Source organism: Vulpes lagopus, chromosome 4 (assembly GCF_018345385.1).
Source record: "Vulpes lagopus strain Blue_001 chromosome 4, ASM1834538v1, whole genome shotgun sequence".
Taxonomy (NCBI): Eukaryota; Metazoa; Chordata; class Mammalia; order Carnivora; family Canidae; genus Vulpes; species Vulpes lagopus.
Window position 1 is genome coordinate 25,042,142 of NC_054827.1, and position 144,179 is coordinate 25,186,320.

Sequence of the window (144,179 nt, forward strand, 5' to 3'; positions counted from 1 at the left end):
TGAGGTGTGACTGTTCCTTTTGCTTTGTGATTTTAGCTTTTCACATCTGACTTAATAAACCAAATAAAGGCAAAGTGAAATAGCAGTACTGGGTTCTCACGTTTCTGTTTACCTTGAACATAAGCCAAGCCTCAGGCTAATGTGGGCATGGTTGATCAATGATGCCAGTTTGCTCCATCACTTCCTTGAGAAATTATCTACGGTGTCAAAGCTGGCCATGGAGTCTTAGAAGTCTTGTCATCCTGGATCCCCTACCTCATGCAGCCACAATTACCATCATTGCTTCCTGTCTTCTGTCCTCTAGAGGGGATATCTGTGACTGCCACCTGCCCCTGAGCCCTGGGTCAACATGCTCTGTGCTGCTCTGCAAGCAACTGCCACCTGCCCCTGGGTCCTGGGTCAACATGCTCCATGCTGCTCTGCAAGCAATATCCTCTTCATCCCCAAACCAATGGTGGAATTCTTTAGATCGAGACACAGTTTCTACCACATAGAAAGTATATCTACCATATACTCCTTGAATGCTTGCTTCACTTTTTGTCTAAAAGGTCTCAATTTTTCTATCTTGCTCTCTGTGTTTATACACTGGCTTAACTGTGTATTTAGGGAATTGATGACAGACATCACAACGACAACGTGCAGGGGCCAGCTCTCCAGCAGGTGTCCTGACCTCGCTCTCTCCAACAGTAAGACAGTAAGACAGTTTCTTCCTTTTGAGGGGTTGCTCCAAAGTCTTTCTGGAACACATCTTTCAACAAGTGAAATCTCTGCTTAGTGTGATTTATGGAACATACAACAATCTCCCTTCCTTAGTGTTCAGGACCCATGATCATCTGGTCCCTACCTGCCTTTCCAACCTAATCTACCATGAATGCCCTCTCTGAGCCCTCTCAGGAGCAAAACCTTTCTCTTTGTTGTGCTCAGATAAATAAATATCGGCTGTGTCTGTATTTCTATGCTTCTGCCCAGCTTGGGAATCTCCTCCATGATCTTCTCTACCCATTTGAATCTGATCCATCCTTCAAGTCCTCACTCAGATATTATTTAGCTTGTGATGGGTGCCCTGTGTCCATCCTGTCTCACACTGACCTTTCCTGCTCATTTGGAAATTCTCACATAATTTGAGGATATGCATAAATAAAAAATTATGGTCTCACAATGCCAGTTAAGAAGAGATGAGCCCAGATGCCTGATGATCTGCTTTCTATGCTCTAATAAAATGAAAAAAGGAACATGAAAATAGAAAGAAATTTCTATTGGGACTGGAACCTAGGAATAGATATTACTTGCATGCCATAAACTATATAGGATTACAATGTTGTTGGTGTATCCATCAGATGTAGTACAGGTACAGAGCCAAACCAAAGAAAGGCAGTTTCACATCTTTCCCTCACAAGTCAGAGAGGAGCCTTGGGGAAGTTAGTGGGTGAGATGTCAGCAGAAACTCTTACTAGAGAATAAGAGCTGGTAATAGTATAAATTTATATCAAACATGTCTCATGTAAGACATGAAAGGAGTGTCCGACTGTAAACAGATGGAGAACTTTTACCCCTCTTTTTCCTGGGGAAAAAACAAAAACCAGTATTAGTCAAAGAAAGGATTCTGCAACAAATTAGTAGAATAAAACCCTCAAAAAAGACATGAAGATGATAACATTTGGGCAAGAGTCATCATGAGAAACAGAGCTACATTTCAGAAACAACCTGCTAGCACCCACGCAGTCATACCGGAAAGAATCTCCTATTGCTCCTGGGCATGAGTGTCTGGCCTTGGGCTTTTCCCCCTGCGGAGTTTTGGGAAGGACACAGGAGCTCTCCTTTCCAAACAAACTTCAGCTAATCCCCTCTTTTCAGCCCCACTTCTCACTCCACCCTCTGGCATACTTGCCCTGTCCTAACCTAGGGTTTCTCTGGGCCACTTCAGCTCCATCCTTGACACATGGTGTAGTCTGTAGCCTCCTTCTGCTTCCCATTCTCCAGGAATTTAGTGCAATTTCATGTTCTTGGATTCCCCTTCCATTATATGAATTGCTGCAGGCTCTAACTTTTCCATTGCTTCTACCATCATTTACTGAGGCATCAAAAGTGAAAATAGATGTGGTTTCGGTCTGTCAATCTCATCTAAGAGGCTCTCAAAGTTTTATTCAATTCTTCTCAAGTCACTTTATAGATTTAATAAAGTTTTAATCAATTTATAGATGGAGTATTTTAACAAAATAATTTAAAGTTTATTTGGAAGACAATAGGGTAGACCAAACAAGACAATTCTGAAACACAGGAATTATGGGAGAATGGGTTCATTGGCCAGATACTAAAATACTCAGCTACAAAAAATAAGGCAGAATTATTTTTAGTAGATTAGCAGATCAGTGGAACAGAAAAGAAAAAACAGAACACAGGCCTAACTATATACATGAATTTAATTTGTAGTTAAGATATCATTTCAAGGGGCGCCTGGGTGGCTCAGTCAGTTAAGCATATGCCTTCAGTTCAGGTCATAATCCCAGGATCCTGGGGTGGAGCCCTGAGTCTGCTTCTCTCTCTCTGCTCTTTACCCCTGCTCATCCTCTCCCCCCACCCCTATCTACAATAAATAAATAAAATCTTTAAAAAAAAAAAAGATACTGTTTCAAAGATAGCTGGGGGAAAAATTAAGGCTAATGATGACAAACTGGGTGAATCATTTGGAATGAAGATAAAGCCAGACTTTACTCTTGTATGATGCTATAGAATACATTTCAAATAAACTAAAAGAGTTAGATGTTTAAGAGAGGACGAAAAACGATAACAAAACAAGACAAATTAAAATTCAGCCAATCTTGGGGTGGCAAAGGCATTAATACACAAAACACAAAAGAGAAGGAATCCCAAAGGAACAGAAACAATAGTACTAATTACATAAAAATGGAAAATTTCTATGAGCTTAAAACAAAAGCTTTTAAAAGACATAAACCAACCAGATAAAATATCCACAATCCATATGACACACAAAGAGATAATAGGATTAGTATATAAGACCTTTTAAAAAACAGTAAGAAAACTATGAACACCCCAGGGGATCAAGGGGGTAAAAACACAAATACACAATTTATAAAAGAAGAAACAGAAAATGACCAGTTAAGAAGAAACCATGTTCAACCTCTCTACTGAGCAAAGAAACAAAAATTAAAACAAGATATTTTTAACCACTAAATTGGCCAACATTTTTAAAAATTAACACCCAGGACAGGTTAGAGATGAAGTAAATAGGTGCCCACACTCATGGCTGGTGTGTGTGTAAAATCCTACAGCTCTTTTGAGGAGAAGAAACATAGTGGCTCTATCTAATCTTGCATGTGTATTTTTTTAATCCTTTAATATATTTCTATTTTGTTTTTTTAAGTAGTTTTTTTTTTTTAAAGATTTTATTTATTCATTCATGAGAGACAGAGAGAGGAAGAGAGGCAGAGAGAGAGGCAGGCTCCATGCAGGGAGCCTGATGTGGGACTTGATCCCTGGTGTCCAGGATCAGGCCCTGGGCCGAAGGCAGGGCCTCAACCGCTGAGCCACCCGGAGATCCCAATATATTTCTATTTTGGTTCCATTAAACCTACATCTAGGAAATTCTCCTAGGAAAAATTTTTTAAAGATTTTATTTATTTATTAATGAGAGACACAGAGAGAGGCAGAGACATAGGCAGAGGGAGAAGCAGGCTCCCTGCAGGGAGCGCAATGTGAGACTCTATCCCAGGACCCCAGGATCATGACCCGAGCCAAAGGCAGACACTCAACGACTGAGCCACCCAGGTGCCCCTCTTAGGGAAATTTGTATAGATGTGCCTAAAAATGTGTGCACAGATATAGATATATAGATATATAGATATTATTTGTAATAGCCAATGGTTTCCATATGCCCACAAAGGATAGGATCTGTTCAGTTAGCTATTGTGAATCCAAATGGTGGAATATCTCATGTTAATCAGATAATTTTAAATAATATTTCATGACTTTGGGAAATGTTATCAGTAGACTAGATGAAAAGGCACATTTAAATGTGTATAATATGATCCGGCTTTGTAAAAAGAAATTTAAACACATACATGTTAAAAAAAAGAAACTATACCAAATGTTAATGGTGATCATCTCTGGGTAGTAGCATATGGGTGATTTAAATTTTCTTCCTTATATTTTTATATATTTTCCAAGTTTCCCACAATAAACATATGTCATCTTAAATAAACAGAAAACTTTTTTTTTAATATAATGATTTTCTTAACCAGATTTTAAGTTCCTCTGGGGCATTTTTTTAATTGAACACATCATCCACAGTACTGTAATTCCTGTGGTGTTCAGGCCCATGACGTTATTTCAAATGCAGTGGATAATAAGGAAATATTTTTCTGGTTAACAAGACTCCTTCTTGGGATTTTGTTTTCCTTTTCAAAAAAAAATATCTTTATAATATTGGATCATCATCTGTTTTTTACATGGGCTTGTGATAAATACTGCTTTCTGCTCTTTGGGCAGTAGAAATAGGGGAACAAGCCTATTGTCTGAAAGGGTTAATTTCAGGCACCCTGGCCACCTGTCCAGCATCTGCCACACAGCCTTCATTTCAAAGGCCTCCAAGGCTCACCAGCTCAGGAAAGGGATTTTTGCTTTACAGTGGATATATACACAAAGACAGAGCCAATGCAAATAAGAAATTCCCAGTCCACAAATAAACATTTCTTAAGCAACTCAGACAATGAAATGGATGATAGCCTTTTCTCCCAGAACTTTTTTGTAATTATGTTTTTATTGACTTTTCAGAGGAAATGAAAAAGGCTACCATATAATTGGTAAAAAGAAATAGAAGTAATAAACCAAGCCAGAAAGTCTCAAGGAAATGTATTCGTAAGGTAAAAGAAGTCTAATATGAAAATCTATTAAATTATGTTGAAGTTATATAATTACCTACATATGCTGCGTTGGCTGTGGAAAGAGCTAGGTGTGGTGCTAAGATATGGAGCTAACGGGAGGGCTCAGGTCTCTTTCCAAATTTGTACATCTCCTGGGTATTTTAAAATGCTCAATTTCAAAAGCAGTTATCAGTACTGAATTCTGAATTCCACATGAAGAGAAGGGTGTGGAGAAGGGTGGATTGTGCATATGCGTGTGTGTATATGTGTGTATGTGTTAACAAAGCACTTAACAAGTTGTCTCATGATAACCTTGCAGCCAAGATGATGAATTAATTATTTGATGAACATATACACACATACATAAATATTCTCCAAACAATCAGTGGATGGAGGCTCCTTGGGAGTAAAGTGGTCACATACTTTGTATTTTCAACATAATCATTAATGTAGATTCAATTAGTGACTCTAAATGGCTAACCAGAACTATGAGTGGAGGTCAGAGAGGAAGATGGTGAGTCTTCAACTTACACATGTCCTGCTCCCTAATATTTAATTAAGTAGGTCTGCTCCTCACCCCCCTTCATATCTACGCTTTGAGCAATCAGACAGTATTTTTTTTATTGGAGTTCAATTTGCCAACATATAGCATAACACCCAGTGCTCATCCCGCCAAGTGCCCCCCTCAGTGCCCATCACCCAGTCACCCCAACCCCCCGCCCATCTCCCTTTCCACTACTTCTTGTTCGTTTCCCAGAGTTAGATGTCTCTCATGTTTTGTCACCCTCACTGATATTTTCACTCATTTTTCTCTCCTTTCCCTTTATTCCCTTTCACTATTTTTTATATTCCCCAAATGAATGAGACCATATAATGTTTGTCCTTCTCCGATTGACTTACTTCACTCAGCATAAAACCCCCCAGTTCTATCCACGTTGAAGCAAATGGTGGGTATTTGTCGTTTCTAATGGCTGAGTAATATTCCATTGTATACATAAACCACATCTTCTTTATCCATTCATCTTTCGATGGACACTGAGGCTCCTTCCACAGTTTGGCTATTGTGGACATTGCTGCTATAAACATTGGGGTGCAAGTGTCCTGGCGTTTCATTGCATCTGTATCTTTGGGGTAAATCCCCAGCAATGCAATGGGTTGTAGGAAAGTTCTATTTTTAACTCTTTGAGGAAACTTCACACAGTTTTCCAGAGCGGCTGCACCAGTTCCCACCAACAGTGCAAGAGGGTTCCCCTTTCTCCACATCCTCTCCAACATTTGTTGTTTCCTGTCTTGTTGATTTTCACCATTCTCACTGGTGTGAGGTGGTATCTCATTGTGGTTTGGATTTCTATTTGCCTGATGGCAAATGATGTGGAGCATTTCCTCATGTGCTTGTTGGCCATGTGTATGTCTTCTTTGGTGAAATTTCTGTTCATGTCTTTTGCCCATTTCATGATTGGATTGTTTGTTTCTTTGCTGTTGAGTTGAATAAGTTCTTTATAGATCTTGGATACTAGCCCTTCATCTGATAGGTCATTTGCAAATATCTTCTCCCATTCTGTAGGTTGTCTTTTAGTTTTGTTGACTGTTTCTTTTGCTGTGCAGAAGCTTTTTATCTTGATTAAGTCCCAATAATTAATTTTTGCTTTTGTTTCCTTTGCCTTCATAGCTGTATCTTGCAAGAAGTTGCTGTGGCCAAGTTCAAAAAGGGTGTTGCCTGTGTTCTCCTCTAGGATTTTGATGGATTCTTGTCTCACATTTAGATCTTTCATCCATTTTGAGTTTATCTTTGTGGATGGTGTAAGAGGATGGTCTAGTTTCATTCTTCTGTACGTGGATGTCCAATTTCCCCAGCACCATTTATGGAAGAAACTGTCCTTTTTCCAGTGGATAGTCTTTCCTGCTTTGTCGAATATTAGTTGACCATAGAGTTGAGGGCCCATTTCTGGGTTCTCTATTCTGTTCCATTGATCTATGTGTCTGTTTTTGTGCCAGTACCACACTGTCTTGATGACCATAGCTTTGTAGTACAACCTGAAATCTGGCATTGTGATGCCACCGATTCTGGTTTTCTTTTTCAGTATTCCCCTGGCTATTCGGGGTCTTTTCTGATTCCACACAAATCTTAAGATGATTTGTTCCAACTCTCTGGATGGAAAGTCCATGGTATTTTGATAGGGATTGCATTAAATGTGTAAATTGCCCTAGGTAACATTAACATTTTCACAATACTAATTCTTCCAATCCATGAGCATGGAATATTTTTCCATCTCTTTGTCAATCAGACAGTATTCTTGATGGGAGAGTATTATACCCCACAGATACTGGGGTAGAAAAGGGTTAAGACCTGCTGACATTGACAAAAATAGAAAAGGCAAGCTCATCTAATCTTTGCGTAAATTATAGCTAACATTTTGATGACAGAATCATGCCATAAGCTGATCTTGACAGGATGAAATGAAGAGATGAATATAAGAAGAAAACATCTAATAGGGATAAAAGTCAGGCCCTGACCCTGGGCCCAAAGATCAATAGCAAAAACATGGGGTGGGTGGTGGATAAGTTAAGTAGTGATTCCTGTGAAAAGTGACCATGGGGTTCAGGTACTATGGTGCTAACCAGAAATTCAGTCCTAAGCTCCATACACAGACTTAAGAGAATTTAGAATGAATGGATTGGCATACTCTCTTCTGTCCTGGTCAGAGTACAATCAGATGGTTGCATCTGGTTCTCTGGGTGCCATCTTTCCTAGGGATACAGACCAACACAACTAGGTTCAAAGAGAGTGAAAGAGTTCTGATAGGTCTTATATCACAGCACAAGAAGAAAGGAATGACCTAGGAGGAAATGGGAGGGCTTGCGTTGTCGTCAAAGTTTAGAAGACTCCTTGTCCAGATTGGTCAGGGTCCCATCCTCTGTGTTTCTATATCATAGTATGCAAGTTTCTACATGTTTCTAATATGGTAGAAATTTATATTAATTTCCTCCCACAGGATTGTAGGCTCTGTGAAGACAAAGACCATGCCTTATATTCCTTGTCTCAGCATATAATAGAGTCTCAGTAAATGTTTTTTGACCAGGAAGAAGAGGCACTAGACTGGCTCCTAGAGGTAGGCAGAACGATGGCCAACAGTTGGAAACTGTAACAACACAGATTGCTAACAGCTGTTAGGTGAGGGGTTGAATGAGATGAGACAGGGAAGGAATGCCTTCAACCACAAACCAAATGCCCACTTAGCAAGGAAAGAGGACTTCAATATTCAGATGGGGAGTAGGAGCAAATGATCTTTAAGGTGGCACTTTCTGAGCCTGTGACTTGTGATTCACTCAAGGGTGTGCACCATTCTTCTTTTAAAAGGCAACGTGCTGGGACGCCTGGGTGGCTCAGCGGTTGAGCATCTGCCTTGGGCTTAGGGTGTGATCCCAGGTCTGGGGATTGAGTCCACACTGGCTCCCTGCGAGGAGCCTGTGTCTCCCTCTGTCTGTCTCTGCCTCTCTCTCTGTGTGTCTCTCATGAATAAATAAATAAAATCTTTAAAAAAGAAATAAATAAAACGCAATGTGCTGCCAAGAAGAGCTAAAGTGCTTCCAGAAACAGATGGAGGCCCATTCTGGTTTCTTTTGCCAGAACCTTATGGAGAAGCTATAGGTCCAAGTCCTGAGGTATAATGTCAGATGAAGAAGGACCACCATATAATTAAGTCTATAATCACATGTCTTTTTTCTGGTTGACAGGTCTTCATTTGACTAGGTAGTTATCTGAACTCTCCCTTTGACCTCATGTGTTCCCAACTCAGATTGTCTAGCTTAAGCTGATCTCCTTTCTCTTCCCTTCCTTGAGCCTCAGTCACAAAATTTCCAAAGTGGGCTGCTAGCTCAATTTTGACTTGTGATCTTCCTTGCCTGCCAGCTTCAAGTCTCCATTCTGGATGCTTCATAAGGCCCTATGGACTGGGTCACAGTAGGAAGGACCACAGAGGGGCTACTTCACTTAGCACCCTGGCCTCAAGTGTATGGGGACTGGGGGTACAAGAAGTGGCCCTGGCAGAGGGGAAGTACATGCTAGCTTGTAGTCCTCAGCTCCCTCAGGGCAGGGCAACAGCACTGTCTCCTCTGCGGGACCACCACAGTGCACTACTATGGGGCCACTTCCATGTGCACAGCCTGTGTGGCCTTATGTGGGCCAGTAGCTCTGACTCTGGGCACCTGGGGCAGGCAGCAGCCCAATGGGAAGAGCCCAAGTGTAGATGGCCACCAGATGGCAGGAGGAACTTTCCAGGCAGCGACTGGGTCACAGTGGGCCCTTTGGGGATATGCGTGTATTTCCTCAGTGGGCTCCTGGTTTTGAGTATCCCTAGGCTGCCTCCAATGCTCCAAAGAGTAAGAGAAGAGTTATCAAGAACTTTAACAATTCTAGGAATCCTACTCCATGGGTGCAGGGCCCAGGGGAGCCTGCAACTACTCCCCATCTACTCCCTCACCAGTTCCATTCTTGACTTGGGATTTAGATGAGAAATATCTAGAGGGCAGTTGTCAGTTACCAGACATGGGAGCCATTGGAGCTCCCTGAGGCCAAAAGCAAACCAGGGTCCTTCCCAGAGACTTGAGATGAGCTCATGTGTTCCATGCCAGGCAGCTTTTGGCATTTGCAAGGGGCACTTAAGCCTTATACACACAGTCATAGATTAGTGTTGGCTGGAAAAGAAATGTATAGATGGGCTAAAAGGAGACTTTACAGGCCAAGGATCCAATAGGAAATAATTACTTGCCCAGTTCTCAAACTGTAAGTCCATCAGTTAACTTCTAAACACATCTATTCTGTCTGCACAGGCTTTTTCAAAAAAATCCCATTACGTGATTTCTGAATGGCCCACACGCTTCTTAGCCAGGTCACAGACCGCTAACTCTCTCCCTCTCTATATCAAGAGAAAAGTACTCCCACCCCCCAGGTGAGCTGCTCTGGGATTAGGTGAATGGCAGAGATAAACCCTGATTCATGTTAAATAGGATGCAGGGATATATCCAGACTGATCTCAGCCAGACACAGTGTGTGTGTGTGTGTGTGTGTGTGTGTGTGTGTGTGTGTGTTGGGATGGGAGGTTAGTGGGAAAGTCAGGCTGTGGGGATCTGGAGGATTTGAGAATTTCTGAAATAATATATACCAAACCATTTACTGTGATTCCACGCTGCCCCCTAACAGCCGCTAACCTCAAGCTGCCTCACCACCCAGAACCCATCTCTTCATTGAGCAACAGGGAATGGTTATGGCACCACCTACACCATGCTGCTCTTCATTGTCAAAGGAAGGAGACTGAGTCTTCCTCATTGATTTATGGAGATGTTGTGTCTCTGAAAAAGCCACCTGATGGGAATAATCCCCCACCCAGAGGCACCATAGTGGCCTGGAGAGAATTTGGGCTTTGAATTTTAAGAGATCCAGCTCTGTGACTTCTGTGAAGTTGGCATCGTAACACAAGACTGTTATATATATGAGATAACATGTACACTACCTACCACATAGTGGGCACTCCACAATATTTCTTTCCTCTCCAGGATGGAGGCAGCAGGTGTCTAACATCCTAGAGTTTCACACTTTCCTTCTATTTGTTTTTGGAATAATCCTTCATTTGGGACCCCAGTTTTGAGGAAAACTGATTGTCCTTTTCCAACTCCTCCTGAATTTAAATAAGTACCCTCTGTCACTGCTTAAGAACCAATATCATCTCTATAATATAATTCTTTGCCCTAGGGTATAATGCCAGAAAGCAGGTGGAACTAATAATTTCTGCGTACACTTTTGATTGCTGAGATTATTTTATGTACTTCCTCATATGTTCTCTTATTTAGGTTCATGGTACCAGAAATCCACATGGATTTACCTCAACTACACATTTCCTTTTCCTACTTGCAAATCAGACTTTATGCTATGTTAATCTCGGGGAAAGGATTGTTCATTCATTCATTAGTCTACTTACTCACTCACTCATTAATTCAACATGCATCCATTGACCCTTTGCCAGACCTGGGTCAAGCGCTGGAGACATATAGATGAATCAGGTGGTCACTGCTCCTCAGTCAGCCAGGGAAGAAGTGTACTTTTACCAGTGCTTGACAACAGGGTAAGTCCTCTGGCAGAGGTACAGGAGGGGTTACCAGGAAAGGAAGGAGCCCAGGGGTTCTTCCCAGAGATGTCAGGGAAAGCTGCAACAAAGAGGTATGAAAGCTAAACTATGGAGGTCAAAGTTGGAGTTGGTCAAGCACGTGGGTTTGGTAAAGGGCATTTCAGACTGTCAGGACCTCCTGAGGAAAATCAGGGAGGCATGTAAGTGCACAGTAGATGCAGGGAACATTCCATATATTTGCAGGAATGAGCAACAGGGAGCTTCCAAATTCATTTCCAAGGATCTGGAATGGCCAACAGTGTGAGCTCCCTAAAGAAATAGGGTGGAAAGTATATCTATCCTAATGGGCCTTTGAATAGATTTTGTATATTTGTAAACAAAGATAAATATTGGGCAGCCACCATATTATAGCCAATTATACGTGTCATGCACATATGCAGGACCATTTAGACCCCACAACAAACCTGGTAATGAAATATTAGCTTCCCACTTACAGCTGAATTTCCTCTGGCCCCCAGATAGTAAGTAGTGAAATCAGACTCTTCAATACCCCAAAGTCCAAGTTCTGAAGCTTCCCACCACAACCCTGTTAGAAGCAAGTGCCCACCATTTGCCTTTGTATTGTGTTTGAAATGCAGGTTTTTCTGCTTATGTAAGCTGATGCCAAAACAGACAAGCTTCAAGCAAAATACCATTGTGGTTCTGCTCAACAATGCCAAGGTGAAATCTACAACATTCAGTTTGCTCAGATAGATGCAAAAAGAAAAAAAATAGAGCAGGATTTTTGTGGGCAGAGGGAAATGTGTAACTTCAATAATTAACCCCAAAGAGCAAATTTTTGGATTACAATTAAATCCTCATTTGAAATAACACATTTCTTATGAAAATAGAAAATCACCTCCTCTTAGGTTTCTACAGATCAAATTAGCTATGGAACGTGAATGTTTGGGTTCTTTAAAAACATTAATGACAACAAAATCAACTTTCAAATATCCACTTGCATGGGAAAGCCTGCATGCCTCGAAAGGTTACTACCAGATACCATGTTTCACCTATACTTCTCATGGGTATGAATTGAACAGGTGTAGGCATATTTATTTAGTATACAAATACAGGTCATAGAACTGAAAAAAAAAAAACCCAGGCATCTAGGTGTATGATACAGATGGATATGGTCCAGGGGCAGGTACATACGATCAATGAAAGTTTATGAGAGACTCAGGAGGTCATATCTTAGGATCTGTCAGGGACATCTGGCAGTTCTTCCGTAATGAGGTTCTGAGGCTAAGGACCAGGATAAGACACTAGATATACCAACTTTTAAGGTTCAGTATTGGGAGGCAGACCTGACTGATAATAAAGGCCCAATGTGGCATGAAGATCAAACCCCAGTGAAATTAAAAAACCCAGCCACACAGCTCAAGAAAACTCTCAGAAGGGGGGGTTTCAAGAAGAAATGGTGTATTTGAAGCAGAGTCCATAGATGGGAAATTGGAGTTTTAACACTTTCATCATCCAAGCTCACCTGAGGTTTTCCAACTCCACTAGAACTAAGTAATTTGGTTTGAACACTATCCTGTGGAAACCTCCCAAATATTGTGAGGAATTCCTAAGAGGCTCTCAGGTTCCCAGGGCCCCTGCTTCCATGGTATACTGGATAATCTTTAGAATGCTCTCCAGGTCAATGTCCCCTGCTTCTCCATCTATCCCTTGTCCCAAGTATCTGACATGCACAAGCTACATCAATGGACTCCCTTATTTTTTGGCTTCCAGTTGAGTTTGGCCAATGGGAGGGTTACAGGACATCAAAGAGTCAGAGAAGGATGAGGTCAGGGCAGTTATTCCCCCTCCTCCTGGGAGCCCTCTCTCAGGGGCTGCTAACCTACAGTGACAGCTACAACCTTCTGGTTATAGGAATTACTCCTTCCCCTTATCCTTCAGGCCTTGGGATGGAAAACATTCTCCACTGCTGCTGGTTCAGGGCACATCACCATCCCGGCTTGGTTTCCCTTCACTCTGCCCATTCCCTTTACTAAACTCTCCTCTCTTACCTAGTTTGAGGAGGCCATCTTGAGTCAGTACCTCAAGGATACATGCGGTATTGCCTCTGTATGTAAAACTCAGTCCTTCTTTGATTTCTGTAAGAAAACTATACTGGCGAATAACAGTTATCTGTGCAGTAAACTTCACAGGTTTAATTTGAGGGCAATCTCATTCAACTCACAAGTGACCTAGACCAGTCCATAGACAGGACTTCAGGCTCTGAGGAGGTGCACTTGAAAGGAGCTCCTAACTTAGGTCTAAGACCAAAGCAGAAGCCTAAGCACAGACTTAGATTTGAAAACCAAGGCATAGTTGAGGCCCAACTCCTGGGAAGTGTTGCTGAGGAGGAATGGAAGGTGCAACTGTCAGACCACAGGAGAGGTGAGTGGCCACCATCAAAGCCTTGTCCTGGTCAGATGAAGCACAGGTGACAGGGTGTTGAGGACAGCTCCCACTCAAGTAGTTGAGTCAAGGTTGATCTGAGAACTTGAGTCTTGCAGTGGGTCACTCATCATGGTAACCAGAGAATTCAATATGGGAAGTGAGGGTGGGGCTGACCCATGGTCCCCTTCCATGGAGGCATGAAACTGTTAAGTTTGTGTTATTGAAGAAACTAAATTATGTCATCCAAGACTGAAGAAGGAATAAACCATGACCAAGATATATTTAACATACTGAAGTGTGGGGATGTGGGGGGGGGGGAAGCTTTGATATTAATAAACTACCATAAATTTCTTCTGATTCCCATTTTAATATTACTATCAAATAGAAAAGAAACAACATAAGGCAAGTGCATTCATGCTTTTGAAAGCTGTAACTGAAGAAAAACTTGCTGTGGATATTAATCTCAAGGAGACAAAAATGAGCACCTTACTTTTTCCAAAATACTTTCAGATATATTATCTCATTTCAGATATGTTACAGAGGCAAAATGGAGGATTGGCTAGGTTATGTGAGCCACTTCAAACAAAGAAATAAGAAGCCATGTTATGAGGAAAACATCCCAGTCTCCAATACCAGAATAACAATTTTACCACTGTGGCATGTGCCATCAGCCCTGGGTGGAGGTGAAAACTCCAAAAACTGAGCACTCATTGAATCCTGGTTTGACAGTTAGGGAAGAAACAAGGCAGGGCTGGCCCCCAACTCCCCACCACCTCATGCCATCCAACCCTTTTTGGTTTTCCTCAGTATTACCACCCACAATTACAGGGGGTTAGTCATCCCAAATTATAAAGAATTGGAATTGGTAATGTATCACATATGATTAACTTACCAGCTAATGACATTACAATTTACTTATCAAATTTACCACACACAAAAAAACAGACTTGAATAAATGATCTAATTATTTACCAGCAAATATCAGTCTTCAAAATTAAGCCAAATGAATTGTTGTGGTTGTGTACCTACCTAAGTAATGTCCTAGTCTGCTCAATCTTTCCAAATTTAAATTAAATCAGTGATATACTCTCAATGACCACAGGGAATAAATATGTCCTCATTAATCTCTAGCTTAATCACTGAAAATTAAATATAATAATGTTACACACTTTAAAAATCATCTTTTACATTGGTAAACTCTCCAAACATCATGGAGAGCAAATAGTCAGATAACAAACATCATTAAGTGGCCATAATTTTTATTCCTCTATAAGTAATTCAACTCCATATTAATTAACTAGCAAACAAATAAAATACTTAGGGTGGGTAAGCAGCAAATCAGTAAAATAATTGTGGATACTTTGAAAGTCTGCTTAAATAAAGAAGAAGAGCTGGGACCCCTCAAGATAATACCTCTTTTGATCTATACTCCATTATCACAACCTCTGATGAACCAGGCCTGAACTTCAGTGTGGTAGGCAGTTGGTGATTCATAGCTTGTAAACAGTAGGGTTGATATTAAGGAGCTTAGAATTTGCTGAGCAGTGGTTTGAAACAATAATCTCCTAGGCTCTACCTAGGAGAAGAGCAGACTCCTGGGAAGAGAGCCTGAGCTCCCTCTTCCTTTTATGGTTCAAAATTACCAAGACTGCCACTGTAGGGTAACAGTCACAAAGGTAGAAATTATGAAAAGGCTATAGGAAGCCACTCGGTGTGCTGGTCTGAATTCTGTTCAGCCAAGATTCACTGCCTCCCCTTCACACTGTAAGTGTAACATATTTCCCTTTGGTGTTGCTGTGGACATGGTCATGTGACTTGCTTTGGTCAATGGAATGTTAGCAGAAGCTGAAAATATGCTCTCCCATTTGGGCTTGCCATCTTCCACTTCTGCATGAGAAGGCCATGCCCTCGGTGATCTACTGACCCAAAAGAATGACAGCCATGTGGAGCAGGCCTGAAACCAACCTGGAAACTGGAGCCAAGCCAAAAGGAGCCAACTTACATAAGTCAAACCATAGTTGACTTGTAGACTTAAGAGCTTATTGCCGGTGTTGTATGTCACCAACATTTTGTGGTTATTAGTTATGTATTAATAATTGTGTGAAAAAGGAATAATTCAGTATGTGAAGGAAAAGGAGACAGGGCATATGAATATTGAGGGGCAAGCATTGAGGGGGAATGGTGGTTCTGGGATTTAAGAACCCCAGCACCTGAAACCATCCCCTGTGGTTAGTCATCATAGGGACAGGCTTATCACCCCCCAGGAACTGGCTGAGTGAGTGAAAGGCAATGGCTGCGACTCTAAAGAGGTGTAACTCTGGGATCTCACACCTTTGTGAGGTTCACCCTCTGCCACCCATCACACATGACATTATAGATCTAGAAGACACATTAAGACTGGTCAGGATAGCTGCCCAGTGGGAAAAGGGAACAAGCCACATCTCTTCTAAGACTTGGGCAGCAGTATTTTCTAAAGGTTAAACAGAGTTCTGGGCATCAGCAATGATGTGAGAATAATTAGTACTCATCTTTGGACATCTAAGAATTCTAGAATATGCCATTGAGGAAGTTCTAAGAATGGGGTTCTGTATGATGGGTCTCCTGCCAATCTGGGGGGTTTAGACATCTTGTTGCTTTGTTTTGGGATGCTTCTTGGGAATGACATTATTTATGCTCTGAGTTGGTGATGTGTGGGTTATCAATAATCCTGATCAAAAGGAATATGACAGCCTGACATCCAAAAGAAACCCAGGCAGACCACACATACACACCACCATCACTAACTTTGGGCTCTTCCTCTTCCCCTCATGGAGTCCCCTTTTCTAGAACCCACTATTTGCCTATTTCCTTCCATTGTGAAAAGCCTACTTATGAATTCATATACTCAGTAGATTTGCTTCTGAGGCACTGTATATATATATATATATATATATATATATATATATATATATATATATAATCATCAAATACTGGGAGATAGGGTTTCCTTTTGAAAATTATACTGTAATTTGGGGCTTTGAGTTTCAGCTAATCATTAGAAATCTTGTCTTGATGAAGTAGTTCTAATCCAAATATTGTCAGCATGGAGAAAAGAGCTTCTTACAAATTTTCCCTTTGAATATGACTTCCAATCCTTGAGAGAACACATTTTTTGAGAAATGGAAATACCTTTCTCACGAAGAATCTACTACCCAAAATTTTCTACAATGGTTTAAAAAATTGTTTTTCTTTTTCCCTTGGCAAATACCAGTATGGAAATAACGTTTAGCGTCATCGATAATCTATGGACAGTTGAACCTAAAATATTATTGCTTAGACACAAAGAAATGAGCTTTGTGTTTCTTCAACACATTTTTTGCTTAACTGGAGGCTGTGCTGGGGCTTCCCAGAGGACAAAAGCCAATAGAATGTGTACGTGTAGAGAGAGGTGTATTTTAAGGAATTGGCTTATGTGATTATGAGGTAAGCAAGTCTAAAATCTGCAGGTTGGAGACATAGGGAAGAGTTGATGTTGTAGCTCTAGATCAAAGGTAGTCAGGATCCAAATTCCTTCTTCCTCAGGGTACCTTGGTCCTTTTCTCCTTAGATTCTTCAACTGCTTTGAAGCTTTCTCAAAGTTTGCAGATTTGTTAATCACATACCTCCACACATACACAAAAAAAATACTTCACTGTAACATCTAGATATGTGTTTGACCAAAAACCTGGTACCATGGTTCAGCCAACTTGACATATAAAATTAACCATCATAGAAGCAAAAGATGATTTTTGAAAAATAATTGGCAAAAGCTGTGCATAGATACATCGTAACAAACAACCTTCCCATATCACACACATACTTTTGTAGCTAACAATGTTTTTCATTTTTTAACAAAAATATCTGGCTTTTTGTTGAAATGGTTTGATAATCCTAAGAAACATTACATTCCTCACACTGGAAAATGTATGTATTCTTACATATACAAGCTTGCTTATATTAGTCAATCCATAAATCTCCTGCGTTATGAAACCTTGGCTTAAAGAAGTCATGGCAGTGCAAAAATGAGATAGCATCAAAGAAAACATTTTTTAAAGATTCTATTCATTTATTTTGAAAAAGAGCAAATGAGAGAAAGCATGAGCAGGGGAAAAAGGCAGAGGGAGAAACAGAAAGCTCCTGACAAGGGGAGCCTGACGCTGGACTCGATCCCAGGACCCCGGGATCATGACCTGAGCCGAAGGCAGACATTCACTGACTGAGCCTTCCAGGAGCCCAAGAAAAACATTTTTTTTATAGACCACTATACCACTGGGAAGAAACCCAACTGTTTAACATCTTAGAGACAGAAATGATTTCAACCTGATTCAATAACCTTTTAAATGTGGGAAGAAATGTAATCACCTTATCAAACAGTAAAAAGAAAAAAAAAAACGGTACAGTGTTGATTAAGAAGTAGCTATTAGAAGTTACAGCAGGCAAAGGAGAACTTTTGATTTAAGCACAACCTAAAAATTCTCCCTCGCTCGTTGAAGCTACTCTACCAGGTTCTGGAGTCTGGCCAGATGTGGGTCAGAATCTGAGCCCCACCGTCTATCTGCTTTCTGACCTTGAGCAAGGACTTCACATTTTCTCAGTCTCACTGTCTTCTGCAACACGGAGATGATAACGCTTACTTCGCAGTGGTCTTGAAGAGTTAAATGAGATACTACCTGAAAGTGACTAACACACTCTGGATATATAAAAAGTATTTGATAAATGTTAGCTATCTTTGGGTTCATTTTGTTCTCATAAGATATTAATCGCACCGACCACACTGATAGTGCAAAACCAAATCACACTGATGCTATTAATTGGAGATGAGTCACACAGTCTGCATCTCTTAGCCACTGGCAATTTCCTCTCAGGTACTCTGTCTGCAGTTGGGACCTAGGCGCACTACGTAAGCAGTGCCTTGCTGGTGACCATGTGGCTTACGTGGCAGTTCTGGTGAAATGAAGGAAAGAATATAACACTCACTTCTCTATCCAGTTATACTTTTACAAACAAAATTAAGATATTGAAACATAAGGTCTTAAAAAGAGTGGAATTCCTTGTGCCAGTAAAGAGTACATTGAAACAACATAAGTGGAATGAGATTTTTTTAAATAAGCACATGAGAACAATTTACCTGTCTTATCAACCCTTACACTTCAGTCTCTTTAGTTTTCCATCTGATCCAATTAAAATGTGCCTTTCTAGCTCACCTGAGCACTTATGGCATCCAAGGGTTTAAAGATGACTCTGGGATTTCCAGCCAGCTGCTCTCTACCTTTTGGGATCACGGTTTAGGTACGCGGTGATCACCCTGTGATTCATCAGCTGATAGAGCTAAGCAAAGGAAAGACTCATTCTGCTTGTTTTGCTTATCCTTCTGGCTACCCATCCCCCTTCCCCACATAACAGAAGCAGAGAGAGGAGAAAAAGTTACACAACAATGCTAAATTTGGAAATGACTTTTTTTCATTGAGAAGGGAAACATTTTCCACTTTTGAAAGGAGTCAAGAGATCTCTCTAAACAACAAGATTGTGCTGATAGGTTTTTTTTTTAAGATTTTATTTATTCATTTATTTGAGAGAGAGATAGCGAGAGAGAGCACTAGCAGTGGGGACGGGCAGAAAGAGAGGAAGACAAGCAGACTCCACACCGAGCAGGGAGCCTGATGTAAGACTCTATCCCGGGACCCTGAGATCATGACCTGAGCTGAAGGCAGACACTTCACTGACTGAGCCACCCCAGTGCCCCCTGGTAGTTTTTTCGATAGGGGCTGAGAACTTGGTGTACAGGGATGGGTTAGCCATAGTTTTATTTATTTCCAAAGGATCGAAAGAGCCCCTGGTGACTGGGAAGCTATAGATGTCCTCAATCTCTGGGGCAAGGGACCAAACAGGCAAACCCTATTCCTGCAGGCCCTGAGAGTCAGTAGCCCTAAGCTTGGCCTTGGGACACTGGCCCTGGATCTGAAGGAGAAACAATGATGCAAGAGCAGAGTCCAGTGTCCATCCAGTCCTCCTTGGGTTGTCCACTCAGAGGCTTGTGCCAGAAACCTCAGCAGAAAGAGGGAGAAGAAGAAAGGTGGGAAGAGGCCAGAGAGAGCCCTAACGAAAGAATGCCTCCCTGATAGGCATTTGGTTTTGCGGCCCAGGACTGTGCTTTGGAGAAGGAGAAGCATTTCCTGCCATCGAACACAGCATCTGCTGGAGAAACTCTAGAAGCAGCTGCAGCCTCAGAAACATCAGGCAAGAGGAGGACCCCTCCCCGTCCCTCCCGGCTCCCACTCTACAGCCAGGAGGCCCCGGGGAGTATGCACATCACTGACAACTCTGAGGCCAGAAGAGGGGTGCTGGGAGCTTCGGAGGGCTGGGGATGGCAAGGAGCCTCCAGAAAAACTGCACCCAGAAAAACGGGCACCCATGAGGCCCTGAAGCAGACACCAAGAACCTCGCCAACCAGAATAGGATTCCAGAGATTTTGCTGGTGGGAGCTAAGCCAGACAGCAATGCTGTGCTTCTGTTCATTCCACTCCGATTCCTGGATTACTGCCCCAGGCCAGGACCACTAGGGACAACAGTAACTGTGACCAGCAAGGACCTGCCTGACCTGGGAGGACAAGAGGAGAGAAAGGGCCAGGCAAAGGAAATGCTTTATTTCAACAGTGCCTCGCTGGAGCGCGCCGGCCTTCGGGCCCTGGGCTCCTGTGCAACATCCACATGCATAGTAACCTGGGGCATTCCTGATAGGATTGTGGCAAGAAAAACAAATGACCAAACCATGAAGTGGTTGGGACAGTAGACTTTCTGTTTGTCTAAGATTGTCCCTTACCACACGCCCCATTCCATTGTCCTGCACCCCTATTTCCTGGCTCGGCAGACAAGGAAGTCAGTCTCCACAACCAAACGGAAAGGAGGCATTTGGCAAGACATTCCGTCTGGCCACTGTTACTGTGGGGTCTTCCCACCGCCCATCCCCTTCCGCCCACCCCCCTCCACTCCGTGGCCCAGCATTGAAGCTCAGAGAGCTAATGTCAGGTGGTGGGACATGCACAAGACAAGGCAGCTGGGACAGCTGTCCCTGGCCTCTGGGCAGGCCTCATCCATCTGTTCCCCCTGCTTTTCTGGTGAAGCAGAACAGGGGCATCTCCGTGGTGGGCAGGCACAGAGCAGGTGGTCAGACATGAGGGGTCAGTGAGGTGGGTCTGGGAAGACGGGGTCCAGGCAGAGAAAGGGAGTGGACATGGGTGTCTCTGCTCCAGACAAAAGAGGCCCTCAGCTGGAGCCAGTCCCACCCATGTCACAGTAGGCAGAGCTGGCACCCTGGGGCAGCATATCATGCCCTATCAGAGATGCTGCTGCTCCTTCAGGGGGCTTCAAAGGGTGAAGCTGAGCGATTTTTACTTTGGAGACATGGGTGGTTGAAACACCCTGCAAGCAAACCAGAGAACATTGTACAATATCCCTCTCTCGAGTGTGTCGGTCTGTGATCTATGCTCACTTTTTATACCCAGTCCCTAAAGTCCCTCCACTACCCAGCCTGCACCTTCTAGAAAGTGTCCATGACGGAAAGTGTCTTCTTGTTCAACCACGTCCCTGGGAAACCTCCCTCGTGTCCTTGTCAGGAAAGCTGTCAGACGGTGGTTATGTCAAGCACATCTCTTTGTTTTAAGTTATATTCAAACTAACTTCCCTACCCCAGGCCCCACTCAGCTGCCTCACCCTGGTATTGCCTTCTGATATTTGCCTTCTCTGGCTGTTTATTTTGTCAGCAGGAAATATCACCTGTCCATTTGCCTGCTAATGAACTGTACAATCATAACAGCCAACAGGCTCCAGCCCCAAGAGAGGAAAGGAAAAGGAATGTTTGTGGACCAGGCCACACATCCAGGTTGGGGGTGGGGGTGCTGGGCAGGAGGAGGGGCTGCGGTTGCAGGGGAACCAAAGAGAGAAAAAATAAAAACATTTCTTATGAACCCATAATACACAAAGCACTGTGGTGGGTGGTTGGCACAGATTATCCCATTTAAGAGGCAGAAACTGGAGCCCAGAGAGGGTAAAGCCCATTTCCAAGTTACACAGCTAATAAGGACAGTGGGCCGCACAGCAGGGATTTGAACCCTAGTTTATTGGCTGCCAAGGCCGCCAGCTGTGGCAGCTGCCTTGTGGCTCACACACTGCCCCTGGAGCGGGAGATGCACTCACAGGTATCCAGGCACCTAAGCAGCCAATCACTCTCCTCCCAACAGGACTGAGTCAGGCTCAGAACCCAGGGGCCTGGGGAGTAGCATGGCTTGAGGGAACTTGCAGAAGCCTTTCTACGATTGGAGTAGAGGGTCAGAACCCAGGCAGCAGGGTTGGAGTAGAGGGTCAGAGCCCAGGCACCAGGCCAGAAGCCAACGGGAATGAGAGGCCAGAGGTGAGCTCTTTCTTTCAAGCCCACTGTGGAGAAGGAAATCTAATTCTGTCTTCCCCACGCAGTGTCCTTCCAACCACCAGGACCTACCGACACTGCAAGGGGATGGCTGGCTGTGAAAGGGAAACTCATTAGCACTATCTTTGAATTACTAGCAATTAAACACAAAACACAGAGAAAACAATTCTGAAAATTCACTAGTTATTATTACTATTATTTTTAAAAGATTTCATTTATTTATTCATGAGAGACACAGAGATAGAGACAGAGACACAGGCAGAAGGAGAAGTAGGCTCCATGCAAGGAGCCTGGTGCGGGACTCAATCTCAGGACCCTGGGATCATGCCCTGAGCCAAAGGCAGATGCTCAACCACTGAGCCTCCCAGGCGTCCCTCACTAGTTATTATTATTAAGAATGCATGTATGTCTCAACAGGAAGCTCTGCTCCAGTTTGTGGACCGCACAGCGAGGTCAACCACTTCACATTTTAGAAATTAGGAGCCAGAGGTGGACTGAGGTAGACATGAGGAGGAGGGGTCAGAATAAGCCAGGAGGACACCAGGGCCTGAGGGGCTTGATGGGCTGACGCAGAGACACTCCAGATGGGAAAGTCAAAGGGGAAAGGCAAACGAGAGGCTGAAGGAACAGGCTTGCAGAAAGTTCATGGAGGGGGAGGGGGAGACAGTGAGAAAGAAAGAAAGAGAGACATCTCCTGCACGCTAAGGAAAAAATGTGCCTCTTTAGCCATGGAGGGACGGGTCAGGTGAGGCTGTCTAGTGGGCAGTTAGAGGTTGGCTAATATTGGGAATATATTCCGGAACTGCAGGAACTCAAAGGCTCTATTGTTCCTGGGTATGTTCTGGGCCACATGCCACCCAGTCCGAGCACAGGCCCGTGAGGAAGCCAGGAGTCCTGGGCCTGGGGTGTGCTCAGGCAGGCCCAGGCAGTCAGGGCGCACCCTCTGTGTGTGGTGAGGTCTTCTGAGGACCACCAGCTGGCAAGCCAGCATCTCGGCCCACCGGCTCTCTTTGTCTTGTCCCAGGTCAGTGGCTGTCCCCTAGTCCCAGGGCATGTGAGGCCCATTTCCTCTATAAACCTCTGGAATTGACAGTTAGTGCCCTCCTGAATGAGCACAGGAGTGGACTGGTCTACTGCTCCTGTATCAAAATTAATTTGCTGGGACACCTGGGTGGCTCAGTGGTTGAGCATCTGCCTTTGGCTCAGGGTGTAATCCCGGGGTCTTGGTTCTGAGTCCTGCATAGGCTTCCCATGGGGAGCCTGCTTTTTGCTCTGCTTATGTCTCTGCCCCTCTCTCTGTATCTCTCGTGAATAAATAAATAAAATCTTTTAAAAATTAATTTACTAAATAGAAATCAGTTATGAAGGGCACAGAGAAGGAAACCCTGAAACAGTACTTCATAAAAGCCAGCTGTGAAAGACAAGGCTGTAGATGTCCCTGAATCCATCCCTGTGCTGGGTTCTTGGGGTTGAAGTTTGAGAAGAAGGAAGATTTAATTCTATTTGTTTATAACATGGGATTTTTTGCCCATTTTTGGTGAGCCTCACTTTAAGGAAGTGGCACTTAAAAATCTAAGCTTAGCAAAATGGACCCATTGGACGTTACTTATTCGCCTTTTGAAAAGATCTGTTATTTTACACCAGCATTTGGGGGGCGTATCTGTGACTCCAAACACCATTTGAGAGAGTCCTTGTGCACCCCTGGTATTAAGCCAGCTTTGGAATGCAGAGTGGTACATTCTGCTGTCAAAAGGCAGAAGAGAACTAGATATCAACTGAGGTCTCCTTGTCCATAGAGATTTGCACAAAATTAGCTTTAGCCCCTTAGGCCATGTCCAGTGGGCAGCCCTACATCCACATCAATTTCTGCATATTTCCAAAGCTTTTGGTCTTAAAGTCTCCTTCTGGCTTGTATGGAAACTTTATCTCCCTTAATCTACTTGCCCCCTGGCCCCAAATATGGAAGTGTTATAGTTAGGATAATGCTTCTGCTATGAAAAAAATCTATAGCTTAAGATTTATTTTCTTCTCAAGTAATAGTCTAATGTGGTTGTGTCTGGCTGGCAGGTAGCTTTCTTCCATGTGATGGTAACAGACTCTTCCCTTCTTCCGGTTCAGGGAAACTTTATATCCAGCTGGCAGATTGGGTAGAGGAAGAGAGTAGGTACATTTGCTTCTTAGCTGCCTTCTGGGAATTGACACACATCATTTCCACTCCTATTCCCTTTGTGAAAACCAGCCAAACACATGATCCCACCTCAGTGCAAGAGGAGCTGAGGAACGGACATTTTTTATTTTATTTTATTTTATTTTATTTTATTTTATTTTATTTTATTTATTTATTTATTTATTCATGAGAGACACACAGAGAGAGAGAGAGAGAGAGAGAGAGAGAGAGAGAGGCAGAGACACAGGCAGAGGGAGAAGCAGGCTCCACTCAGGAAGCCCGGCGTGGGACTTGATCCCGGGACTCCAGGGCCATGCCCTGGGTCAAAGGCAGGCACTAAACCGCTGGGCCACCCAGGGTCCCAGAAATGGACTCTTGATTGGGCAACTGCTTGCCAGCAACAGCTCTGTGCTATGGTAGGAGACAGGAGTTTTTGTTGTAGAGTTCACCATCTTTGCCACAAAGTTATCACCACTTTTCAGCACTTTCCCCTCTCACTCTTGGACTTGGAGTGGTAGAAGCTTCTACAGAAGGCTGGTGGATGGTGAAGGCATTTTGCCACCACCTGAAGCCATGATTTGTTAGGCAAATCAAACCTTTTTTGAATCTGTCCCATCAAAAAATGGCAAAAAAGTTTCCAATTAAATTTTAGATCTCTCTCTTCTCAATAATGTCTTGTCTGTCGAGCTGTCAAGAGCTTCTTGCTAGACAACTTTCATGGCAGGTCTTTCTAAGCTCTCCAGCCCCCAATTCTTGTTAAATTCTTGTGTCCAGAAGTCTGGGGTCAGATCTGTGCCTGCGCAGCTCGGGGCTGAGCCAGGAGTTGACATACAACCTTATGAGATCCCTGCCTTGATCTCCAGAGAACTTTTCAGCTCCCAGGCACCCCCTGTCCTGATCCACTGGCTGGAAATCCAGGGCTTTAATCACCCCATTCTGTTGTGTTCTTCCTATGATGACATCTGCTACCAGTTCTGTGGCACTTGCAGTTCTGCTTTCTCTTCCCCCATCTGCTCGCTATCATTCTATTTTGCTGCGTCCTCCAGGAACTACTCCACGCATCGTCTCCAGGGATTTTAGCTGCAATCAGTGGGAGACACAGAGTGATGTGTACTTAATCCATCTTTACAAGAACAGAACCCACTGAAGGTTTTGAAGCAGTCAAGTGGCATGTAGCTTTCTGCTCCAGAAAGCTCTGTTTGGCTGGAGCAAGGATGGATCGAAAGCAGCAATACTAGAAGCAGGGAATGCAGGGGGCAGTGGGGAGAGCTGGTCCAGTGAGCTAAGGAGCAGATGCCACAGGCCAGGTATGAGGCCATGGCAGGTGAGGTGGAAAGGAGGTAGCTACGGAGGTAGCTCTAGAAAATTCCAGAGCTACTGAGAGGTAGGCTATATGCAACCTGGTGGCCAATTAGATGCCTCTGCATCTAACTGAGGCATATGGTGGTGTCCAGAATGACTCCCCAGGAAGGGAACAGGAAGAGGAACAACTTGCTCTGTGAATGTCAGCCTTTGATCAAATTCATGGGCAGATGCTTCTCTCACAGACCAGAACAGACAGACTTGAAACCTCTCTCCATGTTCCTTCTCAACCCTCCGGGATCACTGGCCCCTGTGTTATCAGCCGTGCCAAGATATTCTTCATTCCGACAAAATGTATTTGAGCCAGCTTGAAGATTTGGAAAGTTTACTGTTGACCTATTTGCCATTTTTAATAGAACACACTCAAGATAGATTTTATTTGTATAACAAGCTACCACCTTAAGTTGTACAGGAGTCAGAGCTTTTATTCTATTTTATTTATATATATGTTGCATCATGGTACTTGCTTTTTTGGATGCGTGTTTAAGCATTTTGCCATTTGTTTCTATACTTTGTTAGCAAATACTGTTGGGTGACATTTCAAATACATAAAATATTTTAAAAGAAACTAAGAAAACCTGAGAGTGCCTGGATTGCTTGTTAAAGAAACTAATAACTGGGATGCTAATTTAACTGTATTTAGTATAATGTTTTCCTGTTTTGTTTTGCAGGGGTAGCTGTATCTTTATGTTTCACATAAACACCATACACAGACACACCAGGGAGATATATTCATGTTTCTCAGGCTTCCACTTCGCCTGCTAATAAAAAAAATTCAGTCCTTCAGCTCCCTAAAAATTCTGCGTCTTATCCCCATTATTTTTCACAGCAAAGAGGTGATTAATCACTCCGAATGTGGAAAACTTGCCTCTTAAGCTAGAATAACTGTATTTTCCCCTGCTGGGTATGCTGACAAAAAGCGAGGCCCAGAACCCATTTGGCTTGGTCATAGCACCAAGACAGCTGTCTACGTCATGCCACTAGTCCAATTTTCCTCTCATTGCAAGCCATGGGTTTCACTTCAGGCAGAAAAAAACAAAAACAACTAAAATTGGAAAGAAATTACCAAGATAAACAATACAAAGGACTGAGTATGAAACCCCTTACGTTTGAGACAAACTTAGATTATTTCTTGGAAAGGCTTTTGAGACAGAAATATGTGGGCAGAAGGAGAAAGAAGTTCCTTTTGTGTAGCTTGCTGCAAATAGGCAGAAGAAATAAAAGGAGGAAAGTCTTTGGCAATCTGTTGCTAACAAAGTCCTTAACTTGGGCTGAATCTTCTAGGGTTTTGGAAGCGTCAGAGAGCATTCTCGTACTATACAGAGCATCACTAAAATCCACTGCCCACTCCCCCTGTTCCCTGGGTGGGCAATTGTTTCTCCTTTCCTGAACCTGGGAGAATGCTGAGTCGGAGGGCTTTATCTGATCAGTTGGCAAAGAAGGTGGAGTGGGGGCTTGGTGTGCTGGGTTCCTTCACACTCAGGTACAAGAAAGTCAGCACCCACTGCCTCTGTGCTGCCCCTTTCATCAGCACAGAAGAACAGGCTTTGGGGGGGGGGGGTAGATTTACATTGCTCACATTCTGAACAATGATTTTAATCATGTACATTTCTGCCATGTCCCTCCAATTAAAATTTTTTCTGGACGCCTGGGTGGCTCAGTGGTTGAGTGTCTGCCTTTGGTTAAGGGCGTGATCCCGGAGTACCAAGATCGAGTCCCACATCGGGTCCTTGCATGGAGCCTGCTTCTCCCTCTGCCTGTGTCTCTGCCTCTCTCTCTTTCTCTCTCTCTCTCTCTATGTCTCTCATGAATAAATAAATAAAATCTTTTAAAAATAAAAAAATGAATTTTTTTCTGACAGCTCACTTTCTGGCATCCACATTTTTTTGTGTGTGGCTCACCCACTAATAGAGGCCCACCACTGTCTGTGGGATCTGGTGACCCTGAACTGGGTTTGTTCTTTGGGCAAAGTTTTGCAAAAGGTGTGGTCAGCACAGCCCAGGCTGGAGATTATGGAAATGAGGACCAAGAGGGCAGGGGAGTCAGCTGGATTTAAGTGCTTTGGAAAGCATATGCAAGGATTTGCTAATACACTACAGTTGGTCAATTGCAAACATTTTCCAATACTCCTGGGTGCTGGTGTAAGAGCTAAATATAGGAATAAACTCCACATGTGAGAGAATTCAAAATAGCATCAAACAACAGACTCAGAAATATTTGGAGTAGGCCCTGTCTGCAAATCTCACCAAAAGACAAGTAAAAATCCCCAGGGGATTTTGGATTAGTTTCAAGATTCAGACACCTCCGGCGGTCGCTTTCTACAATGAATATATTCCTTGAGATATTTTGGATTGGCCCATTTATCCACGAGTGTTCAGTGGCTAGTTCATCTCTGGATTTCTCATTCAAAACAGCACTAGCATAATGTTCCAGGAAAAGACATTAAGTAGTTATGGGGAAGGTCCGTGATGAGTTTTGTGAGAAAGAAATCAGATTTATCATGTCAAATAAATAACTAAGGACAAGCTGAGATGGAAGGAGGCCTAAGCTCAAAAGATAGACCTCAGAACCAGAAGTGTGCAATTGCAGCCAGAGGCAGAACCATGAGCCATTAAGGTAGGTCAGCCCCTGACTAAGACAAGATTACTAGAGCAGTAAGAATAATGATGAATCAGCTAATACTCAATGAACACTTACTGTATTTAATTTGTCCAAGGCCCCAAAGCTGAGACGTGACAGAGTCTTGATCCAGACCCCGAGTCTCTGATCTAGAGCCCTGGCTCTTCACCATTACTCCACTAGGCAGGCCAGTAGGGATCCCAGGTTTCCCTGGCTACAGGGAGAACTCGCCAAGGAAGGCAAAATTTTGTGCTTCTGATTTTGGTACCAAATGGGTTACAGCTAGGGCCATTTTGCATGGATGTCCAGGTGTGCATCACACAACTCTAGGAAATGCCATTCACATCATGGTTTAGGTGACTGCTGTGATGCACTGACCGCCACCTGTGTACTCTGGCTCCACCATTTCTAGTCTTCCACTTCTACAAGTGTGATCCTTACATTGCCAAAGGACAGAGGACTCTGGCCCAAGGCCACTGGTTATGGAGCAAAGTTGGAACTGGACTGCAAAGGACATCTCTACCCTATGGCCCTCCCCTTGCAATGATTTCTGCCCACTGTTCTGCACTGCAGGCTCTACTCTCTCAGCTGGTAAATAAATCAAACATGCACACAGGATTCTGAAAAGGGATGGGAACAGGTTAGAAGGCTTTCTGTCAAAGAAAATGGTCTACCCCACCAAATCATCCCTGATAATCCTTATCTCAAGATGACTTTGTGTGACTCTTGGTTCCTCTGTTTTCTCATCTGTAAGATGTTGTGGCCAGCATATGTATTTCAAAGTTCTCTTTCTAGCCCTGACCATATGAAATGATTCTGTAAAACAAGGGAAGATTAAGTGACAGTGACTCTACTCCATTCCCCCTAATTAACCAAGCCAGGTCAGCCAACACGAACAGCTCCGACAGTTGTTAGAGCAGAAGCTACCATCCCTTCCAGAAACCAGGGATGAAGGGAAACATGAACCTCAGGCTCTCATGGTATAAATTCAATACTCAGCACTCAGTTCTGCCAAGGAGGAGGCAGGGAGCTGGCCCAGTCGGAGCACGCCCACACCCACGCGGCTCTTATCCACCTGCACTGTCACTGCGGCTCTGTGGGTATTTATAGCTCCCGTGTGCCTGTTGGAAAATTATGCTGAGGCTTTCTCTTACCCACCCCTCTTGCAGCCCCCTTAAAGTAGGCACAATGTTAGTGATTATGCTCAATTTCAATCGGAGTCTCCACTGTACAGGGATCCTCAGACAATCTGTGCCTGCTTCTAATGCATGTGGCATTTCACAAGTGCCACTGTCAGCCACAAAGGAATGCTGGATGGGTGGCCGGGTAGTGTCTCTTTATAGCCACTGAACTACAAGGAGAAACAGAACAAAATGCAGCTGTAAGGAATTAGATTAGACAAAAGAAGCAAAGAAAAAAAAACCCTCCCTAGGGTGGTAGTAAGACAGTGGTGTATATTAAAAGAGACAATGTGTTAACGAAATCTCAAGATATTTTTAGAAAGAGCAGACAGTTTCCTCCTGGGGATGGTTGTCTGGTTGTAAATGCAGTCTTGCTTAGAAGCTTTGGAATAGATTTGACAAAATCTGTGTCCCTACCAAGCCTAGACTGACCACTGAATCCAACAGAGGATTCCTCTGCCCCATATCGCACCAAATTCCTACCAATTCCATCACATTATTATCCACTCTCATAATTGCCTGAAGAGGTCTGTTTTTTTACCCAACTATAATTTTATTCTTCCCCATCCAGACCTCCCTACCAACCCACTTCACCATCAATTCCTACCCTCACTGAGGAGGTGAGTACTACCTGCAAGAGTCTAGATACTATGAACAAACCAGTGAATCCCTTGCAGAGACTGAATAACTGACTGCCGTCCAAATAACTCAGGATTTGTGACCCCATGTTCCTTATTCAAGGTGTCTATATTACCCTTCTTCCCTAACTTTGTTCAAGTGTCTCTAAAATTGGTCAGCAAACAAGGCTTCTAGAGAAGCTATCCCTCCTACCCACGGGAATAGGCAAACTCTCATTATGAATCCAGCTGGTAATCAGCCTCGAGTCTCCGAATCCTGAGGACATTTGGCCTATCTGCTCAATACCCAGCTTGGTTCTGGCTTTGCTCACAAAGCAGCAGTTCATTGCATGAGTCTCTGGTGAATTTATTAATCTCTGGTGGATGCCTGAATTTCAAAAAGCTTCTGGTGGGAGTAGAAGACATGGGAAAAGTTATTTGGCAAAGTTGAGTCCCACCAGGGGTCAGTTAACAGTAAGACATTTAGCATTCCCAGAAGATACTGTATTGTTTATTCAGTATTTGTTCATTGAGTATTTCTAGCTCTAAGATACCTCTTTTGTACGCTTACCTTCTCTACCTTCTCTACATTCCCATGGTCATTTCCCTCATCTAGGAAAGAGGAATTAAATGACATGGAGTGGCATGAGTGGCTCAGTTGGTTAAGTGTCTGCCTTTGGTTCAGGTCATGATGCCATGGTCCTGGGATCCTGGTATTGAGCCCTGCATGGGCTCCCTGCTAGGTGGGGAGTCTGCTCCTTCCTCTTCCTCTGCTCCTCCCCTCCCCGTGTTCTCTCTCTCTCTCACTCGCTCTCAAATAAATAAATAGAATCTTTTTTTAAAATGACACTAATATTTATTAGTGACAGGCACTAATAATAATAATGTGCTTTATGTATATTATCTTGTATAAGTCTTCCCTAGATTCCTGAAGCAACCTTCTAGATGGTCTCCCAACATCAATACTACCTTCTTCATCCACAGTCCTCATGGTTGTCAGAGTATCCTTCTAAAGCATACTTCCCACTTGAAAATCTTGATAGCTCCTCATCCCCTTCTGGAAGAACAGAGGTGACTCAGCCCTCCAGAGCTTGCTCTGGCCTCCTCAGCATCTTCTTCAACTGCCTCCTACAGAAATCCCATAGACAAACTTGGCCACACATTCTGAACTCAGAATCTATTTCCATGCCCCTTGGAAATACACTTATTTAAACTGCCTCCCCAGCCATCCGACTTTGTAAACTCCTCTTTTTTTGCCAAGATTCTGCTTAAATATCATCTCTTTTCTCTGCTCTTCCCTAAACTTCCTAGGTAGGATTAATTGGACCTTTATCTCTTCTTATGACACTTTATATAAATTTCACCTGTAGCACAGCTTACATTGTATTAAAAATTTACTGTGGCAGTGCCTGGGTAGTTCAGTGGGTTAAGTGTCTGCCTTTGGCTCGGGTCATGATCTCAGGGTCCTGGGATGGAGCCTTGCTTAGGGCTCCCTGCTCAGTGGGAAGTCTGCTTCTCCCTCTTCCTCTGCCCCTCCCCCTGCTCACGCTCTCACTCATTCTCTCTCAAATGAATCAATTTAAAAATGTTAAAAAAAAAAAAAAAAAAAGATTCACTGTGTGTCACTCAGGGTAGGCGAAATACCATGACAAACAACTCAAGAATTTCCATGACTTGCCACAACAAAAATCCATTTCTTGTGCAAGCAACAGTCCAATGAGGATGTTTTTCCTGGAAGCTCCTTGCCAAGAAGTGACTTAGGGACCAGGCTGAACCCCTAAGACCTTGGAATTCTTTACTCACAACCACATAGACAGTAAAAAAAAAATGGGAGAATGGAAGACAGAGTGGAAGATTTTTAGAGAACCAGACTAGTCCAAACTCCATCACTGCTCTAACACAACAGGACTTCAATCAACCATAGCCAATAGCTGTACTTCTCACAGGACTCTCAGTGTATCATATCACTGATTTGGGACCTAAAAATATCAAGAGGAAAAGACCAGGTATCCACTGTCTGGTCTATAGTAACATTACAGCCTTTGCATATTTTAGTGGACCATTCCTTCTAGAGAGGCCATTGTAAGGTTTTGGGTACTGGCAAGAATATTCATATTATGGGCCAGCTGATACGAGACAACTGGCATGTGTCCACCGCTTGCATTTTTGTCTCTTGATACTCAGTTACTCATCACCGTGGCAATCTGAGAAATTAAGTAAATACAGAAATTAAGAGGTAAATACAGGTTTATCATAGTTGCCATTAAACATTTAGAATGAATTACATTGCCAGCCCTTCTAAAACTCTAAAGGATTTTTGGATACCCTCTTCAGTTCTATGTCATATTTGTTGAAAGATAATCCTCTCTAGTGCACCTAATGACTATTAAAAAATAGATATAGATAGATGATAGATAGATAGATAGATAGATAGATAGATAGATAGATAGATAAATACCAGCATTCTCTCCTCTTCCATGTAAGCCTCAGGCTTATTCAAATACAGTTCTTGAGAGTAAATAAATAAGTTTCTAGCTGACACGTAGGATCTTTGATACCATCTCCTAGACCAAGCTCAAAGAAAAGATAGGTAGGAACCTTCTATATTTTTAAACCAAATTTGAAAAGTGGATAAATTTCTCTCTAATACAAAACAAAACAAAAATTAACCAGAAATGAGCTTGGAGCATAGGAGCAAATATATTTTAATTGGCATTTAGAGGTCAGTGACTCAAAAGAATAACTCAAACTTTGATTTCCAAAGCTCTTCTGCCTCTCATTAGCTCTGGTGATGGTCCATGGTGCTGAGGAGGAAACTGAGGCAGGGAAGGGTTGAGTGGTTGGCAGTCATCACACTGTAAATCATAGATTTCTCTGGAACCTGTTCCTGCCTCCCAGCTCAGGGCATAATCCAGGAACTGATGCCCAAATCAAGACCACTGGTGCCACTCTCACACATTTCCATCACTTCCTGCCCATCCCTCACCCCACTCCCAGTTGAGTTCTCCTCCCGGCTCTCCACTGATGGACCTTTAGCCAAACCTGTTCAGTGATCTTTATGTCATTAAATCCAATGGATCTTATGTCATTAAATCCAATGAATCCTCATTTTGTGTCCTATCTAAGCAGGGTTTGACTCAGAAGCCCACTGCTTTCCTTCTGAAACAGTATTCACCCTCATGGTTTCTCCTTCCTCTCTGGCTGCTCGTTCTCTCCATCCTTCACCTGCTCACCTTCTCTATCCAGCACGAAAGATTCCTATTAAAAAGATACCAGCCTGGATCCTCTTTTTTTCTTTCTGTACTTTCTATCTTATCTATGGCACATGGCTTCAATAACCATTTATTCATAAATAAACTCTGAATTGCATAGTAATATTCTCCTTTGAGTTCCAGGTCTATCCCATATGTCCACCTCTACTTACAAATTTACTCTGTAATTTTATACATTTCAAATTTACTTTGAGGTCTAAGACTAAATCTTCTTCCCTATATCAGACTTAGTCCTCTTCCAATGTCTACATCAGCAAATGACACTGCCATCACTCCAATTGTGCAATTCAAGAGACCTAGAGTCATTCTTGATGCTTCTCTTTCCCTCACTCTCCACATTTCATCCATTACCAAATCTAGTTCATTTTACATCCTAAATATCTCTGAAATATATCTGCTTCCCTTCTTCTATAGCCACACATCTCACCCTCACTTCCCACCTAGGCCACTTCAACAAATGTTTAAGTGGTCTCCTTGCATCCACTCTTACCATCTTCCATTCTATCCTCCACACTGCAGCCAAAGAGATATTTTCAAAATGTTAACCCAGTGGATGGTGCCTATCATATCTTCTCCTTGCCCCATCCAAGTCTTTCAATGGCTTTTAAATGCTCTTAGGAAAAAAGATCAGAGCACCTGGATGACTCATTGGTTGAGCGTCTGCCTTTGGCTCAGGTCGTGATCCCAGGATCCTAGGATTGAGTCTCACATCTCCTTCTGCCTATGTCTCTGCCTCTCTTTCTGTGTCTCTCATGAATAAATTTAAAAAATCTTTTTTTTTAAAAAAAAAAAAGATCAAATCCTTATCATCAATAAAAAATCTTCATGCACTCAATCTCTTATCCACCCCACAACCTCATTTCATGCATGGTCGTCCCTGCTCTCTGAATTCTAACTACACTAGTTTTTCAACTCTTTGACCTTCCCCAGTTCCATTCTACCCCAAGAAAGACTTTAACCCTGAAAATTCAGGGAACTCTCTTCTGTTAAATCCCCACAGCAGCAAATATTTCTCACTCATAGAACGTACGAGAGTGAGAATTTTACATGTTATTATGTGTTCATCTGGTTGATGTCTGTGATTCCCATCACACTATAAGCTTAATGACAATGAAACCCCATTTATTTTTGCTCATCATTATATCTGCAGCACCAATCACAATGCCTGGCACATACTTACACTCATTAAAAATGTGTCCAGTGAATAATAAAATTACATGTATCAATCAAGAATTAATCAATATTAGGTTTTCTTGAGTTCCTTCTGGTTTTGATATTATATTTATGTATTAATCATATTAGATAGCCTATTATATGATGGGCAGTTTTTCCTTCTATTTGCACTAACCTCATTCTGCCCAAGATTTGAAGTGTTTCTTTATGAAAAAAATTTCGGGACAATTTGGTGAAAAAGTTTACATTCATCTTTACTTCTTCAAGATGACCGAGGATTCATCCTGCTGTCTAAAATTAATGACAACACATTTTCAGGAAGGAAGATGGCATAGAAGGTGGCTGTGAAGCAGGAATATATCCTGGTGAGGGTTCTGGATCAGGACCAGCAGGACACAGCACTAGTGCTAGCTTTGCCTTAATGCAGCAGCTTCACTATGAGGAAAGCATCTCCTTCTCTGGACCTCGGGTTTGCTCATCTTGGAAATGACAGGGTTGTTCTAAATGGGAACCTTCTGCCTTAGGCATGTGATATGATTCATGAGAATGACTATCCATCCCACTGCCTGCCATCTCCCTGTAAAACCAGAATTTTCCCTGTAGGAGAAGGTCTTTCAGAACTTGAGGTCCTTCCCAAAGTTTTTCTGATAGCTCTTGACCTGACATGTATAACAGGAATGTACTGAGAAAAATTGCACTCAGTCATTATAGAATATATCTTAATCATGATTAAGAAAGAGAAGACAGAAAGAAAGAAATAAAGAAAGAAAGAAGAAAGAAAGAAAGAAAGAAAGAAAGAAAGAAAGAAAGAAAGAAAGAAAGAAAGAGAAAACCACGTTTAATCCACCAATACTCCATGTCGAGAAAAAATTTAAGTCAGAAGAGCAGGTGCCATACTCTAGCTCTTCATTGTAAAAGGAAACCCTCAGGAATAAGAGCCAGGACTCATATCCCAGGCCCTCTACTGACTAGGCTGTAAGCTTTGGGTATGATCACTCAACTTCTCTGAATTTCGGGATTTAATTTAAAAAATATATGTTTAACTGACTTACTCCATTGGATGGTAACGAAAACCATATGAGACAGCACCTTTGAAAACCATTTGAAAATTTTCAAGTACAATAGGATTGGTTTTCAGATCACCAAAAGATGCCCTCAAGGAATAAGGCATGTGGAGTCACCATGACATTAATATCATAGAAATTACACTTCCAGCAGCCATTTGGTGCTAACTCCCAGTAGACCAAGATGTTAGCTGCTCAATGCCTCCGTTTCCTCCACAGTCCTCCAACTCTACACCTTCCAAAAGTTCTAGACCCCTCCAAGTGCTCATTTGAGAATTTCAGGATTTTTCAGTGAAGTCAGTTTACCTTGCAGGGTGATATTTTAAGGAAAATGATAGTACAGGTAAATGTCAATAATACATGGATAAAAGTTTGTTAGAGAAAATCTCACTCAGAATGTTAAATAGACTGAAAAAACAGTATTACCCAAGAAAAGTTATTCACTGTTCTAGTTGAATAGTAACTTTTTCAGCACTATCAGAGACTAACTCCTCCAAACCAATTGATGCTCAATAATAGAATGGAAGCTCTTGCTTACATGGTCAATTGATTTTCTACAAGGGTCCTAAGATCATTCTATGGGGAAAGGAGAGTCTTTTCCACAAACTGTACTAGGAAAACTGGATTACATATGGATTATGTAAAAGAACAAATTTTGGGCCTTCATCTTATATCATATACAAAAATAACTCAAAATGGAACAAAGAACCAAAACTATAAAACTCTTAGAAGAAAGCATAGGGTAAAACCTCATGATACTGCACTTGGCAAAGATTTCTTGGATAGGACACCAAAAGCACAGGCAGCAAAAGAAAAAATAATTTGGACTTCATCAAAATGAAAATTCTTTTTATATCAAAGAACACTATAAAAAAGAGTGAAAAGGAAACATACAGAATGGGGGAAAATATTTGCAAATCACATGTCTGATAAGGGACTAATATCCAGAAATATATATAGAGAACTCCTAAAGCCCAACAACAATAACAAAACCCACAAACAACACAATTCAAAAATGAGCAAGTGACTTAATAGACATTTCTCCCCAAAGAGACACAAATGGCCAATAAGCACATGAGAAGACTCTCAACATCACAAAATATCAGGAAAAAGGAAATCAAAACCACAGGAGATAATATTCCTTTCCCATTAGGATGACCGTTGTTTTTTTAAAACAACAACAAATGAAAATAACAAGTGTTGGTGAAGATGTGGAGAAGCTGGAACATTTACACCTTGCTGGTGGGACAGTAAAATGGTGCAGCCACTGCACAAAAACATTTTGGCAGTTCTTCAAAAAATTAAAACATAGAATTACTCTGTGAGTCAGAGAAATTTCACTCATAGATATAGACACAAAAAGCTGAAAGGAAGGACTCAGACACCCATGTTCAACAGCATTGTCCACAATAACCAAAAGATGGAAACAACCCAAATGTCCATCAGCAGATGAATGGATAAACAACATGCGGCATATCCATACAATGGAATATTATTCAGCCTTCAAAAGGAATGAAACTGGGACACGTGCTACCATATGAATGAGCCGCGAAGCCATTAAGCTACATTAAATATTAGATTCAAAAGGACAAATATTATATAAACCCTTTTCCACGAGGTACCTAGAATAGGCAAATTCAGAGACAGGAAAGAGATTAGAGGTTACCAGAAGCTGGCAGGAGGAGGGAATGAGAAATTAAATCAGTAGAATTTCTGTTTGGAATGATAAATGGTTTTGGAGATGGGTACAAGTGATGGCCGCACAAATGGCAGATGTACTTACTGCTATTGAATTCTATATTTAAAAATGTCTCACATAGCAAATTTTATGTTGTATTTTACTACAACTAAAAAAATAGAATGGGGGTCCTGAGATTATGGAAAATTGTTCTTCGTTTTTTGTAGATAAGAGGTGTGTTCTATTTGTTCAAGGAGCTTAAAATCCAGGATGGGAAGGCAAAATTGATGGAAAAGGAGCTGTGCTGAACTGTCCAGTGCCCACTCATGCTTGTCAATCCAAGAGTCTCAAGAATCAGTCAAATTCTTCTTTCTCCATCTCAAATACTCTTCATGATTGCAAATAAGGATGTCAAAGCCTAAGCACTCTCATATCACTGGATAAATACTGTATCGCCTCACCGCAGTCATTGTTCAGGTCTGCCCAGCCAGGAGCCTATAAGGAAGCCTTTGGATAAGGCTGGAATGCCCCAGCTTGTTCAGACCAAGTACAGTCTTGGGGGAGGGGAGACAGCTCGGGATGAAGAGAGAGAATGTGAACACCCAGAACCCGAGTAGTGGTCATTTCCCTCTGCCTTCCCACAGGACAGGTTCAGATGTGACAGACGTGAAATCCCTAGGAAAGATAGGACTAGGGAGGTTAAGAATGAGGAGGTCTGAGGTCCAATGGCCAGGTAAGGCTCCTCACTCTGCCACTCACACCCAAGAGACCATGGCAAGTTGACTCACCTCACCGTGTGTTTCTTTCTCTATCGAAACAGGTAATCCTATAATAGAACCTAATTTACCAGGTTGCTGTGAAGATTTTGAAGTATTAATCGACATCAGCTATTACTATCAATCAATGTCAGCTATTATTATCAGAGAACACGGTAAAGACCCCAAGCTATAACTAAGAGTCACAGTATTGAGCAAACAGAAGAAGAGATTGCTTTGGGTATATACTGTGTATGTGTGAGCGGATATTGTGACTATGTATGTGATTTGTTTATAACTTTCAGGTATGGTTAGGTTAATATTAGCTCAAGAACTTCTACTAAGCTGCTTCCTAACTTCCACCTGAGATGCTCCTTCAGAAACAGAGCTACTTGGCAGGCAGAAAGGCTCAATAATTTTAAAATCGGAGTTGGTAGAGTGTTTTTTTCCTTATCAGCTTCCCCAGGGTATGAAATCACAGCTGCTCCTAATGTAGCTGGGCTCAAGTTACAGAAGCTCGAACCTAGCTCTTCCTAGCTCTTCTCTGCCCTTCCCACCTGGTATGGCAGGTACCCCATGCCACCTTGATTAAAACTATACTGGACTCTACTTTCATGATTCTAAATTTCATGCCTGACACAGAGAGAGCTTATGCACTCATCTTTGGGTTTATGCCCCCTTTTAGGAAGTACCTTCAGTGCAAGGGTGCCACCTGCCTCTTCTCAGGAATGCACATAACTCTGTCTGCTTCCTTGATCAAGGCAACTGAAACTTTATCCAATAGCTACAATTTCATGCTAAGCAAAGAGGTCAGAGGTCCCCTGGTAATACTGGGAAATCTATGCTCCTAAAGGCCAGGAAGCCTATAATCAAAGGAAAATGTGAAGTAGGAGCAATTAATATTCACTGGAATCATATGGAAAATCGATAAGGAAGAAAACAGTGAGAGAAAGCAGGTATAAAGAAGGCATAGGCTTATGAAAATGTCTACACAATCTCATCGTGTAGAGAGATATGATGTGTATCACCATCTATCTCAAGGGAAAGAAGAAACCTAAGCCTGGATGCTAATTTTTGTACCAGCAAGAATTCTCATCTTCCAGTCCAGAAGCACAGCTCCCATTCTTCATAGCAGAATAACAGCCACAGCAGATATAAGACAGGGTTACATTCCAGGCTTCCAACAATAGAATGATTCTCAACATCTGTGGTCATGACCAGGACAGTTCCAAGAGACCCATGAGTTTTGTGACAAACTTCTGCTTTCAGAGAAAGACATCAGTCTAGGGGACATAGTGCTGCAAACCAAAAGGATTGAGTGTTACACCCTTCACTTATGTAATTATGCAATGATCTGTTTTAATTAACAAGAGCTATCTTTCTTTAGGCCTCCTTTCATTCCCCCACTGCGTGTGCTGGGGGCCTAGTGCGAAGGAGAAAAAGGGTGACTGCAGATAAAATATTAAGTGGAGAAGGGCAAGTTATCTGAGGAGTTAGTGCTATAGAAGAAAAACACAGCAGAGAGAAAAACCATTGCTTCTGTATGTTTCCACTTTCTTACCCTCCCTTGTCACATAGACTCCCAAGAGTTAGAACCTTAGTCTCTAAACCCCACCAATTGATCATTCTTCTTCAACTGATGAACAAGATAGAGTGATTCATAAAACAGAAAACTGAACAATTTAAAGATGCTAATTCTTCACCAATTATAATTAAAGTACCAAAGGGTATTCTTTAGAAATAAAGCAGTTCTCAGGTTCATCTGCAAAAATAAATGGGTAAGTATATTATAGAAGGAAGTTTTGATAAAATAAAAGCAATGAGGGAGCACTAGCCCCATCAGACATTAAAACGCATTTTAAAGTTATAATATGTAAACCACAGTGGTACTAGCCCTAGAACTGATAGGTTAATTGAAGTAAATAAACATGCTTAGTAGTAAATCTTGCATAAAACATTATCAATTTAAATAATGGTATCAATAATCAGTAGGGAGGGATCCCTGGGTGGCGCAGCGGTTTGGCGCCTGCCTTTGGCCCAGGGCGCGATCCTGGAGACCCGGGATCGAATCCCACATCGGGCTCCCGGTGCATGGAGCCTGCTTCTCCCTCTGCCTATGTCTCTGCCTCTCTCTCTCTCTCTCTGTGACTATCATAAATAAATAAAGATTTAAAAAAAATTAAAAAAAAAATAATCAGTAGGGAAAGATAGGATTGCTCAAAAAATGGTTTTGGTATAATTGGTTAAGTCTTCATAAAGAAACAGGGGCAGCTCTTACTACATATTGCTCTCAAATCCCCACCCATTGAATGTCCCAGTTCTGTCTCAGTTAGCCAGCTCTGTCATCTGGGCTCAGGAACCACTGCCTTCCTTTCTCCTATTCTGGCCTTCTCATCCAGGCTCTCCCCATGTTCTCTGCTGCCCTCAAGCTTCCTGAGATCAAAGTTCTGATGGCATCATCATTCCCCACTGTTGGCATCACTCACAGCATGAGCAGCACACACCACTCATCCCTGCCCATTCACTTCTAGGCCAAAGCATGATCACAGGCCCTCTTAACTCTTACCGCATGTCCACAACCAGGACATCTTTGAAGATCTGGAGTTATTAACAAAAGAAGCATTCAGTGGTTGCCAGGGGAGGGAGGGATGAAGAGGCAGAGCACAAAGGACTTTCAGGTCAGTGAGACTCTCCTGTATAATGCTATAAAGGTGGATATATGTTATTATACTCTTGTCAAAACCCATAAAATGTACTGTTAAAAAATTATTCAAAACTCTTGTTAGAATGGTAAGGAAAACTTCATCCAGGATTATGGCAATAACATCAAGACTATCACAACAGGGGAGAGAGGTCAGGCTCAACTCCAAATACAATGAAATCAGCTGGGGATTTATAGCCAATGAGCAGAGTGAGCAGTCAATGGATGGACAATCACTAAGAGGAGACATTCAGCACACGGGGATTCTTTGTCAAACTGGCTTTACAGGATTTTTTATGAAGGCAGGCCATGGTGATCAGATATCAACAGAAGAGGACTTTGCTCAGATATCAAGTGGGATCAGATGTCAAGTGTGGGGGGTTCTTAACTAAACTGACTTTGCAGGATTCTTGCCAAGACTGGGGGAATGTAGGCCTGGCAAGGACAGGACAAGGGCCAACATCAAGGCCTGGTCAAGAAGTGGATTTAGAGGAACCTAACTAAAGGATGGTCAAGGAGAGTCTTTGTCAGTACGATGCCAGGAATGAACCTTGATATAAACTATGGACTGGATGATAATGATGTGTAATGTAGGCTCATCAGTTTTAACAAATGTACTGCTGTGGTGCAGGATATTGAGAGTGGGGAGTGGTGAGGGTAGAAGGGACAGGAGGGGGTATATGAGAACTCTCTATTCCCTCTACTGTCAACCTAAAACTGCTCTAAAAACTAGTCTCTTAAATTTTTTTTCTAAGGAAATATGAAATTGAATAACTCCTGACTATATCATAGATAGTAGGACCAGTCCTGGATCCTTTATTTGGCAAGAAGTTTCTAGCCAGATTACCAGCTGTGACACCCACTCAGTCCCTGGGAGATTTAGTCATCTCTGCCATGCCGAACAACAGTGTGCCCACTGTTTCATGCAGGTTCCCTTTGTTCTATCATCTCTCTCCACTTCTCTGTTCTTGTGGACACTATGGATTGGCTACCCAAGAACCACTCAAAACACCCCCTCACTGCTCTAGTAAGGAGATGTCAGGGAGAGGATTCTGGAAATGTTTTTAAAGCAATAGACTGAGCTGGTATATCTCCTTTAGTCTATTGCCCTTTTTTCCATTCATCCTGCCTGGAATGTGGACATTATGTTCAGTGCAGCTATCTTGTAAATATGAGGATGAAAGCCCAAGGCGATACTAAAGTGAAAAGAGAGAAAGAGGCTGGAATATTGAAGTCATTGTGAACCCTAGATTGCCTATACTCAAAAGTTTTTTGCCTGAGACAAATCTTTTATTTGCTTATGCCCCTGATAGTTGGGTTCTTGTTACTTCTAGCCAAACATAATGTGTATTGATAAACTTCCCTACTCCCCCAAATAAGCAGAAGGGGCAGATAAGCCATCCTACTGCATAAATATCCAACTGTTATGCAAGGGCCTCTCCCTTTTAAAAGTGATTTTAAGGGGCACCTGGGTGGCTCAGTCAGTTGAGCGTCCAACTGTTGATTTCAGCTCTGGTTATGATCTCACACTGGGCATAGATGGAGCCTGCTTAAGATTCTCTCTCCCTCTCCTTCTGCCCCTCTTCCCTGCTCACACACTCTCTCTCTCTCTCTCTCAAAAAAAATTAAATTAAAAAAGTGAAAGTGATTTTATATGGAAAAGCATTATCTCTCTCACAGCACTTCTCACTCATAATTGCAATGATTCCATCCTCTTCTTCCTCCTCGGGGTACTACTGTTATGGACACAGAGTAGCGGGAAAAGGTATTAATTGTGATAGTATTTATTATGTGATTTCTAGCCCATTAAAAATCCATTTTCAAAATATTTAAGAACAGAGAATGTAAGATATTGCATTTAAGGAGACACTATTGGGTAACCATAGTTTAAAATAGTGGTAATCTGTGTGGGCTCTAGAAGTGATCTTTTTAGCATATAAACTGGTTGATTCACTCCTATAGTCAAAACCCTCCTAGGTTGTATTACTTCCTTGTCCATTGATATTGTGCTGTGTCAAATGATTTGCTTTGGCCTGTGGAATATAGCAGATATAACATGAGCAGATTTGAAGCATGTTTGCTGCTTGGCTTTCCCTCTTATCTTTTTGCTATCTGCCAAAAAATACTATACTTGGCAGCTCTGTCTCAAATTGAAGGGCAATCAAAGCAGTCAAGAATCCAATCTGTAGCTTGAAGCAGAGCCTCCACAACAGACCCAGGGCTTATGAGTGAAAAATAAAGTTTGTTCTTATAAACCATTGAAAATTCAACCTTGTATGTTATGCAGCATTAGTAATAGCTGACTAATATACTTCCAAAAGTTTTCCAGCTCACTCTGAGTTAAAATGTTAAAAAGTCATCAGAAAAACTTTAAAAAATCCTCATAAACTGGATCCTTTTACCTCTCTGGCTTCATCTTCAACTACTTTCCTCTTTTCTTACTCTGCAGTACATACACCAGCCTCTCTGTTCCTCCTCTAACATGTTAGACATGTTTCTACGTTGGGGCTTTGCACTTGGAATTCTTCCTGCCTATAACTTTTTCTCTAAATTCCTGTCTGGCTGATTTGTTAATTTCCCTCAGATTTGTAAGAAATCATCTGTGTACTTATCTGACCATCTGATTCTAAACTATTTCCCAGTATTCCCTCACTCATTCCTTGCTTTTCTTTTCTATATCTATATGTCCTCTTCCCACCACCTCTTTATTTAGTTCTCTACAGTAGTCCCAGAGGTCTATCTAGAACAGTGCTGGCACATAGTGGGCACTTCATTCTTACTCATAAATTAACAAACATATAAATGAATGAATGGAAATCTCAAAATAAAAATATGTAAATAAGAAATTGTTATTTCACAAAATAAATACTAAGTTTTCACTTAATAAATTAAAAAAATATACATGGCATCTAACAAAAGAAGGAATCTAGATGGTTAAGGAAAGAAACATAGGTGGCCCTCATTTGTAATTAAAGGATTAGGAATTAAAATTATAGGAAGCTATCCTCCTTTCAAATTAACAAATGTTTTAAAGACAACAACAATACTCCTGTTGGCAAGAATTATCTTTTGCTGGCCCAGGTATTTTCATACACTGTAAGTAGAAATATGTAGAGACTCATTTTTGGGAGAAAGCAATCAAATATCTTTAAAGTCCCCATTTGTGGTTCAGTAATTTCCCTTCTAATAATGTTTCCCAAAGAAGAAATTAATGCTTGAGGCAAGGAATTACATACCAAAAAGTTCTTTCTAGCATTATTCAGAGTGACACAAATTTAGAAACAACCTAAGCAATCAACAATGGGAGAACAGTTCAATGAATCATATAGTGCATCCATAGTTTAATATATGAAATTTGCAAATATTATTTAATAACATGGGAAATTGCTCACAACATTATGTTAAGTGAAAAAGACAGAATACAAAATTATATACATAGTACAATCCCCATTATATAAAAACAAGAATATACACAAGAGTGAAAAGCCTAGACGGAAAAGAGTTCACAAAAATGTTACCAGTGGTTATCTCTGTGACATAGAATTATTAATTATTTTCACTTTTTTATTTTTCCTGCATTTTCAAGACTTTCTGTGATAACCATATATTGCTATTACAGATACATCTCTTTTAACTTAAAAGGAAATAAGATGAAAATTTGAGACCAACCTCTCTGGTAACAGAAAGTCCACCCACGATATCAGGAATTGATGCTGTAGAATGCCAAAGCCTTTCTTGCCCATATTTAAGTGGGAAAACATATTTGAATCCTAAGATGGCGCAAGGGAAGAAGATGGAAAGAGAAGAAATAAGGTCTCTATTGGCTTCCATTTTCACACATTTCATATACCACAATTTTTTTCTCTACTAGTTTGTAGTTTCCTCAAGACAGAGACCATATTTTTTCTTTTAGTGTCCCATAGGTCCCACCTAGGCTTGGCACACTGCATGGGGGTGAGGAAACAGAAATATGGGAAGAAAGAAAGGTTTGAGGGGTGGCAGAATGGAGGAATGGAACATATGGGAAGATGGGAGATGATGCCAAAGAGAAATGGAAATAGAAGACACAAATGAAGAAGGGGCGTAGAATGGAAAGAGAGTAGAGTTGAGAGGATGGTGAAGACAAGTGCTGACGTCATAGTCTGTGAGGACTGGATTCTAGCCCCATCCTCTAGGAAGGTACTGGACTAAATTCACTTCAGAGTGGACCAAAAAAGGGGATGTTCTCACTGGTTCTACATCAGCCCCAGATGATTCCTGAGAAGATCATGACCAGCCACTGCAGAAGTCCTTGACCTTGCAACCAGGTCTGCTCAGCAGCAGGATCACAATTAGCACCAAGTGACTCACCAGCCACTAGATAATTTGGAAAAACACAGGGATGCCAAAGGCTTACTTTGGGTCACTTGCAGCATCTGAGGCCTATTGTGATCCCACTCAGGTTAACATAAATGGGGGGAATGGATAAGTGGGTGGTAAGAGACTATAAATAATACAGCTGGGCATAAGAGGTGGGGAAAGTAGGTCATCCCAAAGGCATGTTCAATTTCTCTATTCCCCTGGTGCAAATAAAGCACATTTTTATTTAGGAAGGGGGTGTGTGTGGAATAAGAAAATATGGCTGTTGGTCAAATAGGCTTGACATATCATTCCCTCCCTCAACACCTCTACATGCCCACGTAGTCCCTACCCTGAATCTGATCACTGGGTAACTGAGCCTGGCCTTTGTGTGCTTCGCAGTTCTCTTCTCTAGCTCTCTCCATTTATGCAGATATTTCCTGAGCAAGTAGCCCTGAGCTGAGCTCAACACTCTTCCTCCTTCTTTCCAGTGGCTTTTCAGGGGATTATGACCATGGCATGCTGGATTAGGATGGTACACATCTTCTCTCTTTCCCAGGGTAGAAGTCTTCCCAGAGACTTAAGGGAGCTCCAGGAGAGGGCCCCAACTTCCAAAACTGCTCAGAGAATTTCAGAAATTGCCAAAGAACTGAGGCAAGCTGACCAATGATGCAAACAGAGCTCAAATATTCTGGGGCACTCCATTAGGTAAGCATGTCCTGACTCCAGGGTGATAGGAGACTGCTTAGCAAAACATCACCAATGAGAGAGACCTGGTGAAAACATCCAAGTCATGGTTATTACTGAGGATCAGTCCTTATCTTTGAGCAGAGGTTCAGAAATACATATGCTATCATTCTCCATTGGAAATGGTGTTCCACACTCTCAACAGCTCGTCAATAGTAACAACAGATGCCTGTTTCTGCCAAGTGTGGTACAGGTGTACCCAGTCTCTCACATAACACAATCCCATATGAGTTCTCTCATGGTGGATTTGGGGGAGTCACTTAACCTGAGACTGACTCCCTAATCCTGTCTGGTGAATATGAGAATTTGAATTGAGCTTATTTGAGGCATCTAGCATGAAACAGAAACTCAGAAATGGTGGTTGTTGTTATTTACATGCTATTTTAAGTGCTAAAGTTTACAAAGATGGGTAACATACGTCCTGCCTTTAAAATCTATAATGCAAACCTAGAGGTTAAGATGAATACACAAAAACTATCATACAAGATAGGATTATGAGAAAGGTATAAATTTCTGTGCAAATTTAGAAGGAGAACAATCATAAACCCTGGTGATTGGGGTGAAGAGGGAGCCAACAGGAAAGACTTTCTGGAGGAGGGAGATTTCTACAGAGGCAGGTGTATGATGTGAGTGGCCAATTGTTTAGGCAGAAGGAGCAGCAGCAGAGAGACCCCAAGGCAGGAAGACAAGTGCCTGTTGAGAAACATCAAGTCATAAAGTTCAAGTATGGGAGGAGGAGAGATGAGATTAGAAGGATGTTCTGGGGCCAGGCTGTGGAAAGCCCAAATGCCAGGCTAAGGAGTTCGTACTTAATTCAGTGGTCAGCAGGGAGTCATTGGAGGCTGTTGAGCAGGAGAGTCGCCTTCTTTACAGCTGTGCCAGGCTAAATTAAGCATAAACAGTACTTTATAATTGGAAAGGGGAGGCTCAGAGATAGCTCTTAACTCAGAAACAGGCATAGGGAAAGGTAATGAGAAAACACGGCTCTGATCAAAGCTGGGAGGTTAATTAAATTTCTAATTATTGTGAAAGGCCATTTAAAAACCCTAGTTCACTGGGGATAACTGCTGTGGAAAGGCTTGAAAGAATAATACTCCTCTTAACCCTGGGACAGGTGCAACAAAGGTGGGCGTTTGCTTTTCCGTGGAGGATAAATGTTTAAGGTGCTTAGTAAATGGTAGGTAGACATGCACACAGGGTTGTTCTCTATAAATCCACACCTCCCACATATCCATGTTTCCTTATACAGTGCTCTACAATATCATGTCAGTGACTTATCAAAAGGAATCTACATGGTAAATTATGGGTCTCTAATTTGACTCCTTATCCATAGGGCAGATGCTGAAATAAGTCACCTTGTTCCATTTTGCTAAGGTTTCCCATTAGTTGTTAAAAATCCATTCCTATTACAAAGTGTTCCATAGTTATTCAAATAAGTAGCAATCTACTAATCAGTTTGCCGTGGACCACTGGGGATTACTGGACAACTGTCCATGGACACCACTGGTGGAATTGGTCCTGAATCCCATCATCACCTTGAGTCACCACTGTGTACACAGCATAGTAATAATATTGATGTAGAACAATCTATCATCTCAGTGTTGTACACGACTTTGTGGTTTAGAGAATATTTTCACAACATCTGTCTCATGGAAGATACAACTTGCATTACCCTTAAGCAGTTGAGAACACTAAAACTCCGAAAGATAAAGAAGTGCACCTGGGGAGTGCCTAAGTGGCTGAGTTGGTTGAGTGACCAACTCTTGATTTCAGGTCATTATCTCGGGGTCCTAGGATCGAGCCCCACATTGGGCTCTACCCTCAGCATGGAGTCTGCTGGAGATTATCTCCCTCTGTTCCTCCCCTGTTCATACTCTCTCTCTTTTTCACTCTCTTTCTCCCTAAAATAAAAATAAATACAATCTTGAAAAAAAAAGAAAGAAAGAAATGCATCTGGATTTATTCCTGGGGTGCAAAGGTGGTTCAATATTCGCAAATCAATGTGATATACCACATTAATAAAATAAAAGAACTATACAATGCTTTCTATAGATGCAGAAAAAGCAGTTGACCAAAATATAACAGCCATTCATGTAAAAACCCTTAACGAAGTAGAATTAAAGGGAACATATCTCAATATAATAAAGGCCATATATGAAAAAGCCACAGCTAATATTGTCCTTAATGGGGAAAAAATGGAGAGCAGGAGGTCAGGAACAAGACAGGAATGTCCACACTCACCACTTTAACAGAGTATTGGAAGTCCTTGCCACAGCAATCAGACAACACAAAGAAATAAAAGACATCCAAATGGGCAAGGAAGAAGCCAAATTTTCACTATTTGCAGATAACATGATATTCTATATAGAAAATCTGAAAACCTCCCCCCAAAATTGCTAGAACTGATACACGAATTCAGTAAAGTCTTAGGCTACAAAATCAACATATAGAAATCTGTTGCATTTCTATATACCAGTAATGAAGCAGCAGAAAGGAAATCAAGGAATCATTGCCATTTACAATTACACCAAAAATCACAGGATACCTAAATCTAACTAAAGAGGTAAAAGATGTGTACTCTGAAAACTATAAAACACTGATGAAAGAAATTGAAGATGACACAAAGAAAAACATTCCATGCTCATGGGTTGGAAAAACAAATATTATTAAAATGTTGAGGTGCCTAGGTGGCTCAGTCGGTTAAGCATTTGCCTTCAGCTCAGGTCATGATCCCAGGGTCCTTGAGATCAAGCCCTGCCTAGAGCTCTCTGTTCAGCAGGGAGCCTGTTTCTCTCTCTTTCTCTGCCTGCCACTCCATCTGCTTGTGCTCTCTCTCTCCCTCTGTGCGTGTGTGTGTGTGTGTGTGTGTGTGTCAAATAAATAAGATCTTTTTAAAAAATGTCTCCATTACTCAAAGCAATCTACACATTTAATGCAATCTGTATCGAAATAGCGCCAGCATTTTTCACAGAGCTAGAACAAACAATATCAAAATTTATGTGGAACCACAAAAGACCCTGAATAGCCAAAGCAATCCTGAGAAAGAAAACCAAAGCTGGAGATATCACGGTTCTGGGCTTCAAGCTATATTACAAAGCTGTAGTCATCAAGATGCTATGGTACTGGTGCAAAGACAGACATATTGATTAATGGAACAGAATAGAAACCCAGAAATAGACCCACAACTATATGATCAACTAATCTTTGACAAAGCAGGAAAGAAATATCCAAAGGAAAAAAGACATTTTTTGTTGTCTCTTCAACAAATGGTGTTGGGAAAGCTGGACAGCAACATGCAAAAGAATGAAACTCCACCACTCTCTCACACCATAAACAAAATAAATTCAAAATGAATCAAAGACCTAAATATGAGAGAAGAAATCATTAAAATCCTAGAGAAGAACATAGGCAGCAACCTCTCTGATATTGGCCATAGCAACTTCTTACTAGATATGTCTCCTCAGGCAAGGAAAATAGAAGCAAAAATAAACTATTAGGATTTCACCAAATAAAAAGTTTCTGCACAGTGACAAAATCAACAAAATTACAGAATGAGAGAAGATATTTGCAAATAACATCTGATAAAGGATTAGTATCCAAAATATATAAAGAACTTATAAAATTAAACACCCAAAAACAGTTTAAAAATGGGCAGAAGATAAGAAAAGAGTTTTCCAAGGAAGACATACAGATGACCAACAGACACATGAAAAAAAATGCTCAACATCAGGACAATACAAATCAGTACTACAATGAGGTATCACCTCATACTTGTGAGAACAGTTAAAATTAACAACACAGGAAACAACAGATGTTGGTGAGGATGCAGAGAAAGGGGAACCCTCTTACACCGTTGGTGGGAATGCAAGCTGGTGCAGCCACTGTGGAAATAGTATGGAGTTTCCTCAAAAAATTAAAAATAGAGCTGCCCAATGATTCAGCAATTGCACAATAGGTACTTACCCAAAGGTTACAAAAATACTGATTCAAAGGGGCATGTGTACCCTGATGTTTACAGCAGCACTATCAACAAAAGCTAAATTATGGAAAGAGCCCAAGTGTCCATCAATGAAGGATGAATGGATAAATAAGATGTAGCATATATAAAATGGAATAGCACTCAGCCAACAAATAGAATGATACCTTGCCATTGGCAATGATGTGGATAAAGCTAGAGTGTATTATGATAAGCAAAATAAGTCAGGCAGAGAAAGAAAATACTGTATGATGTCACTCATACGTGGAATTTAAGAAACAAAACAAACAAACATAGGGGAAATAAAGAGAAGCAAACCAAGAAACAGACTTAACTACAGAAAACAACTTGATGGTTCTTAGAGGGGAGGTGGGTGGAGGGATAGGTTAAATGAGTGATGGGGAATTAAGGAGGGCACTTGTGATGAGGATTGGGTATTATATTTAAGTGATGAATTACTAAATCCCACACCTGAAACTAATATTGCATTATATGTAAACTAGCTGAAATTTCAATAAAAACAGTTCTCATTGCAAAGAAAAATGTTTTTTAAAAATCTTAAAAAAAAAAAAAAGTGTGCCCAAATATATACCGCTAATCAGGGATCTAGCCTCCAGTGCAGTGTTCTTTCATCATGTCAGACTGTGTCCAGGTGTAATTTGTGGTGCTTGTCCCCAGACAACCTGCTGGCAAGAGAAAATGAGCAAGAGAATAAAGTGAAAATGAATATGAATCAGTCTTGGTGGTCATGGTGAGAGTTTAAAGAAGGGAAGAGCCAGGAAGGCTTCTTGGAGGAAATGTATAGTTCTGCTGCTATAACAGAAACCCAAATTTCAAAAAGCTTGAACAAGCCAGAAGTTCTTTCTCCCTTCTGTGTCTCACTGTAAGCATCCAGGGTTGATATGACACAGAGCTCATATGCCAGCTTCATGCTGTTGGGAAACAAGACTCCTCCTCTCCTTGTGGTTTTGCCATCTTAGTACGCATCCAGCCATTCAGCTAGCTCACACCCTGTCCACACCCCAGCCACAGAAAGCAGCAGGGAAGCAGCATGCCCTTCCCTTTGAGAATATTATCCATAGGTTTCACAAACCTGCTCATGAATGAATTGCTCATTTGACCAAGCCCTGCTACAAGAAAGACTGGGACATGTGGTCTTTGTTCTGAGTAGCCATATTCTCAACTAAACTTCTTTTACTGTAGAGGAGGAGAGAATGAATGTTGGAGAATAACCCGCAGTCTCAGCTAGAAGTGGGAGGCTTGCCTGGGGCTTAAACAAGGGTAGGAGCCAGGGTGGAAGCACAAGGCCAGCAATGCAGGTGAGAAAGCCTGAGGAGGCTGGACTACATGATCAAGCGTGGGGAGGTCCCATTCTGGACACAATGAGGAAATGAGTGTCTCAGGATAGCAACTGAAGGAGGGGAAGAAAGTCCGATGTGTTGCCTAGAACAAGATATGTGATAGAATTTGAAAGTCAAACTGAGGGACGTCTGGGTGGCTCAGTGGTTGAATGTCTGCCTTCAGCTCAGGGTGTGATCCCGGGGTCCTGGGATTGAATCCCATATCAGGCTCTCCACAGGGAGTCTGCTTCTCCCTCTGCCTATGTCTCTGCCTCTCTCTCTGTGTCTCTGATGAATGAATTTAAAAATCTTTTTAAAAAAGTCAAACTGAGTAGTTTGGATTTGAGCTACTATCGTTTCTCAGGGAAATAATGTTTAAGGACAATCTGTTGTTCAAGACTGCACAGGGTGAACTAGATGGGATAAAGCTGGGATCTAGGAAGACCCATTAGGAGGCTCTTCCAACAATCTGTCCATCAATTGATAAAGGCCCTGCCCAAGGTAAAAGTCCTGACTCCAGAGAAGGGGTAGTGTGACAGGTGTATCATGGGAGAATAACAGGGTTTGGTTTCTGTTGGGCTGTGACTGAAGAGTCACAGTGCCTCAGAAGCTTCTCTCTTGGGAGGCTGCCTCCCACACACGTGTTCTCGAGTGCCCTCCAGGCACCTATTCATCCTTTCTGCCTGTGCCGGCGGTGTGTGATGCCAGAACTGCATTCAACAGCAAATATCTGTTAAATGTAAGCTTCATGAGAGCACAGAGCCTGGCACATAGTAGATACTCAATAAATATCTGTTTAATGAATGACTGAGCACATGACTAAATGAGTAAAATGTAGCCACAGAACACATTGGGGCCTGCACCCAACAGAGGCCATTAAATTCTTCTGGGAAAAGACGGTTATCACATGTGCAAGATTTTACACAGAAAAGAGACTTAGATGGAGTGTTTTCTGCAAACTGTCATAGCAACAGTGGCAATTTTTGACACTGTAGATTGAGTGGGACATTAAAATATTCTCTTTGCCAAACTATTTCTTCAGATCAAACCTATAGAAGAAATAGCATATCCCAACCATGCCTGGTTATATATATTCTCATCCTTGTTTCCTTTCAGTTACATGCCTGGATTTTCTGAACTAGCTAGATGTGGGTAGTTCCAGTTCAACCATTATTTCTGGCTCTTTTTTCTATATTCCAGCTTCTATTCCATGAATGAATGAAAAGGAGGTTGCCTTGACAACACTCACCTCTCTCTAATTAAGCCTTGAGTGCTCCATTGAGATAAAAGCCCACAGAGTCCCCAGATTCAGGACCTCAGACAACGCACAGCCACCGAGAGGCTAAGCGGAGAGGTGCCACTCTAGATAAAAGCCTGAGAAACACTTCCTCCTCATCACCTTCCATTCCAGCTCCTGCTGCCACTCACACAGGCGGGTGAGCGCTGGATGCAATCCTGCAAACAGGAACTACATTAAGAGGCTCTTTTGAAAGGGGCCCACGAGCTGCTGTTTTCCAGGTAATGAAGACACTGCATGATTAGGTGATAGACTCCTCAGATCCTTTTTGTGCCACTTCACCTGGGCAGTATTTTTTTGAAGGAGCCAGAGAGCCATAATTTCAGAAGTCTTGGATGTTCTGTTCTGGCCTAAGACAGAAGATGAGAGTTCCCATCAGAGCCACATGTCCACCCCAGGCTTTGAATGCGAGGTGGTAACTAAAACACTGGAATGAGGGACACCTGGGTGGCTCAGGGGTTGAGCGTCTGCCTTTGGCTCAGTTTGTGATCCTGGGGTCCCGGGATTGATTCCCGCATCGGGCTCCCTGCCTGGAGCCTGCTTCTCCCTCTGCCTGTGTCTCTGCCTCTCTCTGTGCCTATCATGAATAAATAAATAAGATCTATAAAAAATAAAATACCGGAATGAAAAGCCCAAACAAAACCCTAATCTTGCATTTCTAATAAGTCCAGAGGATAAGCCTAAATAAAATCTGTGTATTTACTAAAACAATTACACCAGAATAATGCTGAATGAAAATATTCTCTGAGCCAGGGAAGCCCGGGTGGCTCAGCAGTTGATCCTGGGGACCTGGGATCGAGTCCCACGTCGGGCTCCCTGCATGGAGCCTGCTTCTCCCTCTGCCTGTGTCTCTGCCTCTCTCTCTCTCTCTCTCTCTCTCTCTCTCTCTCTCTCTCTCTCTGTGTGTGTGTCTCTCATGAATAAATAAATAAAATCTTTAAAAAATATATTCTCTGAGCCAAACTAATATTTTATTATTTATTCCAATAGTCCCAAGACCTGAAAGGAGGAGCCATAGTACAAGCATTGCCAAAATCTCCTAGAGTGACAATACCTCTTTCAAGCAGCACTGAATTTGGGGGAGTGACATTTTTAAAATACTATCATTGTTATTATGAAGACATTTATTCTGCAATTTTCATATCCCAAACCCTACACTTTAAGCACTTCTCATGCATGATTTAGTCTGATCCTCATAACTACTAGGTAGTCTTATTATTCCATATTACAGATGAAGAGTGGTTAGGAGGCCTGTGTAGACCTCTCAGATCCTATAGCTGGCCAGGCAGGGATTTGAACCCAAGGTTATAATTTTATCTTTATGCCCAACCTCTCTGAAGTGAAAGGAAGACAAAGACAGAGACAAGAAAGAAGAGCAGGAGGAAGGGTGGGGGGTGGCAGAAAGAAGAAGAAAAAAAGAAAGAAAGAAAGAAAGAAAGAAAGAAAGAAAGAAAGAAAGAAAGAAAGAAAGAAGAGAAGGAAGGAGGAGGGAGGGAGGAAGGGGAGAGAGAGAGAGAAAGGAGAGGAGGAAGAAAGGGAAAGAGAGAAAAGGGGAGTAGGATGGAAATTCAGCCAGATGCCAGTTTTGAAATCTAAGTTGCTCATCTCATGAGCCAATGACCTGGCCAATTCAGAAGGAAGATGGACGCATCTCGCTCCATACTACTGGTACAGATAGTTTGGAGACCTTGATTTCAAAGGCCTCACTGATACAAACCTCCTACATTCACTTGCTTTTTTTCTTTCTGTCCTAGCCCTTAGGATCCTACTGGATTAAGCCTCACAAGGGATGCCCCTTTGCCTCCCAATATTCTAAACCAAAGTGCTTTTAATTCTTACTTTGGAGTTAAGAATGAAAAGAGGAGGTACATGTGGGCCCACAGGAGGGTGAAGCAGGCAGGGTACATAAGAAGGTGAATCTTGTAGATCCATGGTACATCTGCTTTTATGTTCATATTTTGTAACATTTACTTTTCCCCAAGTGTTTTGCAGATAGGTCCTACCCTGGAAAGTTCCAGCAGCTGTTAGAGGGTAGTAGACAACAAAAAAGTATCTCAACAGTAAAAGAATAATATCTGAACCTAGACCAACTCTCATCTAGAAATATAGGCCTAGGGAACTTACAAACTGGTTTGGCCTCATGGCCAAAAAATCTTAGGGAAGAAAACCTAAAATTCTTCGTACTTCCCAACTTGCAAAATAAAACAAAGGAAAGAGATACCATTTTTTCAAAAAGTGTCATTAATGGAATACCTAATATGTTTGAAAGAACTGAGAGATTTGCAGCCAGAAGAGAGTCTGAGCTTGACTTAGTGTAAATCACAGATTATTCAGGGCACACATACATGCACACACATGTACACTCGAGCTAATTGTGAACTCCAGGAAAACAGAAAAATTGTGCAGCAAGGGAAAGCAGTCACAGTTAACCACAGGGCTCAGTTGTGTGGAGCACTTATATATTCATAAATTGATGACTATCATAGCAACCAAAATGACAATATAACCATATTGCAAGAATGTGAGGTCTGTGTGTGTGTGTGTGTGTGTGTGTGTGTGTGTGTGTCTTCATAGCAAATCAGTTTGCAGAGGTAAGAAGTCTGGATAAATTAAATAGCAACACAAGCATATTATGTAAAGATTTGGAGGTTAAGGGGCACTTGGGTGACTCAGTCAGTTAAGCATCTGCCTTCTGCTCAGGTCATGATCTTGGGGTTCTGGGATCATGCCCTGCATCAGGCTCCCTGCTCAGGGGGGAGCCTGCTTCTCCCTCTCTCTCTGCTCTTCCCTCTCACCCTCCCCTCATGCTCACTTACTCTCCTCTCTTTCCCAAATAAATGGATAAAATCGTTTTTTAAAAAGATGTGGAAGTTAATACTCAAAAATTCATCAGAAGTGTTAAAAATGGCTGCTTCTGAGGAATGGAATATTTTAGGGACTGATGTTTTTCCTAACAAACTATGGAAGATAATTTGACTTTTTAAACTATGTGCGTATATAGCTTTGCTGGAAGAAAATAAAGGAATTTAAAGAAATCATTCACATATAATGATGGTATACCAAATCAAGAGTTCAATGAATATGAGCTATTCTTATTAACCATGAATGCTGATATCTTTAAAATGGGACCAATGAAGAGAGACTTCATTACTCAAAGTGTTACAATCTCATGACAGAGCTCTCTAAAAAGCCCACATCCTGTGAGAAAAACTTCTCTCTGCCATACCCCATGTAAAGCCCTAAGAACACAGCAGTGAAGATGCCAGACCCAGTTATTTGGGTCATGGGGTTCAGCCATGTGGAGAAGATGGAGGAATCAAGAGGTGCCTACTTAGCGCTGTGCTGGGACACAACCTTTAGACAGAGACAAGGTGTAATGGGGGAAAGGTCTGTGCTCACATATGGGGTTGGTCAGAGAGAGCTCCCTGGGAAACGGGTCACTTTGGAGACCAAGCCCAGCAATTATATCCATCTTTTCATCAAGGCTCCATGTCAATCTCTTTAGCCAAGGGTTGTGACAAAACATAAAAGGTGATAAATACTCTCAAAGAACATGCCCCTCAGTCAAGGAGTTTACCAAGCCCCAAGATTGAATGCCTTTACTAGGGATAAACTGGAGATAAGTAAGGCCAATGAAATCATAGCCAGAGGAAATGTTCAAACTAAAAAGGTTCTGGACATAAATGATTCCCTGACACTCAGAAGTACCACCCAATCAAATTAGCCTACCCAGCACTAAGCCAATGTTACTGGGATTCAGGGATTTGCCCACTTCCAGCAGCATGGTTCCCATGTCATTACTTAAGAAGAGGTTCATTCATCAAAATCCAAATAATTCATTGGTAAAATACCCCAGACTGCATCAGGTATGAGCTCCAGACTACATACACGAGAGCCACTGGCTAGTTTTCCTATCACTCCCCAAGTCACAGGGACCAGCTTCCAAGCAAATGCCATCTGAGTTTTGGACAAACAAGTTCCTCAGAAAATCCTAGAAAATCCCCAACAGTGCATGTGCTATGTAGTTGGCACAAAAAGGGAGACCCTTAAAGTGATTGGAAATTGTGACCTAATAACTGAGAGGTGAACCACAGTATATCCATGATCATTTGAATCATGAAGGTGATCGATATTTTCCCACTTGGTTATAAAAGGTTTGCATGACCAACATGTACTAAAATCTCCTTTTTCTGATTTTTTTCCAAACAAAATCTCATCCTAAATGTCAGAGAGCTTTTTTTAATCTGTATGCTTGCTTGCTCGCTTGTCTGTTTTTAACCAGAGACCAAAACTGATGGAAATATCTGTTTGATTCAGTCCAGAGGATATTTTGGTGTTCAAATTAAATACTTTTCAAAAATATAAAGAACTGGTTCTGGTTCTAACTAGTTCAAAAAGTGGCTTGTTTTATTTTTAAAAATACACATTTGGTTCTTGGTTTCTAAGTTCAGTTTTTTAAACTGTAATTTGGGAGCTGAGCACTTGGTTTAGTTTTTTTCTGGGTTTTGGCACCAAGTTTGGTTTGCGTCCTGGCTCTCGACTCCTGTTCACTGGCACTGACAGAGGCAGCTTGCTTAGCTTGGTTCTGCAAGTTCTTGGCAATGGGAAGTGGGACAGGTGCTGTGCTCTTAAACTGTCCATGATCAGCCAAGGAGAAGCCCAATCAGGGCACACAAAATGCTGGAGCTGGGAGGGCCAACTGTGGCCAGATAGTCCAGTGCCCACATTTAGAGGAGACCGGCGACAGGGAGACTCACTCAAAGTGGCACCATTAAGCAACGCAGAGTGGACACTGGACATCTGACTCCCTGATGCCCCTATACGTTGCCAAACCATTTAAAAGGCCCTTCAGATGGTCATGCTTTAGGATAATAAAGGGGATTCCAACAGTAACATTTCAAAGAATTACTTTTCCATCTCAGCCCATGAACTGACATTCTAGGAGCCAAAGGAAAACAATGGAAAGCTGCACCCCAGCCCCTAAACCCCACCACGCATTCCCTGACTGTAGGAGCATTTCCCAGAGTCCTGTGCACTGATTCTGGGAAGTGGTGGGTGGCTAGAGGAGCCAGCAGGTATTTAAAGGACCGAAGGTACTAACTTAGGAATGAGCCTATAAATTCTATCCCATCACCGTTGCCAAGGCGATGCAGGTGGGCCTGGAACTGGCTCTTAGGCAAGAAACCCCCACCTCCTCTCTCCACACACATTTCTCTGGCTACACTTGGCTTCTTATGACAGCTTTCACTTTTCCTGTATAAGGCAGCTCATTTTATCCAGATTCCAACTACATGCAAGCATTCCGAGGAATGTGGAAAAGACCCCAGGATGACTTGCCCGGAGACCTGGCCTCCCCTCAGAGGTGAGACTCCCTCAAGCCCCTGTCGCCCAGGCCTTGGAGACCCTGACCACTCCGAAGCATGGGCTGTAGGCTCTCCTCTGCCATCATCATCACATCCCCGCCTTCCATTGCTCTTCCACCAGATACAGGCCTGACAACCTAGCGTCCAAAGTGTGTCCCCACCAAAGTCGATGTGAAAAGCACAGGGGCTAGAGTCCACTAGCCCCTTTTTTGAAAAAGCAGAGTGACACAATCATAAAGAAAGGGAAAGCCCAGCTGTGAGACTCCCGTTCTGCTCTCGGAGGGCCAGATGGGAGAAAGAAGGGGTTAACCTACATTTTGACTCTATTCCTGTTTCTTTTTTTCCCCAGAGAGTTCCATGTCAAATGCCCCTCCCCCACATCTCTGCACACAGAGACACCTTTTCATTCCTAACACAGCTGCTGTGATTAATGATGACAGCCTGGCCATATGGCACCACTCACTCGGCTCCATCAAGCAGCATCAAGCTCATATTAATGGTATTTACCCTACACTCCTCTGACAGTCAAACTCGGCCACACCAAGAGCCATCCTCCTAACTGGCCTAGGCTTCTAAGGGTGCTCCACCGAGAGTACACACAAGGAAGGAGGATAAATCTAGATGCATTACAGCTTAAAGTCTGGGGCTGGTCCCTCTAAAGATCAGTCCAGACAGATCCCTGGGGACTAAAATAGTACAGGAGAAAGGTCTGTTCTCAACGTCAACCTAATGTTATCATCAACCAGACTGCTGATGCCTAATTCATTACTGATTGTATCAGCTGATGGAGGCTTAGTCAATGAGGTCATTTAATCTGATATAATCTCTGTACGTGCTGTGGTGCGGGTAAGGGAGAGCCAGAGTGAATGGGTATATGTGCCAGATAGAATGAGAGGCAAGCCCAGCCCAAGGACTGGAGAGAGGGACCCGAGCCTGGGGAGGGAGCAGCAGGTGAGTACCAATCCATACAACTCCAGCTCTGCCCCGGTTCCACTCCCAACCTCCCTCCCTGTACCCTCCATACCACCATTAGGTAAACCTGGGGAAGCATTTGTTCTTAAGGCAATGCCTTGGAAGAAACAGGTACAGGTTTTTGTGTTCTGAAATCAACAGGGCCTAGGGTGCCCCAATTCCTGCCCCCTGTAGAATCTCCCAGCCACAGCCCAAGATAAGGGATGAGCTAAGAGTTCCAGAAAGATCTCAGCAGCTAAAGACTGTGATTAAACTTTAAAAGTTTGAGTATTTAGATTTTGTTTAAGTATTTTAGGATGCCTTTTATAAACTATCCCAATAAAACGTCATGATCTAAAGCACAACGATTGACATAATAGAAGTTGGCAAATAGGAATGAATTAAATCACTTAATTAAAGTGATTGAAAAAAAAATAAAGTGATTGGAATTAAAGGCTTTATTTTTTTAGGCAACATGGGGTTAAGTGTAATGTGAGGAGTTTGTGTTCAAGCAGACCCAGCTCTGTCTCCACTGGGGAACATCACTGCATCTCCCTGAGCTGTGGCATCTTCGGTTCTAAAGTGAGGATACTTTCACCACATCTTAATATAAGGAGACCTGTGAAGCCTGCCACAGCAGAGGTGCACTAAGTGTTCATTCTGTCCTCCTTACCTCTTTTTCCTCCAAGACTGTAGACTTGTTATCTTGGTACCCACACACTTACCGCCCTAGGAGCAGTACAGAAACGCAAAGAATAGTATGAACCTATTCAGCGCTATTCACCTTGACTGCTGTGGGTAGGGGGCTGCAAGGGAGATTGACATGTTATTATCTTAGAGAAATAAGATGAGTGCACAGTGAATGGCATCCATTGGACTCGGAGTCATCTATTTCCAAATTTTCCAACAAAGGACTAATTATATTAGATGCATGGCTCTCCCATCTACCCCCTCTTTCAAAAACAACAACAAAGCACAACAATTCTGAATGAGGTTATCAAAATCTGCCTTTACAACCTATTTTAATGACTTCATGCATAGTCCCCAACATCTAGTGGATACTATTTTATACAGATGTGAAGATCTGCCTCTAACTGTGGAAACCAGACTCTGCCACATAGGGGGGTTAAAGCATGCAGGCTCCAGGCTCTTTGCACAAGGACATTTTGAAAATTTTAAGACGGCCCCTTTAGGGAGGGCCAACCACGAGGCTTGGTCTTTGCCTGTGTGGTCTGTGAGCAGGAGAGCAAAGGGGTGAGATTGCCATTAGGTACCCACCCAGAGCCCCTTTGGACTGACTGCAGACACAGAAACACACATCGGGAGACCGCCAGGGGTGGGGACCTTCCAGTTTGCCCTGCCCGCATCTCCTGACAACTCAGCGCCATGCATCAGGCCAATGAATCCCATTCATGAAACTGTCAAGTGTTTTCCTCAATTCACGGAGAGACAAGAAACTATTCCCGCTGTGGTTCAACTGTGGTTTCGTCCCAGCTAACCCAAATCATTGTTCTCTGAGCACAAAGGACCTTGGAATTCTGTGCTGGGGCGGTGTCAGAATGGCTTCATTGTTGGGCAAGAATATATCCAGTGTGAGGAGAAAGAGGATCTATATGAATGCGTGGGGTGGATGTGTTTCTGCCCCCATCTCTCCCTCCCTCGTCCACCGTCTCTAAGTCAGCAGCCTGCAATATAGGAGACTCCCGTGACAGTCTCCAGTCCAGGGCATCCAGACTGTCTGTAAACAACCCAATCTCACATGGGTCCCTTCCCCTTTTTCATATGCTCCCCCTCAGCACCCCACCACTGTGCCATGTTTGCTGACACTACAAGCATAGACACAGTCAGCAGCGGTGGGGCAGTTGCCATAGCTAGGCCATCAATTTAGAAAGCACATCAGGTTCAAATGCTCTTTAATGAGGCACAACTCTGTGGGGACCAGCTCCATATCACCGTGAGATTAATATGCATATTAGGATGTGTGAATAATCCTTCCATACTGTAATAACATTCCATAAGCCTCTAGGCATAAGGAAACATGTATTTCGGTACTGGATTGATGGAGAAAGTCAGGAGTAAAAATTCAGCTCACATATGGAGAAAATATTTAATTCATTGAGAAAGAGGCAAAACATCAAGGCTGTAAATGGTCCGTTATGGAGTTCGAGAAGGCATCTGCAATATTGGAGCGCTGAACACAGACCTCATCATAACTCCACCACAAGAAAAGCCACTCTTCCAGACCAAGGTAGGAAGAAGGGGGAGGATTTCCACCAGCAATGCATTTTGTCCCTATATTATAAAATTCTAGGTTCATGGGGAAGCGTTCAGCCTGCAGTCATGGTGGGTAAAAATTATTTGTTTCATACCACAAAAACTGGGGAAAAGCAGCAGGGCAAAGAAAAGGTTCACAAATCAACTTGTCCAGAAGCAAGAATCCAGGGACCTTCCTGCCCTGTACTAACGACAGCTCTGCTGAGATAAAAGTACATTTATGGATGAAACAAAGTCAGTTATTTGACCAAACAATAACTTTTGTTATAGTCATTCAGGAAAGAGCAAACCCACTGCAAACAATCACCTGCCATTGACAGAGGCTGTATGGAGCCTGGGACAGTCGCTGCATCTGTCGCCCACGGTTCGTGGACAGCAGGCAGATACGGCCCCATAGCTAAGACTGTACTGCAGGACTCCAGCTTCAAATGTGTGATGACGAATGGATTAAGACAATAAAGTTTTATGAGTACACACCAAGGAATATGTTTTTAATGGCTTCTGTGAAATGTGTTGGAATAGGGCCAGAGTAATAAAACAAATTCTGGCCAACACATCAGACATTTGGTTTGTGGAGAAAAGTCATAGAGGCAGAGAGTTCACCGGCGCAACCATCCTAGCTCATTTCACACCCACGGCTTTGAATGAAGTTTCATGTGAACCCAGCACGGTGCCAAATACTTGAGGTACAAAGATGAGAAGTGTCTTCATTTGCCCATAGTTAACTACCCAAAAAAATCCCCCCACAAAACAAACGCAGAATGTATAGAGAGAGGCTTCATGGGAGAGTGGAGTTGGGAATGGCTGCTATCAAAGTCAGAAAACCTCCCACCAGCAGCTAGGGGAGTCAAGTGACCAAACTATGGCCCTGAAGACAAAAATAAAAGTCTAGTTTCCTTTTCTTTCAGAGAGGGGGCTGGGCTTGGGGGCTCACTGGAAAGCTTTTATGATAAAAAGGGAAAAACCGAGCTGCTACCACACACCGAACATTCACTCTTTTTTGTCTTATGTGGAATCATGAGCAGGAGCTGCAGCAGCTATCTTGCAACCATGAGGAAAAAGCCAAGAGAATCACAGAAATAACCCAGACATCACCTAACTGCTAAAGCAACAGCAGCGCCTGCCACTTCCTGATGTCTGGTTCAATAGAAAAATCTACACCAATGTGTTTAGACCACAGTGGTCAGTACAGTCAAATGCATTCTGAGGTGATACCTCTCCCAGGGAGTCTATCTGATGCTGTAATACCCCGAATCAAATGTTTACATCGGTCCCTCAATGAAGTCCAAATTCCCTTGCGTTTATTTAGGATCCGTGTGAGTCTGACTCCTCCCTTCCTTTCAGCCTCCTGCTTTCAACAAGAGACCCTCAGCTCTCTGGAGGATGGCCCCCTCACTCTTGCTCCAGGTCCAACACCAACTTTTCCTCTCTATAAACCCCTGTCTCCCTTGGAGTACCACACAACGATGCTTCCATCTGGCCTCCCCAACTCTGAGAGCTCTCTTGGGGCAAAGACAAGAACATGCGCTTACTCTTTCAGGTGTCCCATGATAACCAGCATCCTGCTGGACACATCGAGGGAGAAAATAAGAGAATATCCAATGGGACTAGAGCTTACTTAGCGAGATCTGTGCCAACCCCCTCACTTGCTCAGATGGCTGAGACCCAAAGAGGTAAAGGGACTTGCTCAGGGCTACACACTGAAGTATTAATAGACCCAGAACTAGAACACCAGGCCCTTCCTCCTCAATGAGCATATTTTCCACTATACCTCATTGTCTAAAAGAAAAGTGCCAATTAGAGGCACAAAAAGTAACAAAGCTGGTGATGACTATAATGGATGATTACGTCTTTTCAGAGGGCATGAAAAAGAGAGCTGAGTAGAGGCTGATGTGAAGGAGCTTCTTCAGTGTATAATTAACTGCTGGCTCCTTTGTATTGTTCCAATAATGAACTCAGCAACAATCTGCAGAACAACGTTGCCTGCAGGGCAAGGACAGCGGTGCCAGTCTCTTCAGAAGGCTGCTCATGGGTGGGGGGTCCCTGGAAGGCTCTGAGTCACCAGCTACATTGCTCACTCACACGCACGTACACTGATGCGACCTAACACATGATTTCTTGCTGCAGGCAGCTGTCAGGATGGACAAAGATGCTGTGCTGGCAGCCCCTGGGTTTCCCATGCGCCTGGCCCTTATAGCTGAGGAAGGGCACAGAGAGCCTGAAGAGTGCCTCGGTGCCTCTGCTCTTCCCAGCCAGCTGAGAAATGTGCTCTGAGCCCCTGCTCCGTGGAATGAAGCTCCAGAGACTCGGGAAGCCCGTGATCCACCTCATTCCCCACTCCGAATGATCTAACTGGAGGCCACTGGGGAGGGGGAGGTTGTGGATCCGCAGTCACCAAAGCCTAAATTTTTGAGACAGAAGGAGCCCTGGAGAGGATCTAGTCCAGTCTCTTTATTTTAAAGATGAAAAGACTGGGGCCCAGAGGGGGAAAAGGACTGGCTTGTGGTCACACAGCGGGGGGGTGGGGAGGTGGGGGGGCGGCCGGCCCATCAGATGCTCTGTTCCTCTGCTGTTCCCTGCAAACACACGCTCTTGGCCACCCTTCCCAGCCCGGGTTCTTTGACGCCCAGAGTGCTGAGATATCTTCCAGAGCCCTTGGAGTGTGTCCTGCTTGCTGGAAAGAAAGGTCAATTCCTGATAGGAGGTAGGTCCAGGCCATTTTTCCTCCTCTCCTATTAATCAAAAACTGGGCACAGGGGACCCACTTTCCTGAAACCCCACCTAAAAAGCAGTTTCACAGATGGCGAATGACAGATTTGGCAACACTGGGAACTCCTTTGTTCAGACAGAAGGGGGACAGACAGACTGACAGGTAGGTAGAACTACCCCCAAATTATGCCATTATCACAATATCCAATATGAGGTTTTAAAAACTTCTGAGTTAGTAGAACTATCCAGAACATGGGAGCTAAAAGGGAAGAGAAATTAATATCTGTCCAAAATCAGATAACTAAATAGTGACACACCCGTGACGCTACAGAAAAAAAACCCGGACAAGGATGACACACCAAATTAGCAAAAGGCCATGGAACACATATAACAGGCACATATAAATAGAAATGTTTAATTAAAATGCCAAACTGCCACGATCCATCTGGTGTTCCTACCCTATCATCTTCTAATACCTATGCTGGGGCTCCTGAGGCCACACCTCAGGTCAGGGCTGGCTCCATGGGCATGTGGCCAGGGCAACTGTCCAGGACCCCAGGCTCCAAGGCCACTGTCTCAAAATCCTTCATCTTATCTTTAATTTCTGTTTTTCAATTGAAATGCATAGGAAAGTGGAATATACCCAGGGAACTTAGAGCCTTGGCTCACACACTAGTCCCACCTTCCACCATCTCCCTGCCTCCCTGGGATGGGTTCTTAGCTGCCTCTGGGTCCCGATGCCCAGATCGCACCTACCTACCACTGCTCCCTCTCCCCATCCTGCTGCCCTCTGCCTGGGGTGGCAACCAGGTCACTTAGGCTGGGAGATAGGGATGGAAGGCCCTCATTCCGCCACCACTCCTTACTGCCAAAGGAGGCCCAGGCACCCTGGGAGCTCAGGGTTGTGTCTCAGGGCAGAGCATGGTGGCAACTGTCCTCCATCCTGGCCATGTACAATCTGGCAGGTGTGAGCCTCTCACCTACCACCAACCCACGACCAAACACTTCCCAGTATGGAAGTCGCAATCCCTTTGGGGACACCTGTCCTCAGTGAGTTGGGGCTTTGGGCCTGGGGGAAGAGGAGATTGGCTTCCGTGACACTGTGATTGTGGTAGCTGGCAGGAAGGGAGCCTGGAAGTTGGTAGGCCACACTGCTGTGTAACAGGGTTCCTGACACTTGGGAGGATTTATACTGACATTGCAAGCATCCCATGCCCAGGGGAGTATGATATTAAATAGCAAATAAAAAAACAAAGTAATAGAAAGACGAGAGTCTTACATTTTAGCACTTTTAACAGAACTCTTTTCTAGTCTTTTTTTAACAAGGACCTTGCATTTTCATTTTATACAGTAAAATTATATAGCTGGCCCTGGCTCGGATTTATCCCAAGCCACAGGACCTATCGAGTCCATAAAGGAATTTAAGGGCCCAAGGGCTCAGTAGTGTAAGATACGAATCCTTGCTTGAATGTGCACTTTGGGTCTTGTTCTTTCTGACCTACACTGTACCCCACTGTGATTGCTAAGTTCCTATCTTGACCATTTTGCCTCACTCCATACCTGGAGTCTTCGTCCAGATCCCCCATCCCTAAGGTTGGCTACCAAATCTTCCAAAGGCCATCTGCTCATCAGAACTTCCACCACTGCCTCCTGTAGGAACTCTCGGGTCTCCTGCTCTGGGCCAGTGGGGCTGCCAAGAAGAAGAAAGAGCCAGCATCTGTTAGGATCCTCTCAATGCCAAGTCTTCACCTCAGCTGCATCCTCAATTCCAATTCTGTCTGTTTGAAACAAAACTAGCCCAGCTGTGACACAAAAGGTGACAGGTTCTGTTTAATGAAGCAGTTTCCTTTGCCTGGTTTCTCTGTGTTAATTCGGGCGGGACGAGGAAGGAGTAACACTATCTCCACAGAGAGAAAACATTGTGAGTTGGAATCCCTTAAACTGCTAAAGAACAATTTGAAGACTTGGTGCTTTGTGAATGGGGTTACCCAAAGGACGGTGGTGAGTTTTTTCTACTGATCACAAACGGCAAAGCAAAAGCAAATGAACTTCCCTTTTAGCCAAGAGGGATGTAACATAAAGAGAAAGTTCCTAGAACCAGCAGTTATTGGGTAGAATAAGTTACTTGGAATGTGTAGAAATGGCCCGTGATTCCAGCAAACAGACTTAGGTTTGAATTTATTCATTTGAGCCGTGTGATCTTGGGCAACTTGGCTTCTTCGAGCGTCCACCTGTAAAATGGAGATAATAACACATCCCTCACCATTCTACTCGTGAAATTGTCCAGCACTCAGCATTCAATAATTTTGTCTTGTTTTAGTTGCAAACATCCTGGTGTAAGGCAATCTGGCAGCTCTGAGTCAGAATTCCAGAACTGCCACTCACTGAACTACTTTTAGAGCAAGAACACTGGGGCTAGGTTTTGGCATGTAAATTCAGGATGACGCTATCTAAAGCACAGGGCTGTTTTGAGTATTAAGTGAGAGAGTCTATGTGAAGCGTGCGAAATGCAGTCAGCACTCAACAAATGTTTTCTTCCTTCCAAACTAATACACACACACACACACACACACGCAGCTTTAGTCAATAATAGAAAGGGAAACGTTGACTGATCCTATTGCTTTGCTCTTGTTGTTGTTTTATTGCTAGGTATGTGAAAGCCAAACAGGAAACTCAAGGTTATTTTTATTTACTTGTACACAAGAGGGACTTTAAGGAAACAAACTCTCAACTTTTATAAGTCAAGGATTCGCTTTAACAACGGAGATGTAAACATCGCCCTCTATGATGTCCTTGGTCATTGTGGTTTCCCTGCCTTTGGAGCATAGCTCAGTTGGGTCTTTAGTCTGAACCACAGCCTCCAGAACTCAAGTGGCAAGTGCCAACAGGCTGTGCCTGAACCCCAAAGCCAAACATCGCTTCCAAGTTGCTGCTACAGATCCTTCCCTTCAGTGTGACTACATCTCTCTCTTCCCTTTCTCTCAGGAGATCCAATGTTGACGCACTATATAGATCTATTTTTTTAATAAAGGCTAATTTAAGCTTTAATTTGTACTTTAAAATAAATTCTCCTAGGACATGGACCGACTAGGGAATTATTACAAATAGCTCTTAGTGGTACACATTTAACGAACATTTAACTAAAGAAAGAAAACGCATGATTCCCTTTTTTTTTCAACTGCTGAGTACCATAAATCCAATCAGTCATTTCTTTTTAACTACATTTGCCATAAAAGCACTTATTTTACGACTGCCGTGACATAAGCACGGCTGTTACCCCTTATGATTAATAAAGTAATTATCACCAGTTCTAATATTCTCAGCAAAAAGGCTGGGCTGGGCGCTAGATATTTCTGTTCCGCTAATAGGTTTTCTAAAGCAATGTGGCACACACGGAGGGCTGCATGCTGGGGCCTGCAGAACGCATTTTCTAATGTACATCGTAGAGATCGATGGACAAATTACGTCAGACTGGGTTAGTCATACAGAAAATACTGCTTGAGATGAAAAAGGAATGGAAGGATGCGGGCAGGGGTAATTTGCTTTTCATTGTTGATTTATGTTACAGAACTATTCTTGTAAGTCAATTACCAAAACACAAAATGCTAGGGAAAGTATAAAAATTCTAGAAAAGCAGAGCCTCCTACAAAGAGAGATGCAGTAAACAGATAAGAATGACAACCCTCCTGAAATAAGCATTCCATGGAGTCAACTGGAAATCACATTTCTGACTCCTGCAAAGCGTCCTTGGGGCCATGCCAAATGCAGAATGGGGCCCTGGGCTCTGTGACGTCCTCTCTTCCAAAATACGTCTCCTTTGAGTGTATTTGAGGACACCTCAGGGGTGCAGGTGATGGTGAGGGTGGGCCAGGAAGAGGATCACAGTGTCCCCAGGAGTCTCAAGGCTGTTTCCTCTAGGAGACTTCAGGATGCTGAGCTCAGTCACAGGGGAGCTAGCTGTGTGTCAGCCAAGGGCCCTTGTGGCTCCAACAAGAAAAATTAAAAACCACAGTAGTGGGCATTGCTGAAAAACACACCTTCTCTGTTTTCAGAGCTTGCCTTGGAAACATATTAGGGAGACTTGATTCTTGGGCCAGGATACAGATTTTCTTTTCTTTTATTTATTTATTCATGAGAGACACAGAGACACAGGCAGAGGGAGAGGCAGGCTCCCCGTGGGGAACCTGACTTGGGACTCCATCCCAGGACTCTGGGATCACAACCTGAGCCAAATGCAGACGCTCAACCACTGAGCCACCGAGGTGCCCCCAGGTTACAGATTTTATCACCAGCCTTACAATAATTTATTTCACTGCCCTTCCATCATTCATTCATTCATTCATTCATGTATTCATTCAATGAGCACTTGGGTTTGGCCCCGGGGAGATATCGATTCTGGTTTAGGGAGCCCATAGTTTATTGTAGATACTAGTGTGGGCAGCAGGGTCAGACAAACCTGGATCCAGGTGTCACTACCTGTTAGCTAAGTGACTTCAGATGAGGTACTTGTCCAAGCTAGGCCTAAATTGGGGATAATAAGTGTACCTAGTCTATAGGGTTGCCATAAGGATTAATGAGGTAACCCTGTTAAAGAGCTAAAGACATGTCTGGCTTATTATGACTACTTGCCAACTAGAAGCTACCACTCCTACTGAGAGAGTGCCATTCACTCAGGACTCTGCAAGCATGTACGTGGAACTGCTTCTCCGGTGTTGGGAATGAATTTGTATAGAGCCATCTGAGCTCTCTCCTTGGGGTCTCCCCAGGATCCAGAGTGCATATGTGGAAATAGTGTTCTCAAATCAGAGAAAATCAGCAACTGATGGAGATTGAATAAGGCATCTGATATTGATCATCCCAGAGCTCCATCAATCAAACTGCCCAACCCAGACAAACCTCATTCATTAGGAATACCTCCCCCCCTCTTTTTTTTAGAACTCTGGATGTTTTTTCTTCCTCTCTCTTTCCTGGTCCTCCTCTTGTCCCCTCTCCCCTCCCATCGTCTCTTCCCTCCACTCTATCTCTCTCATTTGGCATACCCTTAGACCCTCCTGAACAATCCCTATCATCCATCAGAGGCCAAATCCAAGTGAACGAAGAGTCATTCACTCAAAAGAAAAGTGAGTATGGTTCCTCCTCCCAGTTCCTCAGAGATACTCTCCAGCCCTTTGTTCTCCTGTCAGGAAGGCCTCATTTCCATTCTGAGAGCTGTTGGGAGTAGAGGTGGATGTGAGAGCCCTGGCCTCTCTTCTCCAGGGCACAGTGACTAGAATGAGAAATCCCTCCTGCGTTGCTGCCACACCAGCCACCTTTACCTGCTGCTATTCCTGGTGCTCAGGACACTCTGTCAGTGTTTTGGATTGTTTTGGATTGATTTATTCAACCATTGATTCATTTAGATCTGTCTAAACTTAGCACTGCCTGTCCACCTGTCTGGAGTGCGATTCCTGAGAAATCTAGAGGTTTATCCCCACAGATACTCACTGCCCCCATCACACACACACACACACACACACACACACACACACACACACACCACACCACAGACACCAAGCATAGTCATTCATACACACCATACCCTACATCAACCACACACATCACACACACATACTATATACCACAAATATCACAAACACACACAGACACCCCACACCACCAAACATGTACACACATATACACCACATACACACATACCATACCACACACACACACACTTAGGAAAACCCTTCTCATTCTCCTTTAAGATTCAAGTTAGGGCAGCCCACTGGCTCAGTGGTTTAGCACTGCCTTCGGCTCAGGGCCTGATCCCGGGGTCCCTGGATCGAGTCCTGCCAGCAGCCCGGGTGGCTCAGCGGTTTAGCGCTGACTTCGGCCCGGGGCATGATCCTGGAGACCTGGGATCGAGTCCCACGTCGGGATCCCTGCGTGGAGCCTGCTTCTCCCTCTGCCTGTGTCTCTGCCTCTCTCTCTCTCAGGCTGTGTCTCTCATGAATAAACAAATAAAATCTTTTTTTAAAAAAAAACTGCTTTTTGACGTCCAGCCGCGAGTCACGGAGGGTGCTCCGAAGGCCCCTCCAAAGGGCACTGGGCACACAGCAGGCCAGTGAAGCTGCTCCGGAGGACACGTGATACCTGGGACACCACCGAAGTGAGATGGCCCCAAAGGGACAAAAGGGGGTAGAGAGGGGCTTTCTTGTCACTAAGATTAACAAAACCCCAAGATGCACGTGAATAGCATAATACACAGCAACGGTTGCAATGTCGTTCCTCTGCCTCTGGGGCGAGCCTGATGCCATCCTGCCTGATGGAGCCTGCTTCTCCCTCTGCCTGTGTCTCTGCCTCTCTCTCTCTCTCTCTCTCTCTCTCTCTCTCTCTCTCTCCCAGTGTCTCTCATGAACAAATAAATAAAATCTTTGAAAAAAAGATTCAAGTTAAATAATTACCACCTCTCTGAAGACCTCCCTGTTGCCCCTGCTGCAACGAGTCTCTTCCTCATCTTTGCTCACACAGTACATCCTTTGTATCTACACTTGCTGCATCTCAGTGGAGTTATATTTTCTGGTTTGTAAGCTCTGTGAGGCCTGAGACTGTCTTCTTCATGTTTGTATTACTTGTAGGCCTTACACCAAGGCCTGCGTAGCTCTATGCTCAGTAAACACTTGTCAAATTAGAAGCTAAAGACAATGTACCCCAAAGAATTGTGAGCACAACCCCACTTCAGTAAATGATGCCCATTTTAGATATAGGAGCATATGAGTTTGCTAGGGCTGCCATAACAAAGTACCATAAACTTGGTGGCTTAAACAGCAGAAACTTCTTTGCTCATAATTCGGAAGGCTGGGTATCTGAGATCAAGGCACCCACTGGGCTGGTTTCTCCCAAGGGCTCCCTCTGTGGCTTGTAGGTGGCCTTCTCCCTGTGCCTTCATATGATTTGTCTTCTGTATTTGTCTGTGTCGTAATTTCCTCTTCCTATAAGTACACCAGTCTAGCCCACCCTAATGACTTCATTTTAATTTAATTACCTCTTTAAAAACAGTATCTCCAAATACAGTCACATTTTGAGGCACTGGCTATTAGGACTTCAACATATGTATAGGGAGGGTGGGGTTGGCTGGCACAATTCCATCCACAGCAGGAGGTAAATTAGTAGCACCTATAACGCCCCAGGATGTACTTCAAGGCACAGCCAAGTGCTACTACCCACAAGCTATCCCATGGCTGTGGCCTCTTCTTAATCTCCACAGAAGAAGACTTCCTGTCCCCTGAGAAAGGTTCTCATCTGACCTTAATACCTTAAGAACATTGTTCAACCCTCGGAGCAATTTTTATCTCATGGAGAGTGTAAACACTGTGGTAAATGTGTAGATGATTGTGGCTGGTCATGCTTAGCCTTATTTCTTGCTCCATTTTTACTCCCTCCTCCTGTCTTTTTGTCTTCATTTGCTCACATTCGAATTTATGTTCATTGGATATTTCTATATTTTTATAAACTACCTATAATCCTTTCTGAACAAAGAAGACTGTAAATTGTGCTGGTCTACTTGCTGCCAGCTGGCACCACCGCCTCTTCCTTCTAAGAATGGCAACCATGTTCCCCAAGATCTTCTCTAGATAATTCTGGGTTAGTTTTCCAATGAGAGGAACTGTCATGAGCTTGAGGAGCTATCATCTTCAGAAAGAGTTATGGCCACATGTGTGGAGATGAGAGATTCCCCACAGGCTCCTGGTAAGTTCTTCACCACTGCAGACTAAGACATTTGGTGGGAGCTTCTGGGAGAGTCTCAAGAATGCCAGGCAAGCTTTTGAGAGCTGGCTGCTTCAGAACTCCAAGCTGAGATCCTCAGTGCCAACCTCTTTGACTTTTGAGGACAATTCTCCCAAACGCTTGGTGCAGCTGCTCTGATCTCTAGACCCCTAAATCTTCCAATTTATGAGGAAGATCCCAACTCAATTTTAAACCCTTTATCTTCAGCACATATAGAGTGATAGAATGGTTTCTGTTTTTCTAACCAACTCCTTTCCAATACATACATGAATAATAGATACAAGCTATCCTATACTTGTGCATTCCTGGTAGAAATGCAAAATGGTGAAGCCACTGTGGAAAACAGTTTGTCAGTTCCTCAAAAAGTTAAATACAGAATTACTATATGTTCCCAGAAATTCTACTTCTGGATATATATACCCAAAAGAATTGAAAACAGAGACTCAAAAAACACTGGACGCCAGTGTTCACCGTAGCAGTATCCACAATAGCTAAATGGTGGAAACAACTCAAATGTCCATCGACAGATGAATGAATAAACAAAATGTTGCCTAAATCTACAATGGAAAATTATGTAGTCATAAAAAGGGAAATAATTCTGATATGTGCTACGACACAGATAAGCTTTTAAAACACTATGCTAAGTGAAATAAGCCAAACAAAAAAGAACAAATACTATATGATTCCACTTACATCAAATATCTAGAATAGCCAAATTTATAGAGATAGGAAGTAGATTAAGGTTTATCAGAGGCTAGAGAGAGGACAAAATGAGGTGTTTTTGCTTAATGGGTACAAAGTTTCTATCTGAGATGATTTAAAAGTTTTGCAAAGAAATCTCGGTAATGATTGCACATCCCTGTGAATGTACTTAATGCCACTGAAATGTACACATAAAAGTGGTTAAAATGGCAAGTCTTATTTCACCATGATAATATATATGTACATTTTTTTAAAGCCATCCTGGGGGCAGCAGACTTCCAGACCTGGCCTGTGTTTAACCAACCCATTTTATCACAAGTGACCAAAATATAGACTGAGGACACATACTATGTATGGATTATCAAGTATGTGTCTCTAGAGAAGAAGAGAGAATCCAATTATATCCAGCTTTGCAGAAAAGGCCAACTAGACTACATTAATTTGGATTCTTCCATTCTAGGCAAAAAACCCAAGCAATGCCCAGTCCAAGCCTTCCTCGCCTGAATGACCCACGAACTCTTCTCCAGCTAGTAGCATCCACCTATTCCTAACCACCATCAATCCCTAGTTCACTATGACTGGCTTCCTAAGATATCAGAGAACTATAACCTTTCAAGTCGCTGAGGTTATAGAACTGAAACCCTTTTCATTACTAAAATTCAGGCTTCCTTATAGCCATTCACCTTTTTCTTCAACAACTATGCTCTCATTTCTAAACCACTGGCCTGGACGTGAAGGGACCCCCAAAGTTTATTAATGAACAATGTGGGGGGCAAGCGGGAATATGCCTATTTGCCTCAGCCCACACAATCCATCATTCTAATTAAGGTAAAGTTACTCTCCTTCCAAAAGTACTCAGGATCCCATTGTTCAGGATCCTGGCCCAATACTACTTGGCTTCAACTCTACAGAGCCTCCGCACAGGCAGTTAGGACATGAAATCATAACCCTTTAAGGGGTGTGTTCTCCAGGTGTATAAGTGAATGCTACCCTTCTGTTTTGGTTTCAATACAGATTACCATATGTGTTTGCTTTTTTTAAGGATAAATATACCCTAACCTGTGTTTTAGGTGATTATAAAGCTGATGGCCAAATCCTATTTGCATTTAGGGCAGTGTGAAAAGCACGCTGGGCAGCAGGGTTCCTGGCTTTCTTGACTTTCTAGTAACCTGTTTTGTGAACTTGAAAATGTTATTTCTCTAAGCCTGAGTTTTTCTATGTTAAAAGGGTACAGTGGGGGGTGGGATTAACTGGTGAATTATTAGGGTTTTTTTCCAGTTCTAGGAGCTTTTTCTTTGGTCAAAGCAAATACCAGATTGCCCTGCTGTGTAAGCCCCTCTGTTGGCTCAAAAAGCACTCTCAAGGCAACAATCACAGAGAAGGCCCCACCATGGAGACCCTGTGAACAGAAGCCCCAGGCACGGGGAAATCAGATGACCTCGCCTGAGTCCCTGGGTTGAGGATTGGGTTTGCCACAGCTCCTCTCAAGAAACCACAATACCTTTCTGTCTAATCACCTGGTTGGCCCACCTTGAATATTTTTAGTTTTAAGAGCACATAGCCTGCTTTCATTACATAATGTCATCATGGGACATCTCCCTATTTTATATACAGAATTCATGATTTACAAAAGAGCCTAATTACAAGATCTTCCACAGAGGCATATGCTGGTGGAAGCACCACCTCGTGGCATACTTGCATAACAAGTAGATATGCAGAGTCAGAGGAGTCTTTGAGGCCCAGACCTCAGCATGGAGCTTCCTTCTCCTCTTGTCCTCCCCCTGACAGTGAGCACTCTGGCCCAGGCAGCTTCTCTGCTCAGTTACCTTCCAAAATTCAATGGTTCAAAATCCTACTTTTCAAACTCAGTTTTCTCCTGTAAGAAGACACATGATCTATTTTTGCTTCTCTCTAAGGCCCATCCTTGGCCTGTATAGAGGTGAAGTAATTTGTGTTCCCTCTCAGCTGCCTGGCGCCTAGTCCTGACCCAATTAAAATAGATGGCGTTTGGGGCTGAGCCCTCCATGGCCAGGCAAGGCCCTGAATTTCCTTCCACTCTGACCATTCCAGCCTGTTTACATGCCGCAAAAGAAAGAGAGCATTGTTCAGTAAAGCTTCCCCTGCTTACACATCTTTGGGGTTGTAATCTTAGAGACCTGTCCTGTGAGCTATCATGAGGCTCACACTTGAGCGTGTGCTGCTCAGTCAGGATGGAACCCTGGGCTAGAGTCATAAACTCAGAGACTCCACCACTACAATGTGTAAACCAGGCTGGCCACTCTGGATCTCAATGTCCTCATCTGTAAGGCAAAAGATAAGACTGAGCCATCTTCATAGCCCCCGCTTAGGTAAGCATAGCTCTGACTGCTGAGACAGACCCACAGTAAGTAGCAATGTTTGAACATTATCTCCCACCCAAAAGCTAAAGCTGGGTATAATGGCTCTGCTCCATGATGACTCAGGGAGTCAGGTACTTGGTACTTGTTTAACTGCTCTGCCATTCCTAGAGATTTGCCCTCATCCCCTGGAATGGGGAAAAAGAAAGTGGAGGCCACACTCCTTCTCTTTAAGGAGGTTACTCATGACTGAGAACCTAGACACATAGCCACAACTGGCCATCAGGATGGGTGGAAGAACATGGTGCCAGCTAGAAATTCCATCACCTAGGAAGAAAGGGAGAATGAAATTGGGACCACCTAGGAATGTTGTTCACACACCCTCCCAGTTATATAATTTTGAGTCTGAGAAATCACCTGGGAAGGTGGGCAGGTGATATCAGAATCTCTGCAGAGGCAGACAGCACAGGGGTCTTCAAGAATAGTAACCTCATTGCCACATTGTGTGTTCAAAGTAATTAAAAGTTCAAAAGAGAATGTGAATAATCCTATTTAATTCAGCATACATGTATGCAGCTTCTGCTACCTACCCTGCATGCTGCCTATACAAGGTCACAATGAAGTTTACTAGCTCATTTTAACAAATATTTATTGACAATTACTATGTACCAAGCACTAGAAATATAAAAATGAATATGACCTATCCAACCTGCCCTCAAGCTCTTGCAGGCTAGTAGGGAAATAAAACCCCCATATAATGGGATAAGTGCTTCCATGTAGGTGAAATCTACAGCTACGCTGTTTAATTGGGGAGAGAAAACTAAAAATCTGAGACAACTTCTGAATAACAGCAGCCGGAAACAGCCAGGTGCTAAAATACGTGTTAAAGACAACCATAGTCTGTGAGTGTCGATCAGGAAGGAAGGAGACTGCTGTAGGGTGAGTATAAAAAAAAAGACTTTATTCAAGGGGGTGAGCCTTAAGAGGTAAGCAAAAATGGAGAGGGAGAAGGAGAAGGTGATAAGTCCTCATAAAGATTTTGGGTCCGATTTTTAAGTGGAGGCATCAAACAGACTATTGTGTCAAACAGTGTTGGAGAAAAAAAGACAGACCTTCTTGAGTTTTAACCTTTGGTACAGAAAGGCAGGCGAACCTCTTTAAATCTCTTTTTCATGGTCCATTTACAAAAGTTCTTGACACTCCTTATAACATGGTTTTTGTAGCCTTGTAATAAGTCTGTAAGGAAAGGAGGGAGGAAAGGAGGTACAGACAAGCTGGAGCTCAGAGTTGCTGCGTCGTCAGGTAAGCAGGTCCCAGGCACACATTTCCTTAGAGGCAGGAGCACAGCCTCAACCCAGGCTTCCTGGCCCATATCTGGTGCTTCCTCTGTTGGTCCAGATTACTCTTGAAAAGAAAAAATCAAGATTCAAATTACCTGAGCAGAAGGAAAAGGTTTCAGACCAACCTACAGAAAATGGGAAGCAGACAGAAGCCAAGGGGAACTTAGGAACAGGGTCACCAAGCATGGTGACCAGCCTCAGGTGGGTCATCCCCTTGGTCGAGAAGGCTTATTGAAAGCTGGATCCCACAGCATCCAGTTATATATGCCTATCAGGGCCAAATCCAAAACTGGGAATAATCAAAGGCGACAAACAAAGAAATCCTAAATGTGAAGGCTATGTTGCAGTCCCTGGAAAGGATTTTTCTAGGAAGATGTTAAATTCCAATGGAAACTTGACAACCTCCCAGTTTGGGGAAGAGGGTGGAGTCCGCTGGGCATGAGAGGAGACAGTATACACTTTTAAAGTCTTCCAACCTGTGATAACCCCACGGTCATATTGTTGTGAGAAGGGGTGATCTGATCCACTTCTAGGCCAGAGGATAGCATTTCTGCCCACAGAGGGACCAATTCAGGGGCTGCATTTTCTTTAACCCACAAGAAAAAGCAGGATGATGGGTGTGTGGGCAGAAATCCAATTTTATAAGGATTTCAACGGATGTAAATTGTTTCCTGGATAAGGGCTAATGACAGCTAATAGGCCAGCACTGGGTACCAGGCAGATGACCTAGCAGCAGTTTCCTATTTCTGTTGGCCCTAATCACAACTTCCATCTGCTATTTTCATCCTCCTCCCATATTATTGGCAACGCGGCCACATTTTCACACTCCTACTCCTCCCAGAGGACGTCAGCCTGCCGATTTTACATAGGTACACAAAAACATCAGCATTCCCTCACTGGACTAATGGGAAACAAACCTGTGCAAGGATACGCTTAATTTCCTGATCGATGGTTTTCATATATGCACCACCCAATTTTATTTGTTCAAAAGCAGAGGAAATGGAGTTTCTTTCAATTTATGAACTGACAAGTTTCTGAGTAATGGTGAATCACTGCTCAATATTTTACTTAAAGCTGGGATGTGAGCTGGCTTTTGCTGCAGCTCTTTTTGGGTCACAAGAATTCAGCAAGATCGCTCATGGCCCTGAGTGGATGATGGAAAGGTGAACAAGGCCAAGGTCACTTGCCCGTGGAGAGAGCCTGCCACACATAGAAAGACATTTCAGAAGGCAAAGACAGCAACCCAAGTGTCGGTAAAGCAATGGAAGAGTGGGGAGTAGAGTCCATGAAAATGGAAAAGAAAAAAAATGCTCACTTGACTGGGGTAGGTCTTGGATGCTACATAAGAGCCCCACAGCTCAGACTGAGGGCAGAAATTGTCTTGATTCACCTAGGAGTCCTATTTCCTCATATCACCATGTTTGTCACCTCTCTTTGGGACACTCACTATCTCCACCTCCAGCCCTGTGTATGCCTAGAAAATTCCAACTCATCTCTTAAGAATCTGCAGAACATGACCTTCCTTGAAATTCCTGCCTCGATTCCCCCAGAACTGGTCGTGAGTCACAATTTTTACCATAGCACATCGCAAAGGTTTGTTTTTATTTCTGTCACCCTCACTGGAACATGATCATCTCAAAGTCAAGAACTGGTCCTCATTCATCTTTATACCCCAAAGATTGGCATAGTGCTCAATAAATAACTTTTAGATGGGGAGATGTGAGTGAATAGAGGAGGGAAGAAAAAAAGGAAGAGAGGGAGGAGGGGAGGGGGAATGGAGGGTTTCACTTCTCAGCTCAAGGAGATGCTTCCTTAAATCAGATGAGATGATGATACAGCCTGGATTGTATTAGGAGAGCGCTAAGAGCAATCGCATTTTAGATCTGCTTTGCATAGTGCTGATAAGACTCCTACATTTTACATTCTTGATTGACAAGGAGAATTTTTAAAAACTGGTAAGAGTATTAAAAGAATGATTTTTTTTTAATTAACTTTTATTGGTGTTTAATTTACCAACATACAGAAAAACACCCAGTGCTCATCCCGTCAAGTGTCCACCTCAGTGCCCGTCACCCATTCCCCTCCAACACCCGCCCTCCTCCCCTTCCACCACCCCTAGTTCGTTTCCCCGAGTTAGGAGTCTTTATGTTCTGTCTCCCTTCCTGATATTTCCCAACATTTCTTTTCCCTTCCTTTATATTCCCTTTCACTATTATTCATATTCCCCAAATGAATGAGAACATACACTGTTTGTCCTTCTCCGATTGACTTATTTCACTCAGCATAATACCCTCCAGTTCCATCCACGTTGAAGCAAATGGTGGGTATTTGTCGTTTCTAATTGCTGAGTAATATTCCATTGTATACATAAACCACATCTTCTAAAAGAATGATTTTTAAATGGGGTGATCTTGTGGTAGATAATATGCTACTCCAACATAGCTGCCAGCCTGCTTTGAGATGCTCAATCTTTGGCCTGTCAGCTCCGGTGAGTCAGGGCACTTTGATCCCCCAGGGGCATTGGGAGAGACACCCCCTTTCCCCTGAAGTCAAGGATCTCCTGAGGGATCCTGTCAGTTTTCTAAACTGCCTACCTCATTGCCATCACAGTTGGCTCAGGCCTTCCCAGAGAGATGAAATGAGGCCATTTGGCTCAAAGGCAAGTAAATATGAAAGAAGCATGTATAATATCATTACCCCTTCCATTTGGAAAACTTGTCCTTTCCTCTAACAATGACTTTGCATCTTCTCCCCATATCCAGTTGGAATGGAGGCCCTTTGGAAGGCATCTCCACTCACAAGTCTGCCACAAACACAGAGGTGACTCTACATGAGCATCTACAGAAGCCAAGAGAATCTCAAGAATTTATATCACTTTGTTGGATAAACAGGAAGCAGGGGCATAGCTTGAGAGAAATTAAGAGCCGCTGGCAGACATTGAGATTCACACATTTCTAGGAGACTAGATGGAGGAATTGTGATGGTTAATTTTGTGTCGACTTGGCTGGGCCACAAAGTGCCCAGATATTTGGTCAAACATTATTCAGGATGTTTTTGTGAGAGTACTTTGGCTCTGATTAACATTTAAATCATGGACTTTGAGTAAAACAGATTGCCGCCCCGCCCCCCTCGATGTGAGTGGGCCTCATTCAATCAGTTGAAGGCCTGAATAGAAAAAAAAATAATAAAAACTGAATATTTCCCAAGAAAAAGAGGATTTGCCAGCAAACTACCATCAAATTTTATCTGTAACACTAGCTTTTTCTGGTTCTACAGCAGATGGCCTTCGACTTGAACTAGAATATCAGCTCCCCTGGGTCTCCAACCTATTGGCTCACCCTAAGATTTCAGACTCACCAGCTCCATAATCAGGTAAGCCAATTCTTTATAATACATCTCTTTCCAGGGGGCATCTGGGTGGGTCAGTGTTCAAACATCTGCCTTTGACTCAGGTTGTGATCCTGCAGTCCTGAGTTCGAGTCCCACATCGGGCTCCCCACGGGGAGCCTGCTTCTCCCTCTGCCTATGACACTGCCTCTCTCCGTGTGTCTCTCATGAATAAATAAGTAAAATCTTTAAAAAAAAAAAAAAAAAAAGATCCAGAAACCAAATTGAAGGAGCTCCTGTTGGCCAAATACTGGACAATTTGAGTATCAAATAAGTTAGGATAATAATAGACTATATCCTGTTGAATAAAATAATGATCCCTGAGTCCATGATGATGTAAATAAAGAAAGAAGAATAAGATATTTAAATAGCCTCAAAGTATCAAACACACACACACACACACACACACACACAATATTAATTACAAAAAGGAAAAGAGTATATTTAAATTTAAGAAGCCTGGCAAAGACCAACCTAATCAAATAACCAAAGTGAACGGGAAAAATTGAAATGATGCCTAACCTGTCAGCAGGCAGGTTAGGCCTGCTAACCTACGAAAAGAGTCCTGAATCACTTCTGATCACCTCATCAGGAGGGAACATGAAACAATCTCACTGAGGAACATCCTACAGAATAACCTGCCTCTATACTTCCAAAGTCTCAAATCATTGAAGTCAAGGGAACAGTGAAGAACTCAAGTGAAGAGTGAAGATTGAAGAAACTGAAGAGACACAATGACAAAGTAACAGCAATTTTGGACAAGATTCTTTTGCTATAAAGCACATAATTGGGACAGCCAGGGAAATCTAGTATTCTATGGCAGTAATAGATCACTGTTAATTTCCTGGTATTAGTGATTACATTGTGGATCTGCAAAGAATATTCTCGTTTGTTGGAAATACACACTAAAATATTCAGGAATTATGGAGCATCATGTTGACAGCTTATCCTCAAATGGCTCAGAAGAAAGATCTTTATACTGTACACACATACACATTCACACCTACATGCACAGTATTGCAATCATATAGGAGGATGTGGCCCTGTCCTCAGGAGATATGTGCTGAAGTATTCAGGGGCAAAATGTCATAAAACTTACTTTTGAATAATTAGGCAGAGAAAGAGAAAATGTAGCAAAATGTCAACTTTCGGTGAATCCAAGTGAAGAATACTCTGAGTTCATTCTTTCAACTATTCTGAAGGCTTGAAAAGTTTCACAATAAAAAAAGGAGAGGACAAGTGATAAAAAAGTGGCATAAACAAAGTTTCTAAAAGTTCTAAGTGGGAGGGAAAAAATGAATGAAAACCCAGAATCAAAGATTATGCTTTTAATGATGTTCTTGACATGCTTTATGACATGGAGAAACATGTTGGATTTTTGCTCTCTTTCCAAACAGAAGACAATAACACCAAAAATTTTTTCCTGATGTTATAAAAGTTTTTCCTTAGCTATATCTAGCTTCCAAAATCCTCCTTATTTGTGGAAAGGGTCACAGAGGCTGTGTGTATGAGAAGCCCATTCAAAAAGCCTGAATGAAAAAAAAAAAAAGCCTGTATGAGAATCTTGATGTTCTCCTGTTGAACATAAATAATTTCACGGAAAATGGCATCAGACAAGGCCATTGTGTAAGCAGGATAAATCAAGACAAAACAAGACCACTCCATAATCATGTCAAAACACAGATAATACATGAACATTGTTCAAGCCAAACATACCAAACATCCCCCTGTCCTGACTAAAATAGGACCCTGGCTGCTCTACCTATTACATTAGCCTTCACTAACATGTCCTCCTTCTAGATAAGGTTTATAAAGATATCCAATCGGAATGACCTCACTTCCTGAAAACATCCAATCCAGAGCAAAGCCCCACTTCCCTGAACTCTCTCCCAAATCCCCCAAAAGCTCCTTTCTATCACCTTCTATTGAGATGCCCCATGGTCCCCCATGGTGTATATCCACCCCCCACACACACACAAGTCATAAACCTAACTTGTTCAGACACAGGTGTGTTCCTGATGAACTTTGGTTGGGCGCACTGTCAAGCTAAAGAAAATTTGATCCCAGATCATTTTTAAAGAACAAATTAGGATATGTTCAGTGAAACATCAGTAGGTCAGCTTCCTCCATTGTTACATTTATTATCTATATAAATGTATGACCTCTGAAAACAATTTGCATGTTACATTAGATTTTTCTCACTGCAGAAGAATTCCCATGTCTGCCAGCTGATTACTGGGAAGTCATGGCCAAATGTAAATTAAATGGGTGGCCAATTTCATAAGCAAATTGTGAATTATTGTAATATGTTTTAAAGAGCCCAAAAGTTAGAGTGCCTGGGGCCTATAAAGATTTTAAATACCCTGATAGAGCAGGAAATGTGCAAGTTTAGTTTGGAAACAGAAGCCTGAAGGGACAGAAAGGGGCAAATACCACCAGCTCACTGATCAATGAGCCAGGCAGCTTCAGACCAATCCCATGACTTCAAACAGAATGCTCTGCCCTTTGGTGGAAATCAGTTGGGCCAGGAGAATGTTCCACATCCCCTGCTGCTCCGCAGGGAGCTGTTTGCAATAACGGTCCCCTGCCAGCCCACAGGGCAGACCTCCTGCTGTTGGCTATTGAGTGCACCACACAGAAATGAGGTGACAAAGGCAAAACAGCACACTGCCTCCCGGATCAACGTCATTCCCAGGCTGCTGGCCCCTCGGCCTCACTGGTGGGCTCTCCTGGTTCCTGTCATTGGCCGTCTTCCTTGGGTGTTTTCCCAGTGTTTGAACTTACGGATCCCTGCGCCCTGGCTCCCTGGCTCTGCTCTTCTCTGACTCTCTACCATCTTGCCCCCCACCTGCCGGGGGGAGGGGGGGGATCCTCTACCAAGCTCAAGCCTTCCTTAAATGGCACATTTTCTTCCGATCTTCAACTCCATCTCTTCTGCCAAATCCCCTGGAGGAAGCCGGTCAGCCGGAATGCCATGGAAGCCATCTGCAGCAGAGGAATTCTCATCTAAGGAAAAGTCTCTAGAGGAACTTTCTATTTTCATTCAGGAGTCACATTCCCCGGGAAAAAATAAACCTAGAACCAGAGGTTCTGAGACTCTGGGGAGTGGAAATGAAACTTGGAAGTGATGAAGTTCAATCCTGTCATTTTCCATACGAGAAAACTCTGGTCTGTGTTGATGCACGTTTTTTCCAGAAGGCTAGGCAGCCAGATTTTGCCTTTCCCCCTTAGGTCTATTGGTTTTCTAATTTAGTGGGAAGGAGAAATGTATTTTTCCTTTCCTTGGTCAAACTTAAAAAAAAAATAACTGTGAAATGGTACATGGCTTGTTTTTTTAAAGCCCCCACAAAAGGCAGCACAGTATGAATTATATCTTTGTCAGCGCAGGTTATGAAATTACTCTGGAGAGTCATTTCTATAGAGACTGGCTGTACAAAGGCTGTAACTCGATGGAACGCAATTCTCCTCCAAGCTCACAGAATGTAATTGATGGAAGGAAGCAACATAAATTACCTTAGCATTCTTCATGGATAATGTCTCTGTTTCCCACACAATCTCATTCCGCACACAAAATAAACAAAAGTAAATTCAATCTCCGAAATGGTGTCTCCACTTGTTTGCTTTCTTTTAAAACTCATTCTGCCCATGTCACCCACAGCTATGGCTCTCCTGCCGGGCAAATTAAGTCTGGTATTGGCCGCATTTGACCTCCACCCCCCATTTGTCTGCCTTGTCCTGAACTCCCAGCCCTTCTTTGTTTCAGATGGATCATTCATTTGGGGCCATGACGAAAGCATAAGAATTAAACTCTACCAAGAGAAAAACAGCCAACTGGGCTTTGATTTCATTTTCCAGGCAATTTTAGAGCAGAACAGCAGATTCCTTTGTCCCTCTTTGCAACAGCTAGCAAAAATGGTTAACCAAAAGAAAAAGGAAAAGAAAATGTAAGTTCTTCATGGTGACAAGAAAAATGATGGTGGGGGTTAGAGGTCACTGAAAAGAGTACAAAATCAAAACATCTCATTTAATCATTGGTTTCTCCAACTCAAACAGCAAGTTGTTACCATGATGTGTGCAGACATGATTGTGAGACTTACTGAGATGTCAGAGAGCAGAGATAGGATTGCATGGGTTTGTGTAAGAGCCTGATCCGACTTTGTGACTGACCCCTGAATAGAGTGACTCCCAACCCAATTACAATACCCATGGCAATGTGACAACTTGGATATCAGACAAACAAGTATCAATTCTTCCCCTGGTTGCGGGTTCTGAGCAGTGGCTGTACTAGCAACCAGGTAGGCAGCAAGCTCTGGGAACAAAGAGACTCCACCTTCTTGAATGCAGGACTCCAGGTAGTGGAGAGAGGGTGAAGGTCAGACATCTAGGACAAGAAGAATGTCAAGGTCTCAGCAAGTGCATTAGGGTTGGCTCCACAATCAAGGAAACATGAGGACAGATGAATGGATAAAGAAGATGTGGTATCTATCTATCTATCTATCATCTATCATTTATCTATTCATCTATAATGAAATATTATTCAGCCATGAGAAAGATGGATATTTGCAACAAAATGGACGAACCTTGAGGTCATTACTGTGAGAGAAGAGAGAAGACAAAGATAAATACTACATGATATCACTTACAGGTAGAATCCAAAAAACCTAACTCAAAAGCACTGAATATAAGGGTGGTTACCAGGGTTGAAGGGTGAAGGGGGAATTGGAAAAATATTGTTAAAGGTTTCAAACTCGCCATTAGAAGATGAGTAAATCCTGGAGACCAAATGCACAGCATGGGATTATACTCAACAACAACACTGTATTATAAACTTCAAAGTTGCTGAGATTAGATCTTAAGTGTTCTCACCACAAAAAAGAAATAATAGTTATGTAACACAATAGAAGTGTTAGCTAACAAGACAGTGGTAATCATATTGCAATATAAAAATACAGCAAATGGAGTTCCTGGGTGCTCAGTGGTTGAGCTTCTTCCTTTGGCTCAGGGCATGATCCTGGGGTCCTGGGATTGAGTCCCACCCTGGGCTCCTTGCAGGGAGCCTGCTTCTCCCTCTGGCTATGTCTCTGCCTCTCTCTGTGTCTCTTATGAATTAATAAATAAAATCTTTTTAAAAATGCAACAAATGGACACATTGTAACACATTGTACCCCTTAAACTTATAAATCAATTACCTCTCAATAAGAAAGAAAAGAGGAGAGAAAGAAAAGAAAAGAAAAAAAAAACGGAGATACCAGGAACCAGAGCAGAAGCCCAGCAGGAGTTTAGGGGCAGCTTACCTCCGACAGTGTGCTTAGGGGTTGCACACCACTTCTAGCCCTGCAGGGCTCAGGGACTGAACATGCAACTTCTGGTCTCCATGACCTCTCCTGCAGGATTTGGGCAGTCAGGGCCTACAGTAACAAACATAAAACCGTACAGATGCAACTGTGTTCACTCCCCCTCCTCTGTGAACCTAAAAAAGCAAAATGTGAAGCAGGGATTATTTCTGAACTGTTCAGCTGGACCCCTGACAGCTTTGATTTAGAAAATGACATTTGGGGTATTTGTAATTACTGCCAATTACAAATGTTCTCTCACTGAAAAATCCCAAGTATTAAGCTTTGCCCATCTTGAGTTTTATCTTCCACCAGGTGAGGTTTAAGAGCCCCAAAAATATGGTTTCTAGAAGTGTTTCACAACAACTTCAGGACGTTTGTTAAACTGAAATTTATAAAATGGATCTATAATCAAAATATATTCCAGTGGAAGCTAACAAAAGATAGATAACCTAACAACTCAACCTTGGGAAGGTTGATTCCAGTGTCTCTTAACAATAATGTTAAAAGCAGGGCACCTGGGTGGCTAAGTGGCTGAGCGTCTGCCTTCAACTCAGATCGTGATCCCTGAGATCGAGTCCCGCATCAGACTCCCCACAGGGAGCCTGCCTTTCTCTGTGTCTCTCATGAACAAATAAATTAAATACTTAAAAATAATAATAATGTTAAAAGTAACTTGAATCTGCCCTGAAATTTTCTTCTAAGGGACCCTAAGAATAGTTGCAAATCCACCTTTTATTTTAATTAGTTGACTTATGCTGCATGGGTTCATTTTCTTCTTCCTATTCCCAATCCACTTGAAATAAATTCAGTTGTTTTTATCTCACAGGAAGGTCACATCCACTCAAATGGACAGAGCCTAAGGCTAATTCTGGAAATGACGTTCTAACAGAACGTATCTGCTGAGTAATTTTGGTATCTTTAGACTGATAGAGGGTAGCAGATACAGGGTAAAATAAATATATCCCCTTAAAAAACCAATTAGTGCTGTATAATTTTGACAGAAACACAAGTTGAAAGCTCACTCATTATTTCCCATTATTTGTTCAACAAATACCATTCCAGGTAAAGTGCTATGTGTAGAAAGGTCATCCACTATTTTCCACTATTTGTTCAACAAATGTGTACTGAGGGAATCATGTTCCAGGTAAAGTACTAGGTGCCAGAGACACAAAGATAAAACTCAGTCCTACCCCTGAGGAGCCCACAGTTCAGGAGGTATAAGGAAGTGGGGAGACCCACTGTTGAACAGTTAATGCACCCCATAAGGGCACACTCAGCAGTAGCATTTGGGAGCATGTGACACATTGCCAGGAGGGCCAGGAAGGTTGCACACTGAAGGGAGGGATGAGGCTAACTATGGAAGGCCATGTTTTTTCTAAATTAAGTGTATATGTGTAAAGAAAAAGAAGAAACTGTGAGCTACTGAGGCCCAGTACAAGCTGAGAACATACAGCTGGTCAGACCTAAGGATAAACCAATAGAACTGATGAGGACACGGGAGTTCACACACTGATTCATCTAATCAGGCTACTCTGATGTATGATGTCCTGCTAATCTGAATTTTCTAACTGTTACATTAAGTCTTCTACTGATATCATAGCTCTTGGCTGGATTTCATTTTTTGTGTGGGTGAGTTGCTTTTTAATAACAAACTTGGGTAGATTTTTACTGGGCTCTCTGGATTTGGGCAGACTCAGCCCTCATAGAGCAGGTGCTATGAGATAAAAATGAACCAAACTAGACATCCTTGGAACCACAGATTTCTTAAGATGACTTCCCAATGTGGCCTATGGGACTGACCCCATAGGCATCAGAAGACACCAAAATTTCCAACATCCAGCTACTGTGGCTTTTGAGAAACCACCTAGTGCCTGAGGCCACTAAAGAACTCAGTGGGACCCACGATGGCAGGTGAAGTTGAATCAGCCTGCGGGTTCCAAAAATACTGCAGTTACAGTCTCAGATGTCATTCATTACCAATATGCTTTCCAAGAATTAAATTAAGATGTGTGTTGTGTGTGCGTGCACATAATCGATATGAGTAATTTCCATTCGAGTCTGTTCTTTCATATTTCATTTTTCCAGTCCCTGAGAACTCTAAAAAAAGCTAGTGTTACATAAACCAACAGGATGCCAAGATGCTAATGCAGTCATTGCTTACACTCATGTAACACTTCTCTCTGGGTTTCTTCCCTGGGGCTCCTGAAGTGAGAATTCAGGTTATAAACATTAATATTTTTTAACAAACAACCTGTTCTAGAGTCATTTTTATCTTCCCATGTGGTAGATAGATAGCATTCATTTTCCACCCTCTTCTGAAAAAATGAAAAAGTAATAACATGAGATAGTTCAGCTTCAGGTCCTTGAACTTGCCAGTAGATGAGAGAGCCTTCGCATTTAGGTGGAGATGATATGGTTGACCTAGAATGTCCCTCACTCCTCCTTACTCTAAGGAACCGGAGAGTGATCTTGAATTTCTGAATCTCTCCTCCTTGCTAACTCCCTTAGATATGTGCCTTGTTTTTGAGATGGGCTTCATGCAGATCACTTTTACTAGGGAATGAAGCAGAGACCATAGTAGAGTGGAAAAGGAGTTACTGGGATCCAACGTGAGGAAGTGGGGGCCCTGGACCACTGGACTAGAAGAAGGTGAGAGACTAATTGAAAGGAAAAAAAAAAAACAGACAAAAATAGTGAATTTTGTAAACTTGTGTCGTGCTCCAACTCTGTCACATCCTGTGCCTCCAAGGTGTGGATCAGACTATAATTTTATCTTAATGTGACACAAATACAGTGGCTGACTCAGGCCTGTATTTTAGCAAGTTCTGTCTCTCTTCCTTTGTAGGCTTTCTAATGGTGCTGCTGCCATCACCTAACTCTCCAGCTCCCATGACTGCCATATGATTTCTAACACCCTCTGCTTCCCAGATGCATAGCCAATGCTTGTACTCTCCCTATATGATCTGGCACTGGCAACACACCAGCCCTCCCAGCACCGTCAAGCCCAGCATTCAGCAGCTTCAGGCCTGAGTCCCAGCGCTGCCATTTATCACCTCTGTGACCTTGAGCAAAGTACCTAAATCTCCTTAACCTCATTTTTTTTCAATGATAATGTGGTCTCAACTAAATAGGGCCTTAGTAAAGACTAAATAAGATCATGCTTTTTAAAATCCCTTAGCACAATGCCCATCATAAAGCAGAAGTTCAATATATGTGAGCTATTTTTTTAAATTATTATTTTATATTAGATGTTTTTGCACCATCTATGAAAATCATCCTCTCCTGCTCTGATGTAGTGATTCTGGCATAGGAATTGGCTGGAAATGAGTTAATTTATTAATCACCATGCCATGCAGTGTTCAGACTCTATTCCATCAGCCATCTATCTAAATAAATAAGACCTAAGAGAGGTTTCTCAAAACACTAAATGGACCTCAAACCCTGAGGCAGAGTCCATGGCAATCAAACTCAAAGCGAGTCCAAAAACTTGAAAAGAATGAAGTTGCCCTGATAGCCTTAGATAACCAAGCCTGGCCATCAGAACCATGGGATGCTAATCATCAGTTGAGAAATCTCAGACTCCATCTGCCTGTGAAGTCATGTACCTGTGAATATCACAAAGTTCGACATCCATCCCATCACTGTATATAGTCCTATGTCTCACTCAGTTTCCCTTCTAAGGTATTTCTGAGATGTCCTCCATCACCACCAAGAATTCTCTTATATTCTTCCAAGATTCACCTCCAAGACCAACTGCTGAGCCCCATGCCATGACATCCTCTCTAAAACTCTAGCCTTCAGTTGTGCATCACCTTGGTTGCTCTCTCCTTAACTCATGGTCCCATGAATAGACAGCACCCTTCCCTTGACTCCCCACAGCAATTGCTGACACCAGACGGAAAATGTGGCCAAGACTTGACCAAAGGTTTGGGGCCTGAGAGAAGAGAAATAGAATACAGGAACTTGGAACATAACTGCACCCAGAGGGTGTCAGAAGAGCCTTATGTGAGGTCCCTTCCGGCTGAGTTTCCGGTCAGCTATGGCTCCTGAGAGAGATGCGTCCCTTTGTCCCCTACCAAAAAGTCACACACTTAAAGAGCCCTGGATCTACCTCAGTAGTGCCCCAAGATAAACATTACCCAGCAGATTATTGCATCTTGGGGCAAGACATTCACATCTGATACCCAGCTCTCCCTGCTTCAACATGGGTTAACTATGAAGCCTACACAGAGGCTGCTAGAAAACAACTTCTCTGTGAAAAGTAAATGAATGCTTTCACCAAAATGGCTAACAGCTTTCAAACTGCTTTCCTAGTTTCTACTCATCAAGATTTCAAAATCTTTGAGCCTGGTTTCACCTGAGATACTGTTAAAATGGGAATTGCTCTATAAATTGAAATCACTTTTGAAAAAGAAACTTCAAAGATCCCAGGTCTCTGTGGGCCCAGCTTTTATGGTCAGCCTCCTACACAGGGTCGTTGGGCCATGGAGACACAGCCCTCCGCACAGAAGTGCCCTATTCTTTGTTTCTGCCCTTTCCCTCCCTCCACGACAGAGCTGTGCCAGTGGGATCTTGGTGTCCTGTATCATTGCTGCTGCAGAGAGCCTACCATTCAGCCACCACCACTTCCTTTTGTTGTTGTTCTCTGTTGTGTCAGCTGTTAGTCAGCTGTTAGTCAGTATAATATGCTGCCATAATGTTCAGAATATTCTAAAGAAAAGCTTGTCTTTTTTGTTAAAACTTAGGCTTCGCTGGGATTTAAAAAAAATGATTGGAATTATCAGTATTTACCATGAGTTCAAGGCCCTTTCTAGGTGTTACCATTTATGTTTCAATTATTGGGCAATCAGCACAGCTTCTCATAGAACATATAAACACACAAACACACACACACACACACACACACACACACACACACACACATGTTTAGATATCTAACCTATACCCTGATCGTGCAACACATGAAGCAACCACCCTCAGGTGGCTCTACAGGTGAGTTCATCCCAAGTTCCGAGTGCAGATGTGCTGGCACATCTCTCAGGCCCTCTCTTGCACCAGGATCCTGCTGTCCCCTGTCGATGGAAGCTAGACTCTCCTAGAAAATCCCAGAGCCCTGGGAACCAGAGTGGGGCTCAGGGTCCCAGAGTTCTCACTAAGAGGGAAGAGAAGAGAGTCGTGGAAGAAAACTAGGATCCATACAGAAGCAGGAAAATATCAAAAAATACACATGCATTTGAATGAGTTTGTCCAAATCACTTAGAGAATTAGTGTTCGCATCTTGAGTCAGCAAACTGAATAACCAGTTGTCTTCCTCTCTTTACCAACATCCAGCAAGGCCCGAGTTATTAGTTATTGCTTCCCAGAGCCCCGGACTCTGCTCCTCACATGTCACAGATGCTGGGATCTAGGTAGGCAGAGCTTGCCAACGGAACAGGCTGGAGCCAGCCTAGTCCACAGAGATTGGAAGTACCAGGCCATGTCCACTATCAAGAAAAAAGGGTATATTGCTACCCACACACCGGCTTCCCCGAGCCCAGCCTCCATATAACAACTCCTTCAGCAACGACAGAATTTTGTGAATTAGTTTTGTCATAAAACTAAGCACAGTCTGATCCCCAAGGCCACAGCCACTCACAGTGGCCCTAGGTGTGGAACCCAGCACTGCTGAGAGAGACAAGGCATGAACAACCCACAGAGCCTGGGTGAGACCGACATTCGCACCCTGTGTTAGCTGCTCCCAGGTGGCTCTGCAGCGCAGCTCCCTACCACACTGGGAATCACACACATGCACACACATGCACACACACAGGATCTGGAGGAGTGGGCACTTAATGCACTTTGTTCCACAGCAGGTGAGCAGCCCAGTGGAGCTCCTGACTCATAGATCAGAGTGGGAAGCAGTGAAAGCATACCCATCTCTCCCCACAGATGCCGGCATTCAGCTAGGAACCCTGGGCAAGACTAATAAAAGTCTGATTAGCTGGCTCATGGGCCGGGGGAGCTCAGCCCATAATTGGAAAAACCAAGCAGTAGATCAGTATTTTGCCAAAGAGAAGAAGTCTCCTTTGTTCTAAAATAGCACTTGGGTGTTGAGTTAAAAGACAGGCCCTGCGGACCCCTGAAGATGCTTGGCGGGTCGCTTTATGCCTCTAATAGGAGCTGTAGATCTCCGGCTCATTTTAAATTACTACCAAGTGTTGTGTAGGTTGGGGCTTCTTCTTGGAGAGAAAAAAAAATCAACCTGAAAGGAAAAGCTATTTCTTAGCAACAAAGGAAAAAGAAAGAAGGCAGTTCCTTTAATGTAATCTGAGATGGAATCTAGTTTAGCAGAGCCAGAGCAAAAATAGCTTTTATCTGATCAAGGTGCCTTAGTCACACTTAAAGGAAATTAAGGAGGCCAGGCCTCGGGATGCTTAAAACCAGAGGCAGCATCACCAGTGAGAAACACCCCCTCCCAGCAGAGGGGCGTGAACCAGGGCAACAGGCGTCAGCAGCCAGGACATCAGGAAGCACTAGTTATCACAGTCATTTGGTCAATGTGTATTTTTAATCACACCCTTTTTCCAATTGCGATACAGCTGAAAGGAAAGTAATTTGAGCAATCTTGGTGACATCGGACACACAGTAATAGCCTGTCCGCTATGGCATTGGCTATTGCACCTGCAGAATGTGGTTAGAACTGGATGATATGCACTTAATTATGCAAGCTCCAAGCAGAGAGATTAGGAACAGGTTATAAAGTCGTGAATGTCCAAATAAAATAAAAAGTGAGGAACCAGGGAGGAAGATAAAAACTATGGGACAAAGCCAGGAGATAAAGTGAGCATACCAAAGTGCATGAACATAGAGACCTATGCAGTTGTGTCTGTGCATTAGATGATTAAGGTTAGTGCACCACACACACACACACACAACACAGGCAGTGAGTGTCCATGCAGCTGTAGAGGGGAGAGTGCATGTATTCAACAAGTTCCTCTGGTTTGAGGAGCAGTCACGACCCACAGTAACCCCCAGTAACACCCACGTCAGTTGTCTGCTTGTCCTCATGCAGAGCTCATCCAAACTTTCCACTCTCCAGAAGGAATCTAGTCACATCTCAACAACAGTGTAAGAGTTTAGTGAAGATCCTCCCGGGAAGGTAGAAGATTTTGTCTCACATACACCAAACTCTTTGAATCTCCCTTTAGTATTTGTTTTCTCCCCAGCTCTCAGTCAATGGGTCTCTTTTGTTTTCTCTTGCAGCTCTCATCCCCAGGGCTCCAGTCTCTTGGCTCCAAAATCTTCCTCCGGGTCTCCCTCTCTCACCCCTTTCTTCCAGCTGCTACCTGCAAGCTCCCATAACTCTTTGTCCAGGGATTAGCAAACCAAAGTTCCCCGTTCCAGAATCTATCCATTTTAGGAAGAAAGGGCTATAGACAGAACAACAACAAAATCTTCCCCTATCAAATTTATCAAGAAGGATTTGGGCAGAGAGTTTGGAAGAAGCATCCAATAAGGCAACAGGCCCATAATGAACCCTGCATCTGGATGGTTATGTATTTCAAGGAGGCAGAGCAAGATCCAGATGACGCTTCTTCTAGAGTCTTCCTTCTTGACTTTGCATGGAGTCCTTCACAATAACCGTACCTGCCCCTGGATTACAGTCACCATACACAAATATCCAGGACTAGTTCATCTATTCTGGTCCTTTGTACAAAATCAATTCAAAATCCTAGGAGTTTTCAGGAAGACCATGCTCATTTTTACCATATTTAGTTCGTATCCAGCTGTGACATGCTATAGCCCTTTTCCTCCTGAAATTCTCAAGAATGGTCATAAGTATAAATTAATTTGTGTTTCAATTTGAAGTGACCTGACTGCCCACTACTCCCCAAGTTATTCATGAATCAACTGGGCTGGATTCTTTGTAATCGACCCAGACTTCCTGCCTATTCCATTTATAGCTCTTTCGCTGCACTTTTGAAAGTAAAAGTAAAGGCTACAGTCAGTCAGTGGCTGATAACAGCATCCACTAAGACCCCTCTGCTCTGGATGCCCTAGGACTGCGCTTTCCCCAGACATTCCACCACTGAGCTCGGCCAGTGAGCCAGGAACCTCAGACAGTTCCTCCCTGAGCTTGGCAGCACCCTAGGGGAAAACAAGATGTTTTCCTGGTGATCACACGAGGTCCCAAAGTTGATCCAAATATTAATTGGTCTTTGATTTATGGCAATTTAGAGATGCCAGGGAGCTTATCAATGATCTAGTTTGACACCATAATGCTATTTTTTTACTGGAGTTCAATTTGTCAACATATAGCCTATCACCCAGGGCTCATCCCGCCAAGTGCCCCCCTCAGTGCCTGTCACCCAGTCACCCCGTCACCCCGCCCACCTCCCCTTTCCACCACCCCCTGTTCGTTTCCCAGTGTTAGGAGTCTCTCATGTTCCATCACCCTCACTGATATTTCCCACTCATTTTCTCTCCTTTCCCCTTTATTCCCATTCACTATTTTTTATATTCCCTGAATGAACGAAGCCATGTTTGTCCTTCTCCGACTGACTTACTTCACTCAGCATAATACCCTCCAGTTCCATCCACGTTGAAGCAAATGGTGGGTATTTGTTGTTTCTAATGGCTGAGGAATATTCCATTGTACACATAGACCACAGCTTCTTTATCCATTCATCTTTCGATGGACACCAAGGCTCATTCCATAGTTTGGCTATTGTGGACATTGCTGCTATAAACATTGGGGTGCAGGTGTCCTGCCATTTCACGGGCATCTGTATCCTTGGGGTAAATCCCCAGCAGTGCAATTGCTGGGTCGTAGGGCAGGTCTTTGAGGAACCTCCACACAGTTTTCCAGAGTGGCTGTACCAGCTCACATTCCCACCAACAGTGCAAGAGGGTTCCCCTCTCTCCACATCCTCTCCAATATTTGGGGTTTCCTGCCTTATTAATTTCCACCATTCTCACTGAACACCATAATGCTCTTGAAGAGATTGGGGAGGATCTCTGTGAGCCAGAACAAGGGTCGGGTGGGTTGTTCCACTCCTGCTGCACAGCCGGCAGGGTTGGGGAAACCAGGACAGACTGATGACCTGGGAGACACAGCTCAGCATCAGGTCAGAGTCAGTAACCAAAAGAAATGTCCTTCTCACGGCAGCCCGGGGGCTCAGCGGTTTAGCGCCACCTTTCAGCCCAGGGCCTGATCCTGGAGTCCAGGGATTGAGTCCCACCTCAGGCTCCTTGCATGGAGCCTGCTTCTCCCTCTGCCTGTGTCTCTGCCTCTCTCTCTCTCTCTCTCTCTCTCTCTCTCTGTCATAAATAAATAAATAAAATCTTTTTTAAAAAATGTCTTTCTCTGCCAAGACCATTGAATTAGGGGATCCCTGGGTGGCGCAGTGGTTTAGCGCCTGCCTTTGGCCCAGGGCGCGATCCTGGAGACCCAGGATTGAATCCCACATTGGGCTCCCGGTGCATGGAGCCTGCTTCTCCCTCTGCCTATGACTCTGCCTCTCTCTCTCTCTCTCTCTCTCTCTCTCTCTCTCTCTCTCTCTCTCTCTCTGTGTGACTATCATAAATAAATAAAAATTTTTAAAAAAAAGACCATTGAATTAACAAAATCACTCACCGGGAAACCGTCTCTGGTCCAATCCTCGAAATGAAGAATTACTTAGTTTACTAAGAATTACACCCGGGGCACCTGGGTGGCTCAGTTAATTAAGACCTGCCTTCAGCTCAGGTCATGATCCTGGGGTCCTGGTATCGGCCCCACATCTGGCTCTCTGCTCAGCAGGGAATCTGTTTTTCCCTCAATTCATTCTCTCTCTCTCTCTCAAATAAATAAAATCTTTAAAAAAAATAAATAAAGAATTGCCTGTAGCAAGTGAAACCCACCGGGCTGTGGGTTGAGACACAGAGCCTCATGAGACAGCCTTGCCTGCTCCTCACCCGGGGAAAGTAATTCATGCCCTATCAGCCTCAGAACTGGAAGCTCCACTGTGCTGTGATGTGGCACTTTCAAGCTATACACCCCATTCTAGACACAAAAGAAAAGGAGAGCAGTCTGGTGCAAAGAGAAAGAGCCTAGGTTGGGCCTAAGTTATATAACTTAGTTAACTCCTCTGATCTTTAATGTCTTCATTTGTGTGTAGAAGAATAAGCACTGGGGCACCTGGGTGGCTCAGTGGTTAAGCATCTGCCTTTGGCTCAGGTGGAGATCCTGGGGTCCTGGGATCAAGTCCCGCATCCAGCTCCCCATAGGGAGCCTGCTTCTCCCTCTGCATATGTCTCTCTGCCTCTGTGTGTGTGTGTCTCATGAATAAATAAAATCTTTAAAGAAGAAGAACCACCACCACCACCACCACCACCACCACCAGCACCACCACTAGTATAGGACTTAAAATGTGCCAGACACTAGAAATGTTTCTCACCTATCAACTCATGGAATCCTCACAACCCTAGCTGCTGTTATTAATGCCCCTTCTTCTGAGCCTACATTTGAGCCCATGGTCTCCACTCTTAATCCCGTTGGATCCTGTATTGCTTGGATGTCATGTCGGGGAAAAAAAGCAGGGGGACTCAGATAAGGATGCCATCCCACAGCCTGGCACGTAACCAACAGGGAATACGGTGGCTAATGCTGCCATTCTTACCATTATCATTTTTCTTGTCCAGTTCAGATCTTCCTCGGAGGTTTACTTGGTGCTCATATCAAACCCCTGGAGGCTGGCATTGGGACCATGTCTACACAGCCAGATTCATCAGCTCAAATTTGAGATCCCTTACTTTCTCCCTAAGAGGGGAGCCCCTCTCTTCTTTCTGGTACAAACTTAGAGAGTAAGGGAGGCAAGTGAGTCTTCACCCACATGGGGGTTCTGAAAGGAATGGAAACATTTCCTTCTAAACCTTTGAAATTCCAATGAGAAGATTAAAATGTGATACCACTTAAGGACCAGCACGTTGACAGACTGTGTGACTCAGCCCTCGATTTTCCTGGACCTGGAGCAAGAATACAATTTTTTTTTGTTTATCCTCCACGCAGGTAGATAATTCACTTCCTTGGAACACGTCACCAGTGTGGAAAAGTTGTTTTTGAATGGAATCATTCTGGACATCTCGATTTGGTGGCAGTGTTTCTATGGTGCTACTGTTCATCCTTAATGCAGAATTTTAGGTCATGTTCTTGGCCCTGCCCTCGAAGATAAGATTACGAAGAGACAGAAGACTAAGCCAGAGCTACCATAGCCATGACATTTGCAAAGTACATTACAGAGTTGAATCTGCAAGATGCACTTTTCCATCAAGCTGGATACCCCCCAAAGGTGCTGTCTGGGGAGCCACTTAGGATTGTCTTATGCACTTGAAATAACATGAATATGGGCATACTTGGTCTGCCAGTTGTCTTTTGCCATGAAACAAAAAATTGTAGTTAAATAACAGAATTTGACCAAGCATTGATGATTGAAATTTACATTTTAAATTTAAGAGAAAACAAGAATTAAGGCAAGAGGTAAAAATACGCCATATGTAAGCACCAGTTGGTGACTACATCCATCTCATCCTCCAGGCCAGTGGGTGGGAGTAGTTAGAACATAAACCTCAATGACAGACAGACTCGAGTTAGAACCCTGGAGTAGATGGATTTTTGTCAGGCAACCTCCAGCAAGTCCCTGAATTGCTCTGAGCCTGACTGTTTTCATCTATTTGAAAAAATAATAATAATAATAAAAAAAATAAAAACAAAAACCAATTCCTTTTCTGAGATTGTCAAGAGTCAAGAAGTCTGGTGTAAAAGCCCTCCCACTGAGTAAACGATCAATAAACATTATTTTCCTCTTCTTTCGTGGTATTCAGAGAGACTCTGGTTTGTTTCTTCGAAGCAGGGCTCCTCCTGGGCTTTGTTGCTGGTGAAATCCCCTGCATACACTTTCTTTCAACTGCAGAGAGTGTTACCAGAGAAAACCTCACTTCCAAGTGTCCAGGACACTTTCCTCTCAAACAGATTATCATAGCCCTTGAGCTGCTGGCTCTCTTTTCTCCTTCTGTGGTTAAAACAAACAAACAAACCCAAAGAACAGAGGTTTCCCATTTTTAGCCTCACAAGTAACCAAAGAAAGAATAGTTCTTTCTTCCTTATTTCCCCTTTTCCAGCCTCCTTCTTGCCATACCTTGCCCACCTCCTCAGTTTTTCTTGCCTATCCCCCATCAAAGCAGGCAGTGATGGTGCTCCTGACCAAGAAGGCAGGAGAAAACAGATATATGTACGCATATGTTTGGGTGCAACCTGCATCACCCCACCTGCAGTCTCTTGCTCTGGCTGCTTCTTGTGAAGCATTCCTTCCCTCATAAAATGAGCTACACCACATTCTCCTTGTCTTCCAATCCCTTCTGTTTGCTCCACCCCATGGCTACCCAAATAATAGTGACCGTTCCCTCACACCACCCCATCCTGTCTTTCCAATCCCTGGTCATTCTCTCAGGTGAAGGTGTGGATCTCAGCAAACCTGTGAGACTAGGAGGTCAGTGACTATATACCCATTTCACAGGTGAGAGTGTTAAGATTCAAAGAATTTGAGCCAAGGAACACCATAGCCACCAGAGGCAAGGAAAAGAACCCCACAGAACCTCCCCAGGGAACTTGGCCCTGCCAATACCTTGATTTCAGAATACTGGCCTCTAGACCTTGAGATAATACATTTCATTTGTGTTAAGCCACAAGTTTGGGGAGATTTGTTACAGCAGCCCCAAGAAAACCAGTACAAGGTGGAACCCAACTCTTATGGTTTAAGGATCAACTTTATCACCCCAGACTCTAACATGAGGACCACGGTAGTCTTAGAAAAGAGTCCTACAGGGCACAGAGCCTCAGCCCTTAGTCCCATCTGCCCTACCCTCTTCCCAACCCAACCAAACCAAGCAAACAAACAAAAAATTCTTGTCCTTTCTGAAAGAGACTTGCCCCACAGTTGCAGGCGAAGCAACGGTTTAAAGGCACCTGAAGGAAATAAAGGCTCCATGTAGATATTTGACACAATCAAAACTTTCCTCTGGGCAAACACTGAGAGAGCTGAAGAGTATATCTTTGTACAAATAGAAAGAGGACTTTATTCCTTCCAGGCAATTACTTGCATGAACACCAACCAACAGGGAGAGATCTCAAGAGTACCCGTTCTCTATTTGCTTTCTGAAACTTTCCTATGCATCTAAAAGGATGAAGTATGCTTACTCTTCCCAAAACATATGAACCAGGAGCATTTCTCACACCTTCAGTTTCATCACATCACTTCCTTTCTCAGGGTTCGCAAGTGGTCTTCAGATCAATTGCAACTCCTAAGCAAAAGACTCCACAATCATCCTGAATGTCACCTCCCCCTGCTCCCCTGGCTCTTAAGTGTGAAAATGCTCTTGCCCCAGGGATCCGTACTCCGAAAACCATAGAACACTCATGAAAGAAATTGAGGAAGATACAAAGAAATGGAAAAACGTTCCATGCTCATGGATTAGAAGAACAAATATTGTTAAAATGTCTCTGCTACCTAGAGCAATCTATACACTCAATGCAATCCCTATCAAAATACCATCAACTTTCTCTTTACAGAGCTGCAACAAATAACTCTAAAATTTGTATGGAACTAGAAGAGACCCCAAATAACCAAAGGGATTTGAAAAAGAAAACCAAAGCAGGTAGCATCACAATTCCAGATTTCAAGCTCTATTACCAAGCTGCAATCATCAAGACAGTACGGTACTGGCACAAAAACAGACACAAAGATCAATGGAACAGAATAGAGAACCCAAAATGAACCTATAACTATATGGTCAACTTATCTTTGACAAAGCAGGAAAGATAATCCAATGGAAAAAAGTCTCTTCAACAAATGGTGTTGGGAAAATGGGACAGTCACATGCAGAAGGATGAAACTGGACCATTTTCTTATACCATATACACAAAAATAGACTCAAAAATAGATGAAAGACCTAACTGTGAGACAGGAATCCATCAAAATCCTAGAGAACACAGGCAGCAACCTCTGTGACCTCAGCTGCAGCAACTTCTTGCTAGACACATCTCTAAAGGCAAGGAAAACAAAGGCAAAAATGAAGTATAGGGGTTTCGTCAAGATAAAAAGCTTTTGCACAGCAAGGAAAACAGTCAACAAAACCAAAAGACAACCAATAAAATGGGAGAAGATATTTGCAAATAACATATCAGATAAAGGGCAAGTAGCCAAGATCTATAAAGAACTTATGAAACTCAACACCCAAAGAACAAATAATCCAATCAAGAAATGAGCAGAAGATATGAACAGACATTTCTCCAAAGAAGATGTACAAATGGCTAACAGATACATGTAAAAATGCTCAACATCACTCAGTATCAAGGAAATACAAATCAAAACCACAATGAGATACCACCTCACACCTGTCAGAATGGCTAAAGTTAACAAATCAGGAAATAACAGATTTTGGTGAGGATGTGGAGAAAGGGGAACACTCTTACACTGTTCGTGGGAATGCAAGCTGGTGCAGCCACTCTGGAAAACAGTATGGAGGTTCCTCAAAAAATTTAAAATAGAGCTACCCTACATATGACCCAGCAACTGCACTACTAGGTACTTACCTCAAAAATACAAAAGTACTGATCTGAAGCGGCACCTGCACCCCCATGTTTATAACAGCAATGTCCACAATAGCCAAACTATGCAAAGAATCCAGATGTCCATCAATAGATGAATGGATAAGAAGATGTGGTACATACATACAATGGAATATTACTCAGCCATCAAAAAATGAAATCTTGTCATTTGCAATGACACGGATGAAACTAGAGGGTATCATGCTAAGTGAAATAAGTCAATCAGAGAAAGACAATTATATGATCTCACTCATATAGAATTTAAGAAACAAAATAAAGGATCATAGGGGAAGAGAGGAAAATAAAATAAGACAAAAATCAGAGAGGGAGACAAACCTTAAGAGACTCAATCATAGGAAACAAACTGAGGGTCACTGGAGAGGAGGGAGGTGAGGGGATAGGGTAACTGGGTGATGGACATTAAGGAGGGAACATGATATGAGCACTGAGTATTATATAAGACTGATGAATCACTGATCTCTACCTCTGAATCTAATAAAACACTATATGTTAACTGAATTTAAATTTAAAAAAAATTTTAAGAAAGAAAATGCTCTTGCCTCTGAGCAATTACAAGAACCAACCAGCCCCCACATTACCCCTGCCTCCTACTTGAAAACTCTATTTCAATTGTGCTAATCTTTGAAGCTAGTCCTGAATAATTCTGTGCAAACCATTAGCACTTGGCTCCCTTTGTGTATAGCAGCCAGGTGGTGTAGTTGGGAAAACACTGGAGGAAGAAGAGCTGAATTTTCATTTCATTGCAGCAGTCAGAATGATTTGGACGGCAAACATCAGAAAATCCAGGGTCAAAGTAGCTGAGCTACTACGCAATTTATTATTTTACACAAGGGGGAGCCCAGAGGCAAATGGCTCCAGGCCAGGCAAAGGCCAGCAGCTCAAGATGTCATTAAGGACCCAGATTCTTTCTGCCTCCCTGCTCTGCTCTACTCTGTGTCCACCTCATTCCAGGCTGGTTTCCCAAATGATTGCTAGATGGCTGCCCAGAGGGATGAGTTCTGTAGATGGCCTCATTTATGTCTGGATAGAGAGCACAAGAGGGAAATCATCTCCACTGACCATGACATAGAAGTCCTTCCCTGTAGTCTGGTTGAGCCAATTTAGGTCACAAGTCTACCCTGACCACTAACATCCACCAGGGCAGTGCCTGGTGGAATGGGCTGAGACTTACTATGTTCTCCTCTAGAGCTGACATGAGCAGAACTTAAATGACCCCAAAGTTCTGACAGGGAAGGGAAAGCATGCTATAAAGTTGGATAGGCACACAACATTCTCCAGTATACTAGTCCTGGCTCTGTTTCCTACTTGTTGTATGGTCTTGAGCAAGTCATTTGACCTCTCTGGGCCTCACTTTTATGTAAAAAAGGAGGGAAATGTCAGTCCCACAGAAGCATCAAAAGGGATCATGGAAATAAAGGCACTTTAAAAACTGTAAGTTCTATATACAAGGTCTCTCCCACTGTCCGTAGCTCATGGGGCACTCATGTGATGCAATAGAGGGTGCTTGCCCTAGCTTCACCCCAGCCTCCAAAACACTTAGCAAAATAGGTCTGGAGAAGGGTCGCCAGGCTTAGCAAACAAAAATAGAGAAGGCCGAGTTACATTTGAATTTTAGATAAATAATACTTGGTATTAAGTATGCCCCCAATATTGCATGGTATATATACTAAGAAATTACTCATTGATTATCTGACATTCACACTTAACTGTACATTGTCTTGTCTTTTATCTTAGAACCCTATCTAGGAGAGGCCTGGCCAGGAATGAGGAGCTAGGCCTAGATTTCTACTTTGTCTTTCCCTTAAGCCCTGGTGAGTGCCTTTTGCAGCAATTCTCTCCCTAAACACACCTCTGATGTTCCTCCTAAAACCACCTCTCCATCTCAGTTAATGGCTTCATGGCCCCATTTGCTTGGTTCCCAACACCAGAGTCATCCCCAAATTCACTCTTTGCCTCCAAGCCCACTTATGGCGCTGTGGGCCCTGTGGTCACAACACAGCCTGGAGACTCATAATCTGTATTCCACCACCTTCTTCCCCACCACCATAGATTTTTCCTGGCACCACAGTGTTAGCCAGCCCTGATGGTTCCCTCAGGTTCAACTCATGCTCCCCCCCCAGCCCATTTTCCACAGGCAGCAGAGTGATCCTTTTAAAGCAACCCTCAAATCATGACCACCTGCTTAAAATCCTCCCCTGGCTGCCACACTCCATACTACAACCTGTAGGACCTTACTCAAATAGACCCTATATCCCTCTCCCACCTCACTGGTCTTTCATCTCATCCTCAAAATGCTGACCTCAGCCCCACCCCTGCAACTATACACACTGTCCCTTCAGTCTAGAGTGTGTTTCCCTCCATTAACACATGACACACTAATATGCAGACCTAACCACAAATGTCACCTCTCCAGAGACACCTACCATGACTACCCTCTCTGAATAGCAGCCCTTCCACCCTTTCACTCTCTCTCTCTTAAGCTGATTTGTTTTCTTCGCATCAATAGCACTCTCTGGTATCTGACTTTTTTTGTTTATTAATTTATGATTTTGTCCCTCCCCTCCCCTCAGTAAAATATAAGTTCTGGACTTAACCAGTGTATCCAAAAACCTAGAACAGTGGTTGGCAGAGTGGTTGCTCAAGAAAAATTTGTTGAATCAGTATCAAATAAATATGAATAGATAGGCAAATGAATAAGCTAGATACCTTCTAGACTTGCACTGTCCAATCTAGTAGCCACTAGCCATATGTGGCTGTTCAGCACTTCAAATGGTGCTAGTCCGAACTGAACTGTGCTATAAAATATAAGATATATACCAGATTTAGGGTTGTCTGGGTGGTTCAGTCGGTTAAGTGTCCAACTCTTGATTTTGGCTCAGGTAATGATATCAAGGTCATGGGACTGTGCCCCACATTGGGCTTTGAGTTTAGTGTGGAATCTTCTTGTCCCTCTCCCTCCTACCCCTGTATCCCCACTTGTGCTCTCTCTCTCTAAAATAAATAAATAAAATCTTTTTTTAAAAAAAGATAAATACCAGATTTAGAAGACTTAGTTAAAAAAAGGAATGTAGAAAGGCACCTGAGCGTCTGTCTGCCTTTGGCTCAGGTTGTGATCTCGGGGTCCTGGAATAGAGTCCCACATCAGGCTCCCCACAGGAAGACTGCTTCTCCCTCTCTGCTTATGTCTCTCCTTCACTCTCTCTGTGTGTTTCTCGTGACTAAATAAAAAAGCAGAGACATAGGGAGAGGGAGAAGCAGGCTCCATGCAGGGAGCCTGATGTGGGTTCTGGGATCATACCCTGAGATGAAGGCAAATGCTCAGCCACTGAGCCACCCAGGCATCCCAATAAAATCTTTTTTTTTAAAAAAAAAAGGAATGTAGAAATAGCTCATAAATAATTTTTGTATTGATTACAAGTTCAAATGATAATATTTTAGATATATTGATTAAATAAGATACATCATTAAATGAATTATATTTGTTTCTTTTTCCTTTACTTACTGTGTCTACTAGAAAAATTTTAAATATATACTTGCCTTAAATTGGGGGTTACATAATATCTCTACTGGATAGTGTTGCTTCAGACCATAGGCTGCTGGGCTCATGGGGTAAGAGTGCAGAGAAGGGGAAGAAAAAGAGCCAGAATGGGTGAAGAGGGTCAAAGGTACAGACATCCAGTTACAAAATAAATAAATCATGAGGATGTAATGCACACTATGGTGACTGTATTGCATATCTAAAAGTTACTAAGAGAGTTGATCTTAAAAGTTCTTGGTGCACCTGGGTGGCTCAAACAGTTAAGCATCTGCCTTTGGCTCAGGTCATGATCCCAGGGTCCTGGGATTAAGTTCCATGTCAGGCCCCTTGCTCAGTGGGGAGTCTGCTTCTCCCACTGCCCCTCCTCCCACTCATGCTCACTCTTTCTCTCTAATAAATAAATAAAATCTTTAAAAAAATGATTCTTATCACAAAAAAATTTTTTTGTAACTTTCAGTGGTGATGACTGTGAACTAGACTTACTGTGAGAATCATTTTGTAACATACACAAATATCACATCATTAAGTGTACACCTGAAACTAATATAATACAGCATAGGCAAATCATACCTCAATTGAAAAAGAGATTTATTATAGGAATTTATGCACGTGGATATAGAGGCTAACAAGTCCTACAATCCACTGTCTTCAAGCTGGGGAGCCAGGAAAGCCAGAGACAACACTAAGTCCAAAGCCTGAGAACTAGAAGAGCCAAAGAGCCAACACCCTCACAGACACATCCAGAAATAATATTTTAACAGCTATCTGGGCACCCTGAGCCCAGTGAAATTAACACATAAAATTGACCATCACAGCATCCTTCATAATAATATGAAAAAGATATTATTAATATCTTGATATAATAATATATCAAAAGATATATATAAGTATAATGAGTATATTATTAATATTTTGATATAATAATATATCAAAAGATATATATAAGTATAATGACTGTTTCACAGTAAGTAGACATAGCTAGTACAATTGTGGTTTGGGGGTTTGTTTGTTTGCTACTATTATTTATCTTTGGCCTAATCATCTAGTATATTATAAACTACTCAAGGGAGAGTATCATGCTTTCATCTTCATTTATTACTTGCCAAGTCTAGAAGCCCCCACACATCCTTCACCACCTTTAAAGGTACATGACTGCTCAGCCAGCAGCCTCACTCTCCATCATAGTAGCTCTAGGGCAAAGCCAAAGAGAATTGACTCAGCCTTAAAATGTCAAATGAATCATGATGCCAAAATGATTTATATCCACCTTAGAATGCAGTTAATTCTGCCTACCCTGACTGGCTTGCTTCTGCCCTCCTCAGAGTCTGAAATTCCATTTATTAACCTGGGAAGGCAACAGGATCTCAAAAGTGCTCAATAACCTATCGGGGTGGGAGGGACTGTGGGCTTTTGTGTGAGGGGTCAGCTTCTCCCTGACAATAGGGCCTGGCCAAGGAACTTCCACAGAGAGGTTTTTGGGGACCACACCACCATTGGGGAATGGGGGCAGGCTGGGGAGAGAGTGATGTTAAGATCAGGTGGGTATACAAAAACTGTTAATGTTGATCACAATTCCTCAGAGATTCATATCCAGCTGGCAAGTTCAGTTAAAAAGGAGACTGAATCCTGGGGTGCCTGGGTAGTTCAGGTGGCTAAGTGTCTGCCTTCAGCTCAGGTCATGATCCCCAGGTCCTGGGATAGAGCCCCACAAGGAGCCCTGTGACGAGCCCCACATCAAGTGCCATGTGGAGTCTTGTGCCAAGCCCTACCAGCTCCCTGCTCAGCTGGGAGCCTGCTTCTCCCTCTTCCTTTGCCCTTCCCCCTTCTCAAATAAATAAATAAAATCTGAAGAAGAAGAAGAAGAAGAAGAAGAAGAAGAAGAAGAAGAAGAAGAAATGAATCCTGCAGACCTACATTCATATGTCAGATTCGCTCATATATTTTGTTCATTAGCTTCCCCTGCCCATGAAACCTTTAATCCCTGGCTTCTTCCTGTATAGTGGCTTCCCAGAACTATCCATCCTTTTGCCCTCACAGGAGTGATGAGTCCTGGCTGGCTCACAGTCATTCAAACAAGGCTGTAATTTTCACTGCATTTTCTAGAAGCAACTTTTAGATTCATCTTAGGGGATGAGACATTTCTGTCATTTATTTATCAATGCTGACATCTAAATGGACTGAACCAGGTGAATGGGTTCCCTGTGGCAAAGAGAAAATAAATCTCCAGGCAAGAGTCCTTAAACTGCCTAATCTCGTTCCCCAAAAACTATGCTCACCCCCATCGGGAGGTCTCTTGCCATATTACAAAGTTAACACTCTGGGATCTCAAAAGTCTCTGAATTCTTTAAAAGATTTAAATGCTTTGTTCTTTCCATTTTAAAAGAGCAAGGAGCATCCTTGAGGCTGTCACAATAAAAGTAGCCATTTGGAGGTGAACATTCCAGATTCTTCCTTAGCAAGAGGTCTGAAGTGTTAACCGTAGGATTCTAGGATTCAGGAACTTCCTGGACTGATAATTTGGGTCAGAAGAATCATCACTTCAGCCAACATCTTACATTTCATGTCTCTACTCTTCACAAAGCAGGAGTTTCAAAAGACAAAGTGGGTGAGGTCCAGCAGAGATAACTTCATTACCAATCAGGCTAAGCTAATCCAGAAGGTCTGCAACAAGGCTGCACTTCTATACATCTTTCTTTCCTTAGCCCAAGAAGTCTTCATATAAAACCCAACTAATTGGATTGGATTAGTCTGAACCTGTCATTAAAATAATCATTTCAGGGATCCCTGGGTGGCGCAGCGGTTTGGCGCCTGCCTTTGGCCCAGGGCGCGATCCTGGAGACCCAGGATCGAATCCCACGTCGGGCTCCCGGTGCATGGAGCCTGCTTCTCCCTCTGCCTGTGTCTCTGCCTCTCTCTCTCTCCGTGACTATCATAAATAAATAAAAATTTAAAAAAAAAAAAAAAAAAAAAAAAAAAAAAAAAAAAAAAAAAAAAAAAAATAATCATTTCAATTGAATAATTTGTTGTGAAGAAACAACCAAAAACTACATTTCAACAAATAACTAAAGAGATAGAGAGATAAAGGAAACAATCACAGGTGAAAAAAATGTTAATCCTCAATAGTAATCAAAGAATGCATATAGGATATTATGTTTTTTCAAATTAGGAGGATTTAAGTATATTATGTTACAATTTATTTACACTATCCTTGAAGAAGTAGTGATATTTGAAAGAGGACCAGGATAAGGTTTGGACATTACAAACTCCAAGACAACCACTTAAAGAAGTATAACAGGCTGAGAGGAAAAAAGCATGAAATGCTCAATAAAAATGTGAGAAAAGGAGTGGCAGATTAAAAAAAAAAGGGGGGGATAACAAGTAGAAAAAAGTAACTATACAGTAGATATTAATCTAACTATATCAATAATACTTTCAATGTTTAAATATTGAAACACAGAAACTGTCAGAATAAAGAAAAAAGACCCAAATATATATTTTCTACAAAAAATCCATATTAATATAAATACACAAATAGATTAAAAGTTAAGGGATGGAGAAAAGCGTATCATGTTAACACTAATAAAAAGAAAGCAGGAGTAGCTAGCAAAACAAACTTCAAAGCAAGAAAAATTAGAAATAAAGAGGAGCATTACATCAAGATAGAGAGGTCAATTCTCTGATTAGATATCACAACCTTTAATGCAAGCACCTAACAATAAAGCATCAAAATATGTGAGCCAAAACTAATAGACTTGCAAGAAGAAACAGATGAATCCCTTTTATAGTTGGATATTTTAATACCCACTATCAGTAATTGACAGATCCAACAGGCAGAAAATCAGTAAGGATATAACTGAAATGCACAACACCATCCATCAACTGGATATAATTGACATCTATAGAATGCTTCATCCAACAACAGCAGAACATACACACTCAAGTTCTCACAGAACATTCATCAAAACAGACCGCAAAATAGACCATAAAACAACATGAACAAATTTAAAAGACTAAAAATCATTCAAAGCATGCTCAGACCACAACAGAATTCAACTAGGAATGAATAACATAAAGATATGATAAAATCCCAAATTCCTTGGCAATTCAACAACAGATGGACCTCTAAATAATAGATGGACCAAAAAAGAGTCTCAAGAAAAATTTACAATATTTGAACTAAAAACTGAAAATAGAATTTAACAAACTAGGGATGACGCAGCAAAAGCATGACATGGAGGAAATTTATAGCATTGAACACATAAATTTAAAAAGAAAAAAATCTAAAATCAAAAATCTAAGCTTCTACCTTAAACAACTAGAAAAAGAAGAGGAAATTAAATACAAAGTAAATAGAAAGAAATAATAAAAATTAAAGTAGAAATCAAAGAAATTGAAAAAAAAACAATGAAACCAGAAGTTTTTTTAAATGATCAAGAGAATGTGTTTAGCCAGATTGACTAGGTAAAAAAAGAGAAGACACAGACAACTAATATCAAAATTAAAAAGAGGAGCCATCACTACTGATCTCATGAACATTAAAAAGATAATAAAAGAATATTTTTAACAACTCCATGCTGATATACTTGATGACCTAGATGAAATGAGCTAATTCCTTAAAAGACATGATCTACCAAAACTCACATAAGGATAAGTAGATGATCTGAGTAGGCTTATATCTATTAAAAATTGAATCAATAATTAATAACCTTCCAAAACAGAAACCATCAGACCCAGATAAGTTCACTGTCAAATTCTACCAAGTATTTTAGAAAGAAATTACACTAATTCTCTGCAATCACTTTCAAAACATAGAAGCAGACTCAATGCTTTCTAACTCAGTCTCTGAGGGCAACATTGCCCTAATACTAAAACCAAAGACATTATAAGAAAGGAAATCTACAGACCAATAAACATAGATGTGAAAATTCTCAAGAAGGTATTAGCAAATCAAATCCAAAAATGTGTAAAAATAACCAGACACCATGCCCAAATGGGATTTACCCTAGGTATGCAAGACTGGCTCATCATTCACAACTCACTTAATAGAAAATGGAATATTATTCAGCCATAAAAAAGGAAGGAAATCCTGCCACTTACAACCTCATGGATAAATGTTGAGAGCATTCTGCTAAATGAAATAACTCAGAGAAAAACCAATACTATATGATCTTACGAATATAGAATCTGAAGAAAAAAAATTGTAGGAACAGAATTAGATTGGTAGTTGCTGGGGCAGTGGGTATGGAGCAAGGAAAATGGTTTGAGGCAGTCAAAGAATACAAATTTTCAGTCATAAGATAAATAAGTTCTACGGATACAATGTACAGCATGGAGACTATATTAATACTGTATTGTATTCTTGAAAGTTGCTAACAGTAAATTTTAAAAGTTCTCAACACACACAAAAAAATTGTAACTATATGAGGTAATGGTTATGTTAACTAACCTTATTGTGGTAATCATTTCCTCCTGCATCATATACATATATAAAATCACTATGTTGTATACCTTAAACTTACAGTGTTATATGTCAATTATAAATCAATAAAGGAGGAGAAAAGGTTAATTAATATAATCTATCACATCAGTAGGCTAAAGAAAAAAATCACAGATCAAATCAATATAGCACAAAAATTATTTGACATAACCTAACACCCATTCATGATAAAAACTCCCTGCAAACTATAAATAGAATAGGAATTTCCTTAACCTGATAAAGACCATCTATAAAAACCTATAACTAACAGCATACTACATGCTTCCCCAATAAGATCAGAAACAAGACAAGATGCCCACTGTTACTTGCTCAACATGGTACCAGGATTCCTCGTTATTGCCATAAGACTAAAAAAAGAAATAAAAGATACACAGATCTGTGTATCTTTGGATGTAAGTAATAAAACTGTCTTTGTTCACAGATGACATGATTGTTTACATGGAAAATCAAACAACAACAACAATAAAAAAAAATCCCATGGAACTCATAATTGTTTATAGAGAGGTTGCAAGATACAAGGTTAACATATAAAAGTTAATGGCTCTCCTATATACAACAATAAACAAGTGGAATTTAAAATTATAAAAGACAAAAAAATAAAAAATTATAAAATTATAAAAGACAATGCTATTTATATTAGCACCAAAATATGAAATACTTAGATACAAAGCTAACAAAATATGTACAAGATCTATACGGGGAATGCTACAAAACTCTAATGAACAAATTCAAAAAACTAAACAAATGGAGAAATAGCCCAGGTACATGGATAGGAAGATTCAACCCTGTCGAGATGTCAGTTATTCCCAAATTGATCTGTAGATTCTTCACAATTTAAGTCAAATGGCAGCAAGTTATTTTGTGGAGACTGACAAACTGATTCTAACTTTCATATGGAAAGGCAAGTAAGTCATAATAAACCAACAGAGTATTGAAAGAGAACAAAGTTAGGGGACTGACACTTTCTAACTTCAAGACTTACTATAAAGCTACAGTAATCAAAGCATTGTAGTATTGGTGAAGGAATAGACATTGATCAATGGAACAGAAAAAAGAGCTAATAAATAGTCCCATGCAAATAATCAACTTTGAAAAAGGAGCAAAGGCAACATAGTAGAGAACATAGTCTTTTCAACAAATGGTGATGGAAAAACTGGACAGTGACATGAAAAAAGAAATCTAGACATAGACCTTACACCTGTCACAAAACTTAACTCAAAATTGATCAGACCTAAACGTCAAATGCAAAACTATAAAAATCCTAGATCACCCAGGAGGAAATCTAGGTGACTTTGGATATGGTGATAGATTTTTACTCTTCACCACAAGCATGATCCATGAAAGAAAAAAAAAACTGTTAAGTTGATTTTATCAAAATTAAAATTTTCTGCTTTGCAAAAGATACTATTAAGAGAATAAAAGGACAAGCCACACACTTGGGGAAAATTGTTGCAGAACATATATTTGATAAAGAACTCACCCAAAACATACAAAGAATTATTAAAACTCAACAATAAGAAAATAAGTAGCCAATTTTAAGATGAACAAAAGATTTAAACAGACATGTTACCATAGAAGACTTATAGATGGCAAATAAACAAATAAAAAGATGTTCTGCATCATATATTACTAGGGAAATTAAACTTCCAAATTAAAACAATTAGATAAACACCTATTAGAATGGCTAAAATCCAAAATACGGACAGTAGCACCAAATGCTGGCAAGGATGTCAAACAGGAACTCTCAATCATTGTTGGTGAGAATGCAAAATGGTTCAGCCACTTTGGAAAAGAGTATGGCAGTTTCCTACAAAACTAAACACTCTTACCGTATGACCCACAAGTTGTGCTCCTTCGTATTTACCCAGAGGATCTAAAAACTTATCTCCACACAAAAACCTATACAAATATTTATAGTAGCTTTATTCACAATTGCTACAACTTGGAAGAAGCCAAGGTGTCCTTCAGTAAGTGAATGGATAAACACACCATGGAATATCCATATAATAATAATGGAATGTTACTCAGTGATAAAAAAGAAATGAGCAGTCCAGCTATGCCTTCGGCTCAGGGTGTGATCCCAGTCTGGGGACTGGGTTCCACATCAGGCTCCCTATGAGGAGCCTGGTTCTCCCTCTGCCTATGTCTCTGCCTCTCTCTGTGTGTCTCTCAAGAATAAATAAATAAAATATTTTTTTAAAAATAGGGGGAAGGGGTGGGGGTAGTATAAGGGAATGGATTAAAAAATCAAAACCTGACTGTATACTATTTATAAGAGACACACTTTATATATTAAAAATATAAGGAAGTAGAAAATAAAAGGTTGAATGAGTGAAAGCATATGCAAACAGATGAGGCTATATTAATACCACACGAAATAGACTTCACGACAAGGAACATTATCAGAGGGGATCCCTGGGTGGCTCAGTGGTTTGGCACCTGCCTTTGGCCCAGGGCGTGATCTTGGAGTCCCGGGATGGAGTCCCACATTGGGCTCCTGCATGGAGCCTGCTTCTCCCTCTGCCTGTGTCTCTGCCTCTCTCTCTGTGTCTCTCATGAATAAATAAATAAAATATTTTTTTAAAAAAAAGGAACATTATCAGAGATAAAGGTGGTTATTTCTGAATGATAGACAATTCATCAAGAAGATATAACTAACCCTAATTATATGCTCCTGATGACAGAGCTTCAAAATACATGACATAAAATTGACAGAACTAAAGGGTGAAATAAAAATTCACAATCATGGTTAGAGATTTTGACACCCCTGTGTCATTAAATTGATAGAACTAGATAAAACTCAACAGGAATTTAGATCAGAACAACTATATCAAACCAAATGTCTTACTGACATTTATAGAACACTATACCTAACAAAAGCAGAATACATATTCTTTCAAGTACACAGAACATTCAGCAAGCTAGTCTATATCATTGATTATAAAAAAATTTACTTTAAAATATACAGAATATGTGCTTTAACCACACCCTGATCACTTTAAATTAGAACATCATAACAAAAACATAGCTAGAGAATCTCCCAATTATTCGTAAATTAAGTAGCACACTCCTAAATAATCCATGGATTAAAGAAGAATTCACAAATAATACTAGAAAAATATTCCTAGCTAAATTATGATGATAATAACAAATAAGAATTTGTGCGATGGTGCTAGAGCAAGGCTTAGAGGGAAATTATAGTTCTAAATGTTTATATTAGAAAATAAAAAGCCTAAAAATCACTTATCTAAGTTTCCACTTTAAGAAGCTAAAAAGAAAAACATATTCAAAAAAAAACTTTAAAAAGGAGAAATAACAAATTAAGAGCAGAAATCAATAAAATATACAAAACAAAGAATAGAAAACAAACATCTGAGAAACTGTCATGCCTACAAGAGTCTAACGAGACATGACGACTAAATGTTGTATAGTAATCTGGACAGGATCCTGAGACAGAAAACAGGCATTAGTTTACAACTAAGGAAATCTGCACAAATAATGAACATTAGATAATAATAATGATGATGTGCCTATATTGGTTCATTAGTTATGACAAATATACCATAGTAATGTAAGTTGGTAACAACAGGAGAAACTGGGCACAGAATACATGGGTATTCTCTGTTATAGCCTTGCAACTTTTTTATAAATCTGAAACTATCCTTCCCAATTCATTTTATGAAGCCAGCAGAAGCTTGATCCCCAAACTAGAAAAAGACATTACAAGAAAAATACATTACAGACCAATACAATTTATGATATATATAAAAAAGGACAATAGAGATTGACAAAGTACAATTTATCCCAGAAATGCAGGACTGGTTCAACAATCAAAAACCAATCTATTTAATTCACCACATTAACAGAATAAAGGGAAAAAATCATATTATCATCTCAATTGGCCCAGAAAAAGCATTTGACAAAATCTAACATTCATTCCTAATAAAAACTCTAAGCAAAACAGGAATAGAACAAATGTTCTTATTCTGATAAAAGACATCTATGAAAAACCCACAGCTAACATAATTCTTACTGGTGAAATATTGAATTTCCTCCTAAGATTGGGAATACGTTCAGGATAAATTTTTTAAATCCACAAGCTATTTGTATTTTTAAAAATATTTGTATATCCCAAAAAGACTTTGAATTTAACTTAACATTTATTGAGTACTTACTAGGTGCAAAAGAGCTGCTGGGTGTTGGGGATTCTTTTTAAATGGTAAGAAGCAGTCCATCTGTCAAGAAATTTCTAAATAAATTAAAAAGTAAGACAGACACTCATTAAAAGTAACTAGTCAAATTAATATATGCTAGAGGGCCAAATGAGGCAATAGATGATAAACAGCTCAGGCTTTCAGAGTCCAGATTTTATAGGGCACAGACTGATACATTAAGGAGTTTAAATCTTATTCTATAGGTTATGGGGTTTTCCATAGGTTGTTTATAGGCCTTTGAGCAGAGGAATGGTATAATAAAGATTCTACAATTGGCATCATTGAAAGTATGTTTTGAAAATATGTCAATATGTCTGGGGATCTGTGTCCTTACTACCATTTTATTGCAAAACAACTAATGATCAGAGAGGTTAACTGATTTTCTCAAAGCTGTAAAGCAAGAAAAGGAACATGGGAAATTAGTGTGAAAAGGTAAGAGAATCCTGATTTCCTTCAATTGTAGGACTTTGATTGTCCCAGCCATTGGTTAGGATCTTAAAGAAGAATGCGAACAGGAGTCACTTCTCTTTGACAGCTCAGTGAGTCAAAAACATCTAATACTGAACGTCTGTCTTCAGACAATGGTAACCAGGAAAGTATGCAAAGGCTGGAGGAAGGGGGGAAAGAGTTAAAATTGGCTACAAGGAACAGATGGTCTTCTCTACTGAATTCCCACCTTCCTTTCTCTCTTTCCTACACCCACTCACCCACTCATCCAAGTGCACACACACATGCACACATACACACACACACACACACACACACACACACTTCATGAGCTCCCTGCTGCCTGTCAGTACTGACAACTAATCCACTGATAGAGAAATCTGTCTCAGATTTCAGAGGTTAATTGGAAGGCCATCCCTTGGCATGAGTATGAGCAGACGCAGAAATTAATAATTATTTGAGTAAAAACAGATGAGATGCTGATAGCAAGCTGGTGATAATGAGCAATGATAAAGGGAGGGTCTTCAAGGACAAGCTTCAGTACCATGACACCCACCCTGAGAGGTAAATCCTATAGCCATCAGAAGAGTGAAGTCCTAGACTAATCCAGGAGATGAAGTGCCTGATTCTTTTTTTTTTTTTTTTTTGAAGTGCCTGATTCTTAACAAGCACTACTCAATACATGAAAGATTGTCCCTACCACATTAAAGGTACAGCAGAGAGAGGTATGACATACTGGAGAAACACAAAAGACAGAATCTTAATCCTAGAAGAAAATAATCAAAAGGTCTTGTATGGTGACCCCCAGACCCAGTTTGCCTTGGACTATACCAATTTTACCAATGAAAGTCCCTACATCTGGGAAATCCCTCAGTCCCAGGCAAACCAGAACAGTTAGTCATCTTAGCTTGGGGAATCTTTTAATACTAAAAACTAGAGGTCAAACGGGCCCCACTCCAATGCTTATATCTAGAGCCCTAGAGCCCCAGAAATTGTCCATCTACACAAGTAGGGAAAGAGGAGACTCTACATCTTTCCTCTGGAACCCACTGCAATGGGAGAGAGTTCTGGAAGAACACTGTTACTCAAGTACTCAGTGATGGGTTTTTTTTTTCCTTCCAGTAATCCAATAGATCCCAGAGTCTTATGGGTTTTTTCTCCCTCCTCCTCCTGTTCCTCTGGCTCTTTTGTTTCATTTGCCCAGGGAGAGTGGAACAAGAGGAAAGAAGGTTACCTTCTTCATTTGAGTTTCCAAAAGCTGATGCCCTGGAGGGAGAGAGCAAGGCTCAATACCTTACTTCCTGGTAAGTCTCAGGAAGGCTGCAAGATACCAGAGAGAAAATGACTGTGTAAGTTGCTGAGACTAACAAGAGCAGAAAAAGCTTGTCAGAGCCCCCTCACCTGGCACACAAGTAGAGCTACCAAAGCTAAAGTGGTTGTGATTTTAGAGACAGTTGTCACAAACAGATGACAGAGGACCATACAGGAAGAGAGATCTCCACAAGACAACCCTGCCTCCTGTATAAGCATACGTTGCCCCCTGTGTCTCTTCACATTGTTCTGTCTCCGTACATGTCTGTCTCTTCTTACAAGGGTATCAGTCATATTGGATTAAGGGCTCACCCTATGCCAGTATAACCTCATCTTAACTAATGACATCTGCAGTGACACTATTTACAAATAAGATCACATCCCGAGGTTCCTGAAAGGGCACCGATTTGAAAGGGGACATAGTTCAACCCAGTACATCATCTAAGGACTTTATTATAATCCACACTAATTGTAATGATCCCAATTTCTAGGAATGGTACCTAGGCACTCTTTAAAGATGTCCAGGTAATTCCAATGTGCCACCAAGTTTAACACCACTGTTCTAAAGACTTTACATATTTTGTCCCCCTTTGTCCTCCTAATAATCCTGGGAGGGACTATCCGCATGTCATAGAGGAGATTCCTGAGACTTGAAGGGGTTAGAATAAGCTCTGCTAAGGCTACATAGTCACTAAGGGATCAAGCTGGGAACTGACCAAGGCAATCAGCCCCAGGCTTAAGCACATAAACCTTGCAGACTCATAGCTGAGTTTAACAGGAGCAGCTAAGCTGAGCTAGAAGGCACCCCCGCCACCCCAGCGATTGAAGGGTTACACTGACTTGCACGGGGCTTTCTTTGGAAAGCCTCCTCCTTCCTGGCTTTGATCCTAGCCCCTCACTTCCCTCTCCACACCAACATAACTCTTCCATCTGGCTCCACTCAGGGAGGGGGAACCTGAAAGTTTCTCTGAATCACCACTTCCAGTCTGTCGTGTGACTGCAGCTTTTAATAGTAACTACTATGCTCAAATAAAGAAGACACTTCTGTTTCCACAATGGGAGAAGTATCCCAAATCCCAGATACCACCATGGCCCTGACCAATGGATGCCAAAGATTCCTGAGAGAGAACAGAGCTCTCTCAAAGCTCTCTCACCAAGGGGACTGGTTGTCAGTTCTGGAAAGTTCCTGGTACCACAGCACGAGAGGCCTGACAGACCTGCTCCCAGTCCCACAGACCCTGCAGCCTTGGAACGAGTTGGGCATGTCAGACTTACAATTTACCCAGGCCAGAGTGGCATCTCCTAGAGGGTGCCATCCAAATGCAACTTTATTTTTATCTCCCATCATCTCTTTAAAATATATCTACAGAGAAACTGGGTCACTCATACATTGCTGATGGAAATGTAAAATGCTCAGCCACTCTGGAAAAAGTCTGGCAGTTTCTTAAGAAACTAAACATGCAACTACCATATGATCTAGGAATTATACTCCTGGGCATTTATCCCACAGAAATGCAGACAGGTTCACGCAAAAACATGGACACAAATATTGAGAGCTACATTATTTGTAATAGCCCCAAAAAGACAACAGCCCAGATGTCCTTCAACAGGTAAATGGTTTAAACAAACTTTGTTATCTCCATACCATGGAATATATACTCAGCAGTAAAGGGCAAGAACTTTTTATCTGTGCTAAGAAAAGGACACCAGGAGAAATCCTTGTGCTTTTGCAGATGGTCTGTATCAATGTCACAATCCTGTCCCCGATACTGCCGTAGAGTTTTGCAAGATGCTACCTTTGGGAGGAACTGGGTAAAAGGTACAAAGGATCTCTCTGTATAATGTCTTTTTTTTTTTTCTATATGATTTCTTACATGTGAAGCTATCATTATCTCAAAAGGTATAATTTTTTTTTAAGGTTTAAAACTACATTCAGTGGGGAAAGTTTCTGTTAGCCCTGGATGAAAGCCCCAGCAGGCCCCAAGATTTTCCTGTTGACCTTCAGTCCTAAAGTCATTATGTCAAGAAACACAGTCCCTGGGATGCCTGGGTGGCTCAGTGATTGAGTGTCTGCCTTCTGCTCAGGGCATGATTCCAGGGTCCCCAGATCGAGTCCCACATTGGGCTCCCTTCGAGGAGCCTGCTTTTCCCTCTACCTGTGTCTCTGCCTCTCTCTGTGTGTCTCTCATGAATAAATAAATAAAATCTAAAAAAAAAGAAAGAAAGAAAGAAAGTCCCCATTTCATAATCAGAATGCCCGCCCCTATGTAATAATCAAATCTCCCTAACTAATTTGGAGGTAAGTAGTCTGTCTTTGTCAGGTAGGGCCAGTTGAAAAAGGCCCCTGCCACCTAGGGGGAGGTGTGATCAGCTTCCCCTCTGTCACTCACCTCCTCCTTGAAATTGGGAGAGAGAAGAAGGGATATCAGAGGGTTCATACTGAAAGGAATGGTTTTGAGATGGTTCCTCTTCTCTCTCAAGGGTACTTTCACTGGTTCTTTATAGACTTCCCTGCTGTTCAGACAGCAACTGCCACCACAGGGGCGTGTATTCATTCCTTCATCAGTCCCTGATTTGCCATGTGGCCTCCACAGATAATAGTCTTCTATCCTGCGAGACTCTAAGAGTATAAACCCGTTTCAACCAGAAGCAAGTCTCTCCCATCAAAGCAGTGAGCCCATTTCTCAGCCTCTAGATGTCCTGGGGGGGAGTCGCCCACACAGGCCCACTCAGCCCTCACTGAAGGGAACCACAGGGAGCCCTCCTTCTAATCCTGAGAGACATCCCCTCACAGGCTTAAGATGAGAATGGACACCCCTGGTGGGGAGTCAGCACAACTTGCCCTGAAGAAAATCTCTTCACAAAATGCTCACACCATTCCCACAGTCAACTTTCTGTCCCTTTTATGGGACTTGATCCAAACTTCCAAGATGATATCCTGTCACCTCAACCATACTGGAGCGCTGGAGGGAAAGAACACACACAAAAGAGAGGTTGGAAGAGAAGGAAATCCCTAAGAGTCACAAGAGAAAATCAGTAGATAAAGTCTAAGGTTGATCAATCAAAAAATAGTAATGGGTAACGATAAATACGAAAAACAAAACGAACAAAAACCTGACTGTAGAGCTGGAACTAACTGTGACTCGAGACCGGAGGCTGGGAGGGTGGGGTAGGGTGTGAGGCTTTGTTCATCATAAACCTTTTAGCTCTGGGACTATTTTCCTCCATGTGTGTGTCTGTGACTATGAGGTAAACACAATGTTGCTTACTTTTAGAATCGGGGACAAAAATACGTAGCCCCAGGATGATGAAATGAGATCACATGTGTAAGAAGCACAGTACATTCCCTGTCAAAAATAGACACTCTGGTGAACACCTCTGCCTCATGGCTCACAACTTTGCACTCATTTTCCATTACCGACCTTCCCTCTCACAGACCCTCCATGAGGAGGTATCAGAGAAAAGAGCCAATATCTCCGAAGCCCTCACATTCTTTTCTACCTCCCCTCTAATCCACATGTCTTAGTTTTTTGTGAGTACTATTACAAATTACCACAAAGTAGGAGGCTTAAAATAACAGAAACGTATTGTCTCATAGTTTTGGAAGCTAAAGGTTCAAAGTCAAGATGTCAGCATTGCCATGGTCCCTCCAGAGTCTCCCTCAGGGAACCCCTCCTTGCATCTTCCAGCTTCCAGTGGTTCCATGCATGCCTTAACTTGTGGCCATCATCACTCCACTCTCTCTGGGCCACACTGACTCCCCTTCTGCCTCAAAACTTCCTCTGGTTCTCTCTTAGGGGAATATTTGTGACTGCATTTGGGCTCCACCCAGATGCTCTAGGATAATTTCCCCACCTTATGAATCCTTAACTTGATCCCATCTATACAGTCCTACTTTGCCAGCTAAGGAAACATTCACAGGTTCCAGGGATGAAAACCTACATATCCCTTTTTGGGGGAGCGACCATTCAGCCTGTTGCACAATGTCTGCATCATTGCATGCCTGGGTCACTGCTCCCCTGGGCTCCGACATATGCACCTACGGTGTCTGGAAGAACCCATGTCAACAACTTTGTCACCGCATTCCACCATTGCTCAAAGCCTAAATCAGCTCCCTCTACCACAGAGTGAGAGCCGGCTACACCCTGAAGGGACCTGTGAAACCCTCTGGTCCCTCTTGCACCTGATGAGGAACCCAGGCTACAGGGATTAGGAAGCTTCCCCAAGGTCACTCAGTTTATCAGTTACCAGTTTGAGGGGGGGTCTCCTCATTCCTCAGTCGATCTTCTTCTCACAAACACCATTCCCTTCTGGGGCTCATCAGCCCCATCTCCTTCTCGGGAATCTTAGCACCCATCACCTAAGCTTTGTGTTTACAGCCCAAGTTGTCTATATGTAAATAACCTTGCCTTCAAGTCAGAGCCCAAATTCACCTCTTTTAGAAAGTCTTTCTCTGGCAAAAAATGTCTAACTCTAATTATTTCTTTGTCCCGTGTTCCCTCGGAACTTCTATATTAATTTGGTGCTGTATTAATCTCGCTCACCTATTTGCGGCCTCTTAAATATTTTCATTTTTATATTCTGTTTGCAAGTTTAAGCCTGGATTTTTTTATCACTGATGTCCTTTCCCATACCACTCAATCCATAACTGGTCCCCTGTCTTCTCCTTCTCTCTCCCTCCCTCCCTCCCTCTTCCTCCTTCCCTCCCCCTCCTCACACACACGTGCACACACACACATGCATCGACATGTACAAGTTGCTGTCGATGCGTCTGAAATGCTAGTGACTGAGGGTCCCCATTCTATGAACGATAGTCAGATGAGAACGGGTCACAAAACCTCATACAGTACTATTATAATGAAGGTGAAATTTTGTTTAAAATCATGTGTTTTTAAAAAAAAAATCATGTGTTTTTTTTCTTCTGGGTTTCTGAATATGTTGCCATTGCCCTAGAATTACCAAATGCACCCAGAGACTCCCAACTCCCTGCAAAGGCAGAATTTTTACAGAAAGAATACAAAAAGAATGGTAAGAGTATCAGTTTATAGCATTCAGAAACCAGGTTAAACAGCAAAATGTTAGCTTTAAGGCCAGGCTTGGTCTTTAATTTTTTTTTTAAAGATTTTATTTATTTATTCATGAGAGACACAGAGAGAGAGAGAGGCAGAGACACAGGCAGAGAGAAGCAGGCTCCCTGCAGGGAGCCCGATGTGGGACTCAATCCCAGGACCCCAGGATCACGACCTGAGCCAAAGGCAGATGCTCAACCACTGAGCCTCCCAGGTGTCCCCAGATTTATGTCTTTAAAAGCAGATTTTTCCAATTCTGCCCCAACCCATAACCCCTTTGTAATCCTTCCCCCACTTTACCAAGGACTAAGCCCAGGTACCACTAATGCATAAAAATCCACCCATCGCTTAGACCGTATGCCCCCTCCACCACGGCAGGAAGGCCAGAATGCTTGCCACCTCAGAGAAGAAGTTCACCATCACACAGAAGAGAAAAGGAGAGATCCATCCCTCTTCCAGCCTGGAGGTTGTTGGAAGAGGATGTGAGAAGAGTAAAGCTGTTGGACCTATATCCCCCATCCCCCTCCTTGAGCTTTGGCATTGAATAAGTGAACCTAACAGTAGGAGGTCTAGTCACTGTCCCCATAGAGATTTCTGGTTAAAGAACAACTCCCAAACTGCCTGCACCAGCCTAGGGTCAGGCAGCAACAATGTGGCCGCAAAAGAAGGAGGGAACAAGGAGAGCTCTCAGATTTCACTTTTCCCAAGCCACTTTCCCTCCAGCCTGGCATGGATGTAGAGTTAGGGGCCTCTACATCCATATAGAGGTCCCTGATTCCAGAGGCCTGTCAGGGACCTATGTCTAATTATGGGATCCAGCAGGGGTCAGAGGTCAGCCCAGGAACCTACGGGCCCTGGACCAGCCCAGGTTACACCAGGCACACCAGATGCAGGATGCCCTAAGCAGGCAGGAACCAGTACAAAGAGGCAGGGAGCTGACACCACAGCCCCCAAGACTGAGAACCCCAGCTCCTCCCCTCCCTGCTGAGGTCAGAAGAGCCACAGCACCTCCCCCATCCACCGGATGCCTCCGGTACACCAGATGCCATTTTCGGAAGAGAAGCAGTAGGAGAATGGAGGCAATCTGAGATTCAAAGCATTTTTTTCCTAGAAAGGCTGAGCATTCCTTGATGGCTCTGTTTAAATGCTCAAATCAGACATTCGCTCAAACCAAATTAGACATTTAGTTATTTTTTTCCCACTGTGGGGTGGGGGAAGGGGGAATCATGAATTAAACAGCTATAAACAAAATATAGAAATTACATTTCCTCGTCATATCCAAGCTGTAGTGAGTTAAACTTTTCAAAGCCATTACACCAGCATGCCCTTTCTTGGGAGGCTGACAGCTCTAGATTAATTTCCGAATTTGCAAAATACCCAGATAACAATGAGGACAGAAATTCTTCCCCTAACTACAGAGAAGTGAGTTACCTAGCAATGGGTCACTGATTTATCATACCAGCTGTATGTAAATTAAATTTTAAAACTCAAATTGATTTCATTTCCAGTCACTAAATATCCAGGTGGCTTGCTGCATTAATTAGAATTGACACGGAGGTTAATAATTTCACCCTCTGACCTCCACCTCTTCAAAATCAGAGGCCTTGCTATTCCTGCTAATAACATTGTAGGGTGGAGGTGGGGGAAGGCGGGAGTGGATCGGGAAGCAGGGGCCTGATGAATCATCCAGGAGATGAATTGTTCACAACATCCTCCCCTGGCGCCTGAGCAGGGTATGTTATCACACTGGCAGCTGGCAGCAGGTGCATCAGAGTGATACAGCTGGGCAAGGTGGAAATCAATAAAGCTCCATCACCTGCACAAGACAGTCTCTCTCCTCAGCACCCAGTGACCTCCTGATGCAGGCTTTACCCTGGAAAAGAGCCAACAGCTGCCCATCCCCCAGAAGCCCAGGCAAAATGAAGCTCTAGCCACGGATGAACAGCTATCCTAGGCTGGGTTCGTAGCATTGCCATGGAGCAGGGGACAAAAGCAAGACTGGGTACCAGTGATGTGAGGCCTTGCTGACTTCAGATGCTTGGGAGACAAATGCTGTCAGCCAGATGATCTTCTAAATAGAACATGTGGGGTTAATAGCATTTTTTTCTAGTTTCTCTCTGCAGGCAGACTGTGTTTGGCAAAGGATTTAAAGGTGAGGTTGTGGAAACCATTTGTGGAAATTAGGTGAGAACATATCTACATCCTTCATCAGCTGCTGTTGAACCCTCTTCTAAATGGTCTTTAATGGACCAAGTATCAAACATTTGACTAAAGTGACCTAATTCCAAAGACCATAAGTACTTTGTAGATACCTGCGTGGATCTGGATTCAAACACTGCCAGGGATGAGCACAACAATATGGCAGCTCCGTGAGATACGTGTCTATTTCACAGTCCCCAGGTTCTAAATGTTCACTATAATGGTCTTAAAAACAAAACAAAGCAAAACAAAAAAAACCAGGGTCCATTTTTTTCTTGAAAGACTACCATAAGTGGTGGTCAGTATCCCAAGTTATTCAAAGCACCCATTGTATTGAAGATGGCAACTGTGACTTGGAAGAAATCTCATGTTCGTGTGTGAACACCTGCATTCATTTCTGCTCAGCCACTTTCTAACTACATTAACTTGGACAACTTACTGCTCTGAGTTTAAAACAAGAATCATGTTAGTATCCAACAGTCCCACTTCAATCCAAGTATCATGTGTCCAGAACTATAGGAGCTCAGGGTTCAAAATGTGAAGGGTATCTATCACCTAGCTTTGGAATCCCTCTGGCTTGGCTCTCCCACTCCGCAGCTGGGGACCCTCAGGCAAGTTTCTCCACTTTAAAATCAATGACCCAGGCAAGCTGCAGTCAGACTAATTTGGACAAATCCCAACTGGGCCATTTACGAGCTGTCCACTTTGCATAAGTTATTGGCCTTTCCTTACTGGTAAAACAAGGGAATCCTGGGGCATCTGGGTGGCTCAGTCCATAAAGCTTCTACCTTTGGCTCAGGTCATGATCCTAGGGTCCTGGGATGAGAGCCCCACATCAGGCTCCCTGCTCAGTAAGGAGTCTGCTTCTCCTTCTCCCTCTCTGCCTCCCCCCCAACCTGTGCTCTCTCTCTTAAATAAATAAATAAAACCTTAAAAAAAAAAAAAGCAAGAGAATCCTAATGGCAGTTTCATAAGTTTGCTGCAAATACATAATGATAACATATAGTATACCCTCTGGCAAGCTGCCCAAAATAGAGACTCAATTCAGGTAGTTCTTTTGTTGTTGTTGTTGTTGTTGTTGTTGTTGTTCTAATTAAAAAACAGTTTGTGGTAAGAATAGTTAACTGGCATTAGGACCAGTACTTAGTCAATGCTAAGTAATTTGTTTGTTTTCTTTGATCAGCAGGAAACTTCAAGGAGCAAAGGATACAACTCTTAAAAAGAATATTAAAATGGTGGTAAATACAAGCATAGGCCTCATAAAGTGCTATGGGACACAAAAAAAGTGACTGGAAGAGACTAAGAAGTTTTGAGAGGGAGGTGACATTGGACTGAGAAGTCTGAGTAGGGTCACAGAGAGTGTTAGAGAGGAGAAACTTTCCTCCACTCTCTTATTTTCAGTAGCTGGGGCCTGTGAATTAAATAAAAGGCAGATTGATAAGCAAAAGGTTTATTTCCTATGTACACAGGGACAGCCTCTCAAAAAGAAGTGAGGCAGTTAGGCCTATGAGCTCATATACCATTTTAACAAAGGACAATAAATTCTGAAGAAATGACAAGATGAGGAAAAGGGGGTTGAGCTCTAAGAGCAATGAATTGTGAGAAGGTAAATATAGGAGGAAATCTAATGGAACATAAAGGTCACTTAGCAAGATTTGTAAGTAAAACTCAAGTCTGCAAAACAAACCTCACTAAATCTTCCTACAATCTTAAATTAAATCTTAAAAATCAAATCTAAATGAAATATAACCAAACCTTATCTCCAGTGATATGAGTCGAGTTGTTTCTGGTGACTGAGTCATTCTTTTCTTCCTGATATGGAAGACAGGAAGGAGGAATCTTCACAAAGGGAAATTTCTGCTCTGCTTTTAGGCAGAGAGGAGGGAAGGCTGAGAATTCCTTCTGTATTTGCTATATCTTCAATGTCTTCAGCTCAAAATGATCTTTATGCCAAAGTGGCATATTTTCAGGTGGCATATTCTGATCCCCTTCAATTAAGAGCACAATCATTCCAGGCAAAGGTAGCTTGAGCAACAGCTTTGAGTTTGAGTTGTGTTATAGCATGCAGAGTGGGGGACAAATGAAGAATCTGATATGGTTAGAACCCCAGATATGTGGGTAGTGGAAGATCTGAGGAAGAATCATTACTAGAAGAGAAGCTAAAAAGGCAGAAATAGAGTGGTATCAAATTGTCATGGGCTTTGTATGCCATGCTGAGAATTTACCCTTCATCTGTGGGCTGGTGTTTCTCAAGATGGGGGTCCATGGATTATCTGCACTGGAATAATCTAGTGTTTATTAGAAAAGCAGTTCCTCGACTCTCCCCTGGACTCATGTACCCTGGACTCACCCTGGATCATCACCCCTGAGAAGGGTGCCCAGGGCTCTGCCTATTTCACAGATGATCCTGATGTATACTGAAGTTTGAGGACCATTGTTAGAGCTAATATGGCCCTTTGAAAGGTGAAGGTAAAGACTGATTTTGAAAGAGACAGCTGTGTGGACAATGTCTTGGAGGGAGCAGGGCCTGGAGGCAGGAAAGCAAGCAAGGTGGTAAGGGCCAACACAGGAGGCATCCCTGTGAGGAGGAGGTGGTGGATGAAGGGCGTGGGATCCTGGAGCTTTTTAGATCTTTCTAAGTACTAAAAGAGTGAATGAGTGCAGTTCGATATCAAATGGGGATGTGTAATCAGTGGGCAGATTTGCAAGGGCAGCGAAGAAATCTCATTAGAACTATTGCTTTCTGGGAAAGTCTATGTGGGCAGGTGACAGATATGATCTTCTCTTGAGAGGCGGAAGTTACCAGTGGCTGTAAGTGACAAAGCCCCACTTCCTTTATTTGACCTACCAAGAATCCATTAGAAATCCCAGCAGCAGACCTGTCAGGCTAAACAATGGAAGAAAATCAATGTGCCCCTCACTTTATGAACCGAGAAAAAAAAAAAGAGAAGAACATGGCCCTAAGGCAGGAAAAGCCCATGCTACCCAATAATACTTATTCCTGGCTCCAGGAACAGCCAGGCATTAAAATCGGAGGAAAAATTAAGAAAAAAATAGAAATTAGGGAAAAGTATAAAGAAAAATAAAGATACTCTTCCTAAGGTAAGGCAGTCTGAGGCTGAAGCCAAAGAGGGGAAGACTTCAAGACAAAGCAGACTTCTCCTCTTTCCTCTTCCGTTTTTCTTGATTTCTCCTTACCACTTTTTCCAGCCACCCAGCTCCATGCCTGTATTTCATTAGAATATGAATGAGAAGCCCTTTGGGAGAATTTTATGCTGTCATGGCAACAGTCGCTATGGCAACCGTTAATTAATTGGATGCTGATGAAGTGGAGGAAGAAAAAAAGCCAACCAGAACGGATACAACTCCAGAGGAAGTCATGGTGTGTAGTAATTATATGAATTTCATTCAGCAAAGGCATGCAGCAGGTCAGAAATGCAAATATCTCCCCCACAGCCACCACCTACTCAGAAAGGCCTGCTTTCAGATCAGACACATGTGAATGAGGGGCTCAGGCCTAGACAATTCAAAAACAAAACAACAACAACAAAAAATGAAAAAGAACACATATGGCTGCCCCAACATGGGCTGATTCTCCAGGGAGATAAGCTCATTCTAATATGGGGACTTGGTTGATTCTACTAAGAGTGGCCACAGTGAGCAGCTGTAATGCATAATAACTGTTGCCTTCATGCCCTCTTTATGGGCAAATGGTACCAAACAGGGGATGGGGAGGGACAACAACGTGTGACCCTGCAGAGCTGTTCAACTATGAAGTGTCTTCTGGTTGAGGGGAGAGGAAGTTTGGTTTGCTACCATCTCATGATGGCTCCAGAGCTCCTCTGCACACAGATGGTCATGGTTCAAAACGAACATTTGTCTGGGGGCAGCAGAGGAGGAGCAAAGTAGGAGAGGTCCTGAAAGAAACCCTCACATCAGCTTTCTATTAAGAAAGCCAAGTGGAGAGGGAGGGGAGGGGAGGCAATTGCTGAGGTATTTTCTTAGTATTGTCCCCCTTCCCCTGCCCCCCACCTCCATCATCCAAATTATATTCAGACCCCAAGGGATTGAGGATTTGATTCCTTAGATGTTTTCTTGAAATTTCCATTTCGCTTGCCCATTGAGGTTAAACCAGTGCGCATTAGTGAGGAAATACTGAGCATAGTTAAGAAGCCCTCCACCTCACCCCTACCTCCTGGCTCAAGCCAAGCAACCTCAGCAAACAGTACCATAAGGCATTGACTGTTACACCTTTGGGCAAGCTCGGACCCAACTCCAGACTCTGCTGAGCTCTCTGCAACCTTTCCCTAAGGACCAGGCTTTGCAAGTGTTTAGGGTATTTGAAAATAGAGCTCTGGTGGTGCCTGAGTGGCTCAGTCCATTAAACATCCGCTTTTGGCTCAGGACATGAACTTGGGGTCTTGGGAACGTTGGGCTTCCCTGCTCAGCATGGAGTTTGCTTCTTCCTCTACCACTCCCCCTACTGGTGCTTGCTCTCTCTCCCTCCCTCCCTCTCTCTCTCTCTCTCAAATGGATAAATAAAATCTTGGAAGGAAGGAAGGAAGGAAGGAAGGAAGGAAGGAAGGAAGGAAGGAAAGAAGAAAGAATGAAAGAAAGAAAGAAAGAAAGAAAGAAAGAAAGAAAGAAAGAAAGAAGAAAGAAGAAAAAAGAAAAGAAAAGAAGAAAAGAAAAAGAAAAAGAAAAGAAAAGAAAAGAAAAGAAAAGAAAAGAAAAGAAAAGAAAAGAAAAGAAAAGAAGACTCTTGAAAGCAACTTCTAAAGCTACAAACTCAACCACACTGGACTGGTGGACATGGAATCACACTTCATAAAGTAATGTCACTGCCTTGCCTTGCCAATCATCTGAAAACCCCATACACTCTCACACTCTTGTAGTGCTCAGAGAATGTGACCTATTACTGCCTTTATTCACATCATTGCTATTTTCATCCAAAAGCACCTTATCACATAGAGCACTGGACCAGGTGCCACACGGGTATGTTCCTTACTTCTGCCTCCAAAATTGTACAAAGACAAAAATGACCTGATTAACAAGTATTTCCTATTCATAGAGACATTTTCGAAAGGGGGGAAAAAAGACACCTAACCTATCCAAGCCTCTCTCGGAGAGGCTTAATGCAGAAATACTAACCCACAAAAGAACATTCACATCCTCTTCTTATCTGCACCTCCATCACGCTATAAGGACAAAAGCTAATTATTTTCAGTCCGAGCCTAGAACAAAGCACACATATGGTCATCTAAAGGAGGAGGAGGAGCACCTTTTCATCTACTCAGGCAGCCATTCCAAGAGAGTCAATTTCCCCTTTTTTCCAGATAGCCAATTACTGTTTTTGCTGATAGAACTGAAGACAGAGTGGAGGAAGAGGAAAAGGAGAAAGGCATGCATGAATCAATGATCTGCTTCCAATAATAATCCATGCCATCTGGTCTGACTTTCCTGCCTTCCTGACAGATGCCCAAAGTACCTAGAAGGAACACAGAAACCAGATTCCTATGTGATAATATATATAATATATGCAATTTGTTGCTTAAATGATTAACTGAAAAAGTCAATTCAGTCTGTGATTAAGGAAACCATAAATGCCCCCTTGACCTCTGCAATATTTTAAATGGCTGTGAAGATTACCTCATTCTTGTTTCAGAAATCATTAAGGGTTCACCATAGAATTTGCAGAATGTCAGGGTTTCCAAGTGGCAATAAAATCTCCAGTAGATTCAGGGAAGGGATTGAATTGGAATCTGAGTGAACGTGGTGGCTGGCATCCCTGGCTCTATCAACTTGTGAACCATTTCACAAAATATTCAGACCCGAACAGCAATGTGCTCTGGGGTTCTTGGGGTAAAAGATGTCATTTCCCTGAAAATTGAAGCCATCTATGTAGGATGTGCTCAAAAGAGGGCACCTTGCAGAACTTTTCTTTTTATTAATATCACAGTGATTAATTCAAATCAAACCACTTTTGTATGTCTGAAAGTGGCAAAGTGGCCCTATTAATTTGTAATGATCGCAGTATGGTTTAAGTGTTCGTATCAGTTTATAGCAGCCTCTGGGATTCATGATAGGTCAGGGGGAAAGTGATTTCTTTCACTTCCTCACAGTCAAGTGCAAATATCCATAGAGCTACCAGAAGAGAAAAAAAATATGGGCTGATAGGTTTTGTTTTTGTTGTGTTTTTTTTTTTCACTTTAAGACCATTTTGAATACCTTGCAGTATAGTCTATCAAAAAGTATCAGTCCTATCCCACAAAAAATATAATCCACTAAAACAATGTATTTCTTTTTTAAAAAATGATTTTATTTATTTATTTATTTATTTATTTATTTATTTATTTATTTGAGAAAGAGAGAACACAGAGGAAGAGGGAGAAGCAGACTCCCCGCTGAGCCGAGAACCCAATGTGTGGCTCCATCCCAGGACCCTGGGATCCTGACCTGAGCCAAAGGCAGAAGCTTAACCCATTGAGCCACCCAGGCACCCCTAAAGTAATGTGTTTCTTCTGAACATATACATTTAACCTTTTTTAGTGCCTTTACCCTGGACGAGTCAGAAGACCCAGGTTCAAATCTTAGTCCTATCACTCTCTCCAAACTCATACAAGATACTTAACCTAGCTAAGCCTGTTTCTGTATCTCTAAAGGGAGTGCAAATATCGAATGGGAGTCTATGTGTATAATCCTTTATTCATATACAGACATATATATATATATACCCAGTCACATACATGTATATATACATATACACATATATAAACACACACACACACTGACATTCATATGTGAAGGTGCACTACACAGATGCCCCAAGTGTTGCAATGGACAGAGGCAGATAAAGCACAGTCCCCGCCTTTACGGAGCTTACAGCCCAGTGTCACCCTTCCTTTAGGTACTTGTTTTTCCTGCCCACTGCTCTGTGAACTGCACTGAGTAACCTATTCTTAGAAGGCCAATGTTTCCTCTTATGCTGGGTACTGGCAGGATTATGGGATCTCTCTGGAGAATTCCTGAGGACAAGAATCCTCTCAAGTGCAGCCTTTTCTTTTTTCTGAATCTCTTCATGTACATGGTTAGCAATTGATCCTGCTTTACTCCTTCTCCTTAAACCTCTTCCAGGCTTTCCTCTTTTATCCACGTGTAAAAATACTCCCTCCTCCGGAACCCATGCTTCCCGGTTCCAGAACCACTGAGCCTCTCCTGCACCCTCCTCCCTGGCTACCTGGTCATTCCACTGAGAACATTGGCATCATTCTCCTGGTCTTCCTCTTCTGTCCTGGTGCTGCCATTGTCCTGCTGGTCTTGGTGTCCAAGAGAACAGCCCTTACTGTAAGTCACCGTTATCTCAGCCATACCAGACCTCATCATGGTGGGAAAACAAGACCAAGACATCCCTGTCTGAGCAAAGACACCATTCCTGCTAATCAGCTCATTTCCTCAGGTCTGGCTTTCTCCACCTTATTACATTCCATCAAGACTTTCAGATTCTCAACCTCTCTCTCTCTTCCACCAGTACACCACTTCTCTCACTACTTCTCATCCATCCTTATCCAACCTCATTTTAAAAAATCATGTCTTCAGCTCCTTCTGCCAACAAGCACAGCTCACTTGAACTCCTCCCTGTGGGACTCTTGATCACTGAGTAATCCTTGAGGAAGACATGGAGGATTGTCACCTGATACCCCTGCAAGCACAAGTTCTCCTGCAGCAGCTGAGTCCTGGATGCCATGTACCAGTCTTACCCTCCCTGACCACCTCTCTCCCCCATTCCCATAGTACAGTTCCAAAAGTTCACCCCTTTTCACAGTTCCCCACCTAACCCCTCTTCCATCTCACTTTGCAAATTAACTATTATCTTACTTCACCAAGAAAGTAGAAGCTGTCCACAGAAAACTCCCTCCGCACAGCAACACACAGATAGCATACCCACAACTACATTTCATTCTCATATTTTTTCCTAAATTGCAGTAGGACAGAGTAACTTAAAATCTCTTCTCATGGGGGTGCTTGGGTGCTCAGTCCATTAAGCATCTGCCTCTGGCTCAGGTCATGATCCCGGGGTCCTGGAATCAAACCATCTGCCCCCTCTCCTCTCTCATGCTCTCTCTATTTCAAATAAATGAATAAAATCTTTTTAAAAAATCTCTCTTCTCAGGTCACCTGCGTGGTTCAGTCGGTTAACTGTCTGCCTTCGGCTTAGGTCATGATCCCAGCATCCTGGGATCGAGCCCGGCATTGAGTTCCTTGATCAGTGTGGAGCCTGCTTCTCCCTCTGCTTCTGCTGCTCCCTCACTTATACTCTCTTGCTCTCTCTCTCTCTCTCTGTCTCTCTCTCTCTCTCAAATAAATAAATAAAATCTTAAAAAAAATCTTTTCTCATGTGAGGATTGAATTCATAAGTTAATTCTCATCAGTCCTATATTTTTAACCCCTATTTCTTGATCATCTCTCTTACAAAAGCCCTCCCTTAACCTAGAGGTGCCCTCTTGCTATGCCATATGCCATCTCTCCTACCTGAACAGCCAAAAGAATAGTCTGCCCTTTCCATTTGCATTCCTTTTCTCCCTAGTTACTTCTCATTCAACCCTTACAATGGATCATTTGTTGGATGTGTGAGTTCAATCTACCTAGGATTGAAATTTCTGGATCAGAGTTCAGCATTTTTTCAGTTGATAGTACTAAGCAGTTTTCCAAAACAACTTCCAAATTACACTCCTAGGAGCAGCATATGAGAGTGCTAGCTTCTCTATCAACATCCTTAACAATTTTAAATATTTTTGTCTGATTCATTTTAACCACCTTGGTGTATATGTACTAGTATTTCATTGTGGCTTTAATTGACTTTTCCCTGATGACTAATGATGTTGAGCAAACTTTCCCACATTTATTATCCTTTTAGATATCCTTTTATGAATTCCCTACAGAAGTCCTTTGCAGATTTTTCTATTGCATTTTTGTTTTTTTTTTCTTATTGGTTTATAACTTCTGAATATGAGGCCTTAGTGGGGTATATGTACAGCAAATATCTTTTTCACTTACCTTTTCGACTCTCTTCATGGTGTCTTTTGATGAACAGAATTTCCTTTTTACTCTTTTTCCTTTTTGTGTTATGTTTTTCAAAAAGCTTGGTCTAAGGGTACCTCGGTGGCACAGTTGGTGAAGCTTCCAACTCTTGGTTTTGGTCAGGATCTCAGGGTCCTGGGATTGAGCCTCACATCAGGCTCTGTGCTCAGTGCAGAGTCTGCTTGAGATTCTCTCTCTCTCCCATTCCCTCTGCCCCTCCCACTCATGCTGTTTTTGTCTCCCTGAAAGAATTTTTTTTTAAATCTTTGCCTAGTCGAGATAGTCTCTTCAACAAATAGAATTAGGAAAATTGGACAGCAACATGCAGAAGAACGAAACTGGACCACTTTCTCACACCATACACAAAAATAAATTCAAAATGGACAGAAAGACCTATATATGAGACAGGAAACCATGAAAATCCTAAAGGAGAACTCAGGCAACAACCTCTTTGACCGTGGCCATAGCAACTTCTTATTAGACACATCTCCAGAGACAAGGGAAACAAAAGCAAAAATGAACTATTGGAACTTCACCAAGGTAAGAAGCTTCTACACAGGGAAGGACACAATCAACAAAACTAAAAGGCAGCCTACAGAATAGGAGAAGATATTTGCAAATAGTATATCAGATAAAGGGCTAGTGTTCAAAATCTATAAAGACCTTATCAAACTCAACACCCAAAAAATAAATAATCCAGGTAAGAAATGAGCAGAAGGTCTGAACAGACATCTCTCCAAAGAACACCTACACATGGCTAACAGACATATGAAAAGATATTCAACATTACTCATCATGAGAGAAATATGAATCAAAATCACAATGAGGTATCACCTCACACCTGTCAAGAATGACTGAAATTAACAAGTCAGGAAACAATGGATGTTGGTCAGGATGTAGAGAAGGAACCCTCTTATACTGTTGGTGAGAATGTAAAGCAATGCAGCCACTCTGGAAAACAGTATGGAGGTTCCTCAAAAAGTTAAATATAGAACTACCCTATGACCCAACAATTGCATTACTAGGTATTTATCCAAAGTATATAAAAAACTGATTCAAAGAGGCATATGCACCCCAATGTTTATAGCAGCATTATCAAAAATACCCAACTTATGGAAAAAGCCCAAATGTCCATTAACTGATGATGAATGGATAAAGATATGGGGGCACCTTGGTGGCTCAGTTGGTTAAACATCTGCCTTTGGCTCGGGTCATGATCTCAGGGTCCTGGGATCAAGCCCCAAGGCTCCTTGCTCAGTGAAGAATCTGCTTCTCCCTCTCCTTGTGCCCCTCTCCTTGCTCATGTGCTCTCTCTCTCTCTCGTAAATAAATAAAATCTTTTTAAAAATGTGGTATACAACACACATACATGCACACACATACACACACACACACTGGAATACTACTCAGCCATCAAAAATCATGAAATCTTGGGGAGCAGTGAGCCTGCTTCTCCTTCTCCCTCTCTCTGCACTCCTCCTTATTATGCTGTCTGTCAAATAAATAAAGAAAAGAGATGCTGGGTTGCTCAGTGGTTGAGCATCTGCCTTTAGCTCAGGGCATGATCCCAGAGTCCCTGGATCAAGTCCCACATCGGGCTTCCTGCATGGATCCTGCTTCTTCCTCTGCCTGTGTCTCTGCCTCTCTCTCTCTCTCTATCTATCTATCTCTCTCTCCCTCATAAATAAAATCTTTAAAAAGAAAGAAGAAAGAAAGGAAGAAAGGAAGAAAAAAAAGAAAGAAAGAAAGATGAAAGAAAAAAAGAAAGAAAGAAAGAAAGAAAGAAAGAAAGAAAGAAAGAGAAAGAAAGAACATCTTTAAAAAAATGAATCTTGCCATTTGCAATGACATGGATGGAGCTAGAGTGTATAATGCTAAGCAAAATAAATCCATCACAGAAAGACAAACACCAAATGATTTCACTCATATGTGGAATTTAAGAAACAAAAGTGATGAACATAGGGGAAGGAAGGGAAAAATAAAATAAGATAAAGACAGAAAGGGAAACAAACCATAAGAGACTCTTCACTATAGAGAACAAACTGAGAGTTGCTGGATGGGAGGTAGACAGGGAATGGACCAAATGGGTGATGGGCATTAAGGAGGGTGCTTGTTGGGATGGGTGTTGTATGCAAGTGTGTAAACCACTAAATTCTACTCCTAAAACTAATACTACTCTATATGTTAACTAACTTGAATTTAAATAAAATCTTGGAAGAAAAAAATCTTTCCCTACTCTAAGGTCACAAAATAGTTACCCAAACTGTGAAAGCTACATTTTCTTTCACAACTAAATCTGCAATCCATCTGAAGTTGATTTGTGTTTACAGTATAAGGCAGGATATTATTCAATTTTCCACCCCTAGCACCTAATATAGAATCCAGTGATCCTTAATAAATATTGTCGGAATTAATGAATGAGATAGAATTTGGTAGACATGAAAGGGAAAAGCAAAATTTGGGTCAGGGCTCGGGTGCCTGGGTGGCTCAGTCGGGTAAGCATCTGCCTTAGGCTCAAGTCATGATCCCAGAGTCCCGGGATGGAGCCCCAAGTCAGGCTCCCTGCTCAGTGAAGAGTTAGCCTCTCCCTCTCCCTCTGCTCCTCTCCTCTGCTTGTGCACACTCTCTCTCCCTCCCTCTCTCTTTCTCAAATAAATAAATAAAATCTTTTTAAAAAATCGAGGCCAGGGCTGTGTGGCATCACAAACCTCCCCCGAGTATATCATGTGTGCTGCGTGTCCTCACCTCCAGTTGCTGCCCACCCACCTCATGGCCAACTTCCAACAGTTCTGCTCCCACTCCTTCATCTTCAACCAGAAGCCAAAACCTCAGAATTTCCGTTTTGACCATTATAATTAAAGAAGTGTCATCTTGGGAAAGACTTGGCCATTTAACATTCCAACATACATGTCTGGAGACTAAAAAGCTTCCAGAAATCTAAAAGCATCTTCAGCCACAAAAAACAGACTGCATGGAGAGTAAAGTGCTACTTTAAATCTTTTTAAAATAAGGCACTTTTTATCAAAACAAAGATGATAAGGTGCCATAAATAGAAAGCTAACTACTTTTCACTTTCTAGAAGTCCCTTTTAAGAAATGTCAAAAAAATACATAATTATATTTCAGGCTCCTGTACTAGAAAAGAAATTTGCCAGCCACTGTGGGTTGAGCCTGCTTTGATATTAACATGCCCACATTTTACTCCCTGTGAGTCCCAAGTGTTTCTATAGATTCATATTTCTAAGACTGAAAGAGATTGAAATTCAATATAAAAGGTGACAAGAAAAGGAAAGGGGTGTGATAAAATCTTACACTTGATCCAAAAAGGAGTGGAAACCCACATTCAAGCCTAATGAGAAAGATGCTACAGCCAGATCCATGGTGGAGAAAATTGTTTTATCCGTGGTGACAGGGGTTGCTTAGGAAACAATTCATTCCTCATCAAAGGCAGTGACTGAAGAAATAGAAAGCAGGGTATTTGGGACACCTCGTTTAAGAAGAATGGGAAATTAACAGTGATTCCGCATACAATATAAAGGACTCAACAAGACAAACATTACTGGCAGCTCTAGGCTGTGGGAAAGTGGTAGCTCTAATCACTCCTGGAGAAGCAACGTGAGCCCAGCTCAGAGTGAGGAGGGACACCAGCTGCTTGCCCAGTTTCCACATCTGCTCTCTGAGCTGACAGCAGTTCAAGCCCACTGGGTGCTCTGCAAGGCCGACGCACGTGGCATCAAGTCAAATGAGTCAGCTTGGAGATGGAGACCTTTCTCTGAGAATCAAGGGAATCAAGACCTAGCTAAGGGTCCTGCAGCACCCAAAAAGAGTGAAGGGCATTGGATGGTGCTCTCCCAAGTGTTTGCCAAGGTGACAAAGGGACTTAGATGGCAAGGAAAACTGAGGCATATTTACTGAGGACTTTACAGTCAGGTCTATCAATGGGCTAAGTGCTGTGACTCATCGAATTGCCTCAAAACCCTTTAATAGAAGATGTAGGTTCAAGTTCAAACTCTGTCCCTTATTAGCTGGGAAGACCTTTCTCAAGTTGTTTATTCCTTTGAGCCTCATTTTTTCTCATTCATACAAATGAGCATATCTGGATTAAATGTCTGAACTCGCTCCAGCTCTGAAACTCAGTGGTGCATTGTCTGAGGATATTTCCCTCCCAATGGGGCTCAAGTTAATCAGCTCACACCATCCATCGTTTCTCTGTCTGAGGGTTTATTTCCCTAATCAGATTTGGGTAAATTTTCATCCTGTCTCTGTCTCTTACTTCCAATCCAATAAAAGCGGTATGGATTTGTTTTGTATTTCATCTCATGTCATGATTCATTCTAATGGTCACTGCCTAACCATTTCCTTGCCTATAGCGTAATTAGCTATTAAAGAGCCACGATGCCATGGTTTTCAAATTTGCATCCTCTTTTTCTGAGGTAGATTGATCCTAAACTGATTAAAATATCTCCAAATTTCAAATGCAATTTTTAAAATGCAACAGATTTTCAAGACTCCCTCATGACTATGCCATGCCAAAGGGGTTGCCAACTCTTGCTGACTGCCAAGGAAGACAAATAAATAATCCCCGACAGTGGTTTTAAAATGAGAAGTAAATGCCTGATTACTAGCATAGCAACGTCACTCTAATCCTTTGGCTTCCAGGTCATCCCTGAAGCACTGGGGCTAATGCTTCAGATTTCCCCAGGACAGAGCAGCATTTGGACCAATCTTCTCACTCAGCAGGATGGGAATCACTGGCCATATTCCTTTGCTTCACATGTGTCCATCCTCTTGATGAACATATTCCTTCTTCCTTCCAAAACTCTGCTAAAGCTCACCACTCTGTGAAACCATGGAAAGCTCTTTCTATAGCAACCCAAATCCTAACTCTTAACCATCTAACCTGGAATCCTGGACCCCATGCTTGGAGGCTTTACATCTGTGGACTTTTGATCTAAATTTGCAGATGTCTCCCACTTGGATCAGGACTGCCATCTCAAAATCTGGTTATGAAATTATCCAAACCCAACATGGTCAGCATCACCACCCATCATGCTTGCTTTCACCCAGATATCTAGCTCACCTATATCTACTCTTAGATATGCCTTATACATGCCAATAAAATCAACCAAGGGATTTCTGCAACACAATACCAGCTTGAACCCATTACTATGCTGTGATCTCTTTGGTTTCTTCAAAACTGGGATTGTCTGTGGAGTCTAACATCATCATAGGACCAAATGGAGATGGTCCCTGGCTGATGTTCCAGGAACAGAAACCCCATTGACTTGAGTGACCACCTGGCTCAGCCAAGACCAAAGTGCAGAGTATCAAGGCTGGATGGAATTTTACATGCCTGCTTTTTTGTTTTCATGCTTTTGAAATGTGTGTTTTTCTTGTCTTTTCCCCTGTGAAACTGTAAGACTCTGAAGCTAAAAGCCATATGTATTTTCTCATTATAATTTATCAAATATCATTACTATGCTAACTATAAAATTGCCAAAACAGAGGAAGGTCACCAAATCCCTATGATGTTACTAGGTATCAGGGAGCTGGAATGCATGACCCTGACAAGTTACAATCAAGATCACATCAGGATCTACAGGATGAAGGATCCTGCCTCTATCAACCAGGTCTCAGGGAGAGAACAGCCCCTCTTAGCTGATAGAATGAGCCTCGTGCCACAGCTGTACAGGTCAGGATAGTGACAAGTGAATTCCAAGGCAATGGATGCAACTTTAGATCTGTGAGTCAAAACCTCTGTTTGGAGGCACTCTCCCTTACCTAATTAGAGGCTTCTTTTTTTTCTGGCATGGCATAAAATTAATTGGAATATTTATGTCCTAAAAAATCAGAACACAGAAAGCTTTTCAATACCCACTCAGGTCAAGTCCCCAGACAATGAGATTTGATAATTAGGCCTGTAAATATTCCTCACTTTAAGGGTGATGAAATTCAAACTGTGAATCTAGGGGATTTCCTGATAACAGCTCAGCCAGGAAACTCTGAATTGAATTTTCTATCCTTGGTATCCAAATGTTCTTATTCTGTAAACAAGTGGTTATTGAAAATTGCATTGGGCACTTGATGCTATCCTAGGGACTAGGAGCCCCCAGGGAGCTCACAGACCACTGTGGAGATTCAGATGGGCTTAAAACACTCAAGCACAGTCACATGCTTTATGCTCTACACTCTATGCTTCATAGCTCCAAGTGCTCCAGGGGCTCAGAGCGAAGTGGGCCTGCCCTTGAAATACCTCAGATTTCTAAATAAAGCAACAGAAGGAGCCATTCCAAGGAGAGAAGAGAGCATGAGCAGAAGAAAGGGAGGGCAATGTGTATTTGGGGATAATGTAAATCCAATTCATTTGGAGTATAACACGTGGAGGAGCATGTAGGGAATATTGGGTAATTGGAATTCCTGAAGACTTTCCATCATGAATGGGTGTTCATTCACCTTTTAAGTCAACAATTTGACAACACCATGGAAGAATGGAGGGAACATCATTGTTAGAAGGGTTCCTTATGTTCTTCACAAACTGCATGATCAATATAAACCCAATTATAGCACCCTGACCCTGTTTCTATTATAGGCCATTGCATTGCCTTCCCTTTTTTATGTGTCTCTCTTGCTGTACCGTGAGCTTCATGAGGGCAGTGACTGTTTCTTATTCAACTTCTAATCCTTAGTATTTGGCACCATGCCTAGAACATAGTGTATGCTCGGTAAATGATGAGCAAATTAATTAATAGATGAGTTAATTTAAAAAAAAATAGATGAGTTAATTGATATTATCATGCATTCTCTTGGCCACTTGTATTGTGCAAAAGGTACTGGACACAAACTACATTTCATATAGAGAGACACTGTGCTAATGGTCTATGTGGTGGTGGAACCAAGAGTGGAGGGCTCCTTTCTAATATCAAGAACTGCTGGAGCTGGACATCGAAACCATGAGAAATACAAGAGCCCTAGTAAAGGGTTTTTTGCCAAAGAGTGCTTGAAGCATAGCTTATCATTCAAGACTGTCTCTCAGTGGCTTGGAAGCAAAACACTGGCCTTTGTAAATTACCATTACAGGTAGGCAAATTGATCATCTGGAATTTGTAGCTGGTTTGTTAGACTATATCCAGAGAAAAGAGTGGGTAGCAGGTTTGGCTCAGTTGTCTATAATTTTAAGCACTTAATGGGATAATAATTTGCTGTTCAGTTTGTTCATTTTGAAAAACATCAGTCATTCAGAGGGGAAAATGAATAAAACCAAGCCTTTGCTCCAAATCTGTGTGGTAATATCAATATCCTTCAATCAAAAAAAAAAAAAAAACAGGTGGTTAAGAAGACATGGAAGCATGGAAGAGACTGCCAATATCCTGTAGAAAAATATGCATATTGTATGATTGCTTGTGTTACTATATCATGAGAAGCTTCCTATATTAAGAGCTAAAAGTCTAGTTTTTCTACACTATGCATCCCAGTCCATAAAAGTCTCCCCAGAGATTTCATGGAGCCCCACACAAAAAGGAGAGACACAATTGAACAGTGTATGTGTCTGTGTGTGTAATGTTTCCACATCTGTGCATCTTGAGTCATTTGGGGCTGGCATTTTCTGATAAGAGATTATGTGAAATGGAGTCTAGAGTATTTTCCACTCAGCTTAAATGCAGATAGTTTCTAATGATATTAATTTCTTTATTTCTTCCTTGATACCTCACATGCCTTCACATATATTCTTCTTCTCTCTCCTTTCTCTTTTCTATCTGAAATTAATTCTGAAGAAATCAAGTTTGTCTTTGTACACATTGTAAATTCCTTGGAGTAGATCATGTTTCTGTGTCACATATTTCCAAAGTCCAAACATTATCTCTTTGTAAGAGCTAGAGGTATATGCATGCCATTAATCAACACAAAAGAGAAAAGAACATGAGGAAGCAGGGAAAATTATCCTCAGTAAGAGACCAAGGATTTTTTCTTATTCTGCAACTCATCATTCATAGAGCCCCTATTATGTACAGTGAAGCATAAAATAACAACAACAATAATACTCTCTGCCATTTGTTCATTCTTTAATTGTTTGAATATTTATTTATCTCTAGCTTGCATTAGGCACCTCTAAGAACACACACAATCCCAGAGACTCACATCCTAAAACAGTGAATCATTTTGTGCCGACTTTTGTCCAGAGAGAGATGGAACCAGTGTGATGGAGAGGTGACACTTTATCTGTACCTGTAATGTATTTATTTCTTTACAAAACTTAAAAAAAAGAATATTAACATTTGCTAAATCTGGATGAAAAGTGCATGGGTATTTCCTATATTATTTTTCTGCTTTATTCTGTAAGAAACACTTCATAATTAAATATTGTCTTGAAAACAGACACGGTGATAATGATGATGATGATGATGACTAAAATATGTGGTAAAAGCAATGTTAGGAATCTGCACAGAGTAGTGTAATAGTGCACAAACATGGCATATAATCCAGTCTGGAAAGAAAGGCAGCAGTTGACACCTCCCCTAGGAAGCCCAAACTAAAATGCTACCCCAGTATTCTGAGTCTGAATCCTTGCCAAAAAATCCAATGGGGCATATCAGCAAGAGAGACAACCTGGGCAGAGAAACAGGGCAAGACCTCAAGCAGGAAATTTTCTGCTACCCAGTCTGGGTGAACCTCTATGAGTCCCAACTTTTCCTTCTACCCCCTCCAAGAGGCTTCTAGCTTAATTGACTCTACTTCTTCAAGTTCTTGGGCTCTTACTGATCTCCAATTCCCCACTGGAAGTCAGAGTCTTTCTAAACCCAGATCATTTCTCTGGGCTTCAATTTATAGCCTCCCCCTCATCATAGAGACCTATTCCTTCCAGGACCTTGAATCTTGCTTCATCTAGATATTCCTCTTCCCCATTTCCCATTCAATCAAGAACTATGACTCAAGGGTGTCTGGCTTGATTTCAGAGTCATGAGTTCAAGCCCCACATCGGGCATAGAGTTCAGTTTAAAACCAAAAAAAAAAAACAAACAAACAAACAAAATATGAGGAACCTCCACACAGTTTTCCAGAGTGGCTGCACCAGTTCACATTCCCACCAACAGTGTAAGAGGGTTCCCTTTTCTCCGCATCCTCTCCAACATTTGTTGTTTCTTGCCTTGTTAATTTTCCCCATTCTCACTGGTGTGAGGTGGTATCTCATTGTGGTTTTGATTTGTATTTCCCTGATGGCAAGTGATGCAGAGCATTTTCTCATGTGCATGTTGGCCATGTCCATGTCTTCCTCTGTGAGATTTCTCTTCATGTCTTTTGCCCATTTCATGATTGGATTGTTTGTTTCTTTGGTGTTGAGTTTAATAAGTTCTTTATAGATTTCGGAAACTAGCCCTTTTCTCATTCATTTGGGGAATATAAATAATAGTGAAAGGGAATATAAAGGAAGGGAAAAGAAATGTTGGGAAATATCAGGAAAGGAGACAGAACATAAAGACTCCTAACTCTGGGAAACGAACTAGGGGTGGTGGAAGGGGAGGAGGGCGGGGGGTGGGGGGGAATGGGTGACGGGCACTGAGGCGGACACTTGACGGGATGAGCACTGGGTGTTTTTCTGTATGTTGGTAAATTGAACACCAATAAAAATTAATTTAAAAAAAATATGACTCAGCAACCTGCCCATTGATGAGTGATTTTACCCCAGAGAACCCAGAATTTTTGTCTTTATCCACCAGAAGGTAGGTACTAACTCCAACCTGGCCTGGGACCTGCTTACTATAGTCTCTGGATATTTTATTTTTATTTTTTAAAGATTTTATTTTGTATTCATGAGAGACACAGAGAGAGGGGCAGAAACATAGGCAAAGAGAGAAGCAGGCTCCTTGTGGAGAGAATGATGCGGGGCTCAATCCCAGGACCCTGGGATCATGACCTGAGCCAAAGGCAGAGGCTCAACCACTAAGCCACCCAGGTTCCCCATCTCTGGACATTTTAACTTGAACTATAGAATGCTTTGGGGAGCCTGTGCTCGGTCTGGGCTACGTGTATGTCCTACTACCATGGGATTCTAAGAGCAGACTAAGACATGAAAGGATCCCCAGATGGTCAGCAAATGAGTGACACATTTACAAATGAGACACTGTGAGCAGAATACACCATAGGGGAGTGTCTTCCAACCTTCCATTCTGGAGCCCACTTGCAAGTTAACCAGTGACTTTGCTGGGAAGAGCAGACTCTTGGCCTTAGCCCAGAAGAGCAGAAGAGGGTCAAATATGGGCCCACCAAGTTGGGGCAGAGTTCCTCTCCAACCTCACAGCTGCCATATGGGAGGGAGGCAAGACACAAACCAACTGGCCGAATGGAAGCCCTAAACCAATGGTTGCTTCAGGGCCAGTGACAGGTGCTGACCCAGACAGTAACTAGGTTGAAGGGCATCCCAGGCAATACAGCTGGAAATCGCTCAAGCTGGGGCTTACCACCAAGTACATGAAGCACAGAAACTCTGTTTTCAAAGATATTTTCCCCTCTGAGGAGAATACATATGGAGCACATATGAAAGATACTAAAACCATTTGAGAACTTTAAGTACTCTGTGTAACAAAAAAATGGGAATGAACCACACTTCAATAGTTTAGGAACTAAACTTTTAATTGCATATTCTGAATAATAAAACGAGCCAAAGCTCATTTTTGAAGTTTTTTGTTTTTCGGTTGGCTGAGTATGGGATCATCAAAACCATTGTGAACCAGAACTGAACTTGAATATCAAAATGTTCTCAAAAGTTAGGCGACATTTCATCAAGTTCAAGTCACAGATAAAAACAAAAAAAAACCAAGTTCAAGACAACACAGGATTGATGAAAGGGTTATTCTAAGTAAGACAATAAGGAATTTGAAAGCCCACCAAGATTAAGAAAAAAAATTAACTTTTGCACAAAAATAAATAATAAAGATAAAATTAAAATAATAACCTAGAGAAATATTTCTACCAATTATGATGAATATATAAAGAGCTCATTTAAATTAACCTGTAAAAATCAACATCCGAATAGACCCAGCAGGCACAGATAATACACAAAAGAAGAAACGTAATCAGTAAGTAATATATGGGAAATGGTTACCTTTGTTAGAAAAAAAGAAAAGAAAACCACCCTAGAATTTTACTCTATATTCATTATAATTAATACTCGATTGGGCAATGTTCTGGCAGAAATGACATATTTGTACATTGTTTTTGTGATTTATAGCAATGCAAATCTTTTTAGGAGACAATTAGTAGTATGCACTTGACCCTTAAACAACATAGTGAGTAGGGATGCTAAAGTCGAAAATCCACATACTTCTGATTCCCCCCAAAACTAACTACTAATAGCATACTGTTGTCCAGAAGGCGTACTGAGAACATAAACAATTAACATATATTTTGTATATGTATTATTTACTATATTCATATAGCAGAGTAAGTCAGACCAAAGAACATGGTAATAAGAAAATCATAAAGAAGAGAAAATATTTTTTCTCTTTTTTCAGGATTGTCCTGTATATTCAGAAAACATCTGCATGTAACTGGACCTGCAGAGTTCGAATCTATGTTGTTCAAGGGTCAACTGTATATCAAGATATTAAAATATTCACATCTCTTGACAAATTCTCTGGAATTGCTAAAGGAAGTTTTCCAAATGAGGAAAAAAGCTATACACAAAAAATGTTCATCGTAGGGCTTTGTTATAACAAGTCCTGGAAATCTTTAACAATGAAGAATGGTTAACTTAACCGTGGGTACATCAGCCCTGAAACACCATAATACCACAGTTATAAAATGGTACTGATGAAGAGAAGCAATATAGGAACATGTTTATCATAGAATGTTAAGTGAAAAAAATATACAATACAAAATTCTATTCATCCACTGATTATAATTACACTAAAGTATATCTGCAGGTGGATAAAAATGAAAAAAACCCAAAACAGTTGTGCTTGGGCTGTGGATTTGTAAGATTGTTATTTGATTCTTTTTCTGTCATATTCTCAATGTGCTGGTATCAGAGACACAACTGGGGCAGGGGGAGCACACCATGGAAGCCCCAGCAAAAATAGCCACAGTCCCCTTTCCTGATACAAGTGCTCAACAGTCAGCTCCCACACAAAGAATCAGACCACAGGCAGATTTCAGGCTGCCTCAGGGACGCTGTCCTTGGCTCCCACACTGCAAAGATTTTCCAGTTCCCCCTCAGTCACCTCATTCATGCTTAAGGAAGAAAGCGCAGCTACCAGACAGGGTGACAACAGATGTCCAGGCGCTGAGCCATCATGTAGCTGTTATTTTTCATTCACATGGGCATGTGCCGGATCTAGCAGATGAGAACCAGACCTACCCTCTTCCTCATGTTTTTTTTTTCCCTACTGCTGCTGCTGTAACAGCTAAGTGCCAATTATCTCCCAAGCGTGAAAGCAAATATTGTGATAGCCCAACAAGCTCTACAAATGTTAGAGGACACTGGTGGGGATGATTGTCTTCCTGGCCTGGTGCTTCTTTATTAATTGGAACAATTCTCATTTTAATGGAGGATCTAATAGGTGCAGAGCTCTGTGTTAACACCTTCAGTACTTCGAGTTCTTTCTTTTCTCTTTAATTTCTTGGTATTTTGTCTCTACCCCTCCTAAATCCAGAGTAAGTTTGCTCCTATTTGCCCAGAAAAAAAAGTCCATCAAACCATCTACCCATTCTCAGGATTCAACCTAATGACATGAAGGCCCTCTTCAAATATTTGAAGGCCTGACATATTGAGTATATTAGACAGGATTCTCTGAAGAAACAGAATAGATAGATGATAGATAGATAGATAGATAGATAGATAGATAGATAGATAGATAATAGATAGATGATAGATAGATGATGATGATAGATAGATAGATAGATAGATAGATAGATAGATAGGGATGCCTGCGTGGCTGAGTGGCTGAACGTCTGCCTTTGGCTCAGGGCATGATCCCCGGTCCAGGGATCGAGTCCTGTATCGGGCTCCCTGTGGGGTGCCTGTTTCTCCCTCTGCCTATGCCTCTGCCTCTCTCTGTGTGTCTATCATGAATAAATAAATAAAATATTTTTTAAAAGATAGATAGATATGGATATATACAGATAAGGAGATAGATAAATATAGGTATATGGATAGAGAGAGAGAGAAAGAGAAAGAGATTTCAAGACAATCATTGGCCACATACTATCCCTTCTTAAGGCGTATGTGTTTGTGGAGGCTGGCAAGTCCAAAAATGCAGAGTAGGCTAGCAGGCTGCAGACCCAAAAGAGACTTGATGTAGCTTAAGTCTAAAAACAGTCTGGGGGCAGACATGACCTCAGCCCATATTTCCTTTAGGTCTTCAATTATTTGGATGAGGCCCAGTCACACTATGGGGGGTCATCTGCTTTACTCACAGTCTACTCATCTAAATGTTAATCTCACCTAAAAAAAAATCCCTTCACAGCAACATCTAGACTGGTGTTGGACCAAATATCTGGGTACCTGGGCCTAGCCAAATTGACACATAAAATTAACTATCACAATGGAACTCCTGTAACAGCAAGAATTAGACCAATGAATGACTCTAAGAGGGCTGTACATTTTGCCATGTGATAGAATTGTTAAAAAAAAAAAAATTGAGGACCACCTGGGTGGCTCAGCCAGTTAAACATCCAACTGTTGATTTCAGCATGATCTCAGGGTCATGAGATTGGGACCCACATGGGGCTCCACATTGGGTGTGGACCCTGCTTAAGATTCTCTCCCTCCCTCCCTTGCATGGACTCTCTATCTCTCTCAAAAAAGAGAGAGAGAGAGAGAGAAATAAACATATATATAAGTACATATACTTATAAAAATATACATA